The sequence below is a fragment of the Caenorhabditis remanei genome, chromosome X (genome assembly GCF_010183535.1).
Source record: "Caenorhabditis remanei strain PX506 chromosome X, whole genome shotgun sequence".
Classification (NCBI taxonomy): domain Eukaryota; kingdom Metazoa; phylum Nematoda; class Chromadorea; order Rhabditida; family Rhabditidae; genus Caenorhabditis; species Caenorhabditis remanei.
The window spans coordinates 9,207,050-9,337,936 of NC_071333.1; the positions used below are offsets into that span (position 1 = coordinate 9,207,050).

Below are 130,887 nucleotides of genomic sequence, written 5' to 3' on the forward strand. Positions count from 1 at the left end.
GTATATGACAATAAAATAATTTTTCGTGACTTGTCGGGGGACTTCCAGCATTAATCGAGCACACGGAAACAGAATTGAAATCATAAAACACATCACATTTCTAAAAAAGTTCTTGAGTTTCAAAACAAATTGGGTAAAGTGCTAACAATGACCAACAAGGGACTGAAAATAACTATCCAGTGAGGTATGCGGACAACATCTGAAATATTTGGGCGTGTTATCAATGTTTCTCGTGTTTACATTTTAAGTACCAACTCAACGGAAAACATTTGCTCGGGTGGGACTGTGAATGAACAACTGAAATGGAATGTGTCAATAAAATACTTCCGCAGGTAGTTTTATCAAGAACTTGTTTTTTACAAATAAATTTCCTTTCAAAATGAGATTTTTGAGAAAAACTCAAAATACGGATATTGTATTCAGAATACATACTAGGTATAGAAAACATTAACTTTTCACAAACATGAATTATTGAAGTTTGTACAGAACTACACATTAGTTTTGTATCAACTTTCAAAATATTTGGCTGTTTCGCTGTCATCTTTTCGTGGTTTTTCCCTGATAGCATTATTATTTTCTGAAAAAAAGCACACATTACTTTTCAGAAGTCTTGCAACTATACATTTGGAAATAATAAGCCGTGTACTATATTAGAGTGCTCTCAGAAGCCACAAAATCATTTATTTTCACATGTACTTTTTTGAAAAATGCACTTTCAGCTGATCTCAAAACGGACACCTGTTCAAACCACAATTATTTTCGTTTCGTTGAGCAAAAGATATCAGACAGCCCTTGTAGCTAAAATTACTGAAATTTCCATAGTCTTGAACACAAAAACAATTATAAAAAAGGAAGAGTATCTTTTTAGTTATCAGAAATAGCAAAAACTGCGGAAATTATTGTCAAAAAATATGAAAGCTATAACTGAACATGGAACAATAAATATTAATAATAAATGAGAATATTCACAGAAATTAGTTTTCCATCACTCAAACCAAATCAAAAACTTATTTCAGGTGCAATATAAGGCTATTCGATTTGTTTAGCTTGAATATTTTCTTATAGAAAAACCTTCTCTGTCTCCGTTTTCAGACTGCGTTTCTCTCTTTCACCCTGCTTGAATATTACACCCTCTCAAGCTGCGGAGCCACATATTTATGCTGACAAGATATATACTCTGAAAATATCGTTAAAGTCACTCAGACGCAGAGAAACATTGTTCAGAAAATCCCAGTGTTCACTTTGAGTTTTTTATCAATCATTAGATTGCATTTTTTTTTTGTTTTAGATTTCTCGGTTGTTTTTAATGTATCGCACTCTTAACAAACTTTATTGCCCAACAGATTAAGAATTTTTACTAGAATATAAGATTGCAACTTTCTAACCAAAAAGTATGTAAGAGAATATAATGAAATTTTTTCAGAGATTTTAGATGCAGAGCTTTGATACCAGTGCTGATGTTTTTATCAATATTCGTTACTGCTAGATTGGCACGTTTCATTTTTTCATAATCTGTAGAACACTTGCTCATAAAGTGAAAATTATTCAAACAACAGATAATTAGTTCACTATTATGAAATCTTGTTTCTCAGTGTCTATTTTTGTAGGTATAACAGTTACAAGTTGTATAATTATTGTATAGTTTATTATGGGTTCCACAGATTCCCCTGCTCTCATCAGACCATTAGAGAGAAACTTCATAAGGAACCGTATTAACAAAAACCTCTGTTTCTTCATCTGTGCGTGATCCTAATTGTTCTAAATCTGTTCGATGTCGCAAGACAATTTATGATTCATGGTAGTATTCCTTTGTTTAGTTTGTGACACACATTACCAGAAGAGTCTCGCCAGGTGTTTTTCTCTCTTACCTAGGTCCTTGTTGAATAGGCAGGGTAACGCTGTCTGTGCGCGTACTGTGTGTATGGGAATGCATTGAGTGGATGACTTTCCACTTGGAATGTAGGAGACTTAAGCATCCAATCTGTTGCGTAAGAGTTGACCTCATCTTCTGGCAATATTACGTCATTAACGTACAGTTTTCACACCTGATGATACTTTGTTATTGTATAGGATTACATACTGACAGATGCATTGCTCGAATGAAGCGGTGCAAAAAACAATAATTGTTATGCTTTCCTTTGGCAAAAAGTTATATCTCCCGATTGGATCAGATAATTGGTTCTAGTTTGTGTGGCATTCTTGGAGCAGGCAGAATCTCTCTTTAGGAAGAGTTACCGATAAAATCACAATGATCAAAATTGAAGATGTAAAATGAATCGATTGAAAAGTTTACAAGTAGAAAAATTGTTTCAAAATTCTCACAGCTCAATTCAATACTAATATATCACTGAGACGAGGACAGTTGCAAGGGTATTTGGACGACCTTTTGTTCGGTAAGGTCCTTCGCAAGATTGGCATATGTCGTCTGCCTCTCCTTTGTTCTGAGTGTGCTCTGTCGACTATTTCGATAGATCTCTGTTTCTCTAAAACTCTTTCCCATCCATGTTATTTCACGGTGGAACAATTTCTCTACTTTTCTGGCAGTCAATGCCTATCAAAAAGTGAAACACTTCTGAATCCCAACAGAGTTTCTTATCATAGTTTCACTCTGGTTTTCAATGAGAGAACAAACGAAAAACTAACAAGATTGTATTATTTAGTATTATTATTTTTACTTTGTATCTATTTTTCTATTGCGTAAAACCTATTGGAACTAATGGAAATTCGAAAACTCTATTTCAATCCTTTCTTGATCGATGGGCATTTTTACCACTCCGTTTTCCTCTCGTTCTTTTTCTCATCTCATTGACAACACAATCTCTCTCTATTCATTGTATGTAGGCAGAACGTAACGTCTCGCGATGATGTCTCTCATTCTCTCTTTTTTCTCTTATATTTTTTATGGTGGATGTGGTGACCTCTCTTCTATTTATTCAATGACCTACCATAAGAGAGACGCAGAGAAATGTTTCCTCCGCCTTCAACCCTGGTACCCAAAGGAGCAAGGACCGAACAGCCCCTGGCACCTAAAGAAATTTGTGCCAAATAACTCGAGCCATGGTTCTCAATAACAAAATCATAATCTTGGCTTGAATTTTGTTCAAACAATATCATGTTTTTCGGTTTCAAGTTTAGAGATTGAATGTGTTCCGATGTTTCATTCAAATTATATCCTCTTCCTAATCTCTCAAATTGTTTCCATCAGTTCTTGCTCAATATTGTTTTTTTCTGATTTCAAAACTATAACTTTGAAATCGAAGTTATTCTGACTTTCTATAGCTCAACATAGATTTGGCTACTACAATTCATATTTAATCCTCTTTTGATTGAATCAGAACATGTTTGTACCATCGCGAAATCACTGTTTCTGACTTTTCCCTCTCATTGTGAAAAAGTTGAAACCGTTTTATTCCAGTTTTGTCGGGTACACGAACGCATCTCTTAGTCCACTATCTTATCAACAGTAGTTATTTTTTTCTTATTTTAATTCGTAAAACTGTAGAATGTGTCCTTTCCCAACAATCTTCTTGACCTTGAACAATTTTGGTTGTTCGTTCCTTTTTACCGCTTGATTACTCACATTCGGCATATTGCTAAAGGACAGTCATGTTGAAAAAAAGCTTTTGTCACTTACAAGAATTTATAAGATACGCATTCACTGCTAACGAATTTTTGAAGTGCGAATAGGAAGTGGTTCACACTTTCTCTTGCACTGTATGTTTTCATTAACATAAATCATAAGATATGAGAATCCTAATAGATGAGGGTGAATGTCATCAATATTGAAACCTTTTTCATTCAAATTTTGACAGCTTCGAAACATTCATGAAATCCCTTTCTGCCTTGAAGAGGAGATAGCTAAATTGAACATCTGCTGAGTAGAAGTAGCATCTTTTTTTTCTTTTCCCCCTCTCTCTTTTTCTTACTCCCACTGTCTCTCTTCCCGGGTGTCCCATTCCACATCTACGTGTCAATGTGGGACTCTTTCATAACAAATTTGCTAAGAGTTTCATTTTTTTATATCAAATGTTTTAGACACCACGTTTTCTGTTCACGTTTGTTAAAAATCAGTTTTACAATTTTTTTTCCAAACGTGACCATTTGCTTTCTCGACAACTACATTTTCTTCTTTTTTGTCGGACTTCGTTTTCTCAGTTTCCAATATCTTTATCTTGCAAATTCATATATTTTCTATTTATTTTCTCTCTCGTTTGTTTAAATTCAATCTATTCAATCAAAAATCACACATATGAATATGTACATTTTCAGAAATTAACAGACAAAAGCAGTTATCAAACTTTGCAATTTTTATTGGATATGTAAGTCTTATTTTTACATGTTTTGTCCCCTAAAACTGTATATTCCCACTTCTTTGAATTTTAACACACACTAGATTTTTTATAACTGAAATAGAAAACTCTGTATGCTGTGCAAGTTGGCAAACATTGAATTATGAAAATTATAAACTCACTCAAAGTAAAACGTTTACTTTGATAGCTATGAGTTCTAACGTAAACTTTTTTCTGATCGAACAATATTTGGTTTGGTTGAAAACAATACAAATCTATACAAGAACAAAACAACTTTGTTTTTGTAAAAAACTAGCTATTTTACTTTAAATTCTGTAATTTTTGTTTTTTGAAAGTATATGTCATGCTTTTCACTGTTTTGCCCACTAGAAGCGAATTTAACTGTACCTAAAAATTTAGAAGTGGAGAATATCAGTCTGTTTTGACAAACTCATTTGTAGGAATCGAATATCAGTTTTCAGAGCGTTTCAATATATTGAAAAATTCATATGTTTTGCCTGATTGATCAAAATTTTTACCCGACAGCTAGCTTAAAACTTTTTTGTTAACATTTTATACATTAATAACATTTTTTACAAAACGTGCTCAAAGAATTGCTGCAGATAGATTACGAAAATTCAAAATTTGTTGTTGTTTTGTCACTAAACACTGTGATATAGTCAACCAACACTATTTTGACAGCGCAATTAATGAGCATGCAAGATAATGTAGAGTTGTCGCAACCCCTGTTTGAAAAATCAATATATATCCGGGCAGTTGTTTTATTAGTATGCGGATTGAGAAATACAAATACATTTTACTGATCACGTACGCCGACTGTCTTACCGGTGAACATTCAAAAAAAAAACATTTGAATATTAAAATATTCGAATGAACAGTTTTTTAATCAATATTAATTTTATAGACGCGTCTAAGACGAAATAGTCAATGTAGATTTTTTAATTGAATCGTTCTTAAAATTTTGAAATGAAAGGTTTTCTTTAGTTTAGATCTAATTGTTGAATTTATTAAAAATATTTGTTGTCGGTTGAATGGTCCTGCTTTTAGACATTAACAAACGATACCTTGCACTGGCCTCGAGAAATAACTTCAAACTGAAACCACACTTGTTCACTCTATCACTATTATTTCGGCCCAGTGAGGTTCTATAAAATCTTGTGCATAAGTTTATGCCTCATTCGTGTTTGATTTTCAGATCAGTAATTTTCAAAATCTCCAATAAACCATTTGAAAAATATCAGCAAAATCGTTAACATACAACACTGTTACCCTGTTTTCAGATCGCCCTCATGGCTGTTTCTGCTGCTCGGTTGTAATCGTCCACATTTAACCACCACATATACTCATCCTAATACCAACGTTCACTCAACAGATTTTGGTCTTCGTGAGGTAAGTATTTTCACAAAACACTTGAAGAACAAAAATAGCTTTTGCTAGCACTAGTACACAACACATTCAACTTAGTCTTCTTTTAAAAAATCAATCAGTATTTTTAAATAATTTTTTCAGGAGGAGCCGCTACAAAAACAATGCCAAAGAGAAAGGCATCTGTAAGACAGAACTCTTCCAATCCTCCAGAAAACCAGTTAGCCAAGAGAAAAGACCAAGCCGATACTTCTCGATCCGAGCCGGAAAATAATATTTCTGTAACAGTGAAGGAAAGTCAAGTTCAACCGAGAGTTATTCCGCCCACACAGGAGGATGTTGGTCCAATGCGAACAAATGAAGACCAAACTGCCAGTGGGATAGAACATCAAGAAAATGCTCAAGATGGAGTAAAGAAGCCTGAAAAAAAACTAATACAACGATACAACCGACCACTGTATATATGTTATTGGGATCCTCGAATTAACGTTGCAAACACTTCGGAGAAATATGTCACTGTTCACGAAGAAATAAGACATCGTGTTGTAATGGAAGAGGAAGACTGGTGCTCAGCGCTGGACAGCTACAAAGGACATTATTATAAAAAAATGATCAAACGGATGGAATTCCACCTTGGCCGTAGTGTACAACAAGAGATATTACCGAACTATTTTGAACCTGTTCTTGTGAAAGAACATGTTTATTCTGCTCCAGAACTTGATCCATCAGTGAAGGTCGTTACGGACAGAACTGTATACGTGACCTGGAAAGAGCACACTCATCCGGACTTGAAAGAACTTGAGAATCAGTTTCAACATGTGTTTGAACACAACTACAGCAAATGTCCGACAGAAGAACCAGTAGAGCCGGTAGAACCTGAGCCTTGTGAATTTACCGACATTGACACAGATTCTGAATACGAATACGAGATACGAGACGATACACCCCCAGGATCACCCACTATTCTTGATAGGCCAATTGGAAAGTGGCCTCTCCAAATTTTACTGAAACTTCATCAACGATTCAAAAAGAGTGAAGTTGATTTCGAAAATTCCAATAACTATCTGATGGCTGACCATACATTCGAGATTCTGGATCATGAACATGTAATGGTGACCAAATTTAAAGAAGATGCAAGAAAAAAAGCCAAAGAAGGAAACATCGCGAGGTTAACACCCCCACTAATTTCAAATATGCACCCAACAGATCTTGATCCTGGAATTTTTCACCGATATGCTCGGATACAAACTTATTTTAGTGGTAATCTTGATTCTACAAAATCATTAAAGGAAGCGAACGAAGACCGTGCAATAAGACTCATCACATCTCCACAAACCATGAGCCGTTTTTATGAAAATGCGAAAAATTTCACAACTGCATCATCATGGAACTATTTTTTTGGTTTAGGACCGAGTAAAGAGCAACAATTTGAGGAACCAATCATTCAAACACAGTTGTGTGTTGGAAAACTTTACTCGGGAAGATCACCAAAAACTAATCCAACAAAAGAAGAACAACGGATCAAAACAAATCTGCCAGCAAGCAGTGGTATTCAGAATCTTGTGATGTCAACTATTTCGGAATCAAGGTTGCCTGCTGCCATAAACCCAACAAAAAGTGTGTCGTCTGCCAAAGAACAGCATGCAGATGAACTTTCTTCAGTTAAGAGTGTATGTACGGTTACTACAGAATCTCAAAGAAATTTTTTGAAAAAATCCAAGGTGAGAGAACGTCCGCATACATTTTATAAAAATATGTCTTTCAGGAATCATTGTCGGAACAAACCGTCCGGATTGGTACTTTTGATATCAGACGTCTGGTTACTCCTGCTCAAGAACTGTCATGTGGAGCCCCATTTACGGATAAACGCGTACTGGAAGAGTTCGTCGAAAAAGAGTCATCCATGAAAGCCGTATCAGAAATCAAGGAACAGCCAACCGAAATGGAGTCATCAGAAGGACATGATGTGGAGAACACCATTCCGATTAAACCGGATGAGGATGCAACGTCTTCAGAACTCTCACGTGACAAAAACATTCTGGATGATCTCATTGTCAAAGAGTCTTCATTAGAATTCTCATCAGAGGGAAGAATTTCTGAAGAAGATAAGGAAAGGGAGATGTCCGAAGATTCGTCCAAACATTCGTTTTCTGAGATATCGTTTCCACCAAACCATGCAGAATGTTCTTCGACTCCGCCAAAGATCACAAAAAGAGAATGGCCGGATACATCTGCCACTCCCAGGAGAGGTCTGATGTATTGTAAGCAGTCCAGTGAAAAACCACAGTCGTATGAAATGAGTTCGGAAGAATCTTTTGTAAAAAAGGTTTGCAGACACCCAGTTCCCTCAAACGGCAGTTTGAATAAATCCAAGGAGAGAGAAAAATCCATCGAATTATTTTCTCACGAAACCGAGGCAAATGATTCTGAAGGGTACCGACGTTATCTAGCAATGAGAGCTGAAAACAGCTACGAAGGCAATATGCATCATGTTGTTATTACGGCAAAAGATCTGGAACGAAATTCATATGATATCAAAAAGTTCAAAGACAAACAAAAAAGTTCTGATCACGACTCAGAATCGATGGAGAGGGAGTGGTATCACGAACCTTTCTCTCGAAGAAACTCTCCCAGAGAATTATCAAGAGAGCCTCCTTGCGATCGGAAGTTTTCAGGCGAATCGAATGTGAGCAGAGAAAAGAACAATGAGAATTCATACGATGAACAACATGATCACGATTCTACTGACGATAACAACTCTGATGAGAAAGAAGAAACGGGAAGCGAATCCAGTATTGATGTCGAAAATCAAAATATAGAGGAATTGATACGGGAGTATAATAGCAACATGTACCGTGAAAGTAGCCTAGAACGATTCCAAGAGGAACAATACCTGTCAAGTGAGGAAGATGAAGAAGATGAACTTGATGAACAAACATCCAAAGGGAGAAGTGTTGATTTGATGGGAGCAGATTTCACTGCAGATATAGAAGAACAACATTACATGTCGGATGAGCAAGACAAGGAAGACAGATTTAGAAGAAGAAGAAGTTCTGATTTGATCGAGGAGGACAACAATGCAGATAGAAAAGAAGAACATTACATGTCGGATGAACAAGACGATGAGGAAAGATTTAGACGAAGAACTCTTGATTTGATAGAGGCAGACTATACTGCAGATATACGGGAAGAACATCAGATGTCACATGAGCAAGACGATGAAGACAGATTTAGAAGGAGGAGTCCTGATTTGATAGAGGCAGACTACACTGCAGATATACGGGAAGAACATCAGATGTCAGATGAGCAAGACGATGAAGACAGATTTAGAAGGAGGAGTCCTGATTTGTTAGAGGCAAACTACTCTGCAGATATAAAAGATCAACAGTACATGTCGGATGAACAAGACGATGAAGACAGATTTAGAAAGAGGAGTCCTGATTTGATGGATATGGTCTACACAGCAGATAGAGAGGAAGAATGCATGTCGGATGAGCAAGACGATGAGAACAGATTTAAAAGAAGAAGTCCTGAATTCATAGAGGCAGACTACACTGCAGATAGAGAGGAAGAATACATATCGGACGAGCAAAACGATGAGCACAGATTTAGAAGAAGAAGTCCTGAATTCATCGAGGCAGAATACACTGCAGATAGAGAGGAACAACATTACATGTCGGATGAACAAGACAATGAAGACAGATTTAGAAGGAGAATTTCTGATTCGATCGATGTGGAGGATATTGCAGTAAGAAAAGAAAGTTGGAATGAGTCTCAAAATGGAGATGAAGACAACGAAGGAATGTCTGGATGGAGTACCCCACAACCGGTGAGGCAAGAAAATGTCCAAAGAGCTTCAGGTGATGATGATATTCAGTTCATAGAACATCTATATTCACCGGAACAACTTGCGAACAAAAACTTTATGGATGCCAGACTAGCAGCAGCAAAAGATCGATTGAAAAGAGAGAAAGAACAAAGACGACGTGAACAACATGCAATCCGAGAACTGAAAGAGTATGAAGCAGACGAAGATCTTCTAACTGGGAAATTTGCTCCAAGAAAGATGGTCCCAGTCCAACCAAGTGAACTAGCAGACGCCGCCGTTTTTGCTAAACACCCTCGTCGAAAGCTTCCACCGAAAAACACGCTGGAGTTCACTCGCCATCGGCAGAAAATGAAGCGTTTCGTTGAAGAAGCTTATGATCTGCCACGACCAGTTATCTATCGGATGAGAGGTTTCAATTCAGAAAGGATCAGACAGTTTCATTCGAAACGGACTCGTGTGACACGTCAAATCTGCAACAACAAGATTACACAATTTCATTTGGAAGACGAGAATACCGATATCAAGACAGTCCCTGATAAATCATTGGCAGAGACCATTGACAGTTACCTGGAAGAATCTAAGAAGCATATACAGAAATCCACCAGATTCTACGATCATGTATTGGCAACTGCTGTTGAATACGATAACACAGTAAAGATGCTGCATTTTGGACGAACACTCAAAAAACATTCTTGCAAGCAGAAACGATTGAAATTTCAAAGCTCCTGGTGGTTTTCTCCCAAAAAGTACAGAACGAAGAAGCGTCCGAAGGGATTTTTCAAAACGCCAAAGTATTTTTGCTACGAAATTACTTATGATAAACTGTTGTTTCGAAACCACGGAACTTTCTTTGACAATCAACCATCGCCAATACACAAAATTTATCAAGAACTAAAACCTCGCCTGATGAGAGTAAGTTATATATTTTTTTTCTACGCAGTTAATACTTTTTTCAGAGAAGGACAACGAACGACATTATTCTTGATTCATCCTACTTTGTGAGAGAATTCTTTCTGGTCAAGTCGTCAATTTCGCTTCGAATCACTCGATCAGCGGACATTCCTTCTTGTTTCGCCCCGCCAACGCTCAGATGTGGTTACTTCCCATTTTCTGCCGTGTCTCTTAAAAACAAGAAGCACTATTTAGCTGAACGGTTTAAAGAAGCTCAGATGGAGTACTTGAATCTCACATAGTAAGTGAAGATTATTTTATGTATATATATATATTTTTTTTTTTAAACACTACTTTCAACAAAAATATTTTCAGTCGCAAGATTATACCTCCCAAAGGCTTCAAGGCTGGAACCATCACTAAAAACGAGCTGTGGACTTTCCATAAACTTGGAAAACATATCCATGGTTTTTTCGTTGTTTGGATGGATCGACATAATTACTACGAGGATGGGAAAGGCACAACCGTAAACAGGCGTTATTTGGTGGACATGTTTAGCCACCAACACTTTCCATTGCACATTAAATATAGATGGTATGCAGATTACTCGAAAAAACGTTTACAATTATTTTATCTTATTTCCAGCTGGGAGACACGGTTGAAAATGGCTTTCGACAAAGTGACTGCCTACAACTTGAATTTGGCTGAAGTGATTAGGGCAAATCGACCAGTTTTTGATACTCTCTCTCAAAATCCATCGCTGCTAAAACCAATTACCTTAGGAGAAATTATGTGCTCGGTAAATGATAACTTTCGATAAATCTTTCAAAGGTTAATATTTTTCAGCTGACCGAACAAGATATTAACCCAAAGTACTACATAAACACTGTTGGCAAGCAGCAATTGTATGATGTGAGTTGAAAATTTACATTCAAAGGAAGAAAAAAAAACTACATTTTTCAGTGGGGACGAGGAAGTACTAATGCAGATTATCTTTCTGCGTTTGCTATTATATGTGGAGGAACAAAAGTGGCAAGACCCATCAGAAATTTCGATTTGGAAAGATATCGAGTTTTCAAAACAAATGCAATGGAGACCGGTGTCTTGACGAAAAACGGAAAATTGTTTCTTCTCCATACAGCACACAAGCCGAAAGATTTTCTCATTCATATCGACAATTTTGAACATGAAGTAGAATGTGAAAAGCTGCCTATTCATCCTCCATTGTCAGCCGAAGGAGCAAACATCACTAGAATCATTTCCGACACCCCGCAGAATCCTACATCCGTTCCAAAACCGAAAGCGAAGAAAGCTGTAAGAGAAAAGCGAATTTGTTTGAACCGAACCGAATTGATTAAAGTACGGAAACGTATTTATAATCTTCCGGATACAGCACCAGTGAAAAAGGAGAAAAAGAAACAAAGGAAGCCACCTGGAAGAAAAGCAGACACTCGTGTCGAAAAAGGACTCCGATCAAATAATTTTGATTCAGCTTATATTGCTTCCGAGTAAGTTACACCATTGAAATTATTTCGAATAACTCATGATTTTCTGTTTTACAGTATTGAATCTGAATACGAAGGTTATTTGAGTAATGAAGAAATGACAAACGAAGTGCGTCCGCCCAGACTCGTTCGATCGCAATCTGCCGAGTCATTCCATTTGGATATCAACTACATCGACTACCATGTGAACGGATTGTCTGCTATGCACTCAACCAAATTTGATTTCGTCGACCATCCAATTGCGAAAAAGAAAAAGAGAAAGATGAAGAGAAAAGTAACAAAGCATACTGGTCGATTCAGAGAGCTCCAAAAGGAAAGTCATGCTTTCAAGGAATTAATGGAATGTTATCAAGGAAATTTTCCACGTGGCGTGAAAGAAGTTGCTGTAACTAAAAGTAAATTGAACAGAATAATTCAAAAACAAATTGAATACGTTATTATTCTAGGTTCGATTCGCAACGGTACGTATGACAGAAACAACATTCCAAGAGCATATGTGAAAGGAGATCAACCGTTGATAGACATTGTGTTCCGAGCAGTCAAAGATTTGGTCAGCTCCGTTGTTGGTGAAATGGTACGTGCATTCAATTCCTGCTTTCATTTCCAAAAATTATTTCCAAACAGTGGATACTGCTACATTAGCGTTCCAGCTGACTTTTTACTCATCAATTCTTTCAAAATTATTTTCTGTTCTTTTTTTGTCAAAATTCATCAAAATTCTGATTTTCATTTTAATACCCCACGTTACTTTTTCAGCATTCGAGTGCTCGTCGTCAAATTGGTATGGCTCGTTTAATCCAACAAACCTGCATTTCGCGGATTGAAACAGTGGAAAATCTTCCGACAAACAATTCACTCCCACTACCGGATGCTCCATATTTAGCAATGGAAATGCTTGCTCGGAAAAAAATAATAGGACGATTCAGTCTGGAGCAAGAAAAGACCAATTTGAAAAAAACTGTTGGCAAGAGTGTAAAGAAGTACTTCTCCTTTCCATCATATCAAAGAGAGTATCTTTTCGAATTGTCTATGCTGAAGCGAAGTGACTTTGAGTTTCATGCTCATTGGAAACATCTGATGGAAAGGGATACACAATTTGATAAAACTCTGAAGCTGTTACCGTTCGATCCACAAAGTTTGCAAGCGTTGAACGATAAAGAAGAAAAAAGAAGACAGTCGAGGAAACGTCATGCAGAGAAAATCGCAGCTCGGAAAAAACTGGTCAAAGCGAATGCCACTGAAAGTGATTTCGAAGCGCTTAACTTGGAAATTGAAAGACGAGAAAAAGTGCGGGCAAAACAAGAACTTATTGACAAGATTCACGCATTGAAGCTGAAGGACAACGTCAAGAAACTTCAAGAAAAAGCAGAGAGACGACAACAGATGTTGGAAGACCAAAGAATGAATTCTTATATCAAAGAATCAAACAGACGCGAACGTTCATTCTATCTTGCTGAGTTGGCATTGGAGAAGAAGAATGAAGAACATGTAGCAAAAATCAAAAGAATGGCAGAGGAGGCAGAAAAAGCTCGACAAGAAAAGATAAGGAAACAGAAAGAAGAAGAACTGAAAGCCGCGAGAGAAGCTGAAAAAAGATTGGCTGAAGAAAAAGAGAAGCAAAGGTTGGCTGAAGAAGCGGCGAAGAAACGAAAGGAAGAAGAAAGAATCCGGAAAGAGCAAGAAGAACTTCGAAAGCAAAAGGAAGCAGAGAAAAAAGAACGACAGTTACAATTGGCCAAAGAAAGAGCCACCTCAATGAAGCATGCACGTGATCTCAATGATTCAAGGCTTCTGAAATTGACAGAGATGAAAATCAAGGATATTGAAGAACACCAGAAACAGAAGGAGTCAAAGATGAAATTGAAGGAACTGAGAGCTCAAAGAAGAAAACGCCGGTCATTTGCGCCTGAAAGACACGAAAAGAAACCATCAGCGGAACCTGGATCTAAAGCCAAGAAAACCGAAGAAGTTCGAAAACCACCAGCCGTGTTGGGTCTTGATGACTTGTCAATAAAGATTGCGGAGCATCGTATCATACGGAGAAAGTTCAAAGATTCTGATCTTCTTCAAATCCTTCGGGAAGCTGGAGAGGTAATCAATAACAAAACATTTTCGCATTTGAATCTATTTTTTAGGCTTTCTACCTGGCTCTCAAGCACATCACCAGTCTGTCGTTACTGTTTTTCTATTTGCAAAATTACGTGAATGTAAGTTTCAATTTGTATGCAATGATTTATATTTTTCTTTTTTTTCAGACCGAAAAAAGATCCATCGACGTTTCGGAAAACTTGATCCATTTGTTTGATAACATCGCAAAGAGTTTCAAGTGGCACATTGCTGAGAAGAGATGGTTTTTCGATTACAACTTGACATTTTTGTCCAAGAATGTGGATGCAATCATCAAGACTCAAATCGAAAACTTGATGAAAAACTCTGCGATTCTACATGAGAGAAATGTGTCCATTAGAGAATCGAATGACCATAATTCAACTAATCAGGAGCCACGTGATTTGCTACAACGAGATAAGTGTCGCATTCAACCCGGTGACGTCGATGTAAACTTTTCCAATAGATTGAATATTTCTGTAATCGGTGAAAACAATGAATCATGGGTGATGGGTCCTCCATGGGTGCCGCCAGTTTCAACCAACACCAAGTTCTGGGAGCTCATGAATCAAAGTAGGAATGCAAAGTCACTGGAAGAAGAAGTTCGTTGGATGACACTACTCGAAAAACATATTTTTGGAAATCAAGACTTGCCACTCAAAAGTGTCCAATGGGTTTATGCAATTTTCGGGGTGTCCTGTGTCCTACTGACCGGAAAAGCTGAAGATGCTAGTATCGCAATTGATCCTGATAAAACTTTTTTCTTGGAATCTGAAACGCTCAAAATTCCCGAGAACACAAGCTCCATCGAATCGATTTTACGTCATCTTGTCACCGCCTCCATGTATTTCCAAGAAGCCAACGTGTATCCCATCAACACAAAAGCACTTTGTATTCACAGCGGATTCAAAGAAGTGATTACGTGTGTGAAGAAGGTTTATCGTCACATCATCTATATATTTGTTCGATTCAATGTCATCAATCGTTTCAAATCTGGAACATCAGTGGAGGATGCACTTTGCGAAGTTTTTCTGGAGATTGGTAACGAACTGCAATCAATGATAGAAACTACTTTCAATCTATCTTCTTTGGAAGTCGAAAAATTGAGACAAAGCGAATATCATGCTTCCTTGAATGCTTTTGCCGGTCGTGGTTTTGCGGTTCTTGGTGCAAAGCATTCAGAAGAACAAAAGGAGTACACTGTCATGATAAACTCAGTTCTCAACTGGTACACCGCTTTCCGAAATCATCATAACAAAGAATACAACAGTCTCAAGACGGACATCCTAGAACATCTTCAATGCGAACTCAAGGCTCGAGAGAAAACACCACCTGGAGATGTGTTTGAAAGCATTACGCCCTACACTGAAGTCCAATGTGATAAATCAACTATGAAGAACTGCGAGGATGAGAACAAGGACACAGGCAACAAACTACCCGTTGTGATAAATGATGATACTCTCCACAAGGAGAACCGGCCAAATCGTGAAACAACTATTGTTGGAGAAGACGATCCGCTTTCTCCAATTGTTTCGCAATGCGTGGAGCGCTATGACATCTTCCCAGATGAACCTGCAGTGCGGGTTGGAGCAAGATTCATAATCAATCGCGAAACTGATAACGAATATCGCAATTTGTACAGAAAATTGCGAGCTATCGAAATAAAAAAAGAAAATGCAGCTCCATCCAACCTGCCGAAGTTCGAAAATTCATATGAGCAATCTATGTGGAGAGCAATTGAAAGATCATGTAAGTGTTTTTTTTGTATACTATACAATTTGTTAGAAATTCTAAGCGGTTTTTTTATACAGTATTAATTTTCTCATTTCAGTCTCTATCATCACTGAAAAAGAAAAAGAAAAGATGGAGCCGTATGAATATATTCCACACGTCAACAAAACCAAGAACAGATGTAAGTGTTTCTCTTTTCATAAGTTTTCTAATATGATATTTTTCAGTCCACATGTTGATCAGAAAGACTAAGAATCAAGAGAGCATGTATCCGCGATTCATTCTCCCTAGCGATTGGACGGCGTTTGAAAAATTCTACGTGGAGGATGATGTTGAACTCTTTCGGAAGGTTGAAGATGATGTTTTGACAAGCTTCAAGAACACAGTTCTAACAAAAGAAGAATTCGGACGAATGCAGTGGTCGGTGCCACAAAGACGAGGAACTCCCATGCTGGCAATCGAGTTTTTCTGTGACTTGGACAAATACAGATCACAGAGGTTGTTCATACACCAGGGTCAGTGAATAACAACCTACCTTTGTTTACAAATAAATTTTCAGTGTCTACTGGAGCGCTTCCTTTCAACTTCAAAGTATACAAGCATTTGTGGTTCATGGGTAACTTACTACCAATGACTTACAACCCGGACAGTCACGAACACGTGCCGGACAACGCCTGTGCTGGATGTACGGAGGGATCTGTTGTCATAGTTCATAAATGCTGTTGCGTTTTCCAAAGGCAGGATAAATTCGATAATTTCATTTATGTGGATACTACAATGGATTGTGAAAATGAGGATGTTGAACGACTGGTTGGCCGATTTGTTTGCGAGCATGGTCCGAGTTCCGTGCTAGTTTTGGTCAACAAAATTAGATCCGAATTGTCTGGCCGAAGTTTTTTCGAAAAGGATATTGACCTTTCTCAACACTGGGATTTCGATTGCAAACTAAGAATTATCAAACGGAGAACAATGCACGAAACTATTCGCAGTATGTTTGCAAATATGCCGCCAACATCCACCATGATATCAGAAAGTATATGGAAAGAACAGCCTCGGGAGTCGGAAGATTCAAGTTCAACTCGGGCTTCATCGAGGTCAAGTGCGTTGGAAAACAGTCCTTCAGTCGAGTTTGTCTCATCAAAAGAATCATCACCGATTTCATCTTCGACTGAATCATCATCGGACATACACTCAAAATCGCCGGCCATAAAATTGTCGCGAAGTTTACCTCCTCAACCTATGAGAATAATGTCACCACTGCCGAGACTTCAAAAAATCGCAGCCAGTGAGCCACCAAGACCATTGGACAATCATCATCAAGCATCATCATTTGAGAAAATCTCCTTCAGCAGCTCCACCCAATCATCACCAGAGTCTATTTATGGAAGCGACACAGATTCAGATACCGAGTTATCTCAGTTCTTAGACACGTCTTCCTCTTCCCCTCAAAAGTATCCTCCTATCGTATCGCCTTCAAAAGAAAAACCAAAAATGAAACATCAGCATCTTTCGACCGACGTCGCAACCAACAGACCCCTGTTAGGAGACATGGTTTTAGAATGGTACCTCTGAGAACATTTAGGTTTTTTGAAGAAAAACCAAGGTTCCGATCCAAAAGTGTGGAATGCTCTTCAAGCGTCTCCAAAAAGAAACAACCAGTTTTTGCTCGTTCCTTGTCACAGTGTAGCCTGAATGATATCAACAAGTATGCCCGGCGGCGAATGGAAAACACGATCAAGAAGTACGACGACTTTGATTTGACGGAAGTAAGTCATTGTGAAAAAAAAAACAATCATATTATTTACTTTTTCAGACACCTGGTGTTCGGAGAACTCGACAAAAACGTATGCGCGCTGAACTTCTTGATTCTCGGATGTTTGAGATTGGCGGCATCAGCAGTTGTGATGTACGGAAAAAGTGTGGTCTCATCACCTCAATGCTTGAATGTGGTTCCAATGACAAGGATCATGAAATGATAGCTGCACAACCCCGTTACAAAATAATAGTCGATGCAGCATCAAGAAACAGCTTCCAAAGTGTTCGTGGAGGTGATAAGAAAAATCTTCCGGAGTATGATGAAAGAGGATACTACAAAGATGGAGACGTGATATCTTTGGTCATGAATGAGTACCATAGGTACCTCTCATACGTGAAAGAAAAATTGGCCGCTGCTCAACAATTGATGGAAATAGTCTTGGTATAGTTTACTCATTCTACTGTTGAGTTTAATTTTTCTCATTTTTCAGAAAGATGCGAAAAAATTAGTGAACTCCTCTGCGACTATGAAACTTTACACAGCTCACGATAAGATTTTTAATATGAACTTGTTTCTTTTTGAACACTTACTCCATTTGATTTGTCAGCACACGTTCAATCCATTGGCAATCTACTATGCTGAAAAAAATCAAGATGTAAACTACATTCGAAAATCTTTGGAAACGCAGAAGAAAAACGTTCCTATGGTTATGGATGCATTCTTTAACAATGAACCACTGAAAAGGCAACTTCGCGAGATAGCACAGCTTGAGTAAGTCATCGTTGTTGTTTTAATCAATCAAAAAGCTGTTATTCCAGAGTTCACTACGACACTGAAACAATGGTCAATTTAGCCCTGGAGCTTAGTCGTATTGCAATTGAAAGAGTGAGTTTTCATTTGACTTTGAACATCAAAAAAATAATATTTTTTAAGATTCGAATTCCACAAAGTGTGAGACTAAATCGATTGAATAACTTACCATGGGTAAACGCTCATTGTCGATATCATGATACTGTCGATTTGATGAGGCTCTTCCCAACTCACTGGTCCGTTTCATATGTAGAAGAATTTAAATTCCTTGCCGAAGCAAATCATTTCGACGCAAATCAACTTTTGATGCAACTGACTAACTTTGATTACACTAAGAGGGCGCCAATGGGAAACTTTTTCAAAGGATTCATAGAACAATCGGAGCAATTTTTTGGTGTTGTTGCTGATTTGATGCCCAGTAAATGCATTGATATCAAGATGAAAGCTTTTTATCAACACCAAGCCATCACGAGAGTATTTGAAGTCATCAAAACACGGAAAACTATGCTGACAAGCAGCGACTTGGAAGGAATGAGCATTATGAATGTTGTCGTTCTGTATAATGCGTTGATTTCAAATCCACCTTATCAACGATCAATCTTAGACAGTGCCGTTTACTTGGATCTACACTACAAAACGCTGAAAAAGAAAGAAGTGCAGTTTTTAATCCAGCCAGCTCTCATTGGAATAACATTCGCTTGTCTGGAGGAAAGAATCCATGTGTCGCTGGTGAAAGAAGATGAATTGATCACTTCCAATTCACATCCTCTACAAAATGCAATTCTGAATAAAAGCGAAATCAGAATGGTTTCAAAGGCAGAAAATCTGAAACTTTCAATGATTGTCGATAACGCAACCAACAGCTTAAGTATTGCATTCCACTCTCAGTCGGATCCAGATAGCTACGATCGTGCTCCATTTGGATTCCTCCCGGCAAGACCTCGAGGGCTACCAACACCATGGAAATATGTTTTAGAAAAAGTGATCAATCCTAACTTCAACCTGTTAAGCAGGTATTTGAAACAACAAATGTCAATGTAAGTTTATTCAGTACTCTTTTCCTCTTACCTCAATAATCATTTTTCAGGCCATCAAAAACAAACTTGGGTCGTGTTGAACAACCAGGATTTAATGCCGTTGAACAAAAAGAAAATGTTGAACAAGAAGCAATCGATATCAATCCGGAGCCATTGGAAACTGTTGTTCGTACCGTTATACCATTAAGAAAACCACGGGAGAAGGAAGAGCGTCATGTTTGGTCGATCAGCCCCTCATTGGAGATGAAACTCAATCTAATGAGATTTCGTTATTTTTAGCTAAATAGTATTGTTAATATATTGTTGTTTTTTACTGTTATTCATTTTATCCATTTTTTACATACCGGTTTTTCTAAATGAAGTTCATGAAGGTTTTAGCCCTTCTGATTTAACTTCATTATTTCAAATACTCTAGTCGCTCAATGGTCCTCACTCTCATCTCTTGCTTTGTTGCTGAATTTTATCTGTCATATTATAATTTTTCAAAATCTCGATTTTCCTCACTTTTTTATTTTACACGTTGCTAATTTTCAATTGCTTTCAACTGCTTTCAACTTTAAATGCATTTTTTGTGTCTTGAAGTATTTCTCCTCAACAATGTTTTTCTTTGTGAATTTTTTTATATTGTTACATTAGAGAGGGAATTTTAATAAATTTTCAGTAATAGCAAAGTTTCATTTTCGATATATAGTCTGCCCAGATGTAAAGGAAAAGTATATCTTTAAAGTTTTGTACGATGGGTTTCACCTTCACAATCACATGTCGACAACGTTGATTACAAATGCGTAAGTGATCTTGATAATCTTGGATGTTCTTTGATAGAATACCACTAAAACCAACTGCCGGTCAACGGTTACCTTTAATAAAATTAGAATTTTCAAAGAAACTCTTGGACTGTACGTTCCGGCGTGACGTCACCGTCCTTCTCCGTCCGAATATCAAACGATCAGGAAACGTTGTCGTTGATCGATCAATGACTGATTGCAACGTTTCATTTACTATTTTCGATCAGATTTTTTTGTCGGTGGTTTTGACGCTTCGCGCGTTTTCGCGCGCCTTCCAAAGACGTGATACAGGCGATTTCTCTCACCGACTGTTGCCGACTGCCCATATCATTGGTGTGTCCAAATTATAAAAGTGTACGGACAAGACCATTTTCGATCATCAACTGCAAGCGGTAAAAAAGTAGTCCGTGTTGAAGCTGATACTACATTATTATCATTCTCTACTTGTTTGTTGTTATTCACTGTTGCTCCTTTCTGTTAACTGTCTTCTTCGTGAATGACAACTAAACATACTACTGTATTTTTTCAATTTCTATTATGCTGCACAGTTTTAATAATCTTTTCTGACTCAAAAATAACACAAAGTATAGTCTATGATCGTCTTCCTAAAGAACTCTTGAATGAAGCTAGAAAGTTCGGAGCAAAAGGTTTGGGATATTAATCAAGATTTGAAACTTTAACTTTTTTTTCAGCATACAAAAACTTTCTGTTTGCCACTGAAAATGCTACTTCGAGAGAACGGTACGTTTATGCTTTGATTAGAAGGAAATTGATTGTTGGAATAGAATTCTTCTAAATCGTGAAACAAGATCAAAAGGTTATATTTAGAAACAATAATATCTGCTAATTTGAAACAAAGTGAGGGCTTTATGATAGTTCTTTGAAGTCATCACGCGCATCTTTTCTTTTCCTTGATCTATAGAGATCAAGTAAACCATATGAACCCGAGGATAATGTTAAAAACTGATGGTCTCTTTTACAGCATGAACGTCTACGAAGATTATTTCATGGAATGTAACACGCTTGGTCATGAAAGAGCGGAGAGAGTTTTTCAATCGGTCTATAACACAAAACTCACAAAAGATATGAAAGTGAGAAATTTGAAATTTGATTAATAAGATTAAATGTGTTTCAGTTACTGTTGACTCTTGGATTTAACTCATTTGCTGCCAGATTTGTCTCAATGGATGCTGACATTTTCAAGGAGGGGCTAAGACAGCTATGCGAAAAGTATGAAATGCAACTTCAGTGTCAATATGGTTTTGGAGAATCTAGGTATATATTTATATGTCTATTTCATATTTTGAACAGATGTTTTGTTGTAGAACTGCAATCTATTGGAGACTGGATGACTTGAAAAACACAGATGGTAACCTGCGCATCTTACTTGACCGTCAATGTCCAGAACCGGATATCGACAACACTGTATATCACTGTTTTTCATCTGGAGTAGAAGAGTACACAAAACCTTGTTTTGAGGTAAGGAACAAGATATAACTATGAAAAATTATGTGAACTATTTCAGGAAATGTTGGCTTACAACTACACTCGGTACTCAGCTGGCCGAAGAATAGCGAGAGTTCATATCAGAGCAACAAAGGAAGTAGCCGAGCTCACTGCTAATAAGGTAGTTATAATCTCTTTCAGTGAAGCTGGTGGATTTGTCGTTTTCACAATCTAATTTTCCATAAGAGAACTTCTTATAGGACTTGGAAAATGATGATGATCAGTTTCTCTCAATGAAAGAACATGTACAATCAGTTTTTGGAAAAGCACTCCGAATGATAGCTGATATTGAAGGTGAAAAGTGCGAGGCCTTGGAAAAAGTTCTGAAATGTGTCATGCCGCGTGTTGAAGAAAAATGTGGTCGAGAAGCCGTGGATATAATGCAATCAAGTATTCTAGTCGGGTAAGTTATCATTATATGAATTGTTGACAGTGAATATAATTGTTTCAGGTACCTTTCAATTCAAAGACGTGAGCCATTGGCATCTCAATTCAAAGGATTCAACATTGAATCTAGTAAAAAGTGCTTGAAACTACATGACCATATTGAATAATCTGTTGCAATACTATGTTCATATTTTGAATGTATCCTTGACGATTCTAATAGAAAATTGTTTTGTTTTTGTTTATTTTCACGCGTTCTCTCCTCTTCCGGTACCTTGGTAGTGTCTGTACATACACCAAAACTATTTTTGAAAAATAAAGTGAGTAAACACAATGATGTTGACAATTTGACAGAATAGAACTTCCGTTTTTTTCAAAGTTTCGTTGTATTCCCCCCCCCCCCCATCCCACTTATTGATCCATCCCGTATCAAATTGCGCATGTGACGGAGATTGAAAAAGTAGGTAGGTACGCATTATGACATTCGACTTCGGGCAACACCCACATTCTTTGTCCCTTCTCAGTCAGTCCTTTATACAACTTCTTGTCTGTCTCATTTTCCGTCTGATATAATTCATTAATTTTCTTTGGCTTGAATATGTCGATTGGTAAGTTGTAAATTCTATTTTTTCCGTTTTGAATAGTTTTTTTTAGAACACGACGTTAAGCGTGATGTGAAACGCGTTGCTACTGACATCAAACACACACTCCGTCCGCCATGGTACAGAAGAGCTTGGAGTTAGTAAATGTTTATAATTACAATGTTATCAACTCATGAAATGTTTAGATCGCGTCCGCAGAATCTTCAAACGCTAAGGTTGTCTTCGTCCTCTGAGAATGCAGCACAATATATAATTTCTTACTCAGTATTACCCATTTCTATCCCATAAACCTTTCGAATAAATAAAATTGAACAAAACCAATGTTTTCCGCCTAATTTAGAAAAAAAACGTGAAAGTGGGTTTGACCGGAAACACACAACACTGTTTAAGGATGTACTTTCAAAAGAATAGTAAACCGTTTGTCATGATTTCAGTGAACTGGTTTTCATGTTAAATTTACATGTCTGAACCGTTGATGTGTGATCCAATAAACGTTTTTCCACAGAAAAAACGATTAAATCGATGTAAGATGAGTATAATGTTAGGTTGAAAAAATTTTTTTCGAAATGGAACCAAACACCTAAAAACACATTAACGATAGTATGGTGAAAATAAACTTAAATAGAAAATATCATTGAGAAATCCTGCAAACAAAAATGACGATAGTCAACAGAAAACTTAAGTTGTATTAAGTCCATTAGTTCTACATGTTCTTGTTGTGGTCCACATAGTCCACAAAGTCCACTTGTTGTTTTTGATTGAATAAAACAGTGACGTGTTTTTTGATAAAATTCAACTACATTTTTTTGTGATATGATACTAAATTTACTATTTTGAAAAATTTTGATCTGCGTATGTTGTGATACTTGTCATTAGCTTTTCGAGGCAGAATGATACTTTTTGAATGAATTCATTAGAACATGAGTTGAATCAATTAAACTGAAGTATTTTTTTGTGATTCAGAGTTTTCTGAAACGTAGTTGTCCTGTTTTTTCAATTTTAGTATCATTTCATGTTCTATCCTTGATAATTGTTCGACTTTTCTCCTAATCAAAACCTATTTTTCAGTAGTTTTGCATGCAGAAAATTCAAAGCATCTTAAATTGTTTGGTTTAGTAGTTTTTGCCTAATTATCATTCCAGTATTTGAATAAGCTAAAGTAAACTCGAAGTTGTGGGTCCAGCTTCTAATGAAATCTGAATACTAATCAAAGTTATTTCCACTTTTTATCAAATGCAATGGATTATTTTCTACTTCCAGGATTTTTTGTTTCAAACCAATAAAATTTTTATCACATTTCAGGTCATGATATGAATCAAATAAAATTTGAGCCACGTCATAAATTTCCGGGTTTCAGAAACGCGGAAATGGGTTTCGGCTGGAAGTTGTTTGAACCTAACATAGTTCAAAGAAACGAACTTTAGGAAGAAATGATACCAGTTTTACGGGATGATTTTTTCAGAGAACCAGTGTTTATGATAAGTAGGTATGTCTGCGGTGTTGGTGTGTGGTCTGACATTCAGCATAAGAGCCGAACCGAGAATACGTGTAGAATGTGAATACGGTCAGTTCAGATACAAAACAATGGAATGGCAACCAAACATTTAAAAAAGACTAATGACAACTTTGAATTAGGAAACTTCGTTCAAAAATCTCATCAAAAGGACGACAGACTCACCGTCAATCAATCACCAAAAAACAATTGTCTTCGAACAAATGGTTTATTTTAGAAGAGTTTGTTGATTTTTTTGAAGTAAAACAACTTATTTTCGTTTAACTAATTTCCTAACAAATTTTTGAGAGACCGTCACCTTTTTAAAGGACACTTAAACTGAAATACCCGAGTATGGTCGATACACATCGTGGCAACGTAATTAAAAAAATTAGTATCACAATTTCTATACAGGTTTTGATTGACATTTGTTTGAGTGACACATTGGAAAAATGATTGAACGATAACATGCTCCACTGTGCCTTTTTTTAAACAAGTCACAACGTCTATTCCGTTGTAAATACATCAGATAAGATTGCGTTGCTACAAAAGCAAAGATCCAATCAGTCATGCACGCACAATTTTTTCCCAGTGTCGTTGGTAGGTTTATGAGACGTCGAAACGACCAAAACCAATTTTCCTGATTCCATTTCGTTGCCCTGTCTACTCATTCTAGTACCACTTCACGTATTTTCTCTGGTTGTGGTTTAGTTCCTCCTTTTTGAATATTTTATTTCAATGTTTTTATTTTAATTGTGTGTCTGATACAATAGACCACACACAAAAACCACTATTTCTCATTTTTCACTTCCAGACGGATCATTGCTTCGGTAGAGATGATAAGCGTTCGAAACCGGTTCCCACCGGGATGCAATTGTCTGACAGCACAGAACAAAAATAATGAAGTAAGTAAACGTGACAGTATAGTTCACATAGCTCACAGAGCGTATGGTGTTTACATATTAAAACATGCCATTATAAATATAAAAGGGGCTGAACGTCAACCATGTATTCTTTCTTTTTCATGAACAATTTTCAGAAAGTGTTCCAAAAAGCAAAGAAGAGTCGGAATATGAAAGCTACAGGAGTGATACTGGCAGCAGTGGCCACTGTTGCGATCACTGTCGTTGTGTCCAATTCAGTTCACAAGGCTTACTTTTCTCCTTCGAAATTGGCCGCCAACAGTGAGTGTTTTTTTAAACAAAAAAACAATACTCTATCTGTGATATCTGTTATTAAAAAATTTGGTTTGTCAGACTACATCAACCATTTTAGCATCCGTTGCGTCAGCTGTCCGTGAGCTCATCAATGTTGAAAACATCCGGACAACTTTACATGCTCTTACCAAAAAAGCTCATGTCGCCGGAACTGATAACAATTTACAAGTTGCTGAAATAATTAAAAATCAAATGATCAACCAAGGACTTGAAGGTGTACATTTTAACGAGTACAATGTGTTATTATCTTATCCAAATTGGACTTCTCCAAATCGTGTGGAAATTTTGGATGAAACTGGAAAAGTAGTGCATCAAACATCGGGAAGGAGCATAGCTCTGATAAAGGAAGAGCAAAATGATCCGTTTTCTGAAATTCAATGGCTTGCCTATTCTGCTGCTGGAAATGTAGAAGGAGACATTGTTTATGTGAATAGAGCTACCCCAAAAGACATTGAACATTTGGAATCAATGGGTATTGACTTGAAGGTATTATCTTTTTATTTTAAACCATGTAATTGAGAAGCATCCGATTCAGGACAAGATATTGTTAGCCAGATACAGTTCAAACTTTCGTGGAAACATTGCTCAGATGGCAGTCAGGAAAGGAGCAAAAGGGTGTTTGATATATTCTGATCCAATGCAAGTAGCCAGTCTCGGTACTGGAATAAGTAATATTTCTTTATTCTTCTTCTCACTATAAGTCGATACGATTTCAGATGAAACATATGGCAGAACTGACAAAATGCCACCACATGCAGTTCAAAGAGGAACTGTTCTCATTGGTTTTGGTGACCCACAAACACCTGCATTCCCATCAATTGGTGATCTTTACAAAGAAAAAACAGAGAAAGAGGTATGGTTCCGAAGCTTAATTTTTTTATTCAAAAAACATAACATGTTACTGCAGTTGATAAACGAGAAGAAAATTCCGACTATCCCCATGTTACCAATCCCTTATTCTGAGGCGCAAAAACTATTTGAGAACATGAAAGGAGACGCTGTGATTGCTGACTTTCAAGGTTTGTTGGTAAACAGCCAATAAATATACAATTATAAAACACATTTGTAGGCAAACTGAACGTCACGTATCGTTACGGCCCAGGACTGATAAATAATCAGAAACTCCGAATGATTGTGCACGCAAGAAATGAAGAACGGTCAGTATAGTGTCAGTTGACTGATAACTAGTGGTGTCTGTTTTCAGAAAAATTCAAAACGTCTTGGGTTACCTAAGAGGAAATCAAGAACCGGAGAAGTTTGTTCTCGTCAGTAATCATTATGATGCTTGGACATATGGAGCAGTTGACCCAAACAGTGGAACCACAACTCTTCTCGAAGTTTCCAGAGCATTGAAAGAATATCAGAACAAGACTGGTTGGGTACCAGGTAACTGGAGATTGACTTTTTTTTAAATTGGACACACGAAAGTTTACAGCAAGGTCAATTTTGTTTGCACATTGGGACGCTGAAGAATATGGCTTAATCGGCTCAACTGAGTTCTGCGAGGAATTCCGTACCCAGCTAATGCGAAGGGCTGTAGCTCTTATCAACATGGATTTGATTGGAGGAAATCAAACACTGTATGAATTGCAACGACGTTTCTCATAATGGTTGTTCAACTTTTTACAGACTTGGTCTATCAAATCCCACTGTTGCAAACGTTCTCCGAGAAGCTGCTGCCAGTATAGACCATCCCAATCCATCTGAAGTTGAGAAGGGAAGAATGACGCTGTATGATTCTTGGTGAGTACTATAGCATCAAAAGAAAGTTTACGTGTGTTTATTTGTTTTTATAGGAAGTACTTTGAGCCGTCGAGAAACAATCGATCAACTCATCCATATCAACGAATTCCAGCTGGAGGAAGTGACCATTTGCCATTTTTCGATTATTTGGGTTTGATTCTTGTCTATTAAAATTCGATATACTTCGAATGTTTCAGGAATCCCAATCGTCTTCTTTATCACGTCATCTCTTGACGCCCCACCAACATATCCACTGTATCACACGATATACGAAACACCATACTTGATTGAAAAGATTTTGGATCCACAATTCCAGGTTTTTGATAAAACTTTATTCATTAAAAACATTGAAATTGATTACAGATGCACAAAGCAATTGCTGGAATGTTTATTGAAATGATAGTGAAGTTCACGGAGAGCAAGATTCTTCCATATGAGTAAGTTTGAGTCGAATAGTTCAGTTAAAACTATCATTTCTAGCTTAAAAGAATTGATGGATGACACTTCGTTCGACTACTTGCCAAGAATTCAAGCACACATCAATAAAGCAAAATCTTCTGGAAATGTGACAGAGTACTTAAAACAAGGACAAAAACAATTAGATTTGTTAATTAAAACTGTACAGGTACAACATAAAAACTTTTTACATACAAAACTTTTAAGATTCTCATTGCAGGAATTGTCTGAAATTGTGGTAAGAAGAAATATTTCGAAATTGAGTTCGCTTCCATTTGATGCTCGAGTAAACGAGAACAACCGGTTAATTGAGTAAGTTACAAAACAGATATTCTCTAACAGTAATGGCATTTCAGATTTGAGAAATGTTTTATTAATCCGCATGGAGCCACTGGAAACCCACAAGCGAGGCATCTATTATTCCACCCCAGCCCTGATAACTGGTATGACGGAGATGCCATTTCTCAAGTGCATGATGTCATTACAAAAATTGAAACTTCTCTCGACGAACAGAAGTTAGTGCAGCTTTCAAGACAATTAGCTAAAGAAATTTCCTTAGTCCATCTTGCATTTATTTGTGCCAAGCACTCACTCAACGACTTCTTTACTATGTAATATTGCGGGAAACTCTCTATTGCTATGCTGTAAATGCTTTATTTGAATAATAAAAAATTGAAAATCTAAATTTAGTTAAATAACACGGTTTGACATAACAATAGAAAAGTTGTTGAGGAGGTTATATGAATGTTTCTGTAGACGAGAATTGTTTGACTGCAAATAATTTACCCAAGAAAAAACAGGCAATGTGAGAAGTTGACTTAATTTATGATGACAAAAGAGATTAAATGATGAAAATTTGGAATGAAAACGGATTGAGCAGTATGAAGACTTTTTGGAACATGATTGTTGGCCATGAATAGATTACGGTTTCACAAGTTATTGAATCGTTTGTTGGAATTCTCCAAAAGATTCACTGTTGACTGGAGCTTTTCCTAGAACAGCAAGTTGAGCATCGATCAATTGCATAAATTCTTGAGGCGATGGAACACGTCCCGATTCGATTTTACTCCAGATTTGTTCGTTTCCAAGGTAGACCTCGAAAGCACCGGTCGAGATGAGACTTTGTTCAACGAGGTTGCCGAGCATGAAGAGGAGCATGCAAGAAGACATTTTGTTTCCGTGGGCGTGTTGTAGGAATCCAGGGTAACCATAGCCAAGTCTTTCGAATGGGTTGGATCCGGTCAGTACAATTACAAGAAGAGCCAATTTGATGAAACTGACTGCCTGAAAACGTGGACTTGCATTTCTCAGTATTTTGCCTCTGAACTAAAGCCATACCTGAGCAGCATAGGCCTTCCAGAGAACTGGAGCAAAGTTGGCTCCCTCGACCTCCATATTTGGATACTTTTCCTTGGCGAAAGTTGTGAATTGGTCGAAAGCTTGCTTATATCCGCATGAAACGCTGAAGAATGAGTTAAAAGGTTTTTTCAGAAATTTTCCGAACTAACCAATAGAATACTCTCAATGTTGGAAGGTCCTTGGCATGGTGGACGGCTGTTGGTTTCACAAATGACGATTGTTCACGCACTTCGATATGGTCTTCTTCGGTTCCTTGGCTGCAATTTCAATTGAATGAAAATTATTCAATATTTGTTTTTCAGAGCTTGTTATTTAGTTATTTACGAGAACGATATGTCTCACGTTTGATGTAAGAGAAAGATTCGATTGTTTCTACTTTAATTATCCGATTTCGCAATATGGACGCTATTCCAGAAGAGTATAAAGCATGTTACTTTAAAGCTGCCTACGCAAATGATGATGAAATCCCGTAATTTCACAATGTGCTCACCTGAAGCTGTTTCCTGCGTCTTCATCTCCAAATTCTGCTTCAAAGTCATCTTTCTCATGTGCATGGTCCTCGTTGTGCGGATGTTCTTCAGCTGAAACGTCTAAATATGATAATTACAACTTCTTTTCGCTAGGTAAAACTTACATTTTAGCACATCGCATATTGACATAACAAAGAGAACTCCTATGATGAATACCCCAAACCGCGACATCTGAATTAAGTTATACTTTTCACATGAATATGAATAGTTCACGAAGAAGAAATATATTTGTTTCTGCAGACAACAGACAAATCACATAGTACTTTTTGTTGGAAAATCGAGAAAAAACCTCGGCGGGATGCGCGAGAAAATGATATGACAGAAACACCCTCTCTGCACACAAGCGGACACAGGGTTATTCCAAACGAGCGCACAAACCGAGACCACCCCCGTCGGCAGGCCAGCGATCAATAGTTGACTCGCGCAGCAAGCGCGCCCCATCACCGCACATTCTTTGTGCCCTCCGCACCTCGTACACTCTCTCACACCAACGAACGGTTCACGGTGTGTCTCTTTGGAGGCCAATGAGTCACCTCATATTCGCACACTCCAATAACATTTAATTTGATGTGCACTCCATTTCGCGTTTTTATTGGCACTTTTTTGCCACGTTTATTGGGGGAAACTGTGTTTTTGTTTGTTGAGATGTATATGTTATAAAATGAGGGCCGTTTAATAAGATAGTAAGAGTCAAGAATCTTGTTAGATTCTTCGTTTCCGTGAAGGTCAAACATAGGAAAATCGGTTTCCGAGAAAGTGAACTTTGCAATCGTGCAATCGCAAACCATATCTTCACGGACTTTATATTAGACGTTTTGAAAAGTGATTTTTGTTTTAGTTTGGTTTGTTTTCCCTCGGTTTACAACTTTTTCTTGGAACAATTTATCTTCTCGGTTGGCATTTTGTTTCAAAATAAATCACAACATCTTGGCGTCGCAATGCCAATCTTCTCCAATCCTCATTATTTCTCAAAAGAATCTATCTTCTTCTCTGCTTTTCATTTTCTTCCAAAAAGTTACACCAACAATACGCATCTCACATTTTGCTGGGTGGTGACAAACTAATTGAATCGCATCCGGCTTTTCGTGTTCTCTCACTTCAGAATGAAAAAGAACTTGCCCTTCTCATCCATCGTTTCTTCTCCTCCCTTTCCAACCTAACCCATCCCACCTCAAATACATTAGTTTTATGGGCTTTTACGACAGATATCAATGACTTGGAAAAAGGAGTCACTGTGTGTGTGGACGCCCATTTTTCTCTGTAGACTACCAAACCAGATGTTCTAAATTAACTGAGTGACATTTCACCGCGATGCTCCTCCGGAGACGTCCATTTTCCTTTCTTCGTTTTTCCGTTTGGCTCCGCAATGACTCATCTGCACATGTGTGAGGTCTCTCTTCCTTTACGCTCGAACGTTTTCGTGGTTCGTTCCACATTTCTCCCCTCCTGGTTTTCATTTGATGTTTTTATTTTCCTTTGTTTTAGTTTCTCTTTCCACTCCCTATTCCTTCAGAATGGTCTTCTCTATTTCTCAATATTCAATGTTTCTGTTTCAATGTCCGCCTGAATCCTTGCGTTTACATATTTACTCCTCTCTTTTCTTGTTGGCCTCCGCTTCTGTTATGCATTGTCCTCCCAATTGGCTCGTTGCCACGTTCTATACTAAGGTCTTAGATTTCGCAATGACCCTGATGGTTCAATAGGGTTTGCATGTCGATGCCAACAGCACCTGTTATCGAAATAGTCTCCTATTTTTTTCAACCACTGCCCCATGAGTCACCAATGACACAGCGTTTGTTTCTTCTCCATTTCGTTGTCCTCCGCGCCCTTTCACTCATTTCTCAATTCATTTTTCTAAGTATTCAACAAAATAGTACAAATTTCAGATGTCGTCGCCTTCGCGGCAGATCAAATGCGTCGTGGTTGGTGATGGTACGGTCGGAAAAACATGCATGCTCATTTCCTACACAACCGACTCGTTCCCAGTCACCTATGTACCTACAGTGTGAGTTGGTTACATTTCCCTTTAATCTCTTTGCTTTTTGAGTCATTGTTATAACTGCAAATGTATAACTTTCAGATTTGATAACTACTCGGCGCAAATGAGTCTTGAGGGCAACATCGTAAATTTGGGATTGTGGGATACTGCTGGACAGGAGGATTATGATCGTTTGAGACCACTTTCCTACCCACAAACGGATGTTTTCATTCTCTGCTTTTCGGTCGTCTCTCCCGTCTCGTTCGACAATGTGCAAAGCAAGTGGATTCCGGAAATCCGACAGCATTGTCCAGATGCGCCAGTCATCTTGGTCGGTAAGTAATCGGTTTTTTTTCAATTTTAAGCAGAAATACACTTTAATGTTGAAAACGAGCTGTAACAAGACCCTCGCAGATGAAAAACTGGTACACTGTCGAACTGAAGTGTGGCCAAAATGTTTTTACTAAACTTGATGAAAAAGATTTCCATAAAGACAATTGCAATGGTAATCAAAAAACGAAAAGTATCACAACTTGCTGTTGATACGCTCCTACAACAACTGTTTTCGAGTCGCGAGGTCCAAAACGTCGGTTACAAGATGATCAATTATCAAATATACACTTTAAAAATGGGTTCTATTCAAAAAGTTTCAAAATTGCCGTTCCCAACTGGACCTAGCTTCAAAATCATGACACAAGGTTTGCCGGTGCAACATCACCGAGGTCATTACCAAGCAGTTTTTTGCCCCTTGCGCCTTTGCTGCAGTAAGAGTACTTCCTTTCTACGCAATAGAAAATTACAGACCGTATTCTTAAAAATTTCGAAGAATAATTTTTTTTTCAGGAACCAAGCTTGATCTTCGCGAGGATCCCGAAACGATTCGTACCATGAATGCCGATGGAAAGTTCCCGATATCAAAGACTCAGGGACTCAAGATGGCTCAGAGAATCAAAGCGCTCAAGTACTTGGAGTGTTCTGCATTGACTCAACAGGGACTAACGCAGGTGAATTTTTTAAACTCAAAAATTTCCAGATAGCACTACACTTCGAGAATGCAACATTATCATACGGTGGTTGAAATGTTGGTGCGGACATGATAGAAACACTCTACTGAACAAGTAGCATTTTATATATTTAGAATAATTGATACAAAAAATAATCTGGTTTTAAATGGCGTACAAAACTTTCAACTAACTTTCTTTTTTCAGGTGTTCGAAGACGCCGTCCGCTCAATTCTTCATCCGAAACCCCTCAAGAAGAAAAAGGCGTGCTCCGTCATGTAAACTTCTCACTCCTTCTTTCTTCAACGAGTTCATCAGATTTGTGTCACTTCCAAACATGTAATATATATACAACAATCAATATTGAAACCATTTGTCACCTTTTCCAGTCATTAGCATTTACCTCCAATTGCTGAGCAAACCAAAAATTTCTATTGTATCTACTTTATGCCAACTTATTATATTGCTGATCCTCCATCTGTGAAATGTCTCCCCCTCTTCCAGTCATGTTTTTTATTTGATAATTCTACAAACGGTTTGTAGGAAACGAAATTTATATACGCTTGTTCATTTTTATATTAATCAAATTTATTCTGATAATCAAACCATCTGCACGAGATTGTCATAGCTTCTTATACGAACGTTCGGTCTAATTTCTGGAAAATAAATTTTGATTTTGTAATGAGTACTAGAAATTTATAAACTTCCAAACGGGACTCAATTGGGAAGAGTCTAGTTTTGATTTCTTTTTTTATCAGTAGTCTTTTAGTGTGCCGTAGTGGAACCAATATTCACTTTAGATTTTGATAATGATAACGATATGAAAATGTTCAATCTAATCTTGTTAAAGCAGTTTCTTCCTGCTGAAAGCTAACCGCTCCGAAGCTTACTTGTTTTTTTTCCAGACGGGTTGTTCGTACTTCGAGTCACTTCTAATAATAGGGCCTAGGCCTGAACATCGATCAACCTAAAATCTCAACGTTTTTATGTAGAGTACGTCATCAAGTTCCTTTTCCTTTTCCTTTTAGTACTCTGTTTCTTTTTCACGTTTGGGTACTTGAACCAGTTGGGTTATTTTATTCTTTTCTTCGTCTTTTGTTTCTGGTTCAACAAAAAACAAAACTGCTATTTTGGATCAGTGTTTGGCGTTTTTTGCGAATAGGATTAGGATGCTTTTGAGGTATAAAAAAGAAAAAGAAAAAGATCCGGGAGGTACCGAAAAACGAAATTCTGGGCTTTGCAATATTTATGGCGCAACAACAAACCGCCGCCGACCAATTTTTTCACACGTTCACAATTTCAATTCTCTTGTGAATTTCCATTGGGAATATGGCATATGACATCTGCATACTGGCTTAAGCCCTCTTCTTCTTCCTGCTTGTTTCCTTGTCCTTGGAAGATCATGTTTCCATCGGAAATGCATAGAATCTTTGTGTACACTTGAGAGCAGAATGCGACTGCGTCATGAGCATCGTCAGCTTCTTAATTTGAATAACTCTTGATTGAAGATACTTTCAGCCACAAAAAGAGAACCTAGAAATCGTTTGATCTCCATTGTCATGAAACGAGTGGCGAACGAACTTGTTAGTGTGACCGCCCCCGTCAAGTCGCAGTCACTTTCTGTTTGTTTTCTTTTGGAACAAAAGTTTCGGCATCAAGAGAGTAGGAATAACAATGTCGCGATTCTCGACAGACACTCTAAACCACACAAGACCATAGCAAGCAGTTTCGACTTGATTAGATGTAGTTATGTCTTCTTCCTCGCATCTATTCCATATGTGAGTTCAAAAAGTAGGCAGTAGTAATTGTTGATAACATTATGTGCATTTTTTTTTTCGAATACACTTTAACTTACAGTAGATATAATGTTTTTCAATATTGAAGAAAGATGAAATTAATCAAATTTGTCCGCTCTCGATGAGATGCTGTCCAGATGAAAATTTTTAGGAGCCATATCAAAAGAATACACGAAATTTTTACGATTCCCATATGCCCTTCATTTCCATCCACCCCTCTTTTCTCCGTCTGAATTGAAGTCAAGCATACTTTATTTTTTGGACCTTCACAATTTTTCTCACTTCTTTTGACCATTCATGACTTTTGACCGACTTCTTCAAAGCTCATTATTTTCAATAGATAAAAAGAAACTTCTTATTGAAAGTTGTTGACAATTTTCAATGGTCTCTCTCTCCCCGTCTTGCCGTGAAATAATTTATTTTCCCAATTCAAAATGGTTTTCCGCCCTTTCTTCTTTTTCATGATAAGTGGAAGCCCGAAGAGAGAAGATGATGAGAGCAGGAGAGACGCAGATTGCTAGAACGCGCAAGACGAGGTCTTCCGCTCACCAACTAACTTGGCATTAGCGTCGTCCCGGACTTTCGAGTGTTGCATAAGTAAAGCCTTCCCATTCTGGGTCCTTCCTTTCCCCCTTCCTTTCCATTCCCGCCCGCTGTCCGATCTCACACCAATTCCTTGCTCTTGGTGCAAATGCATCTTCGAATATGCGGAAAGCTTTTCCGAGCAATTTCTTTAGGAATAGAGAACATGCCATTTGTTTTGCCCTTTTTATGAAAATCCGCATGCTCTGACAGCTTGCTATAGTAAATGACATGCAAGACATCCTTCGGAATAGCAAATTACTTCATGTTTGCAAAGAATTTTTTAGAACTTTTTGAATATATAAATCTTTCTTAATAAACACGTTTCACTTTTCTAATCAGAAAGTCTAGAATAATTTATTTGTAGAATGTTTTCAATTCACAAAACGGTCGTCTACTGTGCAAAATCAGCAAATCATAATATTTGCGAAATTCGATGAATCACGATGACTTTCAAAAGTTTCTGTCAATAATATTGTTGCTTTATCGATGGTGTAGTCTTAAAACAGAAGTTTGAGAATTTAGAAAACCAAACAAAATTGGTTTTAAAAAAATGGAGAGTAAAATAAAAAGTTTTTACCAAATAACTTTAGTAGCAGTTTTCTTATTGTAACTTAACTTTGTAAACTTTGTAAATATTTGTGAAATATTTAGAATTACCTAGTATTACCCGTCTTCTATCACACCATTTCCATGGTGAGTGTCATTAACGATTACGTAGCAGGTTCTGCTATCTAAGAGCACATGCCACTCATATAGTAAACTTCTCCTATCATTCAGAAAAAACTTTCCATGTTAATTAGTATTTTACTCGATTAGATACCCATTTTTCAATACACTCATTAACCAACTCTCGTTGTAAGAAGAGCGTTTCCTTTATTCTCTTAGTTTCTGTCGAATTATAGATTCTGAAGCGACAAAAGAGAATACGTCGTGTTCTTGAAGAATTCATTGGTACTCAAAACTCGAAGTTCAGAGAAGTGTCGGTTCTTATTCCGTCACGTCTTAACTTTCTTCATCGCAAATGCGTGTCCCAATACTTTTCTCTCTTCTTTTTTCGTTTTTTTTCCAGCTGTCCATGTGAATGTGAGCAAAAACATGTCCTCGCGCATTTGGAAGCTCACTCTCGCGCCTACTTGTATCTTCGACTCCGCCTTTTCTTTTATTTTCGCGTCTTCTTTTTTTCGTTCTTTTATTTTTTGCTCCTCCATACGACTCCCCACCTTCTCACTTTCTTTTTCGAGTTTGTTCGTTTCTGATATAAAAGGGCATAATGCAAACATTTCGCACTTTGCCCGCTCTCATTGTTGCGTCTCCACTTTCCCTATCAACTTGTTACGATAACAATGACCACTTGTCGGAGAGGTAGCTAGTGTGCGAGATGATGAGGGAAATCAAACATTCGAAAAACTAGCGGAAAAAGGTTAAGATCCGTAAAGCCTCAAGTGACTCTGCACTAACTTTTGGGTTGATCGAAAATTTCGATTCTTCGTAAAGAAAATCGTGATAGATCAACGATAAACATGAGTCATAGAAAATGATTACTAACACTGTTCAAAACTTAGCAAAAAAAATGTTTATCTAGTGAAAACAGATAAATATTTTTGATTATTTATATCATAAAAAGAAAAATGCTATTGAAGTTCATACTACAAGTGAATGACTCAAAAACGTTCAAATTTGAAATAGCACATTTAAAACTTTAGGAATGCCAGTTTCAAAAAAACGTGTATTGAATTTCAATTTTTCCAATCAAGCGGCCCACTCATTCCCACAACGAAAAAAAACGCACTTCGTCTCTTCTTGATCATTTGTGTGATTTTTCGCCTTCTCCTCATATTTTTGACCCAGGTGCTCAACTCGTGCTTCGGACATTTTCAATGTTCAACATGATTGGATTACGTCAGCTAATCACATGAGATACTCTTTGACCTATTCACCCAACTAGTCGACAAAACCCGTCCAATTTAAAAAAAAACATAACTTTTTTCGCGCCAGTTTTTTTCTAACTGTGATTAATCGAATGGAATCCAACCGAAACGGAATTTGTTGAAAATTTGTTTGTTGACAGAATCAACCAAACTTTGATTTTTAACGTCGTAGAATTGAGATCCAATCATAAATTGAGAATCAGTGAACAATTGGATGAGCAAAGTAGGAATCATTGGGCATTAGGGAAAACGTAAGAAGGGAACCAAAATAAGGAAAAGAAGTAACCCTCATTCCTTTCAAAATGCATCGTCTCTTTCTCTCTTGTTTTTGTGGCTAATTCGGTCCACTCTCTCCTCATTCCCCTCTTTCTCCTGTCTTGTTTCCTCTCTTGTTCAGCTTGGACCTCACTCTTCTTCTTCTCTTTTCATGCCTCGTTAACACGATATCACTAACCAACCAACGCAACGAGAAAAAGAATATCAGCTGAATAACAACAAACTATATAGTTCGACTTGTCTCCTCGCTGTGGTGGCCCTCTAGCTCCTCCTCTTCGACTTTTCGCTCTTGTTCCGCCTTTAGTTCCTCCTGTCGATTACACCAGGTTACACCTTGGCCTCTTTATTGTTAAACTGGAGTTTCCAGGTGTTTTTCCATCTGTCATAAATGACACATTCATGAATGAAACATTTTTCATTCCGTCTTCTGTTTCTTCCGAACCAAACATTCATCAGGTACGAATTCCCTGTTTTTCTCCACAGTGTTGTTTTTTTCCCCCTTCCTCTCGATCTAACTATTCGAAAAATGCTGTCGTAGAATTTATTCTTACCCTAACCCTATCCGGTCTGCTGACCAGTTTTCCGAGAGACTTGTTGATGATAATGTTTATTTTCTGTTCTTATCAGACCTGTCGTTCAGCTTTTGATTGCAGTGATAAGAAATATATGTTGCGATTTTGAAAATTAGTCTCGAGCAATCTAGAAATGCTTTCAAATAACTTCCACGATGAAAAATTCGAACATTTGAAGTACGAAACAAGGCTGAATAAGGCAAGTTGAGCTGAAATTTATTGTGATGCTTTTTGAGTTAAATCCATTGATCATCTTATTTGGGTTTCGACATGAAAACACATTTTGAATGTCTCATGTGATCTTTAGAAAAACTTTTAAAGCGCATAACACTCTAATGAGCATCAACTGGGAATTAGGGAGTAATGACTCAGATTTGGAATTCCAAGCTAGAAAAAAACTAGGAAGTCAAGCGAGTTGATAAAATTTCTCACGTCATTTATTTAGTTCGTTAGACAGGTGCATTTCATACTCGCCCCGCCCTCAGTCAGTTCGAATAAATTTAAGCATAAAACTTCAAGAGTTTTTCTATTGTATATCTGCTTTTTTATAAATGATCTTTAACATCGTAATCTGAAATTAGCTTACTGACAAACATTTGCTCCGAACATTCCAGAGACCATTTGATGCATTCTGAGTCTTTCATCTCTAACCATAAAACAATAATATAGAAAACACTTTCATATTTTCTTGTCTTTCCTCCTCATTTCCTCCCGCCTTGCCTCTATCAACAATAACAACAGTATTAACTATTCTTTATTCCATCAATATTGGTTATATTCTCAGAATGCAAAGGTGATGTACGACGTCATTTGGGAACTTGCCATTGGTGGCATTGACAGCTCGATTCAAGGCAATGGTGGTGAAGAATGTATGAGTGTAAGTCATAGAGAAAAACAAAAACAAAATTTTATTATTTTTATTTTAGTATCTTCCATCATGGCAAAGATTTTTGGAGTCAATTGTCTTCATCCCACTCTCATTCTGGGCAGCCTATATGTCGATTCCACTAGATTGCTCATTCACACTACCAGTAAAAAACGTGTCCAGATATGTGATACTCACAGTATATAGTCTCATTTTTGGTGCTGAGCTCGCCTACAAAATGATTTCCAGGTGAGACTCATATCAGTGTATTTTTGTCTCATTTTCTCGATAAGAGTTATCAACAATTAGTCAGGTTTCATTTTTCTTCGAAATTTGAAACAACACCCAAGTTTCAAAAAGGAAATAATGCTTTAGAGATCCTTTCTCATTAGTAGAGTGCACGGATAGAGAAGTTCTTATGCATATCATTTTATTATTCACATGAATAAATTTCAAAAGTTTATTTTTTCAGAACAGGAATATTTCTACTCAATCCTTGTCACGTCACAACTACAATGCAGTTAATGTTACTCACCATGGAAGGGACTTCTAAGTAAGTGCTCTTTTTCCCTGCAGCAACAAAAAATGCATCTGTCTTCTCAAAATTCCATTTCCCTTTGCTCTTCTCGCTGTGTAATCAAATTTTTTCAGAAAAGCCTGTTTCCTTTTCCGATTGATGCTCTATTTTATGCCCGGTGCTTGGTTCGCGTTAGCATTTCCAATCCTGAACACAAGAAATGTAAGAAAAGAAACGATTCGGGTTTTTATGGTTTCAATTCATTCTTTTTTTCAGTTGCCTGGAGAGGTGTTCATCTACTATGCTCAGCATATTGCAATTCTTGTAGTACCAGTGTATCTCATGTATATACAAGGGGCTTTCGAACCGGAAAAACCGTACGATTTCGGATGGACCGTTTTTGGGATCTCACTCTTCTCACTTTATCATTTTGTCATCCTTCAATTCGGAGCAATGGTGAGTCAAGTCTATTAAAAACTTATGATAATTAGTTTCATTCTCAGATCACCCGTGTCAATCTTAACAATATCATGTGTCCTGCTGTTTCTGACCCATTCCAATCGCGTGCTTACCGAATAATAGCGGTTGGCCATCAGTGCATCCTCATTCCAATTCTCTCAAAGACATACTCGGCTATGTCGCTTGCCACTGTGGATTTCTACAAAACTGTGTGTGAAACCGCAACGGCCCCATCGTCGAGGAAACTATGCGAGCGGAGTGTTGACGATACAATCTGTTTGAAACCAGCAAAATTAAAACTTTAAATTCTAGTCATAGAAAAAGAAGTTAACATAATTAATTTTTCCCTTTACTGTATTTTGTTTTTATTTCCGCAACTTGGACCACAACTTCATTATTTTCCTTTGTCTGTGATATAAATTTATTTGTTTTGATAATAGGCTTCTCTTCTTCTTTTTCAATAAAATAAACATTCTGCTTGTTTTTGCAATTACGCGTGGGAGGAGGATACACTGCCAGCAACTAATTCAATTTCAGATCGCGCCGTCGGACACCCAAAGAAACGAAACGAACTTTGTCATCGGGATATATTCTATAGTCTCTCGATCAGTCTAACACTTTTATCACGTCGCAATCTTTGCTTTTGTTAGTTTTCCTGCTGACAAGTGTTGTCAGTAATAAATTTGATCTGTTTCCAATTTATTCTAGCGGCAGTGAAGCGTCGCGCGTAGTGAACTGCAAACTCGCACGGGGGAGCAGTATAAACTCGAGCCGATAAAGTTGAAAAACGAGACGATAATGTTAGCGAGTCCGGAGAGGAACATACATAAGCCATCAAGTCGACATGTGTGTAACACTGGAATGAGTGAAAGCCTCTGACTCCTCAGCAGTGCAAAGAAGAAGAAGTCATCTCACTTTTCGAGGATGTCTCCTATCCCAGTAGGTGCAGAAGTATGTGCGGGGCAGTTGCCGACGACCGCACCTGTCAGTCGATCTTCATAATAATCGGCGCGGCTCTTTCGGTTGTAAATTTTTAACCGCTAGCCCATCTCATCAGTTTCCGAGCCATCAAATCTAACACCCTCATTTTTTCTTCGCTTTTTACCTGCTGTGCAAAACTAATGTGTTCTTCTGATTGGGTATCCGTCGATGTTCGACTGACCCGACTGGACTGGGCGATGGCTCAAAAAGATAAGGAACCACTCTCTTATTGATGATACCTCTGTCATTATTTATCATTTATCCTATCGATGGCGCCGCTAAGACAAATTGTGGTCGCCATCCAATTTGTTCGTTCAAACGCCAGGCAGATACGACTGTTACAACGTGACAATTTTTTGTGTCAATCTCGTTTGATACTCACACTTTTTTTCTGAACCAACGCAACTGTTAGTTAGACGTTCTCTCGTGAAAAAATTGTTCTAGAATACATCTCAAAATTCCGATTCTTGTTATTTTGATCTTTTTTCCTATTGGAATAGTTGGTTGCCTTGTTGATTATTAATTTTGTGAACTCGAAAGTTTTCAGACATTCCTAAACCTATGTGGATACCACAACGGATTGATTGTAATTCATTAGCAGTTTTCATTTTCATTATTAGTAAGCTTTCCTAATGTTACATTGAAATTTTGTTACTTTTTCAGACATTCTCACCGTCCGAGCTAACAAACATGTATCTCAATTATTAGAAAATCTACTAACTGATTATAATAAAGCAGTAAGACCTGTCCACAACGCATCAGATGCCTTGAAAGTGAAGTTTGGAGCAAATTTGTGTAGGTTGATTGATGTTGACGAGGTTAATCAAGTCTTAACTACTAGTCTTTGGCTTGAGATGGTGAGTTTTTTTTTCACAAATGTAAGTTTTATTGATTTGGAGGAACTTTCAGCAGTGGTATGATAAAAAGTTGACATGGAATCCGAGTGACTGGGGAGGAGTGGAGTATATCCATATTCCATCAGATCAAATTTGGATTCCTGATATTGTTTTATATAATAAGTTGGTTTTTCTTCATTGCAAATTATTCTTTTTTGAATTTCTAGTGCCGACGGAGAACCACATATCACAATCACAAGTCTCGCAAAGATTGACAACCATGGAACAGTAGTTTGGCAGCCACCGTCAATTTATAAAAGTTTCTGTCCCGTGAGTTACTTTTTTGAAATTTCTTTACATGTTTTTGAAACTTGAAGATTAACATCAAGTACTTCCCTTACGACTGGCAAACTTGTGAAATGAAATTTGGTGGATGGACAAACGACGGAGAGACGCTTGACTTGTATCAAATCCCAGTAGATGTGAATGATGTCCCACAACCAAAACAACAAGAAGATGGTGTCGAGTTTCTTTATCTTGAGAAAGGACTCGGTTTAAGTTTTTACCATGAGTGAGTCAAAAAAAAATCTGAGATGTATTGATTTGAGAAGAGATGAAAAACATCATGTTCATTTATATGTTCTTCCTCACTCCAGAAGCGCGGAATGGGATTTGCTCAGTGCCACCTCGTCGCGTTATGCTCAGATTTATCCGGGATGTTGTGGACAGCAGTATTACATCGATATAAAGTGAGTTTATTTTATTAGCTTGCGAAAAGTGGAAAAATTTCAACCGAAACTTTTTTGAGAAGATTTTTTATTTCTATACTGCTTCTAGATACCGCATTATCATCCGTCGGAAAGCTATCTTCTTCACTGTCACTCTGACGATTCCATGCATGCTAATCGGTTAGTCCATACATTTGAACCACGGAATTCATCAAACTATACCACTTTTCAGCCAACGTTACTCCATTTGTATTCTTGATCTTACCCAATGAGCATAAAATGACATTTTCGATCTCAGTGCTTGTCGCATTCTCCGTGTTTTATTTAGTACTAATCGATCTTATTCCCCCTACATCTTTATCGTTATCTCTTATAGGTAAGTTGGGTGCAAATCGAATTTTTATGCCTTACTGAAGTTTCCAGGAGTCTATCTTCTTTTCACTCTTCTCATGGTCTCAGTTTCCATTATTCTTTCCGTTGTCACCATCAATATGTACAGAAAGTGAGTTTACTTCCATTTTAATAATTCAATCACAAATTTATTCATTTTTACAGACAAGCTTTCTCCTCAGAAATGCCTCATTGGCAAAGGTGGTTATTTGTGCAACGTCTTCCTAAACTTCTCCGTTTGAAAACGTTAGAACATACATTAGAACCAGAAGATGGTAGTGAAACGACAACTCCTCGAACCGGATCGGTATCTGTTACCGCTTCGGTCACACAAAAGCATCCGAATCCAAATAACAGCTCACCAGTGTTTCCACCTCAACGGTTACGTTTGTTGAGTCTCGTGCAGGTAGTTCCCACTTGTTTCAATCAGTTTCTTACTTTGCTCATGCCAGATGGATGAGGCTTTGAAGCAACGATGCGCAGCAGATAACTTGGATTTGTTCCGAAAGATTGCAGGTCACTTGAAAATTATTTCAGCACATTTTCACAATCAACAGATGGAGAGTAAGGTGAGTCCTGAGTTTTTAATAATATTTCTGACGTTTCTTACAATTTTTTTTGTTTTTCAGATAACAGAAGAATGGCAACTGATGTCGTTAGTAATCGATCGAATATTTTTGATATTGTTCTTAGCAGTTAGCATGGCAGCTAATATAATGTTTGTCTACAACTCTCCAACACTGTTTGACGATCGGCCTTCTTTAATACCCACGGTAGCCCATAAACCATTGAGTGGTGGCACAATAAATGTTCTCAACACCTGAAAATAGTTGTTTTCTAATTGTATTTATTTTCATTTTTTTATAAATCGTGGAAACCCGATAAAAATGTGATTTAACACTTGTTTTTCTTGTTCTCTCACCACAAACGGCAATCCGTTCGCAAAAATCACAGCGAAAACAGAACTGGAATGGCTAATCTGTCATAGGATGCGCACTGTGTGCAAACACCGTCACGCGCAATTGCGGACTGACGCACTCGTTTTTCTCGCCGTCTCTCTTGCCGCACACGATGTATATCGCACCGTTTTTCTGGTTTTCGCCAAGTTTTTTTCTTCTTTTTTCTTTCTCGTTCGAAACAATTCATTGTTATCTTCAGATGAAATCTAGTACATCAGATTTTTTGACCGATGTACAGACTGTAAATATTGTCATCAAACAGGTAGGCGGTAGAGTGCCACAAGTTGATTAAAAATAGACGAAAACGAGATTTTCTTTCAGATAGGACCAAATAAAGCTCTTCCCGCGTTCAAACGAATTGTGGAAAGATGTTCGAGACAACGGGTCATACAAGTTTCGGATAATCCGCGAAGATTGTTCCATTGCTCCTTTACACAATCCTCGTCATACACGGAATTCAGTGAATTGCAGGTGATTTTTTAAATATGCTCAAGTATTTATCGATTCATGTTGTTATATTCAAATATAGCTCAGAATTATAATTATTGACAATTAAAAAATGAGCAAAACATTAATTTCAGCAACATCGTCGTGTGTTTGCCGTCATTGGAGTCGCGTTCACAAATGGACATGGAGAACCGGACAGATCGACACGAGCATCCAGAGAGTCGACGGATTCCGAAGTCTCAGAAATCGAGCAAATCACAAATGCTTACAATAAACTGAAATCCGATTATTCCAATATAATCTGTGGTCGATGCATTCTAATCGGCGGCAAAGACGTTAGTTTTCATTTGTTTTCAAATGGTATAACCCTCTCACTAGTTTCAGGAAGATTTCAACGAAGTCGAACGACATGAACGTCTTTGTTTTCCGAGTTTGGAAGATGCGACACAATTGGAAAGTGCCATTCGTGAATTGATGAGAGCTATTTATATAGTTATCGAGATGAAGAGAGTCGACGTGTCGTTTGAGAAGAAGGTTTGTGTTTTTTGGGAAAAGTTAAGAAAAGTGTTGTTTTCAGCAAGAAATCGTTTGCCCCACGCTACCGGATGAGTCCCGTTGGCAGGTTGGAGTTGAGACAAAATCTACGAAGAGTTACAGGTAAGATAGTTTCAATAAATTTTTTTCAAATCATTCAACTTGTTATCTTTCAGAAAAAAATGTCTTGGTAGATATCGAAAACAACACGCGGACTACTGTTTGCTCACTGGTCTCCCTCAACTTGCACTGGAAGCATACGAAGGAGCTATCGAAAGTCTGAAATCTGCCCAAGATCACTTGTGGCTGGCCGGTTTGTTCTATTCATTGGGTGTGGTTTCAATGAATACGAAAATCTTCAGCTGCATATGATGGATGGGCGAGTACAGTCTGTATCCTTCATGCAGAACAGATGGGCGAGATCAATTGTGGCGCATTTCATCGTGTCGCTAGTATGCATGCCATGTTGACGATTCCATCGATCGAAATAAATACGCAGAGCGGTGAAAGTTTATCCGTATCGAATGACAGCGTTCTCAGGTATCACCTTGGGAATGCAGAGCATCTGGATGAAACACAAGTCAAAACACAACATTTCAGCTCTCCGCAAGGACACAAACGACACCATTCGGATGAACACATTCGTGTCACATCGTCTCTGTCGAATAGCAATAGTATTGAAAGAAATGAATCGTTTGGAAATGAAAGTGGAATTGTTAGCAATGGATCTTCTCCCTCTATCAGAGAGGAACCGGCCAAAGTGAAAGCGTCGAAAGGGTTGAATCCACTTTCCAATTTTCTGAGTGATAGGTTAGTCTTATGAGAACAAACTATTGATTTCATTCCTGAATAGTATACACTTCAGGCGTGAGAAACCAACTAAAGAGAGAGTTATGGAAAATTTCAAGAACGCAATCGACGAATTTGCAAAGTTCACTCTAGCTGGATGGTTGGAGTACGAAACTGTGATGCGAGCCATCATGTACTTGATTCTCGAGCGAAAATACATCAAACTAGAGCAGTTCCACCGTGACTACACCGGAAAATACCTCGACGACGCAAATTCCTTCATGGACCACCGGATGAAAGCTCAAATCTGCTTAAATTCAGCCGCTATGTACAAAGAAATCGGTTTCTTGAGGAAACAAGCGTTTTATGCAAGACTGAGTGTCCTGTTTGAACTCCACGTGACAGAAGGGCGTGTTCGGCAGGCTGGTGACTACAAAACTGTCTATCCGGTGTTGTTCAAGTAAGTTTTGCTCTTGAGAAAATACACTTATAAAGATTGGGTGTCTTGCAGAACTCTCGAAGGGTATGGTGTTGATTTGAGTGAACCACATGACATGAAAAACAAGAAAATTGGACCGGTAAAACTACAAATCAAATCTCTTCATGAGATCTTCACAGCCGCCAATCGTGCCGGACATCGTGATGCAGCGATTCGTCATCTGTGTTTTTTACTTCAGGTGCGTATTCACTTCCGGTTCCAACAGACGGAAAACTTATATACAATTCAGGTGTACTACCCTCATCTGGACAGCTCTATGACAACTCGACTGTTCGATGACTTGGACAACCTGGTCAAAGCAACAAACACCGTCCACCAGCTGAACCAGACAATTGTGGTAGACGATGGGAAGATTATCATCCCAGGACTCCAGTTAACAAGATTCCCACTCATTCAGTAAGTCTCCGCAGTTTCCAAACCTTTTAAGAAACTCATTATTTATAGAAATCCAACGGTACTCGCACTTCAACCGAACCTGGCGCCAACAATTGTCCCTAGCAGAAGTCAAGCATCAATTTTCATTTACACTCCGTTCGGCAAAAAAGTGGACAACTGTGAGTTTTATTGGTTTTAAATTGAAAATAATTTTACTTCTCTCAGCTCTTCTCTGGGTAACGGACTGCCCCGGTGAAGTGGAAGTGACTGTCAAAAACTGTCGTGGATTGGAACTTGTAGTTCGGGAACTTTGTCTGATTGTGGAAGGTGTTAACTTCGAGCCAGTTCAAGCTCGCTTGATTCTGCCACCAGAAGACGAGGAGAACAACTCGGGATCAACGATTCGTCTTCTCGGAGTTCCAAAAGAGCCCGGAGATCTTTTCATAACCGGATACTCATGCAACATTTTCGGACTACACAATGAATGCCGTTTTCTCTCACACAATAGCCAAAAACCGAACAAAATCCGTGTGAAAGTATTGCCCAAACTGGCGAGAGTATATTTGGAGTGCTCTCTTCCACGAGCTCCAATTGATGAGGAGAACGATGAGCCGTCTGCTGAAGCTGTTGTATACTCTGGTCAGAAGTTTGATCACACGATTACTGTGGTGAATAGTAGCGACATTCCTGTTCGTTATTGTGGTGTTAAAATTTGGCAACCGATTGTGCAAGGAGGACCACCCCTCATTCGACTTGATGACTCGGAAACTCATGCTCCAGAACTGGAGGAATTCGATACAAATGATGATCTCTCTAGTTTCATTTTGGAGCCGAATGGATCAAGAGAGATGAAATTCCACATTTTCGGAATAGATCCAACTTCCACCGCTGACGACTTGAGTGACGAGGAGAAAGTACTGGAGAGCGTTGTACCACTGGCAAACACTCAGGCGAATTCTGAAACAGAATCCAACGATATGGACTTGATTCCATTCACAGGACGTCTTCTTACTGCTGAATTTATTGTGAGATACCACTCGGATATTACGTCAGAAGATGGACACTCTTTCGAGCGAAAGTGTAAACTTCCTATCGCCATTTCAATCATTCCGGCGGTCACCGTTTCGGCATGGCACGTACTCCCAGGAGACAGTCCATTCTCTAGGTTAGCCAATAGTAAAGTTGGGCATTTATAAAATAACAATTTGATTTCAGGTACATTGTGGTGGACGTCACAAACAGTACTGAACACGATGCAGAGCTAGTTTACAGCAATTCTCGCAGAATGTACGTGCTGCCAAAGGAGACTTGTAGAGTTCCCATTCTATCGCCATGCTGTTCTGATGTCACAGGAGGGGCTTTCCACCAGGCAAAACAACGTGGAAGTCACATGATGCAGAAGATGGAAACCGAACGACTGCGTCTCATTCTTGAAAACCATGTTTCCAAACATTTGGATATCCGTTGGGCTATTCCTGCTCTCAACGTAAGTGTTTTCTTAGTAAATCCTGCTTATAAACTTCTGGTTTTCAGCTTGATGGTCAAGTTCCAGTTGGATCACTTCTTTCATCTGTGTCACTGTTGAAACAACTTGTCCTCCCAGCAATTAGTCTCGATTTCTTTGTCAACGGAAAACAATATGTCAGCGAAGATGATGTTGCAGTTGGAATTGGACAGTTTGTTGAAGTGGAAGTTTCCATTATTTCTTCCCTAGCAGGTAGAATATTATCAGAGTTTCAAAATGAATTACTTTATTTACAGCTGAATACAATGGGATCCTTTCTCTCGAATGTGAACAAGAAATTTCTCACTTGCTCGGATCAAACGACACCAGCACCTTCATGTTGGTTACCGGATTGAAGAAAATTCCGTTTGCTGTTGATGTAAGTACTTTTCATTAAGAATCTAGTATTAACTGAGAAAATGTTCAGAAGGAGAACAAACAATCGGCTAGATTCAGTGTCACATTCATCGTGGAAGGAAGTTTCCGAGTCCGCCCTCAAATCACGCCAGCACCTGGACAAAATGCTCTTCTAGCAGAAGACATGTTTGCAACTCCAGTCGCATTCAGCGTCTCAACCAAGTTCTAATCTCTACATGTAGATTTAGTATATTTTAATTATCATTATTTAGATTATTTAGTTGTTTTTCGCATTTCCCATTCGCTTTTAATAGTCATACTCTCCGCAGATTCCTGTAGCATGTGTGCCATTTCATACCGACATAATCTAAGTTTCAATCATGGGTCCCCATTGGGTGTTTGTTGCAATCGCATTTTTTCTTCGCTTATCTAGCTACGGGTTAAAAATGAATAATATAGCTATATAAGATCATTATTGCTGAAAATATGTAATCTCATTTATTTCTAAACCATTTTATACAATTCTAGTCCGATTTGAGAGATAGTATCAACTTTCTTTTCTCTACCAGTTGTTTGTCTTTCATTTAGTCCAAGAGAAAAAGTATACTTTCTCACCGTTATTGTTGAATTTCGCTTTTTGTCATAGTTTTTATTGCATTTTTCCCATTTTGCATTCTTTCGACACTTTTCCATTGGTGAAAATGAAAGTTCCTGTGAGTATTCTATTGTCTTATTTGTTCAGATTTGATGAAAAAGTTGGTGGGCGTTTGCACTTGCTCTTCCCAGTATTCTCAAGTAGGGAAGAGAATGGAAGTGTGGAGAAGAAAAAGAAGACGATGCTGAAGAAGAAGAAGAAGAAGTACTTTGGAACAACTCAAGACCGCTTCACAGCTCGTAATAGAATAAAACGACTCCAACTTTTCTTTCCTTTTTCTCCTTCTTTCTTCTATTCCATCGTTTTCGTTTCCAACTGTCCCGTCAAAGCAGTTGTTGCAAAAACATTCCACTACGTAACTGAATTCGACGTCCCATCCGTCCGGTCGTCCGAAAAGTTCTATTGATTCGGCACGCCTTCTACTAAATATACTTTTTCTTTTGAATTTCCATTTCATTTTGAGCTGCTGTCCGGCTGATGACATCCTCCGTCTTCATTTAATAATCGACATAATTTAATAGTTTCGCGTCTCGTTCGCGTAACCGCCCTGAAGGCATCCCGAAGTCATTTTGCAAAATTGGTTTTGTAGAAACCAAGTCGATCATCATTTTCTCTTTTCAAAAGTTTTCATCAAGTTCAATTATAACTTTTTATTAGTTGCTGTGGGAAGTTATGAATTCTTTTGTTTTTGAATCTCAAAAACAATTTCTCATCAAGTTCATCAATTTTCTATGATTGTCTTTTTCAGAAACCTCAGACGTCGATTAACCATTTTTATACTTTTTGTTAGTATTGTCCACTTCCTTCCTTCCTTTTCTTATGTCTAGTGTCATGTTTCATTCTTCTTTTATCCCTGCTTTCCAACTATCTGAACCCTCATAGTTGTACATTCAAGCCCAACAATATTTTGCTATTTTCATACCGCGCCAACATCTATAGATATAGAAATAAGCTAACTTCTTTGTTCCGCCGATGCTTCCGACCCAGACTGGATGTTCCATCACTCAACTCGTTTTCTTTTGTTTTCATCTAGAAAAATTTCCGCTACCAAATATGGGAACGAACAAAAATACACATTTTTGATGATGGTTTTGGCGTGCTCATAGAAGCGTAAAACAACCATGAGATTTATGCAATTGAGCCGAAACTACGGCGAGGCGCACCGATTTGGTATTATAATATTCAGAGATAGTCGGCGGCGACGAACTACATGCCAAACATTCGTCACAGAGCTTCTCTCAGAAAAATAATGATGATTCGGTGTAATTGCGCTGTGAGATAGAGTCGTAAAGAGTTAGTTTATGCGCATTTATAACTAATAAAGTCGTTAATTGACTATTCTAACAATGTTTTTTTTTTTCAGAAATAACCTTAAAATTTGATTTCAATAACACCAATTTTGTAACGGAAATAAATGTTATTTAGATTTTTTTCATTGAAAAATGTACTGTGCTTCTAGGTTTTCAACTGAAAAATAGTAGATTCGGCTCTATTACAGTTTAGATGTCCTTTAAAAACTAAAACGTCCCTTAAAACACTTAAACGTCCCTTAAAACACTTAGACGTCCCTTGAAACACTTAAACGTCCTTTCAAACTCTAATTTTTTTAAAACGTCCTTTCAAAAGTTTAGACGTCCCAAAAAACGTTTAAACGTCCCATAAAATGTTTAGACGTCCCTTGTAATCCCAAAATATAGTTCTGAAGATTTAAACGTCCCAAAAACATTTAAACGTCCCACAAAACATTTAAACGTCCCAAAAAACATTTAAACGTCCCAAAAAATATTTAGACGTCCTTTGAACACTTTCAGTGGCTTTTAGTGTTGAAGGGACGTCTGAACATTTTTTGGGACGTTTAAATGTTTTTTGGGACGTCTAAATGTTTTTTGGGACGTCTAAATTTTTTTTGGGACGTCTAAGTATTTAAAACCAAATTTTCGGACTTCAAGGGACGTCTCAATATTTAATGGGACGTCTAAACGTTTTTTGGGACGTCTAAATGTTTTTTGGGACGTTTAAACATTTTTGAACATATTTGGGATCCGAAAGGACGTCTAAGTGTTTCAAGGGACGTCTAAGTGTTTTAAGGGACGTCTAAGTGTTTTTTGGGACGTTCAAGTTTTCAAAGGACATCTAAACTGTAATAGAGCCGTAGATTCTCTCACGTTTGAAACAGAACTCAACATCAAATACTCAAACGGAATTGCTCCTTCAACCATGAAATCTAAGTCTTGAAAATCTCGGAAACTTTTCATCCATTTATCCTACTACTTCTTTTTGTAGAGTATCCGAAAGATGGAAAAAGAAGGAGGGGCGGCAAGCTCATTGTGTTCTGAGAAAGAGGGAGTGATGGGTCTTGGGGGCCGCGCGTATTCTCGGACACATCAATTTATGCGCTTCCCAAAACTTTTGGCGCACTATTCCACATTTCATTCCTATTACGGCAAGAAAAAAGGGGCACTCCTTCGTTTTGCGCAGTAAAGAATAAGAAAGAAAAAAGGAGAAGAAGTGCGAAGCAAAAAAGCATGGCGGCCACCCCCAGGCCTTCTTCTCTCCTCATCTATTTTTTCTTGCTATTCGTCTCCTTCTCTCATTTTTCTTCTTTCCCTTCTTCTTCTCTCCTTTCGATTTTTGTGGTCCCTATAAGCTTTACTTTTGTGGTCATCTCGCTGTCCGCTCCCGGTCCGACGCGGCATCTCTATTATTTTCTGAATAGCTCACACTATTTTTGCGTTTTTTCAAAAAAAGAAAGAAGAACGTGTCGGACATAACCTAGTTTCGTTCTTCTTGTCCTTCAAAATAACTTTATTTGATCAAATTTTCTAGTTTGAAGAGTGAGAAGAGTTTTCGAAAATAACCATAATCATTCAGAGAGTTACAGTATGACTAAAAATGTTGATAATAACCAGATTAATGTTTTAAAGTTCTATTTCTCTCATCTATTTTCTGATTTAATTTTCTATTGTTCCTCGTAACAAGTGTTGTTTAATTTGTAATCTAATTCAATGTGTTTCAGATCAAAACGCGGCGCGATACAGGGATTGGCTGACTGATCGACCTGCCATGTAATGGCGCGTTTAGATTACGCATATGCAAGGTAAGAAAACGGATTTAGCAATTTAAAATCCACTTTTCATAGTCTTGTTATCCTCCGGAAGTTAATTAGAAAAGAAATCGAAGAAAGACGTGATGTTTCACTGTTTGAAATTGAAATCGTTAAAGCAATTGGCGTCGAACGACTTTCCGTCGTTTCATCTAGAGGACCGGAGGGTTCCGGTTCGTCTAACATCACTTCGTCGTTTTTTTTGTTTTCATCTTATAGCTCTTCTCGGACACTTTTCCTTTTCCATTTCCTTCTGTCCGATTCTGATGCCGTGCTTCCATCGTCCTCGATTTACCCATAAATTGTGCGGTACGAGATGGGCGGAGTCACGTAGAGAGCAACAAAAACTCGGGTGGTTCGCAAAATAGCAAGATTGGAACACGTGCAGAACTGCGAGCCCGTGGTTGCTCGAGAGCCTCTTCTTTTCCATCCCGTTGAGTGCGTGTCTTGTCTCAAACACAAGATGCTTCAGAGGTGTCGTTGCTTCGTTTTCGGGACTACCCTGTTTTGAGCTAACAACGGCTCTTTTTGTCCCCCATTTCTTTTTTTCTTTTTGATACTACACAACTTCATTTTTTGGTTCATGCCGTCGATTTGTAGCCCTTTTCCCCGGATTTTTTGAAGAAATGCGATCTTTTTTGAACAAGAAATGGGATTATTAGCTTCCAGATTGAGGCTAGTTGAAACAACCACTTCAATGCATTGAACTTGCTTCCTTTTTTTTGATGTATGAAACATTTTGTTGTTTCATGTCCGTCAATTTCATGATCAACTAGTCACATTGGCCAGTGGACATTTTAAAATTCAATGAGAACCTATGAAATGACAATCTCAGTTTGAGAAATGAGTGTTTTTGATTTTTCAAAGCACGTTTAAAATAGAAACAGATCTGGATAAATGTATTTTTCAGATTTTTACTGAAACCTTGTTTGTATTTGTCATACAGTATACAATCAACTGTTAACATTGACGTTAACTTTTTCTGAAGTGACTTTTTTTTTTTTTGAAATTTGAGTTTCACCTGACTGAAAAAAACATGTCAATCCAAGAGAAGATATGATCCGGTCAACTCATGTTATCTTAGCACGTATGAACTTTTCAAAAAAAAAACATAGGTTGAGAAGTTATTATTTTTTATCAAACATTTTAGAGTTAGAACCTAGCGGAAACTAGAACGAAATGTTCAAAAAATGTTTATTAGAGAACAAATTGAGTACTTCTGGGAGCCAACTTGTCTCATGGCTTTTCTCCCATTCTTTTCTTCAGTATCTCCTCCAATCACCCACAGGTTGATCATAGGGATCGACATTCTTTTTGTCTTCTTACCGCTCCCCCCTCGACGAGTCGACTACTCTTCCAATTCACACTGATTTACACACTCACTCCCCTCTGTCCTCCCTCACACAATTGTGCTCCCACCTTGCTCGTCCGGCCTGGTTTTCGGCTCCAGGGACGATGAGATATATTGGACAGAAAGAAAAAAAGCAGAGAAGAAGCGTTTTTTTAGTTTTGTTTTTTTCGCTTTGTGACCATTTCATTTCCAAATTTCTGTGCCTCATTGCCTTAATCAGCAACACATTTTTTGTAAAAGTACCAAGGAATTTGGTTAATTTCTGTACACATAATGAAGTCCTTTTAGATTCCACTTGCTCAGAAATTAAATTTTCAAATTGCTCTTTGTTTTTCTATTTTAGTGTACTCTAGTTTGTTCATTGCTTCGTTCTTTTTCTCATTTTTCGTTTTTATTTTCACAGCTTCTCAGTTCTCAGCTTTCGTGGCAATCACGTCCCACTAATGAGTGTTGCGGTCGAGTAGGCCACAGAACGATAACGTATCATATTACTCGAGTCCGTTGTTCTTAAATCTCCGTCATCGAATCGGCTTAACATCAGGAGAGAAAAGAAAAAGAGGCGAAGAAGTCGGATTGTCTTACTCGTTTACTCGTTTGAATACATTTTCGGTTTTCTTGTGTTACTTTTGACATCTTTCCAACATTTCGATCACAGAGAGATTTTTTCGCAATATATCAATTTCGTCAAATTCGCTTCAATATCTCAGCGCCTCTGTTTGCTTCCAACTGTTTTCATTTTGTTTGCACAGTGACATTAGCAAGATGATTACAAGATAGAAGTTATCCGCCTCAAGTTCATTCGACATGCATTTTTTGTTTTATCGACATAAAAATTAGGTAATTATTGAATAATCGAATTTGTTTTTCACATGAATGTGAGCCTAATATGACTCTTCAAAACAAGAAATCTACAATATTTGAATAGTTCAAATTGAACTTGTCCAAGCGCTCTTTTAAAAATGGCTTTTCATTTTCAAAGGTTCATTTTGTTTATGTAAAATAGCAGACACATGGAAGCCGAGAAAAGTGCTTCTTTCTCAAAACATTGTCCATCTCCATCTTCTTCTGTCAAATGACTTTGTCTTTTTCGTGCCTGGGGTCGGCTTCTCCTCAGAGGTTCTGTTTCCTTGTGCCCATCTTTTAGCACCAGTTGAAAGAGTGTCGGTGTCATTTATCCTCCCATTCAGTGCTCATTGTATGAGGTCCCGTTTTTTCCATTTCCGACGCCCTTCTCGTCCCCGTCTCCCTTGCTTTCCAAATTTCTCCATAATTAGTTTCTGACGCCTCTAGCTGTCCTTTTTTTGAACTGAACATCTGTCTTGCTAAGTATTTCTAAGCATACAACACTTTTTCTTTTGCAATTCGGATAGAACATATAGCTGTCTCAGCTGGTAGTTTGTCCTTGTCTCCAGGTGCACCATTTTTTTCTAAAGCAGCAAAATGAGTACTTTTTACTAACCAATATTTTCAATGTTATTGATTTAGTTCTGTATTTCTTATATTATAAAAGCTCCTAACTATAGTTTTCCAGACAGGGATGTAGGATTATTTCCAGACCCTTCGCATTTTTCTAATCAGCTCTATCATTACCTTCGTTATAATAGTTTTTGTTTTTCAGATCGGATATGTCGAATATTCCACGCGGGGTGGGAGCACCCCCACCCCCAGGTATGAACTCCTCAAAACGGGGTCGACTGGTGTGCATTAAAGTTCGAATGCTCGATGATACGGTAGCGGTGTTTCATCTTGGTGTAAGTTTTAACAATCCAGTGGACCTTTTTTGAAATTGTTATTCCAGCACAAAGCAGTTGGTCAAACACTGTTAGATGAAGTTTGTCGGCATCTGAATCTATTAGAATGTGACTATTTTGGGTTGTCTTTTATCGATATGAATGGGAATCATGTAAGTATCCAACTTCCATCTTCGAGTTCAATATGAAAATTTATTCATTTTAGTGTTGGTTAGATCGTGAGAAAACAATTTTACGGCAAATCACAAACGGGTCGACAGACGCAAAATTTTATTTCGTCGTCAAATTTTACACGCCGAATCCGATCGACTTGGAGGAGGAATACACCAGGTGAGCCGCTTCATTCTCTTCACTTGTCAAAGAGTATTCCCGCCGCGATGAGACCCATTTCTCAATTTCTCACTTTTTGTGAAATTCGTCCCGCATTTTTCATAAGCACGTCACATAGTGAAATGACAAATGTCAAATGCAAATTTCGTATGAGTCGGGAAGTGAGGGACCCCCGCCCCGACGTGTACATGTTTGTATGTCACGGACGGCGGAGGGACGAGAGGAGCTACTCCCCGACGAACAAAAAATTTTGCGACGAGCACAAGAAGTGGGTGGAGGAGATGGAGATGGGAAAGCAATGGTGGTGGCGGGATAGAGGGGGGCCCGGTTGAAAAATGACAGCTGACACAAATTCGACAAGGGGCGCAAAAACCGACAAACGACTAATTTTCAAGTCGTTTTGAGTACAAGTGCAGCTATATCGAACAAATGTTTCAACATTTTACGTTAGGTACAAATACTAAGAACAATCAAGTTGAACACGGTGAAAAAATGCAGAATTAAGAAATCCAGCTGAAATACAGTACCCCGAACACATGGAAATTGACTTCAGCAACTTTTTATATAGAACAATTTTGCAGGTATCTGTTCACTATGCAAATAAAACGGGATCTTGCTCTTGGCGAGTTGCATTGCAGTGATAACACTGCTTCTCTGTTATCAGCCTATCTTGTCCAGGTAGATCACACATTGAAAGAAAAATGATCAAACAAGAAAAAAAGTTAATTTCAGTCCGAATGTGGGGATTTCTCATCAGAAGACTATCCTGATGCCACTTACTTGTCACACACAAGATTTGTGCCCAATCAAACTTTGGAATTTCAAAAGAAAGTGATGGACAATCACCGCAATTTTATGTTGGTTTAATTTCATTATTTATTCTTTATTCAAAAACAAACAAAAACATTTCAGTGGTATGACTCCGGGTGAAAGTGATTTGGCAATGCTGGAAGTGGCAAGGAGATGTGATTTCTACGGTGTCAAACTGCATGCAGCAAAAGATATTGATGGAAATGACGCTGCTCTTTCTGTGATGCATCTAGGGATCAAAGTGTTTCGACAATTACAGTTAGACACAACGTTCTCTTGGGCACGGATCAGAAAACTGAGTTTCAAACGGAGGAAATTACTTGTGAAGTTGCATCCAGATAGTTATGTGAGTTAAAATTGTTTGATACATAATCAAGAACATTGTTTTTCCAGCAATACCTCAAAGAAACAGTCGAATTCTCTTTTGACACCAGAGATGAGTGCAAGAACTTCTGGAAGAAATGTGTGGAACATCATGCATTTTTTCGATGTGTTCAGGCAGAAGAACCAAAGAAGGAGACAAGATTCTTCATAAGTAAAGGATCTTCTTTCCGGTAAGAAAACTACGTTTCGAATTATATGTCAAACAAGAAATGTTCCAATTGCAGTTATCATGGACGAACACAGAAACAACTAATTGACTATGTCAGAGAACATCACAAACGGAGAGAACCTTTCACCAGGTGAATAAAACAATAGTGTATTCTTCAATCAATTATTAATGTCATTGCAGACCTCTTCGATCTGCTGCATCAACACGAAAAGGAACGTATTCATCTACATACGGCTTGGTCTCCGACAGGCCTACAAAACATCGGAATGGATCCGTCTACGAGCCAAATCAAACTGACCCCTACAGCAGCAAACATCAGAACACTCACTCATCCATGCCTCATATTGCTCATATCTCCTCACAACCAGCTGATCATTCGTTCTCAGGTACATTAGATGCTCGTGTCGGTACATCAGTGACACGTGACCCTTCTTCCACAATTACCCAACACCGCCTTCGTCAATTAAAGCGCAGTGAACGATGTATTTCTGATGTTGATACGGTTGAAAGACCGCAACGTTCTTGTAGACCTGTTTCTAATGCTATTAATGTTTCTTCTGTCACAAACTCTAAAGAGCAGCCAGATTTGTCTATTTCTCTTCCTAATGTTCTTAGTGATGATCTACAAATGGTTTGTAAAGAAATCGAGATGGAGCAGAACGACCCGCCCAAGTCAGTATCTGGTGACAATTTCCAACAGAGAAGATCTAGTCGTGATTACGATAATGTTAGTGAAGACTCTTATCGACTTTCTGATCACGAAAGAAGTACCCGATCAGAAGTGGGAGTTAGTTCCAAATATGCCGCTGCAACAATCTTCAATTCAACATTTGTCGCGAGAAAACCAGGGAGCAATGTCGTGAAAAGAGTAGTTGCTCATAGCAAAAGCACTCCAAATTCTACTGATGACGAGGAAGGTGCCCTCAAATCAGCATCCGAATATCAAACCTTCCGTCATATCAAAGAATATCCGTTTGCTAGAAATGCAAATATTGTGCCGATTGAGATTGATGGTCCCAATGTCGATTTGTCGTCTAGAAGATCTCCATCCGCCACAACAACCACAACCAGAACCGCACCGAACATTACTACTACTGTTACAACAACTTCAAAGGTTTTGACAAGTTCTGGAGCTATTCTGATGAAACCAAAAGTTATATCCAACGATCATCAAGAGACATCATCTGGAACTCATTCATCCAGAGTCTCACCCGAGTCAGGTACTTATGGAGCTCTCGGTCCATTACCTGGACGTGTTATAACCAAAGACAATATGATGATTACACCCGAAGGATTCAAAGAAAAGAAACCGAAACCAAATCCACCTCCAAAACCGTCATTCTCTATTCAGGCTGTTCATGCAGAGACAGAAATTGTACGAGAAGTGAAAACAGAACGAGCACAAAGTCATCCACTCGTTCATATGCAAGAGGAAATTCCATTTTCTCGAGCTCCACTAAAATTCGAAGAACAGAAAGAACGAAAGTCCTCCCTCTCTCGTCCTGCATTGATTTCTGTTCAGAGTGAAGATAATCCAGACGTGCAGAAGTGTCACCTTTTCAATAGTGACATACCTTATACATTGACAATGAGAAATGTGGAGAGTACTCAATCTCTGCCATATTCGACATTCAAAAATGTGGCTGATGCAAAAAAACAAGCATACGAGTCAAATTCGTTAAAGAGAGTTTCAAAAAGTCCTGAATTCAAACGACGAAAATCATTGGATCTTGTTCCAAGGAAACGATTACCGTCCCCCGGTAACTTCTCAGCACAGGATCATACTATTTCACCAACAACTCCTGACAGCGATGTGTTAGAGTATCTTCTGCGACGACGTAGCCTACTTGGAGACAAATCAGTGATAAAAACAAAATCCAAAAGAACAGATCCACGACGTCAAACTCAACCAGTTCGTTTCGACCTCCCACCTTCTCCATGTTCTCCAACTGCTGGTGGGTCTACACCATTTATCTCAATTCTCAATGACGATTTATTTGATGAATGTGTTTCTGAATCAAGAAGTCTTCATGAAGATATGGATCGACTCGATAAAACAACTCCACATAATCAATCAATATCCTCATTCATGTCTCAAAAATCAAGAAGAGACTCTGAAGACAGTGATGTAATGCCTCCTCCACCAGATGAAATTCTAAATCGAGCATTGATATCATCCAGCAGACCAGGCCCTCCACCTCCACCTCCGAAGTCTCTTGCTGCTGCCGTCAAAGTTGCCGAGATGAAAGCTGCTGCTGCAGGAAAAATGCATTTCAGTGGGAACTCAAAGTCTTGCCATACAACGGATTCACCTCCATTCATTGATGACTCCCCGAAGAACAGTAGTGCTTCGGATGCTCCTTCAGTGCCTTCTCCTCAAAAGGATCGTTTGACATTCTCTCATTTTTAATTTTATCATTGTTTCCCAAAATGTAGAAATAGAAACGCATGAAAATGTTTGAGTTCTGTGGTTCTGAATGCTGGTCTGATTATTATTTCAATTGTACGTTTTCAGATTTTCTAGTCATTTTTATTTGAATTATTTGAATCAATTGTCTGAATCTTCGAAAATCATTATTTTACAAGTGAATCACAGAAGCCTTATTTATTTTGTTTTTTTTTCTGTATAAATTCCTATGTGCATGGTGTTGCTTTAGAAACTAGAATATCCTAATTACTCTCAAAACTAAAACAATTGCTCACTTTCAGCACTTTTTCTATTAAGTTTGACTTCTCAAGCATGATTTCATTCTGTCATTTCGCTTCTAGTTTTGTCACAAGTTGATCACCGAAACGGTTCAATCACCTTCTATCTTTTCTCTGTATGCAAAACAGTCCTTAGACCGGAAAACTGTCTTTCACTTCTAAAAATTGTGCATGTTATTGCGCATGCTCGTAGATAGCTTCTTTCTCACATAATCCTATTTTGTCAAAACACTTGTTCTCCTGTCTTTGCAAACCGATAAAATTGATAAATTGAAACAAAATCAATAAATGGTTGATAATGCATTTCATGAACTTGTACACAATGAACTAGAAGCGACATGACTCATTTATACCCTGCTTCAGTAGCACTCCACGTTTTCTTTTCTTTTCCATTAACTGTAATTTTATTAGTTTATATCTGTCTTGTCTGTTCTTTTTTCTGTCTTTTCTTTGCTATCCCCACATTAATGTTCTCCTTTCAATCATACACACATGCACCTATTTTTTCTTCAATTAGCTTATTCTAATCTTAATTTGTATTTGATCTCGGTTCTTTTAATTGTAACTCTATACTTCTTTATTTCGACGAATGAAAACGTAATTCTTTTAGTTCTCGCTTTTTGATATTGTACTAACATTGTATTATTATGAAGAAAATAGTTAGCAAGATTTCAGAGTGAAAACAAATTTCAGATGTCCATGAACCTTTATACCAAACGGTCAACAAAAAGAGAGATGTCATCATCGGTATCAACTCTACATTCTCATCAGAGACAATATGCACATCAGAGCCTATTATGAAATCAAACAAGTACTACCCGTCTATTTTGAAATAAACTTCAAGCCTTGCATTTTCCAGAAAACCACGGAAACGAATGTCTCGCAGTACTAACGACACAACAGAACTGACAAGATTCGACTCCAGTGACAGTGGAGGAGTGTCAATCGGCGACCCAACTGCCGGATCCAGTGACTCTTTAAGATTGATGAAAAGAGACCACTCGTCTGAATACCAGCTGAGACATGATTATGCGGTGGTCATGAAAACATCTCAGAGCACTGCTAGTGTTGGTACTCCCTCTAAAGAAATTGAGATGAGCTTGGAGAATGACATTGATAATTATGCTCCAAGTTGTAGCAGCGAGTACTATATTACAAGAAAGGTGAGATATTCTTGAATGAATTATCGTTGTTGCTGTTTTAAACTTGAATCTTCATGAACTCATTTACAGGATTTTGGAAAACCAGAACCTCAGTTGGCCAATGTGTTAAAAGAATTTTATTGGAAAGAAGTAGTCTATTCTAAAGACATGCGATTACTAAATGAGGCAAGAATAGCTTGAAAAAAAATTCATTAAACCATTTTGTTTTCAGTCTTTTTTTTACAAAATCAAAGAACACGTGGCGGACTGTCGGTTTCTGAAAGAACTGTTTGGATCATTGAAAGAACTTCCACCAATTCATCAACCATTTGTAAATGCACTGAAAGAATCTATGAACGAGTAAGTCTAGTCTATATACTCCAAAAATTAAGTTTCACATATTTTGTAGACCCGATGACTCAAAAGCCTCAATGGTTGCTCCAGTTCTACTAGCTACTGTCCACAATCTGACACCCCTCTATCAATCTCTTGTACAAAATTTTCCTATATACATCTCTGCTCTTGACCAGCTATATAGGTCGAAAATAGCATTTCGAACTATCATGTCGTAAGTTAAACGTTTTAAGTTAGCGAATCATCACTTCCTTTTTTCAGGAAATTCGAGTCATCTAAAGAATGTTATACTCAAGTCAACTGGCTGTTATTGAAAATTCTAAACCGACTTATCAACTGGCAACCAGTTCTAGCGAGAGTCATTGAGATTCAGTTATCAGAGTGTGGAAACGACACAGAAACCACTGCGTTTGGTGTGGCAATGGACAAAATAATCGAGTTTGCAAAGAAAACCAAAGCAACAAGGCAGTCATTAGAAGAGTATATACATGTGTTACAAGTAGAAAGAGATACTGGGCTAGTTGGTATATTAACTCATCCAAATAGAAAGATTTTGCGGGTTGGATTTGTGCTCCGATCAGCCAGACGAGCACCATGCTGTAGGATAATGGTTTTGTGCTCGGATCGGATACTGTTTGGACATCGAGGACCCAATTTAGATGGCAACTTTTTCACAGTTCATGCGGAGTTCAAGTTGAAAGGAATGATGGTGAGAAAATATTTGATTTCGGCAAGTTGAAACCTTATTTCATTTTTCAGATCGATGAAGGTGACACCTATAAAGTAATGGACGGTGAAAAAGATGTCATCACTCTCCACAATGCTGACATATCAATTGTCTTTGCTGCTCCAGATCGTGCATCTTGGATCGAAGATATTACTGAAGCTATCAAAAACGCAGCTCGTGCAAAAATAGACCTGCCTAGTTTAGTTATGGAGAAGAAAGAAGAAAATGATATAGACAGTGAGTAAATTACCTAAAGAAAAAACAAAGAGTTTTAATTTCAGTGACCAAGGTATTGCTGCCCGAAGAATCACCGGTGTCAAAAATGAGTCCTCTTCAAATTTGTTGGTATCGAAAATGCTCATTTGGAAGGAAGGATGTGAATAAAATGATAACCAATACAATGTGCGGTTACTTGAAACGAAAACTTCGGAATTCGTCAGGGTGGCAAGACTTATGGGTAGTGATGTGCTGTCATACTCTATATTTTTATAGGAATCACAATGTGAGTTAATTGAGTTTTGTTCAACACTCAAACAGATTCTCTTCAGGAAAGAGAACCACTTGCTCATTTATCTCTTATGGACTACGGTGTCGGACTTCCTACTGTAGCTGATAACATCGACAATCATGAAAACTGTTTCAAATTGTTCTATGGTTCCCACACCTACTTTTTCCGCACAGGATCCTATTATTTCTTCGAAAGGTTTGTCTTTTTTCTAATTTCTGCTAGTCTACATCGCCTGTCTGAATCTTTGAAACAGTCAACTTCAATTAACTTTTTCACAACTTGCAGATGGGTCGATTCGATCTTCCAAGCGGCGATTTCCCGTGACTCTCTTGATGTCGTCACCGCCCTTGCTCTTCGCATCTGATGGATTGGTTCATTGAGAAAGAATAAGAAAAAAAACTGCATCCCTCCTCCGTCTCGTTGTGAAAAATTATAAAGAACGTCTTCTGCACGCAATAAAAATTGAATTCGCTGGTATCTACAAATTAAACTGCTCCTCTCCATTTTACATTCATTCCTTTTTAAAAATGCCAATTTTCTTAAAGCTCATGAATAAATGTGACCCATTGATTGAAAAATGTGAGTGACTCAACTTGACACAAACTATAATACACGAAACAAAAGGAAAAAACAATAAGGATTAAATATGACGAACCGAATAGAAACATTTGTGGAATAGTTTGCATAATCTCAGCGTCAACACTACCTGAAATTGATTTCAGTGGGTGAAAAATGATAATTCACCTTTCAGTTTTTTCATATGGGAAAGTTTGTCAAATTATTGAAATAACTTTTTTTCGTTATTCAGTCCGGCTTTTTTTTGGTGAGAAAGTTCAAATGACGCCATGTTTTCGAAGTTAAATTAGTCAATTTCATTTCCTCTGGAAGCTAGGCTGAATGACCCCAGGGTCAATTCATTTTATGTGCTGTACGATTTTTTTTGGTCTCAATGAGAGAACTTGGTATAAAAGACCTCAAAACGAAACGACATCCCAGTCCTCTTTTTTTGTGAAAACTTTAACTTATTGATTTCCATTCCATAAATGAATTCTAATTCGTTATTATTTCCCGAGTTTCAGTAGTGATGCCTGAACTTCTTTGTCGTACCGAGAGGGTCGAACATGCTCGGAACTTCAAAACTGAAGTCCGTGGGTTGATGGACGTTGACCATCTAATTGAGAGAGCATGTATCCATAGAAATATGGCACATTCTCATATCCATACAATTCTATTGACGTGAGTTTTGAAAGTATAGCGTATAAGATCGCACTGAATTATGTTTCAGGTTGTTCTCTGAACTTTCTTCAAGGTTTCCCAGAGAAAGATTTGACTTGGCTCTTTTCAAAAACGCAGTCTTCTCAGTTTCTGACCGCGACTCGCGGGCTCCTCGTCTTCATCATAAACTCCAAAGCTACTCGGGGACTGACTTTTTTGATGTGAATCAAACCTGGATTGTCACCTAGTACGTTATTTCGTTATTCATTTCCTAATAATATGTTCCAGCGCACAACTCGATGGGTTGAAGCAAAGTCATATGGCTTTGGCAACCCTTGAAGATGCAACCAATCTCGGATTGGAAATGGAGGAGGCCAGAATTGTTGTTCTTATTCTTTCGCCCAGCTATGAGGCGAGTCGTGACAGAAATTATTGATTGTGGTAATTTCCGTTACAGAAGCACACCAAGTCGGCTGCGGAAATTGCAAGAACCTTTGGCACCCTTTTGATGAATGACTCTCTTCGGCAGTCAGTGAATGATGCCGCAGATGATGACCAGGTTAGGAAATAAGATTTTGAGATGGGGGTTTAGATTGAATTTCATATATCCAGAAATTCATATTATTTTATTTCAGATTCGTGACCTGCTGACGGATAGTGCTAAAAGTCTTTCTCAACAGATGACAATTCAAATCAATGGTGTTCCCATAACGGACGACGATGATGACAAGAACTACAAAACTTCTTCGGTAAGTATAATCAAACATTCGACTTTGATGTCATTTTCTATTTCAGGGATTCTGTCCCTACTACCCATTTCGTGGTCTAATCAAAGATTTCCAACGTCGCATGGCAAATTATAAATCGGATTATTTGGACGGTAAGAAATAGAAAGTTAATCGAGTAACAAGTTATTCCTGAAGGCATCAAGGATCGTCGATCAATTTCCAAAGTAATTTCCACCGCCATATTTTTGATATTCACAATATTACCAACGTCTATTGCCTATGGAATGTTAAATGAAAACAACACCAGTGGAGCGATTAGTATGAGATACTGTAATAGGTGTAAGAGAAATCATTGAATTCAGATGTGCAAAAGGTTATTCTTGGGCAATGGATAGGAAGCTTATTCTTTGGATTTTTTGGAGGACAACAACTTCTTATACTTTCTACAACTGCTCCTCTAAGTATCTATATTGCTGGTAAATGAACTGCAGAATGCATTTTGAGAATATTGAAATTCAGTCATATATCAAGTTGCTCAAACTAATGGGTGGGATTTCTTCCAAATGTATGCATCTGTCGGAATCTATGCAATGGGAATTCTGATTTTGTCTTCGGTTTTGCAACTGGCATCTCTGATGAAATTCACCACTCGGTATGATTTTGAACATAATGATATACATGAGTATGTTATTTAGATCCACCGAAGAAATATTCTCGGTTTTCATTGCTTTGGCTCTGGTTATTAAAGTAATCATGGCGATTGTTCATGGTAATTGCATTTTTAAAACTCAAAACACAATAACTGATGTGTTTCAGTTTACACTCATGGTTACCTTGGTTGTATCAACAATGTGGCTGGAGATGTATGTGACCCAGCAGAACCTCTCCTGTTCATTTTCTTACTCTTTGGAACCACTTGGCTAAGTATGACGATCATCTCGTTTAGAAGCTCTCCATATCTTTCAAGGTTTAAATTTTGGTTTCCTCTATAATTACTAAAATTAAGATTTCAGATGGAAGCGTGATTTGGTATCCGACTATGCTCTCCCAATTGCAGTTCTTGTGTTCGCATTCATTTCGTTTTTTGGATTCAGTGATGTCAGAAGTGAGTGAACTTGAAAAACAGTGCGTCACTAATCAAATTTGATTTTAGAAGAACAATTCCAAATATTCCCCCGTGAAACCGACGCATTCTTTGTTCCCTTCTTCTATCTTCCCGCAGAAGCTCAACTACCCGCCATTGGTCTTGCGATTCCTCTGGCCATTCTCTTTTTTATGGATCAACTTCTTGTTACCAACACTGTTGACAACAAAGAAAATAAGTTGGTGAAGATTTATTGCAGAGAAATTCATTGCTACTTCCTTATAGATTGAAAAAAGGATCTGCCCATCATTGGGATATTTTTGTGGTCGCCATTCTCAACATTGGTCTGTCAATCTTTGGATTACCATGGATGCATGGAGCTCTGCCATCAGCATTCTTGCACTTGAAGGCATTATCGGATGTAGAAGACCGTCTTCATAACGGTTACATTCAAACAGTGTACGGTGGAAACAACAAAACAAAGACCAAATAACATGTCCCTCAGAACTAGCGATGACATGTTCATAAATGATCTGAAAAATGTCTGAAAAACAGTCACGTGATATCATTTGTTCTTATGTGATACTTATACAGAGTGAAATCATAGAAAGAAAAATTGATGGTCACACCCGGAAATGACATCGTAGATTTCAAAAATGCCTGTTTTCAGAATTGTGCACGTCCGTGAAACTCGTTTGGCAACATTGATCGCTCACACCATCATGATCCCAATCTACTTTTTCTTGGTTCCATATATCACTGTGTTCATTCCAACTTCTATTTTCAATGGTACTTATCCAAAATACATTTAAAAAAACAGAAATCAATTCATTTCAGGAGTTTTCCTCTTCATGGCATTCAGCAGCTTAACCGGAAATGAATTTTGGGAGCGTATCCTATTGATTTTCACTGAACAAGTGAGCAATTCAGAAGAATTCCTCAATAATTTTAATTTTTACAGCGCGCCTACCCTCCAACCCATTATATTCGTCGTGTCCCGCAAAGAATTGTCCATCAATTTACTGTTATCGAATTTATCCAACTTGCTATTCTCGTCGCTATTGGTTTCGCTCAGTACCATTATGTCGAAATGGTTTTCCCTATTGTCATTGCAGCTTTCATCCCATTCAGGTTACCAAACAATCTTTGGAAATAAAATAACCTTCCATTTTCAGACACTTCATCTTGCCCTTATTCATCCGAAAACAATATTTGGAAGCTATTGATGGAATGCACTGATACCTGGATGGACTAAACCTGAAATAACTATACCACAACAGAACATTTACACATTGATTTTTATAAAACATCTTTCCATCATTATCATATGCGTTTACAAGTCATTATTAAACATTTACAAATTGCATCAATCAATTGCACCAGAACGACGAGTCATGTCTACTCATGACTCTCACAAAGAAAACTAAGATTTGCAATAGATTTGCGACAAAAATACATCAAAAACATTACGATACTTTCTATGACAATCAGACAATATTAAATTAAGACCGAATTATGAAATAATGAGAGGGAGAAATGGGAGTTGGAGAAAAACAATTTGTCGTGTCTAGCAAGTACACCGTAAAACCATTTGTTTTGGGATTTACATACAATATCTTGAATTAAAATGGTATATTAGAGAGTTGTGTGGCAAAACGACCGAATTTTTGGGTTCAACGTATGGCGAATTGGGGAAGGAGAGAATTAGCTGAGAATTGGGTGCTTTTTGTTTTTTTCTAGACGGAAGAAGAGAAACAAAGAGAATGGAAAAAAAAAGCAGTAGACCCGTATAAAAGAGTCGAATATCATTCGGAATTTGAAACTTGTTGTTTTTCAATGACTGGATGAAAATATCAAGAGAGATGTTTCAGAGCGACGTCACTTGCTCGACCTCCTCATCGTCCTCGTAATCTTCTTCGAGGATAACCAGATCGTTGTCGGATGCGTAGATCTCTTCGCTTGATTCACGTGCAAGTTTACCTTCCTCGTGATATCCTGTAATGGTCATGATATAGTTGAACTAATTGAATCTTCCTAATAATTTGTTGTTTTCTTTTACTCACCGCTCTCTTCCGAAAGACTATCTGGATCAGTTCTTGGCAAGCGAAGAGTTGCTCTCTCGTCGTCCGAACAAACAGAACTTGCTCCTGTGGTTGATGAACTGCTTGGCCCGGCGTCTGACTTGTAGGCGTCGCTGACTTGGAACGACGAATTGGAGTCGACATCCGGAGCAGCACGATAGCAGACTGATTCATTGTCATCAGAACCAAATTGCTCCTCATCCTCCTACAAATTAATCATATTCCGTTTCCTATTAATCAAATGCATAATTCTAGTCAAAAAAGCCTGTCAAAAACACTCACTTCTTGTTCTTCGTCAATACTTCCCAGACGTGGAGCTGACTTTGATCGACTGACTGGTGGACGGAAATTGAGGGTTCCAGTCTGAAGGATGAGCTTGCGACGCGGACATCCGGCTGATCCTGTTAGACGAGCATTCTGAGCAGAGAGCTTCTCACGTTTGTATTCCTGAAGAGCAGCATGCAAGAAAGCCTGTAGACGTGTGTTAATGATTCCTGGCTCAGCGCTCTTCTTGCAAAGAACTGCATGACAACGAAGTTCTGGTTTTAGTCTGAAAAGCTCATTAGTGAATAAAATTGTATGATAGATTAGAAACTGTTACCTCTTTCCGTCGTGTTTGTAAATCCAGCAGAAAACTTTCGGATACTCTGGTGGAGCACCGCTGAATGTGATACGATGAGCCCAGTATTCAGTAAGTCCTTGTTGTTTTGTTTCTGCTTTTAATCCAGAACGAGTAATCTCCAAATTCATTCCCAAATCGCTGCGTGCCCGTGAACAATATGCTTTCCAAATCAGCGACAACGGTTTCTCATAGCAATTTTCTCCACGTGCCATAATCGTCAGCACGTTGCCCAGATAGATGACATTGTATGATTCCTCGGGTGGGTTGATAGTGTACCTGAAAGAAGGAACGCGTTTTTTTCTTCAATTTTGGTGGTGTGTTGTGTATCAGTTCTTTGTAGATGAGAAACTGACACAAACAGAAAAGATTACAGTAGACACAACTAGAACACATAAAAACCAGATGTGATTGACACCCCCCATTATTTCTTACCTTTGTTTCTTCTTTCTGAACGGCAACGTGAAGAAGTTCGACGCAGATTGTGCGGTGCTACCCAAGAACGGCATGGCTGAAAAAGAGAAATGAATTGAGTGATGTTAAATTGACTTCTCGAAAAAAGGAGAGAAAGGGGCAACGAAACAGAGTAAAATAAGCGGAACACATTAAAGGTACGTCGGCACTAATTCAATTAGGCCCAACCAATTCCCAGAGAGACGAAAAATTGTTGGATTCTGATTTTTGAAAAAACAATTCAGTGAACAGAAATAGAAACAGAAAAACGTAGAAGGCAGAATGAACACTAAGATGTTTGAGATATTGGGAGGGAATTGCGGTTTCGACTGATTTTCGGTTAATCGACCGAGATATTTGATAAAACTATAAATTTGCTCATCGCTCAAAAAAACAAATTGCAAGTACAGCGCCTAGAACAAAGATGGGAACAATCGTTGTATTGACATACCGACTGGACCTGAACACAAGGAAGATTCAAGTGAGAAAATATAGAAGGAGAACGAAAAAAGGGAGGCGCAATTGTTTGTTCAAAACGGAAAATGAAAAAATGGAATAGGAAGAAGGCGCGAACGAGTATTAAACCCGAAAAACCGAAAAATGAACGTAGGAACCCCCGCTCCAAAAACCGTAAGCTGACAACAGAAGAACTACTATTCCATGGAGAACCCGTCTAGTCGAAATTGGATTTTCAACTTTTGAATAGAACCGCGGGGTTTTGAAAGATGAAACGGAAAAAAGACAAGGAGTTGGTGGTTGCGGTGAGTGAAAAGGGGGCAAAATCGGATGAATGCGAGAAGATGTGACATCACTTGTATATCGTCCGTTTCCCCCCGTTTTTCCCTCCACCTCTTAACCCCTCACACTAATCGATTCACGTGAAAGTAGTCAGACATCTGTTATCCATTAACCCCAAAAGTTGGTCGATCCCCCTCTCCTCGATTTCTATACTACACTTATAACTCCACCCCTATTCAATACCACCCATTTTTCTGTCTTTTTCTCATTCTCATCATTTTCATCATAGGGGCCAATATGTGTATCCGAAACGAATCGGTTGAAATTTCCGGATAAAAGAGTGGAAACGGAAAAAAGAGAAATGGATAGGCCAAAAAAAAGAAGAAGAGACGTGATGGAATTTGTGGGAGGATGCGCATTTTCACAGACGAGACGAGACTATCCCCTACTTGCATCCGATTCGGATAGAGCGAGATATGTGGCATCTGGCCCATATCGTAAATCTTTTTGTGTGTATAAACGCAAAGCCAAAGGAAAATTCCATTTGGCAACAGTAGGAAAAGCAGTCATTCAAAAAAACACTTTGAAAAAAATGGTCGCGGATTTGTGTGTGATTAAAAAAGAAGTGAGGAACATTTTTGACAGATTCAATGTTGCTGTTGGGCTTGCCTCTATCTTTGCTGTGTTTTTGGGAAAAAAGAAAGAGAGATGGGAGAAAATAATGAAGAAAAACCGTCTAGACATAAGGGGGAAGCAAGAGGAAACTGATAAAACAAAGTTGAGATGCGGGGGATGAATAAACTGTACTGACGGATGTGACGCCTCAGATCTGGTACTCTTTTTCAATTTCCGGGCGGTAAAGTTTATCAAGAATAACAAATAGGACACGGTTCCTTAAAAACATGTGAACACAAGTTTTGTCGGTTTGGCCAATAGATCAAGAGGATACCACTCCAAAAGAATTCTTGAGAAATTTCGAACTACTGTATTAAAATCAAAAGTCATATGAATGGATAGAAAGAGGGTTTGGTACAAAAAGTGGGGTGACTAGTTGCGTCACAGGAACCATAAACTGAAATCGGTTTCCCTATGGAATGGTCAAACTTTTAAAGATGGAACCGTAGTCAGTCAGAAACTCCAAAGTATGCAAATTTCATCCTTTCATTGTTATGATTTTGAACTTTGGACATGAGGACTGAGGACGTTTGAGTTTCGCACCAAAAAGGTATAAAATTCTGTGTGCAAATAACTCAACGGCAACAAAAAATGATACTCGTAGAACATTTGAAGCTAAAAATAGGCAACTATAAGCAGAAAAGTAAGGAAACAATGTTTTGCTTGGATTTCGAAATGAGTATCAATGTACTCATTCATCAACAGCGCCTGTCCGTACCGAAGAAATAATGTTACACAGAAAAGGGAAAGTAAATTGTTGAAAGTATCATTGATATCATATGGTTCTAGAGAAGGGGGAGGCGAAGTCAACCGCCGCAGTGAGAAAAGAGGGACTGCCGAAAAAACACACAGAGAAATGAAAAAAGACGGATTGTTAAGTTTTTAGCGTCAATTTCTATTGATCGGTTTGATTGACTTTGTGAGGGGAAGAGGAGGAAGATGAGAATTCCCAGAAGACAAATTGAGGTGAAAACAAAACACAGTAAGAAAAAAGAAACCGTTGTGTCTTGTATTTGTAGCGTGGAATCGAAAATGAAGTGTGATTGTAATTGCAATGAGAAGACCGTAACGTATACATATATTGGTGGGGATCTTGTGAGAATTCGCCTGTCGGTTTAAATTTGTTCTTCTTTCATCTCAATCTTATTTGCAATTTCATGAAAAAACCGAAGACGTGATGGTTTTGCGGGGCAGAACGTTGTGATTAAGAAGAAGGAAAAAATGAGAAAAGATTGAGCACTTTTTACTTTTTTCCTTCTAGACCACTTCCATGTGGAGCTACAAAATTTTGAGAGAAGGACGGCTTTACTTTCGACAAAGGAATACGTCTCACTTTTCACTTCCACTCAGTTAATTTATGACTAAAAAGAAGAAAAGTGAGAAATGGAAAAGTAAAAGAAAGCCAAGTGAGCTACCAGACTAGAAAAAGTTGTTCCTTCCTTTTGAACACTGTTGTGACCCAAAATCTGCTCAAAAACAGCGATGTTATCATTACATCCTCCTGTTTGGCAAGAGTAAAATGATTAAAAAAAACAAAGTATGAATTTGAACAAATAGGTTGACATGAAAAGTGCACATTTCAAAACAGAACGCTAAATTGTTGTAAATTCGCATTCAAAAAACTATGAATTTGAAAAAAATAAGTTTTTGAAATTTGTCTTATCATTTTAAAAATTCACTTCCGGGGAAGCCTCGACACCGTCTAGACTTAAGAATTTTCTAGACCGCCTCTGTTCCACCCAATCGGTGGTGAATGAAGTTTAAAACTAGTCATGTGAAACTAAAAACATACTGAAATTATAATAAAACAGTCGATGTACGGTTTGTGCAGTAGTACAGAACGGTTTTCCGTCCAGTTTGAAAGGTATGATTCACCTTTTTTACACAACTATAATACAATCAAGAAAATAAAAGAGTTGAGAAGAAAAAGAGAATGAGAGAAAACATCAGTAGTGTTCTTCTGCAAACAGTCGGAAAACATTTGCATCAAGTTGATCTATCTATTGAGAAGAACAGAATATAACTGGAGGGAATGGTGGAGGAAAAGTGAGAAGAAAAAACAAGGAAATGGTTGGAAATGCATGGAAACGGGCGGTCGTTGAGGGAAGATTGGGGGATTGCAGAACGAAGATGATGATATTGGGAACAAGCAAAAAACCAAAAAATGAAAGGATGCATCGAGCACAAAACTGAACTCTGATGAACGAAGCACAGAAGCAACAACTGGCACCTGAATGTAGTAGTCAAAAATTCCCGTGAGCTTACGGAACAAGGACTCTAATCTGTACGGGGAAGGTAGAGGGAGCAAAGCGAGCCTAACAGTGTCTTGCGACGACGCAAACAGCCTTCCTCACTAATGATATCTAGTTCTTGGGTATACATATGTTAAACGGGAAAAGACAGAAGAGATTGCAAGGGGAGAGCCACAAAATTCGACATTGATAAATAATCATTGGATACGGAGAGGTAATGCGAGACAGATCACATGAAGATCGAGAAGTTGGTGGTCAAATAGAGAATGGGCATTCTATTTTTCCTGTGTTTTCAACAAGAAGTGCAAACATAACACACAAGTTTTTTGGAGAAGGATAATTGTAAACCTCCTTGGGCTAAACTGGTTAGCAGCATATGATGATGATGATGGTTTTTGTAAGTTTTCCAGAAGAAGAACACCACAATAAGGAAGAAAGAGAAAAGAACGCGTAGACGAAGAAGTCCTTCATGATGATTGTTCATTGTATTTGGTAATGAATTGTTAAAACAACAATACCATTTCGAAAATTCAAAATTGAAATTTGCAATTTTCCACTGGTCAACTATCGTCTAACGACCCATTGTTTTCTACCCGAAAACCTGAATTCACTTATTGAGACTAAACCAACTTTGGTCAAGTTGGACAGAGTGTAGTGTTGCAATGTGTTGGGTAAGAAAAGAGAGAGTGGTGAAAAAGTGTTGAATGTGGACAAAACGATATATATATATCCGAGAAGTTCGAAACAGGTCATGTGGAAACAATTATGCTCTTCCATTAGATGTGGATACCACTTTTCTTCGGCACTATTGGGAATGAGGATACTAAAAAAGACAGATTTTCCACTTTTGACAGGATATTTTCAAAAATAGTCCTACATTTTTGATCTTTGAAAGTACTAAAACGCTTCAATTCTCCAGACATTACCAAAGTTCTAATTACTTATTTGTCTAGGGCTCAATAGAATATCTCCCGCTATTTTGGGATCAACAAAGAGCAGCAGCAGGAAACCCCTTCAATGAGCTCGTGAAAACAAGAGAAGAGTTAACAGGGTATTAAGGAAATGGAACACGACGAGAAGCGGAATTCCATATGAGAATGAGTGAATGACATAAACGAAATCAGCAAATGGGCTGGAAAAGCAGAGGAGAAAAACCGAGGAAAGCGGTAATAGAAATTCCTCAACACTGTTTACAATACTTTCGTCTTCTGGATGTTGAAACAAAAAAAGAGATAAACCAAAAAGTAATCCTTAATTTGAAACTGATGTCATTTTCATTTTGATTCGGAAGATGAAATTAAGAAAGCAAGAAATCTAAATCAAAGATGCACATGTTGTTGACAACAGGGCATGGGAGCACATTCAAAGGGCGTGATATAGGATTGATAGAAATTTTTTGAAATGAAAATTAGAGGGAACGGGAAATGTGAAAAAGTTTATAAAATGGCAGGTTGAAGATGGTTATTGAGCTTTGAAAACTAAATTCTCGATAATGACCGAAATGAGAACTATTATCAGAAGAATAACATTTAATATGGATATACTGAACAACATAAACTTTCTGACGTCAGTTTCAGCAACCTACACAACCTGACGGACATCTGATGAGAACATTTGAAAGTTGAGTGGGAGTGTTACTCTTAGTGAAGTTGCCCTCTGTGTTTATGTTGTTTGGATATAGACTAACATAAAAAGAATCCGGATAAAAAGTTCAGATTTTGAGAATCGTCACAAGGAAACGGCGCAGATCAATGATTGTTTTTGACAGCTCAAAATGGCATATCATGGGTGGCGAGAAAAACCGTCGTGTTGGCTGATATGACGTGCAGCGCACGAAACTTTGTCTCGCGCGGGCATCTCCTCATTCTCTCAGTTCTCTTCGTCTTGAAAGCTGTCTTTCCCCCCTTGGAACAGTCAAGATACAAACAGGCAAGAGTCTTGAAGAAACCGCTGGTTGGAAGAGTGCACTGTATGCTCCGATCTTCCGCGCACGCGGCACATCTCTCACGGTCCAGGTTTGCGCAAGAGCGGAAAGCGGCAGCAGTGCTCTCTATTCGAGCCGGTTGAAAATCTTCTGTGCATGAAAATGAAGAAAAAAATACACCCGCACACATGCGTTGTGAGGTTTTTCTTGGAGACTCTCTTCTTTTCTTTTCTTTCGGTGCGATCACCTTGCACAACGCATTAGCACCAACCTAACCGTAATCATTTAGACGAAAAAAAAACAGAATGCACAATAGTGCGAGGACGGGAAGATCAAAGGGCAAAGAAAAGAAAACTCGTTCTACCAGGGTTCTCTAGTTCCATGTTTTAGGTTCCAGTTCACAATCAATGTAGTGGGAGTAATTGAAAAATGATGAGACCGGGGTGGAAATGAGGGGAATTGAAAGGAATAAAAATGTAGAACCTATGTGAATGAAGCCGTGACAGACAGAGATGAGAAGAGAAAAGGGAGACCGAGTCGAGTTTAGTCAACTTGAAGAGCAGTAAAAATTTCAGACTGAATTAGTTTGTTACTAGACTCAACTACATACATATTATACGAATCTAGACAAAAAGTGATATGTACTCATTCAGGAAATTTGAAATATTCAAAATTTTCATGGTTTGGAAACTATATTTTATCTAATTATCTTGTGGTGATTTTGATTCAAACTGAATTTCAGGGAGAATAAGACCATTCCTCAAAAAACTTCTAGGTTAACTGATTACTGTATACAAAAACCCTTAATGTGAGCATGAAAACTACCGGAATTAATTAGTGTCCATTAGATCAAGGGTCAACCCAGGACAAATAATCGCACAAAAAGGGGGTTTTTTGTTTCAATTAAAAAGATACAACTGTTATTTAGTTTTCACTAGTGAATACCACCACGACTCGTTTATCTTCGAACACAACAGATGTCGTTTCTTGTGTGTTTTGTATGTAAGTATAGTACGGCGGAATATATGAATATAAATGTAGTAAAAAGTAATGGTTAAGATATCTTTCTATCCACTTTTCTGCCACTCCTATGCCGTCAAAACGGTAATCACGGATGCCGTCGAAAAGTACGCTGCGCCGGCGGCTGCAGAGGACAAGGTCAAATATATCGGATGGCTCGGTTATGATGGCAATGGATAATAACCCATCAGCACGGGCAGGTTTTTGGCGGGCATCGAATTAAAAATTGGCGGATTGTGAAGAGGGTGAGACATGAAATAGAATTAAATGCCGTTAGGTTTTCTGTTCATTCTTCCGTTTTTTTATTCGTTTTACACAAAAATTCGAGTTGAGATAGCAAAACGGACAGATTCAAGTAGGGTCCATTGAGAAGAAGAAAAAACGGATTATTGCGTGTGCAAGAAGATGAAACGAGCACTACTAGCATGCAGGAGTTTAGCATCATCTATCTTTCCGTCTTTCCGTTTAGACTTTTGATTTGTACTTCTTCCACTGGAACCAACCGAACGATTGATGAAACAAGACCGGAAACACCGTCATGAATTATCCAGAACGTGGTTAAATGCCAACATTGACGAGCTGAATGCCTTATGAGGAAGAAAAAGGAGAAGACGACGTTTGGCGGCGCACGCGGAAAGAAGAGGTCTTCTATACAATTGGACAGAGTATATGCATACACGTCATACTCGTGAAAAGTCGAAGACAGACTGAAGACAAATTTGCTAGAATCGACATTTCACGGTAAGCTAGAGAACAATAATTATATACATATAGCCATGTAGAAGCAAAGATGAATGAATGACAGTTTTCTAGGTAGAGTTCTACAGTCATATACTTTAATATGAGGAAGTTTTTCTTGGCTGCAGCTGAAAATTTGCGCGAACTATGGCTAGATTCTGGAACCAGATTACCAAATTCTTCCGATTCTCTGAGTACTGACAATCAACCTCATGATTAAAAATGAAACAAAGAATTTTTGGTCAATAAGTGAAGAGGTTGAGCAACATTTAAATCAAAATTAACTTAATTTCAACCTTCATAACAGAAACAAACATTGTTTTAAACCTCACAAAAGCGAGAGAAAACTTTCTTACTCAGTAATACCATTCAAACGAATCCGTTAATCTCATTTATCAGAACCAATTGACGGTGAGCGATAGTGAAAACGTGCAAAATTTAAAAACATTGATGGATTTAGGGTCGATTATTGTTATTTAAAAGAAATAAAAAGATGACCGACAGACAGAGAACGATGCGATATGTGAATGCAGATGAGGATCTGCCACAACACTCATAAATTTTTCGCGCCTTTTGAGATGGCTATCTCAATCTGCACTGCCCCACAAAAATTCTCGTTAACTTTCGACAAAAAGGGCAAAGTGAGAAGACTAACAGATATTCCTAAGAAAAAGATTGTCAAAAAGTGGAAAAAAAGGAAGTGAAGTTGACCGCATCGTTTCGAAAAAAGAAACAAAAGCTGTACGATGGAATGTGTTGTTATGCGCCTGTTGAAATGGGTAAGATGGAAAATAGGAGGAAGACAAAAGTAAGTGCAACGGACACAGTGCGCAGACACAACGGAGAGGTAACGCGTCGGTTGATTGATGAGAGACAGTACGATGGGAAGAGACGCAGGTCGCGGAAGACACATACTGTGCAAAACAGGCAACGCGCGCGCGGACCGACATGGACTGGCTAGCTGTCAGGGAGCAATCCGTTACGTTCGACCTGAGAACCCTCCACGCTATTTCTGTGCCACTGCAGGTATTGAAATGGTTATGTTTGCACAATATCCATATGCAAATTGAAGGGCAAACTCGAATTCAAAAGAGAGAGGAAAGCAGATACATGTGTGCTACTATTTCATTCAAAAGTCATATTCTTAAGAATGAATCTAATTCAACAAACAGTTGTTGTACAAATGAAATGAAGTCTAAAACTCAGCTCTTTTTTAGCTCTGAAACAAAAAAAATAAACTTCCACGAAGCGTGACTGAAACTGAGAATGCAGAAAAATGCACATCAATCCAAATACTGCTCTCGTCAAGAAAGGTGGCAATTATCAGAACAAATTCTAGAAGTTTCGAAATCTCACGTTCAAAATAATTTCAGGTCTCGAAGCATGGCAAGAAAAAAGATGTATGTGCATTCACAATAAAAAACTTCCAAATCAATTCACACAATAGAAAAATAAATACTTGTGAAAAGTATCATACTTAGATTAATATGACTACAGTAATTTTCTGCGTTAAAAACAATCGAATGACTCACCTAACCTGCAAATTACCTTCAGTCAGTGGGAAGTAAGAAAATCCAGAGGTGTGTGCAAAAATATTGGCAAAGTGCAGAAACAAAAGTGCAGAAACAGGGACTTGTGAAAACAAAGAAAATGAATGCTTGTACAAAAAAAATAGTTTTGTTTTCGACGCACCAGGGAGCAACTTTAAAACAAAAAGGTGTTTCAAACAATGACCTCGAGCAGATCTTTTGGAAATTCTGTAGAGTTTTGGTTTTTGACGCGTATTCTTTACGTTTCCACTTCTATCCTTCGCGAGATGGAAGCGACAGTGAAACTGAACTCAAAAAATGTTCACAATAAAATATCGTAGAAGGTTTTATTGCTACAAATGGTTCATTGTTTCTAAGAGTATAATACATATATGTATAGTCCGAATGAAAAGTGTTAAACACTGGAATAGATGGTAGCTAATTCAAATCTTTTTGTAGGCAGTTTCGTCTATCTTCTTTTATAGATTTAATAGTCCCACCATATTATCTTGGTTTTTTGAATACTATTTCAGTGAACGAAATGGGCAACCACGGGAAACTATCTGCATAGAAACAAAAAAAAAGCTTTCAAAGCTTCAGGGTACCAAGCTGCATTTCAACACATCGCACAATAGATTTTATTCAGATACGATTTTTGAATGGAAATAGTAATAGAAAAAATCGATGATTAAATGATGTTTATGATGTGGAAATTAGTTTTGAATTCTAACAGTTAAATGACAAGAATCGGTCTGAACATGTTTATCTTAATACTAAAAGAAATTAGCTTTGAAACTTCAAATATCAATTTCCACGTAGAATTGAACATCTTTTGTAGGAAATGAGTACTGTGCTCCGGTAAGTTAAGAATGTTGATGAATTCTGGCCGCCTTGAAGTAAAACACATTTTAGCATCCGAAGTGTCATCTGTGCTGAATCTTTTTGCAGCAATAATTTTAGCACCTGGAAAACATGAAGTACGCTAAATAACAGTCGAAGCTCTCAATACTTGTTCTGGATGTTTGAATCGAATATCATAAACCTCTGATTCTGTATCTTCTATTTTTACTGATTCATTAGAACTATCCGAATTTGAAAACAACTGAAATCATTAATAATAATGATTTCATCTTCGGACACATTAATTGCACCGGATTTTACGACTGGCACTTCTTGATCGATATTTTTGAGGGATTGTTTTATGAAAAATACATTGAAAGCTGATTCATTAGAGTCTGGACCGGATTTCTCAGATTCAGAGCTTCATGAAAAGTTGTTCGAAATTTTCAGCATCCGAAAAGTGATATTAAGTTCGAGGTCGAGTTAAATGACGTGTGTATTTCACAATAAGTGGCTGTACTGCTTCTGGCACCATTGTTTTTTCGACCCAATTGAACGTTGTTGGAGGGTGGAACTCAGGTTTTAGCTTGCCATCAACAACCGCTCAATTTCCTCTCCGAACAAATTCAATGAACTCAATGTCGGTTTAGATGTGTCTTGATCTTCGGCAGCCACCTCGCGAGCTATATGAATGGCTTCATTTTTCTTTGGTTCAGCTGCATGTTGATTATTCACAATAGCGACTATTTCAATATCTGGGTTCGCAGAAGCTCCTGTAATGAAAACTATTTCTAATTTAAATTTCAGAAATATAATACAAACCACACCACTAGTCACCACACAACCCAGTTTTACACGAAGAAAAATGTAGATGAAAGACATGTATTAAAAACTATCTGTGAACTGTTAATTATTTTCAACTCCTACCACACTAAAATTTGGTACTTTTAGTAACTTACAGACAAGAATAAAAAGAGAAATGAATACATCACCTTTTGACTAATCCTCCCCTTTCAGTGGAGAGTGAACTTTTGACTTCTATTTCTCTTTTCTTACCCGAGTAACTGATTCAATTGCTTTTCTCTAATGGAGTGTTTGTTTTATACAGTAACCACCACTCTATCGACTTGGCTTCCATGAAACGCCAGCAGACATCCTTAAACTAGAGGAGCAACAAACGGAAGAACATTTTTATGTGAAGTTCCTTAGTGTACGTAAATAAATAATTTTTGGCTGAGGAAAATCAATACACGTGCCAAAAATCTAAATCTTATATGATTTAGCCCATCCGCATGTCACACAACCGACGATACAACTTTTTATCTAGTTTTATTGGATGGGTTTTGCTTATTCACCGTCATGAATTCAAGAAGATATAGTAAAGCAATCTGAGGCATGCGCAGATAGTTTCTTGCCAAGCCTAAAATTTTCCACTTACTAGCTGATTCCAGAAAAATGAATTTGTTCAAAAATTGTTTGATTTGTAACAACGAATATCTCCAAACATTTAAATACAAATAAGTGGAAATGATGCTCCATCAAATTTGAATGAGTGAAGAAAGAAGAAAACACTATTTGCTATAATATACATATTTTGAATTACAACGCTGGACTTGAAATAAGCTCCTCAGCTCGAAGTTTTGTCAGATGCCTTATTAAACGGGTAGTTGATCAATTCTGAAACTTTTTTAAGAACTAGCTGCGCCTATTATTTTTTGTCTCAATAATCATCAGCTATTATTACAGAAAATTCAACTTCCCGACACTTTGCAGCTAATTGTTTTGAAACCACGTCTTTTTGCAACTCCTCATTTGTCACCAACGAGTGCTTCAAATTCATTATCCATATGCCAACTTCTATCGTGTCCAATATTTCAGGAATACCTATTTTGGTTAGTAATCCTTTTTAGTTTTCAAATGACGAGTTGCAAAAGAGGTAATTGTGCAACCGTTTTTCTTTTACTTTTTTAAAATAACTTAGCTTCTTTCAGTTCAATATTTCATTTTTTTAAATTGTCAAAACTTTTCCTGAAATCGGCGAAAAATTCAATGAACAAGTGTGAAATTCGTTTCTTTCTGAATTCAAAAGACTGATTTCGTTTTTTGCATTGTATTTTTTGCAGTCAAAAACCATACTTTTTTCAGGAAAAACAAAGTATCCTTCTGGATCACTTTTTCTCTTCAAACTTGGTACAATAATATAACATAATTGTAACCGCACTTCATCTCGATCGTCGAATGTATTTTACATCATGTTCCATCATGCTCCATTAATATCCAATCTCTTAAAACATACAACTCCCAGATGTCTTGCTCCATAGTTATATTTTGCATCTCACATCAGATAAACAGCTATTCTTGTTAAGCTCATGGTCTGGATATCGTTCCAAATCAGCTCTCTGCGAGTCTAAACATTCCAGCATCTGAAAATGAAACAACACACGCGATCGTGTTTCAACAACCAGTCATTTGCATGACATCAACACAACAAATTTCTTATAACCGCTGTGGGTTCTCAGTATCAGTTTTATTATGGGTTTCAAAAGCTGGGGGGTGTTTCGAATGTAGAGATTTGAAAGGGAGGGAGAAGCCGTAACAAAACGGAACATTAATTTTTTGTGGGGGGTTGAGGATGAATTGGTGAGATGGGGGTTACAGCGAAGTAAATCAATCTGTATTTGGTTGAAGAGAAATGGGGGCTTTTATATAAAACAGGATGGGGTGAAGAGGGGTCAAAAACGATTGGTGTAACTAGACAATTGTAATAAATAAGTCTTATGACAAATAGTATTATTTATCATGTTTCAGATCGGATTGAGTGGGGTGTGGCGAAAACATAAATGGGGCGAAGTGAGGATCTAGTTGCCTCCTTCTGGCTCGTTGGCATCGGTGTCATCGGTGGCAGCGTCCGAGGTCCAGAGGGTGAGGTTATCACGGAGAAGCTGCATGATGAGGGTCGAGTCCTTGTAAGAGTCCTCGTTGAGGGTGTCGAGCTCAGCGATGGCGTCATCGAAGGCCTGAAAATAGAAACATTGAGATCGAGTTATTTATAAAATTATGTCAGCTGCAGTATTGGTAGAATGTTGGCACCTGCTTGGAGAGCTGACAAGCTCTATCTGGGCTCGAGGCTACTTCATAGAAGAAGACCGAGTAATTGAGTGCGAGACCGAGACGGACACAATTTGTCGGCGAGAGATCTTTATTCGCAATTTCGAGTGCTTCCGCGTAGGCCGCTTGTCCGATATTAGCGACAGCTATAATAAGAAAAAAAACATTAAACACACCTGCTTGGCGAGCTGGCAAGCCTTGTCCGGAGCGTTCAAGATCTCATAGAAGAAGACAGAGAAGTTGAGAGCAAGTCCCAAGCGGATTGGATGAGTTGGTTGCATCTTATCCTTGGCGATGTCGAACGCCTCTTGATAGCTTTGCTGCGACTTCTCGACAACCGCTGCAACAAGGGGAAAATTTCAATTTCTGTACATCGGAAGCACATAAATCAGTGCTCACGAATCCCCTAGAGTCTAAAGTCTACTTCTTAAGCTAAGCATCAATGTGGAATTGGGACCGCGGCTTTGACTCTCGTTCTCTGTCTTCCTATGATATCTTTCCACACTTCACACAAGGATGCATAGCTTACGAATGAGGGTTAGAAAACGAGTGCACAGTTAGGTCCCAATTGCAGTCATCAATTTATGAATTCACTTACAGTTTCTGTCGTCTCCGGAAGCGACCTCAGCGAGATAACGGTAGTAGTCTCCCTTCATCTTGAGGTAGAACACCTTGGACTCAGCAGCTCCAGCCTTTGGGATGAGGAACTTGTCGAGCAAGTTGAGAACGTCTTGGCAGATGTCGCGGAGCTCCTTCTCGACCTTCTCGCGGTATTCCTTAGCCATTTGTTGCTTCTTCTCAGATCCCTCGGTCTTTTGCTCAATGGAAGAGATGACTCTCCACGATGAACGACGAGCTCCGACGACGTTCTTGTAGGCGACGGAGAGGAGATTACGCTCCTCGTTGGAGAGTTCAGCTCCAAGCTCGGTGACCTTCTTCATTGAAGCGGCCATGTCGTCGTAACGCTCAGCCTGGAATCCGATAAATGGAATTGAAGATTATTGAAATTCAAATCTCAGATATTGCGAAATCCCAAAATTTTCTAAAAAAATTAAAAATTAACATACCTGCTCAGCGAGCTTGGCGCGGTTAACGAGCTCTTCCTTTCCGTCAGACATGATTCTTGCTTGAAGTGGTTGATTCACTGAAAACACTAGAACTTACTGAGATAACAAAAACGGAGAAGAGGAGAATCAGTGCGGTAAACATTCGAAAGAAGAAGGAAACGAAAAATCCCACAGAGCCCATTCTTTCTGAAATGAAGGCTATGCGTGACGCAGCCTATTCAAGCACAACATCAGAGTATGTGAGCTCTTGGAGATGTATACACAATGCATCAAGAAGAAACGAGAAGGACGTTGTCGAGCGAGTAATGTTGAACAGAGTGAGCGGCACCCCTCCCCGTCCACCCTCTCTTTTTCTGTGCGTCTCTCCCTCACTAGTCGAGAGAGCGCGCACCAAACTGTTTTATGGGATAAAGTACAGTCAAACTTGGAATTTTAAGATAAAAGTTAGGAATTTGCATTCTGTAGAATAAGAGCTATCGAACGGTATCAAAATCAAGAAAAACTAACTTTTTATGCCGAAAATCGAAGATTTTTTACGTTACAAACACATATTTGCGGAGGCATTCGGGGGGTCGGCAAGCAAGAAACCTCCGCCTTCAGCGACTCATAAAGGGGTGTCTATGCATTATAACAACAAGAGCGCGCACCACATTTCTTTTACGAATAAAACATAGAATTTCGGGAGTTGAGATATATAAAATATATATTTGTGTGTGACTCGGTCTGAGCTTTCAGGCCATCTAAAACTCGGCCCGATTGGGCCCAAATTCGAAAAATCGCTGCACTATTTTTTCGGAAAACATTTATTTTGCGTAAGGATTCAAGGGGAAATCTCTCAGCCACCCACCAGGCGCTTGGTCGTCACTGAGAGTCGCTCTGTTATTCAAATACTGAGAGCGTGCACCAATGCTCATTAAGCTATAACATGGTGCAAAACGTCTGGAGTGATATGATTGTCACATGGTTGGGAGAGATATCCATTGGGACAATGCACTGTCAAGTTATTTTCAAGTCTTAGGACTGTTTAGACACTGTTCAGTACCTTTGAGCAACTACCCTTTCCGCGGCAGCACATAGGGGGTGGTTTTAGGACTATGGCTGCAGACTTGCTCTAAATCAATGACCAGCGGCAGAGGGCTCGGAGCTGATGGAGAAAACTAAGAATTGGCTCTCAGTTCACAACAGCATAGGATCCAATATGCGGGACGCAGTAAACATGTAGGCAGAAAATAGCCTGATAATCTTATTGCGTGGAAGAAATACACGAAGCGTACGCGAGCAGTGACCACTGTAAATGAAGCGAAAGAAATTGATAAACTGAAACGAGGGCCGGTATATAAAGCGTCTGATGGTCAGACATTCTAGATAAAAAGTGCAACTATCATTGTACGTTGACCCTAAATGTCTGCAGTTCAGTTTTTCTAGATAATTTATTTTTGCATGGAACTTGTTCAATGTTTGATCCAGAATCATATCAAGCAGTGTTCGGAATAGAACGAACGTATCTACCAAATGCAAATGTTGTTTGATCTGCGCCGATATTGTCTCGCCGTCATCACTTCCGATATTCAAGGAAGGAAACCGAATTTGATTTCCTCTTCAATTCTCCCGAAACCTTCAAAACCTAAATAGGATCGTGTGGAACAACAGATGCGTGGTGGCCAACTATACGGAGACCTTCAACGCAATTTACGTCTTATCTATTCCGCATCTACTTCCATCCTTGGTGAAATATCTGGCGTACTCTTACTCATCAAACATACTTTCTCCGTAAATATTCAAAAACCATAGGAAACACCCATTCAGCCGTCTTCGGTTCTCAGACCTTCGCAATTACTGAATTACGTTTTCCATTTGCGGATTGAAGACGGACCAAGGGAAGACGTGGGAACCAATTTCATGTGGTGTTTGGTCACACGGGCGCCTCGTACTCTAAAATGTGGTGGACAGCACACATAAATACACCACCTGCCGGCAATTTTTCAAAGTTCTCTTTTCTGAAGGACCTCTTTGATAGATTGAGAGATAGAGGAAGTTGGTAATTTTCTTTACAGCGGACATTACAATTTGAAATTCAGGGTATTGGATTCAGAAGTACTCGCGTTTTCGCTCACTCGTACGCATTTCAATTTCCCATTACAACATTCGTTCTGTGACTTTAATACTCGAGCAGACTCTCAAAGAAATGAGGATGCGTGATCTTGTGAAACCGGATATAAGCTGCTCATAAAACCGAAGTGGAGCACAATTCTTCCGGTTGCATGTTATATTTATGAGAATAATCTCTGGTTAGCATGACTTCTTCTTTTTCAGCTTGTCTAGCGATATCTACATTTCTAAAGCCAAAGATCGAGGGACTACAGTATCTGAATTGAATTGTTTTCCACCTACACCCGATTGATTTTGAATAGCAACGGCGACACGACAGATTACATTTGTTGATATTTTGGATAGCGGACACCAGATTTCAGTAATTTGCATCGCGTACCCTATCCGATCGTTGACCATTACACAAAGGGAACAACAGGGCGGGGGTCTGTATATTGAAATTGGTCTCCATTGAAAGTAATGACTGACTTTTTCCTTTTCATTTTCAAAACAATCCAATTCAAAACTTTCTGCTGCATTGGCCATGTCAAAACGGATGATTCCAGTTCTTCTTCTTCTTTTTCAACTCTCCCTGTATTTACCAAAACGTCATATGTTACATTTTTGAAGAATAACATGACAAAGAAGGTCTTCACTGTTTTTCTTTCCTTTGTCATGTGTCGACTGTTGACCAAACGCCCGGAAATCAAGAGACCACCTGCAACTGCACTGCTGAGCATCTAAATACCCAAAAATACTTAAGTCGTCGGAACGTACGTAAATTCAAAATGAAACACTTGAAGGGGAGGCTCTTACAGAGCTCATTTCTTCCTTTCTTGTTTGTCTTTCTGTTACAATAGGCTCTTCAGTAGATTATGCCGACCGATGGATTAGTGTACGGGACGGAGAATTTGTGTGCGAGAAGCCCCGCGGCCTCTTTTGGCTAATTGGCTTGATAAGATTTCATCGCTGTACGAATCTTGTCAACGGAATGACATTTTGTCTCTCGCTTGCTCCAATTACATTCCATCCGTCTTCAATGTTATTTTTAGTTCTTGCCACTTTCATTTCTGTGGAAAAGGAAAGAAAAGGGCATGTAATAGAAAATATGATTGACGCATTGCTCGTGTATTCATAAGTGTCAGACACCTATCTTATTGATGTGGAAAGAGGACAACAGAAATAGCAATCTGATAAGTCATTCGTTTGATTGTCTTTTCAGATTGTAACAGACCAGCGTTATGAAGGAAACGAAAATGTTGGTGATTCATGTCAATGCATCTTAGAGATGATTAACATTTGTGGTGCTTTTCGAACAAATAATATAGACAATTGTACAGCACGAGAAACGTACTTTATATGGGCTTAATAGTACAATTTTATGGCAGAAAGAAACAACAAACTTGGTTTTCCTGTCTCGACAAAAACAATTTCAGAATTTCAGAGACATTCAAAAAACCCTATGAAATATTAAAAGCCCATCAAAGTTCAATTTCCTGGATGTGTCACGAGTGAGTAACTAGCTATGTGTGGATAAATGCGTGATGAAATATTTTACAAACTTCCATCGGGACGTTAACGTAAAAATGTTGAAGAATTGTTACGAAAAAGTTAATGTGGTAAAAGTTCTTGTTTTTTTAGAAAAAAATCTAGTTGTCCATTTCAGAAAATAACTATATTTTTTGAATCAGTACAAGATTATGACCAGCTTTAAAAAAATGCTACTTTTGATTCCGTGGTCGCGTGCCAGACGTCCAGATGTGAGAAGGAAAAAGAGAATCTGCGCCGTAGGTAGTTATCACATTTATTGGCTCATATATACAGGAGCACAAATTTTTCGAGACTAGGAATTTGGTTGGTGACAGCTGAGATGTTACCCTCAAAATTATATTAATATAAAAAACAGATAAACACATGGTCATGGACCCACGAGGGCTTCAAGTGCAACTTGCAGTGTTGAGAAAAATGAACAAAATAGCGAGTTTTTAGATAAACCGTCACAAAAATTGAGGACAGAATATAGGAAGAATTCAACAATTCTGAACTGAATTTATAATGTCTAATACATGTTTTGATCACTTTGTTTTCAGGTTATCGCATTCTTATGAGTTGATAATCATGGTTTTCCATTATTTGCTTCAAAAACAAGACCTTCGGATATCAGAGAGGCCCCCACTCTCCTCAATTTCAAAAAATTCAAGTTGAGGGCTGAGAAATGTTCAGAAAGTCTACCGTAAGCTATTTAGACCAATAATGGGACAATCGAATAATTGTTGACCGCTATATTATTGAATCTCTTTGGTTGATCTTGAAACCTTCTTACCCGCGGCGCAGAGTCACTTTTCCCTTGTCACATCTGGGCATCTGGCACGCGACCACGGAATCAAACCTAGTTTTTTTTTTCAAAAGCTGATCATAATGTTGTACTGATTCGAAAAATATAGTTGTTTTCTGAAATGGACACCTTGAGTTTTTTTCTATGCAGGGAAATCAGGGAAATACGTGTCTCAATACTTATCAGCCACCCTGTATTCTTCCATTTAGGTCACAATGTATCTTAGGAATAGAAAAAATATGTTTCTCTTACCCAAATCAGCCATAACAGCATTTCAACAGACACAAATATTCTCGTGCCCGGAGACATTGCTTCTGCAAAAGTTTCAACGTATGTCAGTTTTTTTGCTTACCGTGAATACTTATTCCAAACCAAAAAGTTTGAAACTAACTTCCAAATGAAACGAAAACCAAAAAAAGAGCTTGAATGTTTTGGCATTAACTGAAACTAGGAAATGTTATCCTGCACTTTTTTAAAAACTTTTATATAAGAATTCTACAAGAATATCAAATTACGCGGCGCAAAAACGATTTATTTATATAAATTTGTATTAAAAAACTCTTTCCAAGGTTTAGTCCAATTCTGTAAAACTACGGCTCAACGTTCTGGAAAATATGCATAAATTTGACTTAAAAACCGTTTCAAAGATTTTTAAAAGAGATTTTCAAAACTATTGGAAACAGAAAATAAACACACAAGAGTATTAATATATTTAAAAAGGATTACGATAAACATATGGATGGTTTCAGGATGATCTGTTTCAGGATAGATCAAACAAATTTCGGTTCGAAAGTTCAGGATTGAAACTGTGTTGGTTTCATATTTGTCAGCAGTTATAACATTAAGTAAAAACGTAAGGTGTGTTCAGGGCTTTCAACATGAATTCGATTGTAAAAGTATACTCATAACACAGCTCAACTGATTTTTTGCAGAGATAACTCAACAACACATACGAAATGAAGTACGGGCAACAATTCCGAACCAAAAGGATTGTTTTATTATGAAGAAATGAATACAATCAATCTTAAAGTTGTCAATCAGCCAATCCAAATAATGTATTCACATTTTGTGATACCGAGATGTACTGTGAGAGAGTTGTTAACCTTTGTTTTTTTTTTGAATAAATTGTTCACCTATGCATCAGTTTCTTGCATAATTTTTTACTCGGATGGTCTTATTGATCTGAAGTGGAGTATGCATATTTCTCAAACAGGATAGAGGACATTCAACTCAATTTCAGAGCGTGCGAGGTGTGACTTCACTTACTACTGAGCTAATTTGAGGCGTATTTCCGAAATATGACATCATTAAACCACACATATTCTAAATTTTCTCAGATATTCACGCAGATTGTATTCAAGCCAACTTGAGTTTGCTCAAATATCTAGAAAGATATGTTTCCCACCCCGCTACAAAGAAGGCAAACCGAGTAATGTCACGTATCCTAATTTAATACTCTATTGCCTCGATTTCTAAACTTTTGGCTTGTTTTCTTATATGTATCACCCTTAATATTTCTCTCATAATGAGATGACTGGATAATTTGGTTTGGTGTTTCATATACCGAGTGATCTCCCTTTTTCTTTTAAACTTGTGACCATGGAGGCCGGAAAAGTTCAACCAAATTGAATGGATATCCGGATGAAACGTGAGGAAATGCAAATGCTAAACGAAGATAACAAAATTTGAATTGTTCGTTGAGATTTTCAAAGATGCAATTCTTTTTCTTTTCTTTATTTGTTGTTATAATATGTCAGGGGCCTTCCAGATTATGATGTATCACCCCAACCCTCCAGAATTGTAGATGATGCATTTCTGACGTAAGGATTATCCATTAATCATTTATTTTTTCATTTCCTATCCAGTTTTATACCGGAAAATGTGTTAATCGAATTCCATAGACTAGGAAGGTGCATCATAACGTTGAGTCGAATTTTGAAACAGAAGTTTCTGCTCTTCTGAACTGAAAATATTTGATTTTTGCTGCACCAAAAAAGATTAGACATTTCTTTGCAGATGAGTAAGACAATAATCTGCACATTTCCAGAATTATATTAGAAAAAGATAAAACAACGGGAGATAAAGATTTGGTTGGTTTTTGAATAGATCAAGAATAAGAAGTACGAACATTTTCTCTCTTTCATGGGTCGTGCAATTCCTAGTAGGAGCATCCCTTGTTTTAATATCATGACTCGCTGTTTTTTGTTCTTCAAAACGAACTGATATGGATTTGTTCTAAGTAGGAGGAGAGACAAGGATTAACTAGGTGTCTCATGGAAAGAGGCAATGTGCATGTGCCATCCAAATCTTCCGTTTTCGTAGTTTTTATCTAACACTACTACCCTGCCGTCGCATAATTTTTCATATTAGATCGTGAAATTTGTTTATAATTCAAAGAAGTTAAATTTGTTTATAAGTTAAGTTATAGGAATGTGAAGGAATATTCAGAAGAGGAAGTTTCTGGACTAGAAAGATTAACTTACATTAGGTTGTGTTGTTTTTTTTCTGTAGAATTGTTAAATTTTCAAGAAATAGTTTAACACTTCAATTTTTGGATAGGTTTTAGGATTTCAGTCAAATTTTTAAAAGCAATTTTTCGAAACAAAACAAGAAACAGCTCAAAAATGTCTATGGGATGGGTTTCAATAACCGGCAAACCACGTGAGGAATATATTTTATATTGATTTGAATAAGAAAAGTAACAGCAAGGCAATCAACCTCCCAAGAAAAAGTTCTCCTGTTCAACAAGCATCGATATCACTTCTAATCCAATGTCATTCCGATAGAGACACGGAATTGAATTTTCTTCGGTCTGACTGGAAATTTGATCTATTCCTCTTATTTTATTTTATTTCATTTATTTCATTCCATTTTGCCAATAACACAACCTACCCGCATTTTTGATATTTGTATTTTGACAAAACATTTCCAAATATAAGGTTACTTCCAAAGTATTGAACACAACGTGTTTATATACTGCTTCAATGAATTCCGTTCTCTCTTTTTGAATCATTCATTAGCTGAAAATTTTTGATTTTTAACCGTAGATAACATGTTGTTTCTATCTAATCAGTTGTTTCTCTCTCTCCCAATTTTACCAACAAAATTTACCTAGAAGAAGAAGATTAAAATTCGGTTTCTGTCGTTTGTTGTGAATTTCCTCAAGTATAGATCAAAAAAACAAAAACAACAGGCCGATGATCTTTGGAGAATGTTTTTCCAGCATAATTACAAATAATCAGGCTATACTTCATTTTCTCTCCGCATTCATTTATCGCCCACCTTTTCCTGGATAAACAAGTTTGAACGGGAAGATGACTGGTGTAGGAAGACTGGGGATGTCTCCACGCGCTAATTTATTAGATCAATCCATCCTATTTTTCTTGGGTCATCTTGCCAGTCATGTGCTCCTCCCTGAATCATTTATAACAACCCTATCTATTAATGAACTCCTTCTCATATTTATTGAAAAACATAACAAAACGTGTAAAACAATCATTTGATAGAAAAATTGCAAAACTCAATATCGTAGTCTCTTTTTTCCTTGCGTCCTTTATCATTTTTTTTATTGTTTCACTTGAAGTTCCAGATTGTTATAAGATTTCTCCTTCCGTTTCTATCCGTTGTTCATTTGTTTTTGTGCAGATTTTGAGGCAAGTCTTTCTAATCCTAACTTATCAGTAAGACTTTGTGCTCTTTTGGATTATTGAGTCCTTATCAACACCTCATCGTTCCTCACCAGCTTTTTATTGCTCACGATTTCGTTTCAAATGTATTTCTGGAACGAATAAAATATTAAAACGCCCCCCCCCCCCCCCCCCCAATTTTTCTTTTTGTTTTTCCTCCAGAATCATTTTGATGAAAAATTGTTGTCTCAAATATATGTAGTTTTGAAGTACATTATCCGAAAAGGAGCATTCCAAAAAAAACTATTTCCGACCGAAGATTTGTTCGTTTTTATAAAAGAAGCACCCCAAATAGGAAAACCTACGTTTTCGTGACTTTTTTCAAAACAAAAATAAAACAATTCTCAAGTGGCAAAACTAGGGAAATTCGTACTAGGCAACTATTACCAAAATGAAATATCCACTTGTCACCAATCCGCACTAAAGTTGTCTTTCACATTACAACTTTACAAATTGTACTTTTAATAAATCAATCCAGTCCTCTCTTTTCCATTTTGTTCCCCCAAGCAACGTTAGAACATGAAAGAGCAGTCTCCACCCACTCGATGTTCTTCTTCTTTTTCCTTTTTGGCTCTTTTTGTCCACACATTACATATGTTCAACTTTTTACACGTGAACTATTCCGCTTTTTTCAAACTTTTCATTTTTGAATTCTGCCTTCAAAGTCTAATGCCAATAACTCTAAAGTTGGTCGTTAAACTCAAAATTTGAAACTCCAATTTGAATTTTGAAATGGGGATAGAGATAGAAGGAGATGAAACGTTTGCTCACTTCCCTATCTTTGCCATTTTTTTCAGTTGGAATGCTCATATATTAACGCAAATGATAGTATTAATGAGCCGGGAATGGAAGGGTGAGTAATTAGTCCAAACACTCACACGTTCGAAAATTTAAATCATTCTTCACACTCTTTTTCGAATTCTAAATGAGCTATTTCTTAGTAGCGTTCTTGAAATGTCTGTCTGATGAGATGACGTTCTTTTTTCTTCTTATTTGCATTTTCTAATAGCTCCGGAATGCGGAAATACATAAAAAATAATGAAAGACACGAACAATGATGAGATGATCATTTTCTAGACCAGCTTAAGATGAAAAAAAAGAGAAAAAGGGAAAAAACAAGAGCGGAGAATCATTGATCATCAAACCTCGATACGGTTATTATTTTTCTTTTTCGTGCGCTTATTCGCTTTTATGTCACAATCCGGCATAAAGAAAAAGAAGAACGATTTGATCCATGTCTTCTCGACCAACAAAGAATTAGGGGTTAGTGGCGTCAGACGACTCCACGAGTCATTGGCTCAGCCGAACGACTCGTTCTGATGAGTTTTCAATAATCCCTGCACAATCTAAGATATTGATAATTTTACGAAGTCACCTGCAGTCAGGAATAATAACCAAACTATATGTTGGTTCCATTTCTTCAAACATTTTTCCATGCAAAAACGGAACTTTTCCAGAAAAAGGAACACTAAAAATCATCAGCAGTAAATGAGCAGAATTTAATTTGTTTTCTTTTTTTCACTCACCCTCCATGTCCTCTTTGCTAAACTAATTTCTAAATGTTTCTGACTTTTTCTTCCTTTTTTTTCTATTCCCAGAATTTGCCTGAAATATTTTCAAAGTGCACACTTCAACGGACACGGACAATCCGTATACATTTCTCGTAGACCTACTGAGAATGACAAAAGTTTGTTGCTTCATTTTCCTCTTCACTCCTATTTTTGTCGTGAGAGAGGGCAACGTAACAAAACCAGAAATCATATTATCAGAATGAAATCAGAAAGTAATTTTGAGCTAACAGTTCAATCATTCATTTGTGTTTTGAGCTGAAGAAAAGAAAAAAAAAGATTTTTCCCAATTTGTTTTACGATTTCCATACGGAGCTGCATCCCACTCAGGCTCATCTTTTTTTGCTCACTGCAATTAAATTCATGGGCGACAAACGACAGAAGTGCATTTGGTTCGCTTGTAGTGTTCGTTTGAAAAGTTGTCGCAGGATGAATCTTTTTACCTTGATATTTGTAAAAATGATAATTTCTTCTGATCATTTGCAGTGATGCTGCTATTCTCCGCTCCCAAAAATGGAGAAATGTCATCTGGAGGTGAAGCCTAAAATGAGGTGATGCCTAGGTATCAAAATTATTGATTCAAATTTAGTGCACATCAACATCAATTTTGCTTGTTTTCGAATCCATTTCAGCTCTAGAAAAATAGTTGATTTTCCTTCAAACCATTAGATGTAAGTTCTCCATAAGGACATGTCATTTCCAGTTCCCGCCGGTTAGTTCTCCACTTTTCTTTCTTTCTTTTTTTTGTAGAAACTCATAACACATTCAAATATTCATCAATCCTCGCTCTCTCCCTTTCTACCGACCACCGAGCACCTTTTCTTTTCTTCTCCACACTTTTCTGTGAGTGCTGTTGGATGTTTCATCTGTTTCAGAAGCTTGTATTCTATCAGCGGGTGGTAATGACAAATGAGTGTCCAAGTCCCCCAACATCGTGGGCCTTGGCATTCGATGGACCAATTTCTTTTGTGGTAATCGTGGGAGGAATCGTTGGAAACGTTTATTCATTAAAACAACTCTTTTCTCGATCAATCAACACTTCTATGCTGGTATCTTTGACTGGTCTGGCTATTCTTGACATTGTGAGTTTCAACATTTTCAATAATGTGCTTACCCAGATTCATATTCTCAGGTAATGCTTCTTGCTGGGTTATGGCATCACTCGTTGTGGGCGACAATGCACTACTTCTCCATTCGAGACGAACCATGGGATAGAAAAATGGCCGATTCGAATGCTGTGATGGAATGTGGACATATAACATCGGTATATTATGTTCTTTTAGTACCCTATCTATTTCTATCTCTTATTTCAGACATGGATGCTCATCGAAGTCACTGCTGAACGTTTCTTTGCTGTTACGCGACCTTTTCACTTTGCTCCGGTTCACAGAAAGCAGAGAAGGAAGAGTTATGCGAGAGTTGTCGGAGGTGACTGCCCCTTTGGATGGTGTCATATATTTGAGAAGTTTGTAGGCTTGATCCGCATACCGCTAATTATGACGATAGTTGCGTGTCTCATCTGCCTGCCATGCACCGTTGAGTACACTCTGACGCCGTGTGTATACAAAGGGATTGAATCCGAACAGGTTACAGTTTAGAGAAATATAGAAACTTGTCAACCTCGAACATTTAGATGTTGGAAACACCATTGATGAGCAACATGATCTACAAAGTACTGTATCGGACGGTTTTCTTATCGATAGTGAAAACGTTTGGACCTTTTGTAATCATCACATTTCTGACGGTTTCAACGTTGAAAAGTATGAGGCAGAGCATGGATAGTCGGGCATCAATCCTCATAGCACAAGGACAGAATCATTTGTTCCAAGCGGATAAGGACAAGACAAAAAGCTTACAGGTAAAAGATAGTCTAAGTCTAAAATTGTTTTAGACTTAACATTCAGTCAATAATCTTCATTAAAACTAAAAATTTTGTTTAAGGCTATATCAATAATGCTGCTGGGCAAGTTCCTTTTCCTCCGGTGCCTTCCAACAGCTATGGCCACTATCCAGGTAGAAATATTCATTGCGAACTTCAATTTTAACTTTTCTCATTTCAGATCTTGATACCATTTGGAAATTCCACCAGCTTCTTGCCTGTCTACTTATCACACTTCTTCCTCCTCTTCAACTCGGCAACCAATTCCTTCGTATTTGTTGTAGTCAAATCGGCTTTCGAAACTAGAAGGTTCGTTCGTCAGTTACCGATCTGATCATCCTCGTATGTTTAGGCTCAAAAGAATTCGTCAACGTCACCGACAATTGGTCGCTCAACATGCCGAGCAAGTTTTGAGCATCGGAAAGGCTTTAGCTGGAGATAAGTTGCTACTCTTTTCGGATGTTGAATTTGAGAATCAATCATCGGAGGAGGACACTCTCGAGATGCAACCAATGATGCCAACATCATCAACTTCTAATCCTGTTTAGGAAACAATGATCTTTTTCAGAAGGTCCTCATTCTAGCATTTACTTCACAATTCGAGTATTTTTCCATTCCTTTATTTTCTCTTGTTTTAAAATATCCAAATCATATACAAAGTTGGGGGAACAATCTTAATTCACTTTTTCTTCGATCTTGGTCTTATTATGTTCTGTGGAATTTAGAGATCTGAAACTGAAATCACAGTTTTATTTGAGACATTTTAGACTTCAAATCAACAGAAACATTTTTTCAATCATTTTTATTTATTTGGAATTGATATTCAGTCGATAAATCTTTTTCATTTTCGAAACTTCCTTTTTATATATTCCATGGGCACCGGAAAGATTATTGTATGATTGTCATGTGCGGAAATCTTAACCAGCGTTTGGAGATATCGCAACTGCAATGCAGTTGGTGAACCAGCAAGCTCGTCGGCCGCCTTTTGGAAGGACATTGATGCCTAAACAAGTCTTTACAGTACTAGAAAATTGAAGTTAGATGCTTACATCAAGTTCTCCTTGAGCCGTTACAACCTTCGCGTCACTTTCACGTTGTGCTTCTGCCTCCGCTGCCATCGCCCGACACATTTCTCTTGGAAGTCTTATATCCTTGATTTCTACTCGTTCTACATGAATTCCCCAGAATAATGTTGCTGAATGCAGTAAATTAAAGTAAATAGGCGTTGTTATTTCAACTCACCACTATCCAAAATATGCTTCACTTGAACTGCTATCCCATGCCGATCAGTCATAAGTTCAGCTAAAGATCTAGTCCCTAATACATTTCTTAACGACGACTGTGCCAACTGACGAGTTGACAAGTGAGCGTCATTGACCCGAGTTAAACTTGCTATGGGATCACTAAAATATATTAACAGAATGACAACAAAACATTATGAGACACTACCTTGTTCTGTAATAAACGGCTGCATCAACACCAATCGTCACACTATCTCTTGTCAACATCTCTTGAGTTGGAACGTCATAAGACATTACTCTGTAATCGCCTTTTAGTAGATGACTGTCGTAGTTTAGTACGTCAGAAGTAAAAAGAAATCTGTAAAGCTCACCTCAAGTCAACAGTTTTGTGTGTATCAATGAATGGTAGCACCAGAACGATGCCTGGACCTTTAGGATTGTCGTGCCATAATCTGCCCAGACGGAATATTACCTAAATGAGATTTGATAAAGTAGTGATAATAAATGCTTATTGAATTTATAAAAAAGGAGATTTGAGTATTATTTTTATTCCGTTCTTCATTTTGTTTTTCACACACTTGAGAGGGTCAAATCTCAATCTTTGCGACCTCTCTAGCAATACATAGTGAAGTTTTCTAATTTTCTTCCAAAATAACATTTAAAAATAGCGTCAAGAAGACTCACCATTCTATCATATTCTTTGACAATCTTAACACAGAAAAATATGGAAATTGGGAAGGTAGCCACCAGAAACACCCAGGAGCATATCAATGCAATGAAGTCGAAGAATGTGGGAGTGTAGTATTTTTGATATTCTCTGCCAATCATAAGCCAACCGGAGTGAAAAGAAGTATTCAATGAAGGTGGTTGGTGCCGATGAATCTGCGTCTTTTTCTACCCTTCTTGATGGATAGTTCACACGCTTTGGCTGGAACAATAGATATAGCAAAAAAGCGAGGAAAGGGAATCTTCACCCCTCCAATAATAAATTGATGTCTTTGGCTCTTTTTGGGTAAAGACGTTTTTTTGGAAGAAGAAAGAAACGGGAAGAAAGTGCTTGGTTGGTTATGTCTGCGGAAACAAAACAAACTACAGCCAAAAAGTAATAATTTGATGAGGGAAGAAGTTGTGAAGAGTCAGAATGTTGCCCTCGGGCTGAATACACACGTTCAACTTGCGATGTGGCTTCTTATTGGGTTTTAACTGGAGAGAGAGGAGAAAAATGTTTTATTTTCTACTGCAGACACTCATAAAAATGTTCTGTACTTTTTTAATAACAAAAGTGCTAGGAGACGGACAACATAAAAACGGATCGAAGCGCCTCTTTTTAATGGATGAACCCTTTTAGTGCCTAAGACTGGCGATTCATTTTCCAAGACGGACGAAGAAAAACCACAAAATTTCAAAAAATGAAAATAGGAAGAATGCATTTCCTGGGTATATCAGGGAATGGGTTAAACGTTCAGAATGTCTGTGGAAGTTTGTTTTCATATTAGGTGGCTCGTGTTCACCGGAAACACTTTTGCTACAACCGATGATGAAATAATAAGTCTTTGTTGTAGGTGAACCTCCAGTTTTTCCACAACCACCAATCTTCATCTTCTACCATCTGGAAAAATGCGAAATTTCACAATCCTTATTATTTTATAGACAAATAGAGATGAAAGATCAATCAGTGAGAGAATAAGAAAGACACGAAATAATGAAGAAGAGGTAAAGCATTATAATAGACAGCAATTTGTTCAAATATCTTTTTTTTGTAGGTTATTTATAATTCTTCCGGAATCGAAGTGTCAGAGACAACAGATCTTGAAAAAGATCTCTCGGAAACAGTTCCACGAATAGAGTTTGTTGGTGTAGCAAGCGATCGACAATCCTGAAATTTAGCAATCAGAATATACAAATTCACACACAACCTCACCTGAAGACGGGCTTCTATTTCTGCTAATAAACGTCGTACTTCAGTGGTATGAACGGTTGAACTCTGAAACAGTAAGCGTTTTACACAGTATATTATACTGGATATAAACGAACTAATGGTCTGGTGTACATATATGGGACTACCAATCCTCTTGGATATCCGCGTTGATTATTCTGAAAATCACTCTATCACTTAATGACCCAAAATTTTTTTTAGGAACACTAGCCGATGACTACGTTTCTATAACCTGTTTTCATATTACAGGATCTAACGAGACCAGCTCGATATAATTTAGAACCGTCAGTGGCCACTCTCTCCACAAGTTCCAGTATATGTTCTATAGAGAACGAGTGAGCTGAGGTAGAGGCTGCTTATATACCCACGGCTTTTCAAGCAGCGGACATGTCACAGGCATTGGCTCTTACATTAGCTAACATAGAATCGATAAGAAGAAGTGATACGAGAAAAAACTTTCCTACTTGCGGCGTGGGAGTTTACAAAGAGAAAATGAATGAAATACTAACTCGATTTGTTGCTACAAATGTCCATCGGCGACTGGGATCAAAATCTACAACTGGAGGTTGCCTGCTAGGACTAGCAGCTGGGGCAGATTTGGCTGAACTCGCAGCGGATGGAGCTGAGGTTCTAGATCCTGGTGATGATGATGGGATAGTGGAACTCAGACGATGAGACGAAGGATATGAAGACGGGTTGACAGAAGATGAGGAACATAATGATGCTTCTGCCATTGCAACAACTGGCCGACTCTCACAACGAGACGGTCCGCAAATTGGACCATCTGGTATCAATAGTAAGTGATGAGTCGCTGAAAAAGTATTCCAGATTGTTTCATTAGACCTATATAATGCATTACATTTATCCGAGATGACTGAATGACGGAAATCCGTGATACAGCTGTCAACATCACTTGTCTCTGTGTATGCTTCTTCACAGTGAGGGTAGCCGAAATCAGTTTGAGTACTTTTTTCCTTTCGTTGAAGTTTCTTTTGAAGTTCAGCTATCAGGTGCTGACGTTCTCGTTTTCTAGAGAACGGCAACATCTGGAACATGTTCTCATTCGAAAAAGTTTTTTTGCCTCCTTACGACAAACCTTCACGAAATTCTCGCTTGCTTTATTTGCTGCATTCCGAGCTCCTTTTGCTTTCTCCAAACCATTACTCAATTTTTCTCTTCGTTTTTTCCAAGCTCTCCACATTTCTCGCGCGCCTAAAAACAGAGCACATTATTCTTCGTCACGTGCACTAGTCAATCTATTTTTTCTTTATCCTCACCAATTGTACCAGCTTTCAAGCGAGTGCCATCGGGATCTGCATTCAGTTCCTCCATCAAAGTAAGAAGGAGCTCCTAAAAAAACAATTGATTATTCAACATGAGTCGTTGACGGACCTCGAAAAGCTTTTCCAATTTCAGTTGGATGACATTAATGCACATAGACACTAATGACAGTCCGATAATAATTAAACCAAATATAATGAACATATCTTCACTATTTGTCGGAGTCACATCACCTGAAACGCTTTTAAAATATTTCTTGGAGACATATATCAAAATACCGTATCCAATTGTAGTGAGAGAACAGAAGAAAAAGTAAAAACTTTTGAAATAATCCCAATCCTTCTCAAATCTCAAGAATATTGCGGCACATAAGAACATCCAGCCAAATGCGACACCTGTCAATTATTTTGAGTGATCAGAAAAAGAAATAATGAAATACCTATAGCGAGAATAAGAGGCATTTCGGATATTCTATCTTCACCAGTGTTCCGAACCCGTTGTTTACCCGATCCAACACAGAAACTATCAGTGATTCTTCAAAATAAAATGTTCATGATATAAATAGTTAGTGCCTGCCACTCACCTCAAAATAAAATCCCACATGTGTTCTAATCCCATTAAAAATAATCGACCTGATTTATGAAGTATCATAAGAACCAAAGGAATTCCGACGACAGCATAAACCATTGCAGCCAACTTTCCTAGTTTAGTCTTGGCAGTAATGTTACCATATCCAATTGTGGTATATGTGGTTACTGCTAGAAACATTGCATTCCAAAAAGTCCAAACTGGTGTCAAAACATGACCGAGACCAACTGAATTGTTATACTCTTCAACACTTTGATTCACCTGAAAATAAACAATTTGTATGAATGTTGAGAGTGTTTAAACGCCTACCATCAGACTATAATTATATCTCGTCCATCCATGATTTGCGCCTTCCACACCTAACTCCCAACAGCGTAAGCACAACTGTTCTGTATAATTTTTCAGAGCACGAATTCTCCCAAAGTTACTCTCGAAGTGTCTTTTCCACAACTGCTCAGGGTTCTTTGGACGGAGAGCTACCACTTTATGCATCTCATGTTCCGTAAGATAGAAAGTGGATAAGGTGTACCAGTATACACTCTAAAAAACGTGCTTCTGATTTTTGTTCACTATTCAACTGTTTGTGTTACAAGCAAAGCCCTTTCACGTACCTTGTGAATCTGGTTTAATGCAAACTTGCGATATCCTCGATAGTGTATCATTAACAAGTAAGTATTGTTGCTGTAAGCCCTGTTGAAATCAATCAACCGGTTGTGAATCTGCATCAACACTTCTACTAAATCATCCGTCAACGCAGCAATGTAATTTCTCTGAAACCATGATTGCCTTGTAAACGACATCTATAAGATTCTCAACCTTATCCGCTAACATTAGCTCTTCGTTAGGGCGTTCGATAGACCAAAAAATCAATCCGCCCAGTACGGAATATGCAATGAGAAGAATAATTGGAACTATATAATGTACACGAGATTTGTCATAAATAATCTAAATAGAATAATTGAGAAGACAACATGGAATGGTAGTAGTAAGTACCTGTAGTAAAGACACGAATCTTTTCAGTTTGGAAGGACGATTGACAGAAGCCCCTCGCTTTCTCTTTTTCTTGAAAGCATGGCTCCATATGCTTTCATGAAGCAAAAGATGCTGAAATTTTTGAAAAATTCGAACCATATCAAATTTTTTATAATTTAGCAAATATCCAATAATGTATGAGTTTCAAAACTCACAATCATACTTTTAACATGTTTGAGACCTTTATCACTTTTTCAACTTTTCATACTACATCATCAAGTAAAAATGCTTTTTTATTTTGGTAATCTCTAAAGTAACAAGTTTGTCTTCTCCACTACAGCGAAATTTTTTTCGGTCTTTTTCATTGTGTCTGCGTGGTCGAATGGCTTCCGAGGACAGACGATGCGCAAGGAAATAATACATGGAAACGGAATTCTTCCTTTAATTTCTCAACATTTTTCGAGAATGCAGTTTACACATATAAAAATAAAATTATAAAAAAAGACTGCTTTGATATTGTAGATCGGGTTGCGCCTACACATCGGATGGAAATTCTCAAACATAGGTCGCGCCAAATACTGATAAAACTCGGCCGTAAAATAAAACTATTTGCTCAAAATTATGTTTCTAACTTCAAAAATACATAATTTCTGATGTTGTAAACAGAGAAGGAACGTTATTGTCAAACCAAAAACTACAACTGAACAAAACACTTTATCACCTACCTGCATCGCATTTTCATCTATAATTGTGTCTCGTCGAACAATTGGATAATTCATAAGCTGAGAAGCTGGACCATTCATTTCTGTGGTGTCTACAACAACAACTGCCGGTGGAGGGTCATTCTCATCAGGCACCGAAAAAGACACTTGTTTTTTCTTACCTGACGTTATATCTGTAAAACACCAAACTTTGCAAAGAACACAAAGATCAAAACTGAAATTTTCGAGGATTATAGAAAAAGTGCAAATTGAGAAAAGCATTGAAAATTGTTTACTTTATTAGGACATTGAAGGGAGAAAAAATAACGAAATGTTTGTAATTCTATGATCACATAGTCCACCGAAAACATTAAAGGAAATAGAAAAATATTCACAACCCCCGAGGGTCGATGAAGGAAACCAGTCGAAGAGCCCTAGAATTGTGCTCTATATTGATAATTATATTTAGAAGCCGCCTTTATTTTTCTTTATTGCCAGCGATGTATATGGGAGTGGTAAAAATTTGGGGGCGTGGATAAGCTGGGGGACTGGCACATAGTGAGTCGTATGAATGAGGATAGAAAAATATGAAAAAAAGAGAAAAAGAGTAAGAACAAAATGAACTATTACTTTACATTTATTAAAACCCCACAAAAACCGAAAAAGATTTATCAAATTCGTGCTTCGAAACCAAATTCAAGAAGCGACGCATTCATTAATCTACTGTATAGCGTAAATGATCAGAAAACATGAAGTTTATCTTGGGAGCACTCCTGAAAAAAATTCAACGTGGGGGCCAGCAGAGACATCTGGTTTACAACAAAAAATAATAACTCACCTTGAGGTCTGTGCAAGTTTTAACAGGATCATAGGTTCCAGGCTGCAAGTCGTTGAAAATCTTTGGAATATTGGATTTTGCCATTGAAAGACAAGTTTTACGGTACTGAAACACAGTATATACACAAGTTTGGAGAGTCCTCTGGATATCTCTTCAATAGCTAACCTCTGGATATCTCTTACACGTTCCAACCAATTTGTGTTCTAGCAACCGTTTGCTGCCAACTGACTTCCCCAATTGTCCATAGACACACTGAAGGACTTTTACACAGAAGTCGCATTTATTGACGGCCGCAAAATGAGAGTTCTGGTAAATTGTATGGTTATAATATTGTTCATAGCTATAATAAATATTACTTTCATGAGAAATATTATGAGTGTGAACAGCAGAAGCAGAGGAGATATTCTCATTGGAACTAGTTCCAGAAGTCACAAATTGTTAAGATAAAAGATATCTTATCAACTATAAACAATCATTGGTAACAGTTACACATGATTGAAAATAGTTATAAACTAATGTGGTTATGTAAAATACTATACCTGACCAGTGAAATGCGTCACTGAGGTAAAAATGTCGAGGTCATGAAAATTTCATTTTTATTGAACCGTATTATAAATATGCAACTAAAATTTAAACCCCGAAAATGTTTTTTTTTGTGTGTCGTAACTTGAGATAAAGAGCCGCAGAACAGTATCCAAGAGACTACTGTTTCAATTCGTTTCAAAATTCGTTATTCGTGATCCATAAACAAATAATTATAATAACATAGAAGAGTCCTTAAAACAAGTTAACAAGACATTTATTAAAAAACACATCGATTTTATTGGCACAAAACAATCTCAATTGGTCGGTGTTGTAGACAAATTTTACCGCCGAGCATGCGATAATTAAATAATTTTCAAATTGTTGCTATGTTCTTCCAACATCATAGAATCACTAGTCCTCGGTTATATTCAAATTTTGTTTCCGATTTTGACAAGAGTTTATTGATTGTTTGCAACTCCGTCTGCAGCATAAACTACTTCACATAATTGCCACTCTTACAGCAGTTAAAACTTTCCACGTCTGTCCACGACCTTTTTACTCATCAATTCTTTTTTACCATATACCGTAAAAACTATATTTAAGGTGCATGCATCTCTATTGTTGAAGATTTTCCCTGACTGCCTCTTAATTTTAATTCAATAGTTTTCGATAACGAGTTCATTGAATATGTTTCTAAACACTTAGAAAATCGTGAAAATTCATAGCATACTACATTTTAACAACGAAAATAGTTTAATACTAGTGTGAAAGAACCGGTTGAGATCTGCAAATGTGGATGATAGAGAAAAAAATTAAACCGCTTGCGGGGAACTGTATTAAAGGGCTCCTCAAATCGGGAAGCAGGCGGAATAGGGTTTACACGGTATTTCCTCTTTCAAATAGGAAAATAAAAAATAACATGCATAAATTTTGCATCTGCACAAAGAATTCCTATCTTTGTCCAAAATCTCAACTTTCTATTCCAATCCAACCAAAATGCTCCAACAATAGGTGGAACGGAACAAACTGATGACAATCTGGACGAAAAAAGAATTGAAGTCATTTCCAAACAACTTTCTTTTCTTTCCCTTTTCTTCTTCTCTTTCTTTATCGAAACTCACCCCACAATTGGACGGAGACGTTAGTTGTGGGCAGTCTATCCAAGTACGACCTGCTTTTCTTATTCTCTTTTTTTCTCTTTTTTTTCTAATTTCGACTGTTTCATTCCATTTCTCTCTTTTTTTTCAAACCATCTTCTTCCTAACCCCCAAATTACTCCCGGAAAGAGCAGAGCAGAAGTCATCTCATCATTCAACCGAGAGCCATTCAATCTTTTGGAGAAAGCTCCGGACAGCCAGAAATATTCGGTTCAAACATATTTTTCCTGTTTTGCATATTTTTCTAGAAACAACTTTCCGTCCCCAGTTTTTTTTCTCAATTTGATATAAAATGAAACTATAAAACTACTATGAAAGGGGGAAAGCAGTAAGGGGGTCTAAAAAACCAAAGCGAAAACCAAAAGATAAACATCCGGAGCCATTATTTTGAGTATGAAGTGAAAAAGTCATAAAGTGGTTCGGTGCAACTTTCACAAATCTGCTAAAACTTCACTTGTTCAAGTCCGAGCCGCAAATAATTTTTTGAAAAGACCACAGTTACACTAATCCGAAAAAGTTTCCACTATTACTTGTCAAATTAGAGTTTTGAGATACTGATCCGTTAACTTTGCCACTTCAAAGAGATCAAAGCTTGGACCACAAGCGGCCACCGGAGAGCATTTCAATTTCAGAATTGTGTCACCGCTTGCTCTCTTGTCCTGAGGTCCACGAGCTCACTGGGCAACTATCAAATTTCACGGTGCGTTTCGGAAATGTATTTCCCAACCAAAAGCAAAATGTAGAGTGCGAGGACTTTTGAAGTACGAAAAACAGTCAATCCTACTGCTTTTTTGTGTATTTCTTCTTTTGATTTTTTGTTTCTAACTCTGGATTCCTCGAAACACACTTTCACACGTCAAGAGAGGACATAATTAAATCTACGCATTGTTTCCGTTCGTCGAGTTTTATGTTGGGGGTATGTATATGTATGTGTGTATTTCATTGTTGTTGGAGAGATGAGCTTTCTTTTCTTTTCCTATTCTTTTTGGCATTTTGCTTTGGTTAAAGAGGGGGGGGGGTGCGTATTTTATGTGTATGTTATGTCAATAAGCTGAAAAAAACGGCGAAGGCGTGAAGATAAAGAAGCCGTGGTTGGTAGTTGAGAATGGAAGCTGTGAAACGTGGCTCCCTTAGGAATTTTCAGGAGGGGACCCAAGCGTTTCGGAAGACACAAAACCACTCTCTTTTTGGCTCATTCTCTCACTCATTTCTTGTTTCTCGCGTCTGATCCGCTGATAGCAGTTGGCTCTGCCATGAGCACTTTTGAACTTTTATGCAGACTTGTTTCAAAACTTGACTCTTTTTTCTTTTGCTGTTTTCTTCTTTTGCTTCCTTTCTAGTCTCTCTTTCGGCATTTTTCGAGGTTTTATTCTTGGGCCCAACTCTTCCTCTCCATTTGTTTCAATTGTTCTTTACGTGACCTATGTCAATTGGAGGTTAGAAGTCATAACGACTTTTGGAATAGAACATATCTTCTTTTTACATATAAAAATGACTGAATATTTCACATCCATCCATCTAAAAAGACATCAGAATAGCCCATTTCGGTGGATTGAGCTGAGTTCATTTGAAGAAGGGTTTTTTTCTGAAAAACAGAAACAGAACGTATGTTTTCATGTTGTCCTTCATCTACTCCTGAATTTCTCTTCTCTTTTTTCAACGAATTCTCAATTTGCCATCCAATTTTCAGCTCATCAATTCTTTTATACAAACAAACAAGAACTAAACGAGCAGAGAATGTGAAAATAGTAATTACATAAAAACGGAAAGTTTTCAAGTACTCTTTTCTCATTCTCGGTTCTTCCCAGTTATGTCTTTTTTCACTGAATTGTTTGTTGCACCACTAAATAGAAGATCCTCTTCAACTTCAAACGCTTCTCTTTCTTTTCCAACAACTCATTCTCTTTCATGTGTTTTTTCGCCCTCCGATTTATTTCCGGATTTCAAATTTAAAGTCATTCAAAAGAAAAAACAGGGCACGCAAACTTAAAATTGGTTTTGTACGAACCAACCTAAAAGAAAAGATAAACTTTCATCGAAGAAAGTATGAATAGAAAATTTCAAATAGAGAGACTCGGATGGGTTGCGCAGCGTTCTTGTTCTCGCAATGACCTTTTCCGATTGTCGTGTCACGGAAGATTTATCTCGTCAAAAATACGTCGTTTCAGGAGCCGACAAACATGCCTAACCAACCACAACCCCGTAAACCTACGAGAGGCCGCGCGGCTCCCAGGTTCATGGAGAGTGAGTTCTTTTTTCCTATTCTTTTTGCTTTTTCTATTGAGTCCTTTTCTCTAAAGGCAATACCTGGTGCACCTATTGTCATATTCTGTTTTTTCCCTTGTGGTAGACACAGATACTGCCTCATGGGCTTTGTTCTCCGAAACACTATGGGTAAGGTTGTTTTTTCTACACTGGTACGGTAACTGAATGTTTTTTGTAACTGTAAGTTACTCAGTTTATTAAAATGATAATTGGTGAAAATCTTGCAGTCATTTACAGAAACTAATTTTAATTTAAAGATGAGATAATACTTCATGCATTTTTCTATAGCTGAAGTGCTGAAGCTCAAAAATTGCTCTAGTAAAACTTTTGAATTACTAGTGCATTAATAACAAGTTATACTGAAATAATGAATCAATACCTCAGTAAAGCAAACTCCCCAGTAATCTTTATACTTTACACCGAACTGCTATCTTTTTCCAGTGTCCGATAAAGTGGATTTTACGGCATGCGGTTGGATACTCACAATCTTCTCATATATTCTTGCAGTTCTCACATTGCCAATATCAATATTTCTATGTGTAAAGGTGGTTTCTAATATCATCATCATTTCACTCTTCTCAATGTGATAATTTTGCAGGTTGCACAGGAATATGAGAGAGCTGTGATATTCCGATTGGGACGGGTGAAACCTGGCGGGGCTCGAGGTCCGGGACTATTCTTCGTAGTGCCATGTATAGACTCTTATAAGAAAATTGATTTGAGAACATTATCATTCGAAGTTCCACCACAGGAGTTGTTATCAAAGGATGCGGTGACTGTTGCGGTGGATGCAGTAGTCTTCTTCAGAATTTGCAATGCAACTATCTCGGTTGGTATAAAAGGATTGTTATTTGAGTGTAGTGGAATGCTAGTTTCCTAGATCCAAAAATGTTCGTAGCTCTATTATCGCTGTCTACAATAAACTGGAATTCAGAATTCAAAAATCAGCTTCATACCTGAAATTGGTAAAACAGATTCGTCAAATCAATGAATAGTTTTGACTGTAATTGGAAAATATCAATTTATGATAAAAATAATAGTGTATCTTCAAACTTCTCCACTCACTTACATATGTTTCATGTTACAGGTAATCAACATTGAAGATGCCGCCAGATCTACAAAACTTCTTGCTCAAACCACTTTGCGAAACATTCTCGGTACAAAAACTCTGACTGAAATGCTCTCCGATCGTGATGTGATCTCTCTACAAATGCAGGTTGGTTTCCACATTTGTCTCAAATCATCACTTATTTCTCGATATCTCCCTCCCAATTCACAACACAAAATATCTACATTTTAGGCAACTCTGGACGAAACAACAATCCCATGGGGCGTAAAAGTCGAACGCGTAGAGATGAAAGATGTTCGTCTTCCGTACCAATTGCAACGCGCAATGGCCGCTGAAGCAGAAGCAACCAGGGAGGCGATGGCTAAAGTTGGTTCAAGATTGTATAGGGTCTAGACACAATGCCGGAACATTCCTTTCAGATAATAGCCGCCGAAGGAGAAAAAAATGCGTCGATGGCATTGGCAGAGGCGGCGGATGTGGTAATTTTAGGACGGAGTCAGAATGCAAGAATATGTCGAATCGAATGATTTTCAGATTTCCATGTCACCATGTGCAATTCAACTACGGTATCTACAAACATTGAATAGTATCAGGTATTGTCGGTAACTGTGTCATTATTTCAATTTCAACATTCCCAGCTCCGAGAAGAACAATACGATCGTTTTCCCATTTCCTATAGAGATGATGTCGAGATTTATCAAAAACCAAAGGAAGCGTGTGACCAAAAAGTATTTGTACTAACCATTCAATATTCTTTTCTCTATTCTTTTTTTATTTCAGAATAAGTGCGCTCAAGTACAGCTGAATATGAAACTCCGATGCTTCTCTCTTCATTTTCTTCTTCTCCACACGCCATCGTATTCAATGAATGTGTCAATCTTGCTACTTCCTTTCTGTCAAAAACTCTTTGTGCACATTTATTCATTCGCTACCACTTTTTCACTCTTATTTCTTTTACCCCGGTCTTTTTTCCAATTGAATAAAACATTTTATAGTAGAAGTCGGTGAGCTTTGAGTTTTTGGTGACTCTCCAACTTGCGTCTGCATGGTAGCTGTTTTTCCATTGTTATGGGGGTAGATGGGGTGTACCTTTTTTGAAAAAAAATTTGCCGTATCTCGTAGACTAGTGAACTTTTTTATGATATTATTACTCACTGTTTGTAAGTAAGTCCGGATATAGGTACTAATGATGGTTACTTACTGTCTGGTAAAATATCACTTATTTCCTAGAACAGTAATTCCATTTTGCTGAGTTATTGGAACGTTTGGTGAAACTGTAAACACACTGTCTTCAAAACATTGTTGGTATTTTTTACGCAACCCGTCGTGCAAAAAAATATTTTTAATATTTTCAACCACGCATCTTCACTAATCACAAATAACACACAATACGATTTTTTTATTCTTGACAAGTTCTGTGAGCAAGAAACCTGACATCACTCTGAAAAAATACTAAAGCTAGTTAGTCAGCCATTCTGGCTCTCATCTCAATTCATTTGTTGATTAATTGAAAATTCAATTCGATGCGTGTCTGTCGCTTCTAGATTCTGTAGCATAGCTGTTTGAACCATGTCGCTTCTGGCCACCCAACAAAATTTTTCCGCATCTTCTTTTTGTTAGTTGGGGGCCGGACCAACGAAAACATCTGAGAACGTGCTTATTTACTGCTGCCTCTCTTGTCCCTGGGTCGCTTTTCGTCACCGTGTGGCCCGTCCGTTCTGAAAAAAGAAATGATTTTGGTGGCGGTGTGAGGAGCACCACAACACATGCACAGAAACTCGCTAAACTTCTCGCGTCTCATAACGGAGAAAAAAGTGTCACACTCAGACCTCTCAGATTTTCTTTTCGGATATTTTGTTACATGAGGTGTAAGTGTGAAATGTGAAGACAATGCCAGCATCTCGTTTAGTATTCTTCACAATGAGATATCTCAGTCACCCGCTTCTGTTGAGCTCAGTTTCCGAACGGGGCGCAAAGCATCCTCACAGCATGATTTCGTTTTGGGTCTTCCGATTATTGAAGTAATTGGGGAATGGTTGTTTCTCACTACAATAATTTTTTGAACTAAATATTCATCAAAGGATGTGTGCTACAAATCCATTCCGTCTGCTGCTTATTTTCTGCTGCTTGTTTTAATTCATTCTCTGGTTCTTCAACAAAATACTCTTCTCTTGATTCCTCATTTCTTCTCCTCGTTTTCTTTTCTTTATTTCTCGTTTCTGCTTTTCTGGACAATTCAATTAACCAAATTTGCATTCTTGCCTTTTCTGATGTGTTGCAGTAGCACTCATCCACAGAGCACATAACCTCATCAAGTGTATGTACTCTCGCGATGCCTCCAAACCTCCAGGTCTTTGTCGTACCCCATAAACGATAAATCGTTTTCTTGGTTTCCTTTCTAACCACTTGTGGTTTCGCAGAAGCCACTTATATGGTTGCCGAAGAACCCCTGAACGTCTTCAATTTTTTTCATCTGGGTCCCCTCTTGTTACCATCTCAGCTCATCCATTTATCATATTTCTGAGTGGGGGTGGGCTCAGCTTTCAAGTATTTGAAATCTATTCCCATGAATTTTCTTTTGTGTTTTCTTTCTTTGTTCACTATACACTTTTGTTAGTTCTAATATAATTATACGGATTACTGTAAGGAAGCTTTGTTATTTTTGACTATAATTTTTTCGTTCAGTTTTAATTTGCTTGAGTCATTGATATTTCTGCAACTACGAAATTTTGTCATAGAAATAAATTTGGATGCAAGTTTTTTGATCGCTCAGATGAAAGAGAATGTATTAAAAATGATTGGTCTTTTTTTGCAAAGACGTCACCTTATAATCTTTTTATTTTTTGTTGACACCGAGTAAGCTCATGAGAAAATAATCTTCTCGGTTTGACCTTTACTCTTCATTATTTAATGTGCCCCGCTGGAATTTTCTAGCGATCCAGTATGATGCTGTACGCTGAAGAGAATGAATGAATGAGAAAATTGAGTCGAATATAAAATCATCACAAATGAGAAAAAAAAAGAGGAATAAGAGAGGAGAACAAAAACTAAGAGACAGACGATCTTCTAACATTTCTGGAGAAAGAGAGATCTGATTGACGGAGCAATCTACGGAATGGCGTATTTCTCTCCTTTTCTCCCACTCCTTCTCTTCTCGAGAAGAACTTCGTCACATCAAATGTTTATGTGACAGAAAAATATATTCTCTCCCACTCTACATCGTTTTCTATTGCTCTTTTCACTCACTCTATTTTACTTTATTGCTTTGGCCGGCTTGATGTATTGAAGTTTTTCGAGCTGAAGTGCGCATAAAATTCAATTCAATTTGCCGCACTTTTTTATATTCTTTTCATTCTTGACTCGAAAAAGTTTTCTCTTCTTTTTCTACCTACTTTTTTTGAATCTTCTTTAACTGTTGTCTCCTAAACCCGCCGAACACAAAAATTGACCAAAAGGAACATGCATAAAACTGGGAGATCAGATCTAAAAGAAGATAAACAGAAAAAGTTGAGAGTCTCCGAGTTCCGAGCCGTTTTTCTCTAAACGGATAGAAAATAGAACATCTGAGATTTGGTAAATTTTAGAAGTGAGTGACGGGAGAAGACTCACTGAAAAACAAGAAGTGGAACCCTTGAAAAAATGGAAAAATGGATGCAAGTTCCGAATATCAAGTGACACATTTCGGCTCTTTATGATTTAACGGGGGTTTTATGATTTAACGGGGGTTTTAAGAATTAACGGGGGTTTTAAAAATAGACGGGGGTTTTAAGAATAGACGGGGGTTTTCGACAAGTTCTATTTACTTATACTAAGAAAACCCCAAAATGGTCAGAAATGACTACACTCCCTCCAGTATACATTTTTTCATAGGCTTTTTCAATTTTTTTTGGTTTTTTTTTGTTTTTTCTGCATTTTCTCATTTGTTTATCTACAGTAGCGAGCATATGTGAGGGCAGATTCATACTTTCATGTGTATCTCTGCTGAATCGTGTCCGTTTTGCATAATCTTTTTTTTGAAAGAAAGCTAAAATTTTCAGCAATACGAATATATGTTTTTGAAAAAGTGAACATTTTAAATTTTATCGATAATCGATTTTTCCTGACCATGATTTGAAAATTCGAAAAAAAACTTTTTATTTTTCTCTTGGAGTTATTGAGTTTTTGATGTCAAAATGATGGAAAATGTACAAATAAACAAAAAATTATGTTGAATTAGTTTCTTAGTTCCTGAGCATCGTGCTAGAGCTTCAGAAGTCAAAATTAATGCATTCGAAAAAATCTTCATAACTCTTCAAAAAAGGCTTCAAATTAGCCAAAACATGCACCAAAAAACGTGTCTTGAGTTTTTCTACAAACGAACATTAAAAAATTACAGATTAAAAAAAAAAATTTCAAATTTTTTTAACTCAAAAATTTTCAATTCCAATTTTTCCTGGATTTCCGATATTTTCTGGCAATAAAACAAACAAAAAACACAAACATATGTTATGTTATATCATTATGTGTGATAAAGCACTTTGCATGCAAACTTTTGAAAGGTATGTTCGTTTTATAGCCAGAATCCAGAAACCAATCTGGAACGTTCGAGAAGTCATAACAATGAGTCCGTGGGCAGCAGGATTATCGAATCTACCTTATTAGTCTTCCTTTCCAGCAATCCAAAAACCCAAACAGTTGGACATCTACCATATGATCCGATTATATTTCGCCCGAAACATCGCCGTTTCGTCGATTTCAAATGTAGAGCAAAAGAAGAAGGTGGACAATTATTACACTTCTCTGATCAAAAAACAATGCGACGTACAAAATAGATAAATAAATGAGAAAATGCAGAAAAAACATAAAAAAAAACCAAAAAAAAATTGAAAAAGCCTATGAAAAAATGTATACTGGAGGGAGTGTAGTCATTTCTGACCATTTTGGGGTTTCTTAGTATAAGTAAATAGAACTTGTCGAAAACCCCCGTTTATTCTGAAAACCCCCGTCTATTCTGAAAACCCCCGTCTATTTTTAAAACCCCCGTTAATTCTTAAAACCCCCGTTAAATCATAAAGAGCCCACATTTCTACCAGCATCCCATCGGCGTGAAGACACGCCAAAATATACTTATATTTCTCGCGGCGGCAATTCCATGAATGACTTCATGAATTCTATTCCAATTTGTCGAATAGAGTGAGGAGACGTGAGGGACGGCACGAATCAAATTCTCGTCCGCCTTCGAAGCTTCTTCAGTGTTAGTGTTGGCTGCGTATTCCGTCACAAGCACGCGGACCGCTTCTATTCTTCCCGTTTCGTTTCGTTTCGGCATCCGTATTCAGTTCACAAAAAAAATAATACTGGTGCTTTTTGCCCCCTCTCCCCTTTCTTCTCACTTCTTGCCCCCTCCCCCTTCTCAAATTCTATTTGAGCCTCTTTCAACTGCCCGCACATGCCGCTTTCAACTCTACCCTAGGATTCTTTCAGTTCTTCTGTTTTTTCTTGGTTTAATCTATCTTTTCGGTAGAACCAAGATTCAAATCCTGCGCAATTCGTTTCATTCGTTCCAAAAAGTTATCTCTGCTCCGCCAGCATTCTCGGACGGCGACTCGCTTCAATTTGATGTGGTGAACGAGTGGAATCGCAATAAATAGACACAATTTTCCCTTTGAGATTTCGAATCCAAAACTACCCTTTTCCATTCCTCAACTCTTTTCCCTCTTCTTGCCGTCTTCAACCAAACCAGCAATACTTCTTCTTCATCTTATTCTTGCAACTATTCAAGCAATTTTATGAGTATCACACACTATTCAAAAGACATCAAGTAGTAGATGTGAAGGAAATGGACGGAGAAAGAGAGGAAGATGGAGTGGAAGTCTAGGAAAAAGAAAATAAGATGGCCAGTATGAAAAAAAAAGAATTTTAAATTAACTGTTAATAAACGATGAGAACACTCTTCATCTGCACCCCCTACTTGTATACCTATATTGTTTATTTTAGAATGAAATCTCATATTCCGCGTTATTCGTTTTTAACAAACTGGTTGGTTAATGTAATGGGACGATTTTTCAGACCCTCTTTTTTAAAGATTTAAAGCATTTTAAGTGCTTCGGTTGGATAAGCTGATTATCATTTTTCCTGAAGCAACTGTACTTACACACATACAGTTTGTTTTTTTTTAACTTTTCTTTCTAGGAAACTGTTAAATTTCAATATTTCTTGTTGTCAACTTACTGATCTTCTGAGTTTAAAGTGATCACTAAATTACTAAACACAGAATTGAATGATGACTAAACTGATTACTGTCATTCCTAACCTATTCCCATTTCTAAAATATCTTTTGTTTCTATTAGAATCATTCACTCGCTATAATTTTTTTACAGAATTGAAGGTTCTGATAACAATTCAGGTGCTCACATTCAATTGCAGCTGAATTTAGAACTAGGCATCATTTTGTACTAGATTTGTTATGTCCACTACATTTGCACCTCTTCTGCCAAGATTTTCCACTTTTGTTTTTCTTGATAATTTGACATGTGCTTCAATTTCATTCCCATCCAAACATTACACTTTCTGAAATGTGTTCGGAATCATTGAAAATTAAACAATGCAATGCTCCGCTCAAGCTCTTCAATGCTTTCTCTTTCTCTCGTGGGATTTCCAGTTGACGTTCTGAAAAAACACTTTCGTTCTGATTTTTGAAGATTGAAGGATTCATTTGTGTTATGTAAATCCTCTCTGCTTGCAATAATAATTCCTGTCAGTCATTTCCAAGCGATCGCAAATCCTATTACTTTGTAATGCTTCCACACTCAAACAACAACAAAACAAAACGATGTGAGAAGAAAAAGTCATGAGGGAGGTCAGTGAGACCCATCTTCTTCTCATTCCATGTTGGCTCTAATTATATCCAATGGGTCCTTCTCTTTTTCTCCCTCTTGGCATTCTCCCCACCCAAACAGACAAATATCGCCAGACGCAGCCACACACATACACCTTCTGTCCTTCAACCGCCCGTTTTTGCTGCCCATTTCTCGGTTCGTCTCATGCCCTCCGTATCCCTCAATTTTTTTTGGGGGCACGGCGACAGCACAAATTGTCCACGTACCATATGTAAGGCTTCCCCATTTCTTTCATCTTATTCATCGCAATGTGAAGTGTTTTCTTCTTTTACTTCTTCATCTTTTCCCATATCTTCTTATAATCTCATTTTCGACTCAACAAACTGAATACTCAAGTTTTCAGTTGATACAAATAACAAACACCATGCAAAAAGTCAGTTACCAGCTCTGAGTGCCATTCCTAAGACATGCAACGTCAAGGCACAGTCCGAGCTCCGCTTTCCCGCATTGTTGATCGTAAGTTTTCCAATTGACAGTTACAGTAATCCTGGTTCGCAGGTTTTATTGAGTATTTTGAATATGAGCCCGGCTTTTCGAAAACTGATTTATTTATCAGTTGTGTCAAAAGTTGGTGAAACTAATTTTGAATCGAATAGAAATTCCTATTTTCTGTTCTCCCGAAAAAGTTATTGGTATCCCAATTGTACGTTTTGGTGTCAAAACATGTTTTTGCTCAGACATAAATGATTTTTTAATTGGACGCCACACTATTAAACGTTCGCGTGGAACTGAATGTGTCGGATAATTACATTATGGTCTGTTAGTTGTTTCTTCAAAAATAAAAACAAATTCAAATAACAATTTCTACCATTTTACACTCACCAATCTTATTTTCAGCTCATCAAAAAGTGAATTACACTGTTTGTGGATGGATTATCACTATTATCAGCTATCTTGTTGTACTATTCACATTACCACTATCTGCATTTTTTTGTTTAAAGGTTTGTTTTGATATAATATGAATATATCACCAAAATCAAAGTTTCAGGTTGTACAAGAATATGAACGAGCAGTTATATTTCGCTTGGGTCGGCTGAAACACGGCGGAGCACGCGGCCCCGGCATATTTTTTATCATTCCATGCATAGAATCATTTAAGAAAATAGATCTTCGTGTCGTATCATTCGACGTTCCACCACAGGAGGTAGGGCATAATGTTTTAAACTATCATCGAGTTTTTTCTCTTGATTTTCAGATTTTGTCCAAGGATTCCGTAACGGTGTCAGTGGATGCAGTAATTTATTTCAGAATATCTAATGCTACGGTCTCGGTGAGTCTTTATCCTAGTTGTTGAGAATTCGTTAAGACACCTAGGTCTATTCTCAGAATGAAAACACGTCAATACATTTGATGACAAACTTCCTATGTGTACTCCGAAATTTGTTGCAATTCATAAAATATAACTAGTGTGGTCGTAAACTTACTCAACTCAAATGTTATTATACTCATCTCTTCTATCTCTTTGACCTCACGAGAAGAAACGTACACTTCTGCGCCAACTAATACATTTCGGGTCTGTTTTCCGCGGGCATGCAATTCTTTCCGCCGTTTTCTTCTCTCTTTCATCAATTGACACTACTTTTTGACGGCGCAAATGTACTTTCTGTTCCACCTGCTTCCGTGGCGCAATAGGCAGCGCGTTCGGCTGTTAACCGAAAGGTTGGTGGTTCGAGCCCACCCGGGAGCGAAAATTTTTGGATTTCTAATTCTAGAAAGAATAAACAATTTTGTTTAGGTGATCAATGTAGAAGATGCAGCTCGCTCAACAAAACTTCTGGCTCAGACGACATTGCGAAACTTCCTCGGAACAAGAACGTTAGCTGAAATGCTTTCTTCTCGAGATGCCATTTCTATGCAAATGCAAGCCGCATTAGACGAAGCCACTGATCCGTGGGGAGTTAAAGTAAGATCATCTTCTAGAGTCAATAAACGTTTCCGATTGGTTTAGGTGGAACGAGTTGAAATCAAAGACGTCCGGCTTCCAATCCAACTTCAGAGGGCGATGGCAGCTGAAGCTGAAGCTGCGAGAGCTGCCGGCGCAAAAGTATCTTATGACAAATACCTATTACTTTCTAATGTTTTGTTTGTAGATAATCGCCGCCGAGGGAGAACAACTTGCGTCGAGAGCATTGGCGGATGCCGCAGATGTGGTATGGATGAATTATTCAGCTCCCCTTATTGTTTGTAGTTTCCTTTCACCTCTTTTTTGTTTTTAGATCGCTCAATCTCCAATTGCAATCCAACTCCGATATCTACAAACGTTAAACAGTATTAGGTAAGTGTCAGTTCAGTTTTCAGGGTAATTAATCTAATTAGTGAAGATTCGGAATTGATTTTCAATCTCTAAGTACCTAATGTTTCATTGATCTTTGCAGTTCCGAGAAGAACAACACAATCATCTTCCCGTTCCCGACTGAATTGATTGCCAAGTTCATACAGTCTGCTGCCTCGTGATTATCAATCATTTTTCCCTCTTTCCTAAACATCTCGACCAAAACTATTGTGTTCCTTCTTTTCTCCTTTTAGTTGTCTCCCATTTCCTGTGAACTTTTAACCATTCACTAAAAGCATTGACTACCTTGAAATGACGTAATCTCATGACTCATTGCCCATTGCAGTATTGTCTTAGTGTTGAAAAATAACTTTTTTTCTTGAAAACCCACATCTTTCTATACGCGGTTTCAATTGAGCGAATAAATCTTTCGGTCACTGGACGACGTATTGTTACAACACTTCACTTTGATTTCGGAGAATTGATACCGAAAAACCGCTGAAGATACGATGACTTTCCTTTCCCGCTAAACTGATATCGTTCTTGGGTCAACATGGGCGGCGTCAATGTTCTGTGATGGTCAAGTATAAAAGAAGGAGACTGACTCAAGACAAAACCAGTACTTCCTTGATCTAATTCAGAATGCGAACAACTGTACTTCTGGGTTTGGCTGCCCTCGTTGGAGTTGCTAATTGGTAAGGTTCCTTCTTTTTAATAATTTTTTACCAAACAAATTCTCTTTTCAGTGGTGGATATGGTGCCCAAGCCTATGGAATGGGAGGTGGCGGTGGGGGCTACGGACGTCCAATGAACTCATATGGTAACGGATATAACCAAGGAGGTGGATTCAATCAATACGGAAATGGAGGAGGATTCGGAGGTAAGATATAATAGAACAGTAACTTAAGATGGTTACTTATACCATAACATTTTAGGAAACAACTACAACAATGGTCCACCACCATTTGACGGAGGATTCAACAGACCATACGGAGGAGGCGGAGGCGGAGGATACGGAAGGCCACAAGGATATGGAGCTCCACCTCCACCACCCCCACCACCACCACAGCCAGAACCAGAGCCAGAACCACATCCAGAGCCAGCTCCAGAGCCAGCACCAGAACCAGCTCCAGAGCCAGCACCAGAACCAGCACCAGAACCAGCTCCAGAACCAGCTCCAGAACCAATCGTCAAGCCATACAACTCATATGCTGGACCACCAAGAAACAGTTATGTTCGTTATGGAGGACACTGATTCATACGATAAATTCATATTTTAAACTTGTTTGCATTTTATTACCCACTTTCGATCTTGCCTCATCTCATCACGCGATTTTCTCCAGTAGTTACTTTTTTCTCAACTTGAAAATAAAGACTGATTGACGAAACTTTGAAAACCATTTATTGATAGAATCAAACAGAAAGACAAAAATTTTAAAAGAAAAAAGATGAAAGAGATAGAATTTGTACCTATTGATAAGTACATCAAAAACTTTGAAACCCGAGATAAAGAAGTAATAAAAAAAGTATGATAGGAAAAACAATCAATAGTATTCGCGAACTACATTTTTGATTTCATTTTTACAAAAACGATGGTAAACTATAACAAGAATGATAGTAACAAAAAGGACAAATATCATTGTGAAAAATGTGACTCCAACCACAAGAATCTTTGGTGCCAGACAGATAGTCTGAGGGTCAAGTTCTCGAAGTTCTGCTGGATGGGCTGATTGATTGTCTTCATTGTCCTTATCCATCACATAGACAGTTTGAGAGAACATGTCGGCATCTTTTGGTTTGAAAGTTCGGGCATTACGTTTTACCTGTAAAAGGGTGTAATCAAAATATTTTAGTTATCACTTTGAAATCTTACTACGTGTTTCTCTAAATTGTTGTTATCTTTGAACGAGCACATTGGAGGCTGAAATACATGTTCACTTTTAAAACTGATACAATTTTCTATTATTTACCGTAATCCCATCACAACCGCCATCATCCTTGAGACATAGACGGATTTCACATTGGAACCTAACTGCAATTCTATCTGCAAATTTGAAGACAAAAGATTCTCGATATGCCATATTCAATGCTTCCACATAAGTTGGATCACCGAGAAGTAACCGATCGGTGTGACATCTAAAAGTTAAAAAAGTGTGATTGATCTTCTGTCTTATTGCGCCAACGCCATCTTCTTACCCTCTCTCATCAATTATCATTTGTTTCTCTCCTTGACCGTCTTCGACGTAACAACTGTGAACTAGCAAACCGTAGTCTTCTGAAGCGAGAGAGAGAACTATTTCAATGGTCAATGATTACTTCAAATTACCTGAATCGCATTGCCATCTATGGACAACTTGATCTCCGACTTTAGCATATTTCAAAATTGGTCCGTCTAGCTGGTCTCGCCGGATTGTGTAACTACATGTTGGCATCGGCAAGTCAGCTTGAACAGCTTCGGTTGGAAGATTACTGTAATAATAACAAATTCAATTAGTATCAAAACTTCTGAACACAGTTTTCGATTACTTTTTACTAATGAACATAAAACCTCACTCGATAACAATGAATACTGCAATGAACTGAATGTATTTCATGACAATGACAACACAACACAATAGTAAAAATATAAACGAATTGCGTGTCGGTTTCATGGTATTTATAGCAAAATCGAACTTTCACTAACTAGTTGTCAACCTTTCTCTTATTCGGATAAATTTATTCATAACTTTTATTTTCAACTCTCACCTAACATCTATCGCTGCTGTAACTGTTCTTGCTGCTTCTTTGTACATGCACCGGATATGATAAGCTTTATCCATCCTGGTCAAGAATAGTGGATGAAAACTTATAATGAGCACTGTAGAAAACATCATTCCTTCCGGTGCAATCTGTGAATTAGGTTTTTTCTTATATTTTCAATTTATGATTTACAAACCATTCTTTGTCTATCCATGTTGCACGCACCGTGATTCAGTTTTATACCACCAACAGGTCTTCCGAATTGGTCTTTCGTGCTATAATCTACACGACACTCTGGTCTATTGTAACTTCCTTTGACATATACTTTTCCTGAAAAAACGTCAATGGAACATGTTTCACTATCAAAATCGAAACCATTGAACTGTTTTTTAGTCCGAAACTGCATATCTATGGTGTCAGCATTACATTGAATCTCAGGTTGGCCTATGAGTTCATTATCGTCTTGAATCGCCATTGAGAATCCAAACATCTGGAAATTAAGGATTTGAATTGAATGCAAATGTGGTACACGGAGGTCAAAAAATTGTTGGTTAGGGATTTCCCTTTTCCTTCGATTCTTTAATCCCTATGTTTTGCTGAACAGTACTAATTAGCATTGGGGTCACTAGCGGTTTCACCTGGGCGTTCAAAAAACAGACCGTGGTTTTTTTAATTGCTGTTCATAAATTACAACCGTATAGACTCACCAATAAAATAATGAACTCAAGCCGCGATGTCATTGCTGATTTTCTGAAATAGGATGAGTGAACACCAAAAAAATAGAAAAATGTTTGTATCCGAGACGATTCAACAGGCGGGATGAATACACGTTCACGGCTAATTAGAGGAAAGAGTAGCGGTGGCGAGAACACAAGGCGTGAAGGTCTCAATATGTTACTTGGGTATTGTTAGGTTGCTCGTAGACAAAAGATGCGGTAGTGGGGATTAGAGACGGAAATGGTTTTACAACAGGTATTAGAAGACGAGGAACGGTATACTGGGAACTGGAAGATGAAAACTAAACTAGCGAGTTGTAACCCAACCAATTGTTGATTTTTAACTGCCAAGTAGAAGGCGGTACATTCTAGAGGAGGACCTTACATGGTGTCAATTACACATCTAGCTTAGCGCTTTGTCCCAATACTGTTGACCTGTTGAAGTGGCATTGTGAAAGAAAAGTAACAATACCATAACAGACTATGTACAGAGAAAAGGCTTGAATTTCAGTGTGTTCCAATTATGTAACACTGAGAAAACCTTCACTCGTTGCGTCGAGAGCGGAAGAGGGCTGAAGAGGGCGGAAAATGCGGTAGTGTCATTAAGTTCAAACCAAAACGAGACGAGTGACCCCTCAGTACCTTTCCGAGAAAACTTTCTACGGAAATAGGTACGACAAAAGAAAAGTTAGGACCCGAGAAGAGGGGCTAACAAATTGCTGCATACGGTTTTTAGCGCATGCGCGTTCATTCTCTCACTCACTTGACTTATTGGCACACAAAAAGAAATAGAGAGTGTGTTATGGAATTGAGGACGACAGCGAGAAATGGAGACCTTTTTTGTTGTAAGAAGTCACTCGCCCATCGAGAAAAAATATGTCAAGTTCATGGGAATTAGGGTGGACAATGTCCTTACAAAAGTTGAATTTAGTACTTGTTTCAAAACACAGGACAATTACATGAAATGTAGACGTGACATTGAGAAAAATTGGATGGAAGGGTCATTTTTTAAAACTACACTACAGACTGACGTCTTCTGTAACACAAGAATATTCGTACCGCTCCGAAACTCCAACGTTGTTTTGAAGAGTTGCATACATACAATTACAGAATAACGACTCTTACTTATTTTCTTAAAATTAGTTCTACCGAAATTCCAGTTTTTCAATGGAAGGTGGTCTCTCTATTTTTTGAAAAGCAATTTTCAGAGAAGTTACAGCAAAACTTATTAAAAGTTTCAGACATGATAATTGAGTACCTGAATGGACATGACAACTGGAAATGAAAGAAAAATAACCATCAACACACAGTCACACACTTCTGCCTAAAAGTCACCTGTATGCCATGGACAGAAGCCTAATGGAAACATGGAAACAGAAAACAGAGAAAAGGGAAACAAATTCAATGAAGCGAAAACTCAGGTGAGACATTTTTCCTTCTGGAAAAGTCTGATCAGGCGATCCGTGGTTCGTTTCAGGGCGTATACCTGTACATCTTGTTCCAAACGTATAATTACGTGAAAATGTTTACAAAAGTACACGATACACGCTTTTTGAAACGAATTATAAGTGTACGGTTGGATGATGATGGCAAGAAAATTAAGGAAAAAAATAAGGATGATGGATAGAGTGTCGTCAGACATTACTCTTCAATTCACAGCAGACGAAGTCGGAAAGAAAGGCAACCTGAATTTGTGTCATGTCAATTACCGCTAAGCTGCTCGAAGGAAGGACTGTGCAGAGCCAGATGTTCGAATTGGGCGCGCCAGGTAAATAGGTTGCCGCCTCGACGGTCTGTATGGTCAGCTATGCCAGTGTCAATTATACCTGGTCACTGAGCTCGTATTGAAACATCTGCTACAGGTGCATACAGTGTGTGTACCTATGATTACCGACAAAATACATATTGTACCGAGAAACGGAAAAGTCATAATGATCCGCAAAATGTTCAAATACATTGCGGTGGGTGTTTAATATGAATTGAATCAAGAAGGTTCGACAATATTCATTTTTGTGCCCCTCCAAAAATGAATATTATCGTGTCTTTGTCTTATGGAGAAGTGCGTATCATTACTGTGATTGACTTTTTTTTACATAACTATCATCAACGACCCCTCGAGAACATTTTTGATTTTTCCTTGAAATCACAAAAAAGTGCAAGTTCACTGTGATCACCGATCAGCATATTAAAACCATCCTGAATAGACATTCTCGATGTTTCATTGTTATCAACATCAATAGTATTGCAGATAGCGATTGTTGATCACACAATACGTACGGTCTTCGGTCGAAGCTATTGTTATTTGATCTGCTCCGAATCGTGTGAAAGTTCTAGAAATCGTATTTCAGTTTGATCATTATTCGGAGAACAGCATCTCAAAATATATCGTATTAACATCTATCAAACAATGGAAATGGCATGCGTGTTTGTTTTGATTTGATCCCGTTGAGCACAGGGTGGAACATATAAAAGTAATGAAAGTTACATAGAACTAGTACAATTATTCTATCATAGGAAAGAAGCGAAGCGCAATAATTTTGATAGTTGAACTATCAGAACCACATTTTGGCCATTCTCAGAGGAGTTCACGAGTGGAGGGATATGTTACCAGAAAATGATACATGGCTGACAGGGAAGCAAAATATACAAGAAAAGTGAACAGAAAAAGTGAACCCTATGTTAGGAAGTGATTTGATTTGAATTATGTCTGGATTTGGTGGAGCTAGATCTGGGTACGAATGACTTCTTCACAATCCGGAAAGTCATTTTCAGAATCGGATTCTTCTTCGTAGAAAAGATAGTTGTCATAGTCAGTGTAGTCGTGAGAGTCGTCTCTTCCGAGCCTTCGATGACCACTGAAATAGCATTTTGATTTTAGGGTCGTCAGAATTTCACTTTTCGATATATTTTTATACTTCGAATAAAATTTTGAAGTAAATAACAAGCCGGTTGATGTAGGCGCGATTTTTAGCATTTTTTCAATTTACTTTGTGTAATCCGCGAAAAACTTCCGATATGAAGACTTTGGCCAAAACTGATGCACCAGGCAGGATAGTGCTACGAAGTTTGAGAAGGTCGTCAATGCTGAAACCGAAACTAGTTCTTTACGATATTTCTTTTGAAAAGTTACCAAGAATCAATGAAAACCTCCACAACTGTGATACAAATGATGCCACTGTTCCAATCATCGGCAGAGATACGAACCAAACCAAGAATCCAGCCCCGAAATGGGCTAGGAACTCCGCTTTATGACGATTTTGCTCACTATCAATCAGTTCTCGGATTTCGATCAGGAACCAGATTGCGTAGATGATTCGAATCAAGATCATACCATGTCCAGGCCAGGCTGAATAGATATCCACATCGTGAAGGACGTCGTAGACGAATGTCTGTAAGTACTTTTTCTATTTGTAACTTTATACGCATTCCTCCACACCAAAGAGTGCCGGAGAAAGAAAACTATTACTCACACAGTTGTAGAAAAAGAGCATTGTGTCCAATCCAGCCAATATTCCCCACAAAATTATGCATTTTTTTGGGTATTCCGTTCCTGGATATGAAATGTCCCATCCCTTTGCTAGCAGGATTAACAGTAAGCAATGAACTTGAACTGACGTATTTCTGAAATGTTTTTAATGCGTTTTTTTTTGTATATAATGTCTCACCTCAATACTTCTCCAGCAATTCGTGCAATGAAAAATCCTTGTCCATCATAGGCAAACAGAAGAACATTGAAACATTGCAAACTGAATCCAATCAACTTCATGTTCACTATTCGGGAAAGTAATCTGAAATAATCAAACTTTTATCAACGTTTATTCCCATATTTCTTGAACTTACATGCTTCTAGGAGGAATCTGACGGTTCTTGAAGTTGGCTCCGGATTGTATGATGGAAAGGATTGCATATGCGACCACTGTCAGCAGGAATAGTTGAACCGTGTTCTGAAATTTGAATATAAGAAATTGAATTTTATTAAAAAATCTTACCTGCTCATCAAACGAAAAATTGAACGTGAAGAAGCTGACCGCAGCACTGTTGGGTCGTCCATTAGTTAACCAGATGTCATAGTTTATTGGAATGTTTGGAGATGAGTCTTTCCATTCACAGTTTACATCCAAATTGCAAGCGATGAGGAGTACAAACCTGAAATAAACAAAATTCTTCTAATTATGAATGGAGAAAAAAGATTAAATCACTATAGATATATCACTGACCGTTTCTGCTTCATAATAAAAGCAAAATGAATATTTGTGGTGATACTCAAAAACTCACCAATGTTCTGGATTGATTTTTTCCTCGATTTGCATGGTCATTTGATAACCTGGAATCACATTGGCAGCATTATCTTCCCCTTTGCATAAATGACCGTCTGGACAGGGAATCCATCGGAAGACGTCACTTGTACCATTTGGATAACATCGTGGTTCGAATCCTTTTGTCGTTAGATTCTGCAAATGCGATTCTTCAATGTATCTTAATCGTTTTATTCAATAGAAAAACTCACTCTTAACATCGATCCACACGACATCTCATAATCTCCCGATTTTTTCCGAAAAATGTTGATATTTTCAGAAGAGACAATTGCGAGAAGAACAGGATCTGAATACATTTTTAGTTACTATAACTGCTAACAATAGTTCTGAATTACAACTCACTGGAATAATTGAACGTAGCCTGCGGCAAGAAATGTCCGTACAGAAATCCGCGTGAATCTTTTTCATTTTTCAAATCCGTCAGCTGATACCCAAATTTCGTCAGCACCAAAACTTTCTGTTCCGATGGATTCCATGTTCCTGGAAATCGATAATTAGTTGACGCAAAGCAAAATGTAAATACCTTGTATATGTGCAGCGTTAAGGAAATAACCTCCTAAGTGAAACAATAGGAGAAAACGGATCCATTTACTCATCATAGCTATGACATTCTGTAAAAAATAATTTAGTCAAGAATCGGACCAAATAGACGATTTTTTAATGCAGAAAAGGGAAAAAGAGAAAATTTCCACGAAATGAATGCAAAAAAACTTTTGAAAAGCGGAGAGAAAAAATCTATTCAAGCAAATGTCAATGTCAATGATTGACACGATGAGAACATGCATTTTCATTATTGAAATATGATAAAAGACAACGAACAGAAATAAATAGTAGCTCAATGAATGAATGGGAGAAATAGCAAGTAATTTGAAGAGAAAAAGACATTGCACTACATAACAATAGAGCGCGTTTGCACAGTCTGTGTCATCTTAGTCGGTTTTACGAGGGTGAAAGTCTATGTGTAATTATACAAGAGTATTGATTCTCCTTTCTCTTGTTTGTAATAAACAATTCAGTTCTTTTTCAGACATGCAGCTTCTGATTCTAATCTCAACTCGTTGGTTGGAGGACAAATGTCAGAAAGCTACGAATTAAGAAATCGGAAGAAAAAAGAATGTAAGAATTTTTTGAAGAACCCAGAAGCAGGTTCAAAGGAAGAAATGTAAGAAAAAACATAGTAGTTCTACATTGAAACAAAGAAAACAGAAAATTCAATTACCAGTGGGTATAAGCCTTTGAGCCACAGTTTATTTTATGGCTGTTTATAGAGATTCCAGTGAAAAATGATTTAAGGCAGAAAAAAACGTGCCACTATATATTTCTCTTTTCGAACGGGCTTTAAAAAAAATAATTGTGGAGGAGAAAGAAACCAACCTTTTTGGGATTTGTGAGCACGCAATACTGCTCAAAATGATATTCTATTGTGGAATGCATTTGAAATATAAAACATTGCCCTTTTCACCGACTCAAACCGCTGTTATTTATGTGTTTTTTTCACTGTTCACATAATTGATGCTAGATTTCTTGACATTGCCGACATGTCAGTGTAACAACGGTAGCTATCATCTTCAATTTTCATTCTTATGATAAAACGCTTCTTTCACAGCTGTTATCTTTTTAACAGCAAAATGCCAAGGCTCATTTTCACACAAATCAAGAACTTTTCTTGAACTTTAAAAAAAAACCTCATCATTCATCGAAAATGTTGTAACTGGCAAAAAACAGAAAAACCAATTAGTTTACATCACAGGACCGGCGCATGTAATTTCCGTTCAGAACAAAGAAATCTTTCTTTTTCCAGTTACTCCGGTCTCGATACGTCTATTATAACCTATAGAATAACATACTGATGTTATAGTTGGCTTAGTCACGGCTATCAATAAGTTCTACACATATAAGTTTTCAATAATTTATCGATGACTCATTGTTTATATTTCACTATTTTGTGTCGATTTACGCTGGAATAAATTGTAAATCTACACAATTCAGCTCTTCTGTGCGAGACCATGCCCGACCATTGGTATAGAAAATTCTCGGCATCTAGCCGATGACGAATATCTGGTTTGATAATATTGAGCGGTTTTTTGTCAACGATTGATGCATTTTAGTTTGCGAGAAACCTTTCTCTCTACGCCTTTCTCTCCTTTTTTTCCTGCAAACTGGACCCAATCTTTTTATTTTTCTCTCTGAAAAACGCTCATATTTTATTTTTATTACCCTTTCAAAACTCAGGTAATAATAGATTTCTTGTGCTTCTTCCTGCTTTTTGTTTTGTTGTTTCCATACACCTTTCTCTCAAAAATTTTTCCATTTCATTTTTTTCATAAAAATGTCAAACCGATATTTTTCGTTTTCTCCCTTCTTTTCGGCTGTCCCAGTATAGTCAGAGAAACGGAGTCGCGGCTCCGTTGTTCTTTATTGATTCCGTGCTCTCGTGGTACCCTGGCGGCAATAGGCAGTGGGCGGCCCCCTGGTTCTTTTTCTCCACGAAATAAAAATAAAAAAGAACGACGTGTTCAAGAAGCGCAGACGAGGCAACCCTTTTTTGGCCACTTTTGCGCCCAGCCCAGTCCACCATTCATTAGATTATGTGGTGAATGAAGAGAAGGCAGACAGCCGGGCATTTGGAAAAAAGCCACATTGAAAGCAATGATGTCTGTTAGTGCTCTGCACCGATTTTTCCCTTTCACCGAACTCTATGTTTCAAAAAAGCGCACCAAAAATAATCGGTTGCTTGACTCATTTCATTTCCTCTCAATTCTTTTTGATGAGATCTGTCGAGTGCTTCCCAACTCGCACGCTCTTCTTTCTGTTTTCTATCACAACTTCTTCTTGATTTCCAGAAATGAGAGTCCCAGTGATCTACAACAAGCCAGGAGCGTGCTTCCCAATTGTGGACAACCACATCCGTCTTTACGCCTACGAGACTGACCATACTGGAGTAAGAATATCAGAGAGGAAGATTCTCCGGGAACTAAAACAATCATTTTACAGAAAGTGGTCCGTGCTTCCATTCACTCCATCCATTACAACGCTCCGTTGATCAAACTTCGTGAGAAGTACGCTGCCAAGTACAATATCTTCCCACATGAGATCGAGTAAGTTGCTTTTTATAGCAAAGCAATTAATTATTACAATACGTCTTTTCAGTATGTTCTACGACGACAAGGAAGTCTTCGATGATGACACTTGCCGCGCGATTGGCATTCAACACGAACAAATCGTTCGCGTAAGAAAAATAAACGTTAAAAACCAAGGTCGAAATCTCAATTTTTCAGATGCAAGTCACTTTCGACACCATCTACACCAAAGACAGAGATGATAATGACTTCTAGACAACGACTGATCCTGAGACGAATTTCAGCGATTGCATTTTAATTTCCGCATTTATATTAATTATTTGTCTGTATTTAAATGAACATTTGTCTCGGAGAATGCCATCATTTTTTAGTGTTTTGCTGTCAGTTGTTGTGCCTCTGCACTATGAAATCATGGAAGAGAAATAACATTTTCCCCATTGAGAGGAGAGCTCCATCATTATTTTAAAAACGCAGCATTCTAAGCATTTCAACGGTTTAAATTAGCTGTAATTCATGTGTATACTACTAGTTCGTGCTCTATGTGCTCTCGCTTTTCAACAAGATAGAAAAATAGGAAACGAATGAATGGCGTGGGATGAAATCCATTTGGATAATGAAATTTGGTGTCGCTGCCGTATGTTTTTCTGGTTTTTGAAGAATATTGCTTTTTGTTATGTTCTATTTTAATCCATTCATTCTTTACAAAAACATTGTAAACACACACGTACAACAAAATTTGAGAAAACCGGAGATAAATGCAAATTTAGGTATAAAGGTTTAGTAGACAATAAAAATTTCTCGATATTTACAATCCCTTGTTGCAATAGAGCTGTTTTGGCGGATTCGGCAAGTTCTTGAGTTTCTGTGCAAGCTCTGGCTCGATTTGGTCGAAAGTGACGGGCGTGAGTTGTGGGAACAAAGCACATCCGACAGGTGTCGAAACGGAGAGAACAAGACCACAAAGGATAGTCTGAAGTGGAAGGAACATCTTGGGGTTAGCCTTGAAGTATGGTCTCTTCTCAAGGGCATTCACAACAATTGGAATGAAAGCTGAAAGACGATTCAAAGTTGAAATCGAGAAATATTCAAGAATTTCACGGTATTCTTACCGAATGTGGGGGTTGCCATGAAGACTCGAGAGACAACGACTTGGCTGATTGCCGACTTGGCGACTCCTGGTGATTGTCCGATCACTTGACCATTTTCGTCAAGAATGTCGATTCCGTCGGTGAGCTCTCTGAAAACAATTATAATAGGAATGGAATAGATACAGTTTGGAGAGCAAGTCAGCTTTATGAAAACACCTTTTTGAGTAGAGTAGACTAGTTTTGAGTAGAGTAGACCCAAAACTAACCGAAAATTTTCTAAACTCTAGTATATAGCGCTTTTTGTGAACTGACATGTAACCCAAAGTGGATTTTATCTTATTACTTCTGTTCATACACCTCCCCATCAAAACTTACCCTCTTCTCATCATTGGAATATTGATAGCATTGGCCACACAGACAGCGACAAATGGCACAAGACGTCCGACAAGTGGTGGTGCTTTCTAAAAAATGATGATGTCATTTCTCAATTTCTTTCCACTCTAATCATCCACAGACGAACGGATAGACGGACACCTGTTGATATCAAGTGATATTTGTCTTCTCACCTTGACCATCGAGTTCAATCCAAGAGCAGCAGTGAGAGCTCCTCCTGTGGCGGCGCAGTACGAGACAAGCAATTGGCTGACTGATCCACCATCTCCGGAACGGTTTGTGTAGTTGACGACAGCGTTGAACGACTGATTTAACCATTGCCAGAAGATGACGGCCATTGGAGATTTGTAGAAGGTGAGCATTCCTCCGGTGATAGCCATATTCATTGGAACTTGAGCAGACATTCTGCCGACTATGAACATCTTTTCTCCAGTTGATGGATGGAATGCTGAGTCGACGACGTGCTTAGCCTTCCAGAGTTGGCTGAGAGTGAGATCATCCGGGACGGACCCTTTTCTGAAAAACGAGAATTTTAGTATTTCTTTCAGAAAATTTTGTTGACTGCCCTAGGTTTAGCATTTTAATAAATTATACTAAAATTTTGACGTGAACAGCAAAATTACGAAAAACCAGAAGTTAATGTTGTCTAGTAATCCGTGGCCGTAAAAATAAAAAGTATGCCCCTCAATACCTGTAATTTTCCACAATCTTCTTGAAATCATCCAATTGGTTTCCACCGTAAAAAAGGTTGAGCGGATTGGTGATGGCAAGGAAGTGCTGAAAGATCAATTTTAGTCTCGAAAATCAAAAGATCAAGTCTCTCACCTTGGCTCTTCCCTCGAACGTCGACTGATCCCATTTTGGCTTGGAGATATCCGGTCGGAGAACGAGAGTCTTGACGAGTTCCGACATTCTACTGAAAAAGAAGAGAGATTTGTTGATTTCTGAGAAACCAAATAGAGAAAGAGAGAAAAAGAAAGTCAGTGGTGATAAGGATGAAGACATAGTTGTCGATGGCGTGTTCACTAGGCTGTGTGTGAATGATGTAATATGATAAGAGTGTTTCCTGCACTTCAAGTGAAACGAAAAAGTAAAAATAAGAGATAGCACGTGGAAACGAATGAATAGTGGAGACTATCTATACATTTTCTGTATGCCAACAGCAAACCATTGTGCTCGTCGATTATATGGGAAAGTCTATCTTTCTATCTTTTCTCCACAAGAAATAGAAAAAAGAGTACAGAAATCAAATGGCATAAAACTAACGCTGACATCGGTGTGTTATCTCCTAGCCGAGAAGAATCAAATAAGAAAAAAGGTGTTTTCATCGAATGAAATGAAGGCGCATTAGTGAAGAAACAAAAAAGGCCTCTAGATGCGAAAATTCAATTAACTGCGCTCTACATGAGAATTTCAAATCAGGAAAAAAGGATTTTGCCCTTTTCTTACTGCTATCCGGAGATCTTTCAAAACACTTTGTGCAAGTAGTCATCCTGTCAGGAAGTCAAAATGAGTTACACATGAGGTAAGGTGGCGGGGCCCACGTGCGATGATGACTGAAGATGACGGAGAGAAATAGTTTGTAGATGTTTTCTTTCCTCCCTCCGCCACGTGCGAGTTGTGATGCAAGGAAAGCGAAAAAAAGTTTTTTTAAAGAGAGTGTATTTCTGCGGTTAAGACTAGAGAGGGGCAAATCAGTTCAGTGCTACTTTATTTGCTTGTATTGTTTGGAAAAGCTTGGGAAATCGTCAAAAAGAGGAGAAAAATTTGGAGAGATAGAGTGGAAGAAATGGAAGAAAAAAAAACCAAAGAGGAATACTGCATCGCTCTCTTCTTCAATCTTCCCGACAATGGCAATCGGGAAAAAAGAAATAGCATTTGAGCGCCGAGAAAACCGTTGCAGACTTTTTCAGCACGGATATGAAAATTGCAGCAGAGAAATGGATTAAAACTAATGGAGATGTTCCGCAAAAACAAAAAAGAAAGGAGAGAGAAAAAAAAACCAAGAAGAAATGAGAAAATGAATATAAATGACCGGAAGAGGTGGTGTGCCCCGTGTGCACTGTCGGTGTTCGCGCGTTCCCCCCTTTTTGCCGCGCGGTAACATACCTGTGCGTCAGTAACCCCTTTGCGCATAATTTGTGTTATACTCCGCAAATCTGTAAGCCTGCACTCTAAAGTATCCAAACAATAAAAATGGAGTAAGTGATACTCAGGATCGGAGTAATTTCGGCGGAAACAAATAGAAATGTTGGATGAGAACCGGAAATCTTGAAAACAAATTTTGCATTTCTTTGTGGAATGTACACTGATTATATTGAAAAATATTTGAGGAAGAGATCCAAGTATGATTCTCAGAGTGATAACGGTGGAATATCATGTTGATGATTGTTTCTACTGTAATAGTAATTCTTTAAAATGACTGTGTGTTATTTTCACAATAATTATTGAAATCTTCGGAAGTTTTGTTTGAGTATATACGACTGTATAACCAAAACTTGAATTCTGATCAACATTTTGTCATTCGTATTACATACCTATCTGTAAGACCAACCAAACACTCCTGAAACTCTCTCAACAAAGACCAACACATTTCCTCATTACCTAAAAACAAACAAAGTTCCTCATGTTACTTGTTTTCTTTTACTTATTACCAGTTCAATCACGAACTGTCTTTGCCTTTTCTGTGTGTCATACGTCCTTGACTAATTCATATTCATATTCGGGTGAAGTCCTAACCTCATTCGTCGACCTCTTTCATGCATTGCAAAGTGACAAAACTTTTGCGCCTCTTTCGTTTTCAATTCACCATAAAAAGTTCGGTTACTTATTCGGGACGCCGCCGGTGTTTTTTGTAGCGATGGTCTTTCTGTGAATCCGTTTCGCCAATGTTTCGGTTATAAGCAAATATGGGATTTTCTTGTTTGTTTGATATATTGAACTCAACACAAAGCAACATCAGTGTTGAAAAGATAGCAATTTGAATATTTCTTTCAGGTTTGAAAAGAGATATTTCTTTTATTCCTTTACTGTTCTATATTTGTGATACATTAAAAAAATTGTTAAATAGGAACTTGATTTTTGCGTCTTTTCAACATTGCTAACTAATCTTTCAGTTTCCTGATTCAGCAACCGGAAATCAGAGATAATAAAGTTTTTCGGATACTTTAGAAACTAACACGGATGTAATCATAATCTGATTTCTCAAATCGAAAAAGTGGTACCTCGTATATTATCCTTGGCTCTTCCTTCTTTTATTTTCTTTTTCATTTCCTCTGTTCCTTCACCTTTTCATCAATACAATGAAATGTTTGCCCTGTTAGTGATTAAAGTGGGTAGTCACTCGTTGTGATGGTCACCTCCCTTCCGTGCGTGTTTACATGAGAATAAGTGCAAGCGAAAAGGCTCACAATGTGCCGACTGTC

The 130,887-nt window shown here is 37.8% G+C and overlaps 22 protein-coding genes across 22 annotated transcripts; 13 read left to right on the plus strand and 9 right to left on the minus strand.

Moving 5' to 3' along the window:
* Positions 1 to 5,839: 5,839 nt before the first annotated feature.
* GCK72_023801 (uncharacterized protein) lies at positions 5,840 to 22,185 on the plus strand (the record flags this gene model as incomplete). Its single annotated transcript, XM_053735561.1, has 29 exons — positions 5,840 to 7,396; positions 7,441 to 10,416; positions 10,461 to 10,696; positions 10,771 to 10,989; positions 11,041 to 11,194; positions 11,242 to 11,307; positions 11,359 to 11,903; positions 11,958 to 12,295; positions 12,347 to 12,474; positions 12,657 to 13,991; positions 14,036 to 14,107; positions 14,156 to 15,755; positions 15,838 to 15,918; positions 15,965 to 16,252; positions 16,297 to 17,275; positions 17,320 to 17,503; positions 17,551 to 17,934; positions 17,984 to 18,264; positions 18,312 to 18,378; positions 18,427 to 19,340; positions 19,391 to 19,608; positions 20,716 to 20,772; positions 20,818 to 20,866; positions 21,108 to 21,216; positions 21,261 to 21,400; positions 21,451 to 21,604; positions 21,651 to 21,752; positions 21,832 to 22,034; positions 22,083 to 22,185. The coding sequence occupies 29 exons, from the start codon at positions 5,840 to 5,842 to the stop codon at positions 22,183 to 22,185; spliced, it is 13,539 nt and encodes a 4,512-aa protein (XP_053579127.1).
* A 2,760-nt stretch (positions 22,186 to 24,945) lies between these two features.
* GCK72_023802 (uncharacterized protein) lies at positions 24,946 to 28,140 on the plus strand (the record flags this gene model as incomplete). Its single annotated transcript, XM_003109706.2, has 16 exons — positions 24,946 to 25,014; positions 25,149 to 25,293; positions 25,385 to 25,812; positions 25,862 to 25,994; positions 26,043 to 26,179; positions 26,234 to 26,345; positions 26,396 to 26,483; positions 26,531 to 26,712; positions 26,762 to 26,906; positions 26,956 to 27,069; positions 27,123 to 27,220; positions 27,267 to 27,385; positions 27,433 to 27,506; positions 27,550 to 27,694; positions 27,746 to 27,837; positions 27,882 to 28,140. The coding sequence occupies 16 exons, from the start codon at positions 24,946 to 24,948 to the stop codon at positions 28,138 to 28,140; spliced, it is 2,340 nt and encodes a 779-aa protein (XP_003109754.2).
* A 321-nt stretch (positions 28,141 to 28,461) lies between these two features.
* GCK72_023803 (uncharacterized protein) lies at positions 28,462 to 29,585 on the minus strand (the record flags this gene model as incomplete). Its single annotated transcript, XM_053735562.1, has 5 exons — positions 28,462 to 28,809; positions 28,864 to 28,987; positions 29,034 to 29,141; positions 29,375 to 29,474; positions 29,519 to 29,585. The coding sequence occupies 5 exons, from the start codon at positions 29,583 to 29,585 to the stop codon at positions 28,462 to 28,464; spliced, it is 747 nt and encodes a 248-aa protein (XP_053579128.1).
* Positions 29,586 to 31,036: 1,451 nt separating this feature from the next.
* On the plus strand, positions 31,037 to 32,675 carry GCK72_023804 (uncharacterized protein; the record flags this gene model as incomplete). Its single annotated transcript, XM_003109724.2, has 5 exons — positions 31,037 to 31,081; positions 31,301 to 31,419; positions 31,495 to 31,727; positions 32,236 to 32,396; positions 32,601 to 32,675. The coding sequence occupies 5 exons, from the start codon at positions 31,037 to 31,039 to the stop codon at positions 32,673 to 32,675; spliced, it is 633 nt and encodes a 210-aa protein (XP_003109772.2).
* Positions 32,676 to 38,346: 5,671 nt separating this feature from the next.
* GCK72_023805 (uncharacterized protein) lies at positions 38,347 to 39,696 on the plus strand (the record flags this gene model as incomplete). Its single annotated transcript, XM_053735563.1, has 6 exons — positions 38,347 to 38,427; positions 38,477 to 38,664; positions 38,888 to 38,968; positions 39,067 to 39,154; positions 39,209 to 39,388; positions 39,436 to 39,696. 6 exons carry the CDS (start codon positions 38,347 to 38,349, stop codon positions 39,694 to 39,696), a joined length of 879 nt encoding a protein of 292 aa, XP_053579129.1.
* A 1,237-nt stretch (positions 39,697 to 40,933) lies between these two features.
* GCK72_023806 (uncharacterized protein) lies at positions 40,934 to 48,019 on the plus strand (the record flags this gene model as incomplete). Its single annotated transcript, XM_053735564.1, has 28 exons — positions 40,934 to 40,991; positions 41,036 to 41,229; positions 41,282 to 41,391; positions 41,436 to 41,538; positions 41,586 to 41,779; positions 41,865 to 41,957; positions 42,046 to 42,116; positions 42,169 to 42,312; positions 42,360 to 42,438; positions 42,492 to 42,732; positions 42,779 to 42,895; positions 42,956 to 43,099; positions 43,485 to 43,547; positions 43,607 to 43,756; positions 43,867 to 44,067; positions 44,117 to 44,266; positions 44,310 to 44,389; positions 44,443 to 44,579; positions 44,629 to 45,076; positions 45,132 to 45,515; positions 45,567 to 45,732; positions 45,784 to 45,950; positions 45,999 to 46,108; positions 46,155 to 47,094; positions 47,145 to 47,415; positions 47,463 to 47,646; positions 47,691 to 47,812; positions 47,861 to 48,019. The coding sequence occupies 28 exons, from the start codon at positions 40,934 to 40,936 to the stop codon at positions 48,017 to 48,019; spliced, it is 5,280 nt and encodes a 1,759-aa protein (XP_053579130.1).
* Positions 48,020 to 54,569: 6,550 nt separating this feature from the next.
* Positions 54,570 to 62,144, plus strand: GCK72_023807 (uncharacterized protein; the record flags this gene model as incomplete). The annotated part of the gene is made up of 19 exons (XM_003109622.2): positions 54,570 to 54,650; positions 54,698 to 54,802; positions 54,856 to 54,980; positions 55,562 to 55,658; positions 55,713 to 55,837; positions 55,893 to 56,136; positions 56,184 to 56,344; positions 56,399 to 56,473; positions 56,524 to 58,730; positions 59,743 to 59,860; positions 59,909 to 60,212; positions 60,282 to 60,341; positions 60,424 to 60,551; positions 60,601 to 60,759; positions 60,807 to 61,254; positions 61,305 to 61,509; positions 61,554 to 61,774; positions 61,821 to 61,975; positions 62,066 to 62,144. 19 exons carry the CDS (start codon positions 54,570 to 54,572, stop codon positions 62,142 to 62,144), a joined length of 5,097 nt encoding a protein of 1,698 aa, XP_003109670.2.
* Positions 62,145 to 62,864: 720 nt separating this feature from the next.
* GCK72_023808 (uncharacterized protein) lies at positions 62,865 to 66,046 on the plus strand (the record flags this gene model as incomplete). The annotated part of the gene is made up of 16 exons (XM_053735565.1): positions 62,865 to 63,016; positions 63,284 to 63,407; positions 63,453 to 63,554; positions 63,631 to 63,744; positions 63,791 to 63,875; positions 64,086 to 64,199; positions 64,243 to 64,375; positions 64,419 to 64,492; positions 64,540 to 64,690; positions 64,737 to 64,828; positions 64,877 to 65,045; positions 65,093 to 65,266; positions 65,478 to 65,596; positions 65,645 to 65,724; positions 65,769 to 65,938; positions 65,983 to 66,046. 16 exons carry the CDS (start codon positions 62,865 to 62,867, stop codon positions 66,044 to 66,046), a joined length of 1,917 nt encoding a protein of 638 aa, XP_053579131.1.
* A 628-nt stretch (positions 66,047 to 66,674) lies between these two features.
* Positions 66,675 to 68,016, minus strand: GCK72_023809 (uncharacterized protein; the record flags this gene model as incomplete). The annotated part of the gene is made up of 5 exons (XM_003109740.2): positions 66,675 to 66,802; positions 66,871 to 67,093; positions 67,171 to 67,438; positions 67,490 to 67,786; positions 67,943 to 68,016. The coding sequence occupies 5 exons, from the start codon at positions 68,014 to 68,016 to the stop codon at positions 66,675 to 66,677; spliced, it is 990 nt and encodes a 329-aa protein (XP_003109788.2).
* A 10,242-nt stretch (positions 68,017 to 78,258) lies between these two features.
* Positions 78,259 to 78,558, minus strand: GCK72_023810 (uncharacterized protein; the record flags this gene model as incomplete). Its single annotated transcript, XM_053735566.1, has 2 exons — positions 78,259 to 78,449; positions 78,504 to 78,558. 2 exons carry the CDS (start codon positions 78,556 to 78,558, stop codon positions 78,259 to 78,261), a joined length of 246 nt encoding a protein of 81 aa, XP_053579132.1.
* Positions 78,559 to 80,516: 1,958 nt separating this feature from the next.
* GCK72_023811 (uncharacterized protein) lies at positions 80,517 to 81,632 on the plus strand (the record flags this gene model as incomplete). Its single annotated transcript, XM_053735567.1, has 2 exons — positions 80,517 to 80,598; positions 81,385 to 81,632. 2 exons carry the CDS (start codon positions 80,517 to 80,519, stop codon positions 81,630 to 81,632), a joined length of 330 nt encoding a protein of 109 aa, XP_053579133.1.
* On the minus strand, positions 80,535 to 81,902 carry GCK72_023812 (uncharacterized protein; the record flags this gene model as incomplete). Its single annotated transcript, XM_003109679.1, has 4 exons — positions 80,535 to 80,693; positions 80,961 to 81,124; positions 81,383 to 81,755; positions 81,852 to 81,902. 4 exons carry the CDS (start codon positions 81,900 to 81,902, stop codon positions 80,535 to 80,537), a joined length of 747 nt encoding a protein of 248 aa, XP_003109727.1.
* Positions 81,903 to 92,430: 10,528 nt separating this feature from the next.
* On the plus strand, positions 92,431 to 93,955 carry GCK72_023813 (uncharacterized protein; the record flags this gene model as incomplete). The annotated part of the gene is made up of 7 exons (XM_053735568.1): positions 92,431 to 92,610; positions 92,661 to 92,792; positions 92,842 to 93,114; positions 93,162 to 93,386; positions 93,470 to 93,541; positions 93,589 to 93,716; positions 93,760 to 93,955. 7 exons carry the CDS (start codon positions 92,431 to 92,433, stop codon positions 93,953 to 93,955), a joined length of 1,206 nt encoding a protein of 401 aa, XP_053579134.1.
* Positions 93,956 to 94,248: 293 nt separating this feature from the next.
* GCK72_023814 (uncharacterized protein) lies at positions 94,249 to 95,476 on the minus strand (the record flags this gene model as incomplete). Its single annotated transcript, XM_003109564.2, has 6 exons — positions 94,249 to 94,410; positions 94,457 to 94,602; positions 94,650 to 94,810; positions 94,857 to 94,946; positions 95,020 to 95,120; positions 95,333 to 95,476. 6 exons carry the CDS (start codon positions 95,474 to 95,476, stop codon positions 94,249 to 94,251), a joined length of 804 nt encoding a protein of 267 aa, XP_003109612.1.
* A 940-nt stretch (positions 95,477 to 96,416) lies between these two features.
* On the minus strand, positions 96,417 to 100,228 carry GCK72_023815 (uncharacterized protein; the record flags this gene model as incomplete). The annotated part of the gene is made up of 16 exons (XM_053735569.1): positions 96,417 to 96,524; positions 96,570 to 96,632; positions 96,683 to 96,742; positions 97,094 to 97,395; positions 97,444 to 97,630; positions 97,681 to 97,796; positions 97,862 to 97,934; positions 97,977 to 98,098; positions 98,144 to 98,260; positions 98,305 to 98,399; positions 98,449 to 98,714; positions 98,763 to 98,993; positions 99,065 to 99,223; positions 99,270 to 99,398; positions 99,447 to 99,557; positions 100,151 to 100,228. The coding sequence occupies 16 exons, from the start codon at positions 100,226 to 100,228 to the stop codon at positions 96,417 to 96,419; spliced, it is 2,217 nt and encodes a 738-aa protein (XP_053579135.1).
* Positions 100,229 to 104,826: 4,598 nt separating this feature from the next.
* Positions 104,827 to 106,785, plus strand: GCK72_023816 (uncharacterized protein; the record flags this gene model as incomplete). Its single annotated transcript, XM_053735570.1, has 9 exons — positions 104,827 to 104,890; positions 105,353 to 105,456; positions 105,510 to 105,740; positions 105,999 to 106,127; positions 106,212 to 106,346; positions 106,400 to 106,459; positions 106,515 to 106,573; positions 106,619 to 106,708; positions 106,761 to 106,785. The coding sequence occupies 9 exons, from the start codon at positions 104,827 to 104,829 to the stop codon at positions 106,783 to 106,785; spliced, it is 897 nt and encodes a 298-aa protein (XP_053579136.1).
* A 6,480-nt stretch (positions 106,786 to 113,265) lies between these two features.
* On the plus strand, positions 113,266 to 115,312 carry GCK72_023817 (uncharacterized protein; the record flags this gene model as incomplete). The annotated part of the gene is made up of 9 exons (XM_003109554.2): positions 113,266 to 113,314; positions 113,696 to 113,799; positions 113,847 to 114,002; positions 114,054 to 114,128; positions 114,594 to 114,761; positions 114,807 to 114,902; positions 114,949 to 115,008; positions 115,075 to 115,133; positions 115,234 to 115,312. The coding sequence occupies 9 exons, from the start codon at positions 113,266 to 113,268 to the stop codon at positions 115,310 to 115,312; spliced, it is 846 nt and encodes a 281-aa protein (XP_003109602.1).
* A 460-nt stretch (positions 115,313 to 115,772) lies between these two features.
* On the plus strand, positions 115,773 to 116,385 carry GCK72_023818 (uncharacterized protein; the record flags this gene model as incomplete). Its single annotated transcript, XM_003109412.2, has 3 exons — positions 115,773 to 115,825; positions 115,877 to 116,010; positions 116,066 to 116,385. 3 exons carry the CDS (start codon positions 115,773 to 115,775, stop codon positions 116,383 to 116,385), a joined length of 507 nt encoding a protein of 168 aa, XP_003109460.2.
* Positions 116,386 to 116,674: 289 nt separating this feature from the next.
* GCK72_023819 (uncharacterized protein) lies at positions 116,675 to 118,609 on the minus strand (the record flags this gene model as incomplete). Its single annotated transcript, XM_053735571.1, has 8 exons — positions 116,675 to 116,953; positions 117,004 to 117,051; positions 117,101 to 117,266; positions 117,327 to 117,405; positions 117,457 to 117,599; positions 117,876 to 118,018; positions 118,066 to 118,359; positions 118,577 to 118,609. 8 exons carry the CDS (start codon positions 118,607 to 118,609, stop codon positions 116,675 to 116,677), a joined length of 1,185 nt encoding a protein of 394 aa, XP_053579137.1.
* A 2,698-nt stretch (positions 118,610 to 121,307) lies between these two features.
* GCK72_023820 (uncharacterized protein) lies at positions 121,308 to 123,500 on the minus strand (the record flags this gene model as incomplete). The annotated part of the gene is made up of 11 exons (XM_053735572.1): positions 121,308 to 121,440; positions 121,573 to 121,669; positions 121,716 to 121,974; positions 122,056 to 122,206; positions 122,251 to 122,373; positions 122,426 to 122,529; positions 122,575 to 122,731; positions 122,861 to 123,036; positions 123,093 to 123,187; positions 123,244 to 123,381; positions 123,425 to 123,500. 11 exons carry the CDS (start codon positions 123,498 to 123,500, stop codon positions 121,308 to 121,310), a joined length of 1,509 nt encoding a protein of 502 aa, XP_053579138.1.
* Positions 123,501 to 125,746: 2,246 nt separating this feature from the next.
* On the plus strand, positions 125,747 to 126,236 carry GCK72_023821 (uncharacterized protein; the record flags this gene model as incomplete). Its single annotated transcript, XM_003109713.2, has 4 exons — positions 125,747 to 125,842; positions 125,896 to 125,999; positions 126,052 to 126,130; positions 126,180 to 126,236. The coding sequence occupies 4 exons, from the start codon at positions 125,747 to 125,749 to the stop codon at positions 126,234 to 126,236; spliced, it is 336 nt and encodes a 111-aa protein (XP_003109761.1).
* Positions 126,237 to 126,786: 550 nt separating this feature from the next.
* On the minus strand, positions 126,787 to 128,374 carry GCK72_023822 (uncharacterized protein; the record flags this gene model as incomplete). The annotated part of the gene is made up of 6 exons (XM_053735573.1): positions 126,787 to 127,031; positions 127,091 to 127,218; positions 127,445 to 127,530; positions 127,636 to 127,978; positions 128,154 to 128,239; positions 128,288 to 128,374. 6 exons carry the CDS (start codon positions 128,372 to 128,374, stop codon positions 126,787 to 126,789), a joined length of 975 nt encoding a protein of 324 aa, XP_053579139.1.
* Between the last annotated feature and the right edge of the window lie 2,513 nt (positions 128,375 to 130,887).